This window comes from Mustela erminea, chromosome 17 (assembly GCF_009829155.1).
Source record: "Mustela erminea isolate mMusErm1 chromosome 17, mMusErm1.Pri, whole genome shotgun sequence".
Taxonomy (NCBI): domain Eukaryota; kingdom Metazoa; phylum Chordata; class Mammalia; order Carnivora; family Mustelidae; genus Mustela; species Mustela erminea.
In genome coordinates, this window is record NC_045630.1 from 28,844,047 (window position 1) to 28,947,632 (window position 103,586).

Below are 103,586 nucleotides of genomic sequence, written 5' to 3' on the forward strand. Positions count from 1 at the left end.
AACCCACTGAGCTACCCAGGCACCCCGGCAGCCCCTTTCTCCATCTATGGGAGACCATGCCCTAGCATCCCACAGATCTTTGAGGTCAGCGAGTGGGGTGAGCAGGACAGGGGGTCAAACAGGGAAATCCATACAACTGTGGGACATGAGACCCTCTTCCTGCAGTCCCCAAAAGGCAGCAGGGAGGGGCGCCCGCGGAAAGCGTGGGTCTCGGGGACCCACCGCCCTCCCCCCTCCCCCGCCCCCGTGCGGGCTCTGTCCAAGTAGAACAGCATTCATCACGAGGTACTGACGCCTCGCGGGATCCGGGTAGCATCGTCACCGGGAGCTCTTCCACCGCAGCAAAAAGGCAAGGGATAGCAGACGAGCCTGGGGCGCCTCAGATGGGGACGCCCCGCCCACTCGGCCCGGCTACCCTCCTCCCGGCCCGCCCCGGCCTCTCTGCCCCGCCCACTCGGCCGCCAGGTGGGTGTCCGCCTACCTGGCCCCGCCCACCCCGCACGCCTCAGGGGGCAGCCCCACCCCCCCAGCGGGGTCCGGCTGCGTCTCCTCAGCTCCTCAGGGGTGGTGGCTGCGCTACAAGTTTGGAAATTTTGGCGGCGGAGGAGCGCGCCAGCATTTCGAAGCCGAAGGCTGTGGCAGCAGCCGACCTTCGAGGGCCCTTCATCCGCGCCCCGGCGCTCCCGCAGCCCAGAGTCGGGCGGCCACGAGACTCGGCAGCGTCCTCCCGCGTTCGCCCGCCGGACGGCTGCAGCCCTGTCACGGGGCCCGGAGGAGGTGAACCCGCTCGCGGAGAGCACCTGCCGGGTAAGCGAGCCCGGGACCTCGGGATTTGAGGGCGGGAGGCCCGGGGACCGGGGGCGGGGCGCGGCTGGGGGTGCGGGGAGGCCCGGGACCCGTGGACGGGGGTCGGAGTTTGGGGCTGCGGGAAGCGGGGAGGCCGCGCCGCGGCTCGCGGTCGTCGCCGGGGGAGGGTCGGGGCGAGGAGCGGACTTAACGCGGAACACCCTCCCCCGTTCCCCTCCCCGCGCTGGAGCTGCCTTGCTAGCCGTACGTTTCACAGCCCAGCGTGTCGGGAGGGCGTCGGAGAAAGGGGGGCGTGGGGTGGGGTCTGTCCCCTCCCTGAGGGCCGCGTCCTCCCGTCGGCTGCCCCTCGAGGTCGGAGACGCGCAGGTGTGGCCGCTGTGCCCGAGCTCTCCCGGCGCGCGAGCAGCGCCCAGTTCCTGCGCGCGGGGTCGGGGGCGAGCGCCGCGCCAGGGGCGCCTCTGGGGGGCTCCGCGGGCTGCCGGCCTTAGCCGCCGCCCTCGGGGACCCTGCCGCGTGCGGCGTTCCGAGCCGCTCCGCCTGGACACACCGACAGCTCCGCAAAGTCCCAGTAAAATGGACCTAACCTGCAGGAAAGCGTTGACGGTCATTCCCTTAACTTGAGTTTCTCGTGAAGGCGGTTTTCCAGATGTAGGATAGTGGCCAGTTTAAGTACTTGTAAATGCGTTCCAGTTGAGATAAGATACGTGCTTAATCACTGGCTATTCACACACTACAAAACAACTTTTGTTTTAATCCGGCGTAGGTTCATTGGACACAAGTTCTCCCAATTTATTTGTAGCAATTTTTAAAGCCAACAGTTTGGTCACTTGTATAGATTTTTTTTTTTTTAACCCTGAAATTGGTTTCTAGAGTGAATTCCTGAAATCAGAGAGGCTTATGGACTGTTGTAGGATAAGAATAAAGAAGAGCATGAAAATATATTCATAATGTATCCTTGGGGTTCGATATAATTGAGTCCCTTCATCTGGATACACAAATAGGTAACGTGAATTACACCCTTTGGATACATACGGTATATGCATTTAACACGGCATTTTTGGTCTCAGTGAGTAACTGTGTTGTCTTGATAGAGCAATTTTTAGAAATCCCAGAAATTGTTGATTGTTAATATTTCAATAATCCTGAAGATAGTGCGGCAGACAGTGTGAGGTGTTGACAGTGTGTTAATAAGACTGTCTTAGATTTGGGGAATTGGAGCTACTCTGATGACTGTCAGTTAAGGAAAAACTATGTAATTGAGGAATGCAGATCATTGCAGATTTCAGGCAGTCTTAGTATCTAGTGGGGCACAAAAACATGTGAACACCTAAGTTGCCTCCAAGAAGACAGGCACATATATCTCTCCAGTCTGGGTTAGTAGATCAGTTTGAGACAAGCAATCAGATGCTCTGAAGTAGCTCTTTGCTTTTTCTCCCACTTCTTTTACTTTTCTCCCACTTGTTTTACTTTAACCAATGACTCAGTGGAGGGGCTGTACTCAAGTGAATTATAGTGCCACCAGTGCCAACCCTAAAGAACTGGGACAAGAGGCAAAAGTGCAGATTTCAAGTTTGGGTTATACATATTTATAGACATTAGGCAGTGCAAATCATTTTCATACTTTGCAAAGTTAAAGTGAACATCGGAGACTAGTTACTGACTACTTTCCGTTTCCAGGTGTCTTAAAACATTAAAAGCTCATGAGTGTTTGTCAATTGTGACTTTAATCACCATTTTTTCTTTAATGTTTTTGGATTGTGTTTTTTATGTTGAATGGTGGTAAAAGAATTTATAGCTCCAGACAGAAAGTTTATATATAGTCTATGAAGGGCACAGTGCTGGCTCATGCATTGGCTATGATGGAAATGCATAGTGAAATCTTACATTCACGGGTCTGATTGAAAGCCTGAACAACTTCACCACCTCTTCGTTGAGTTCTTCCCTATCCCACCCCCTGACAACTAAAGCTGAAAACAATTTAAGCTTAATGTGGTAAAATTCCTGCAGTGTGATGACTCTAGTTATTTTATTTAATTTGTTTACTCATTTTATTTTGAGAGAGGGAGGGAGGAGGGTAGAGGGGGTGAGGGAGAGAGAAAATCTTAAGCAGGCTCCATGCCTAGCATGGAGCCTGGATGAGGGGCTCAATCTCATGACCCTGAGATCATGACCTAAGCATAAATCAAGAGTTAGATGCTTAACTGACTGAATCTAGTTTTTTTTTTTTTAAGAGATTTCCTTTATGTTACCTAATAACCTACAGTGTTTTACTCATAGAAACATAACCTAACCAGGTTTGTTGACAATAGAACCTGGAAATGAGATTTAATGACCTGTTAGTATGGATTTTAGATTTTTTTTTTGAATACTCAAATTTATTCAACTTTGAAATAAAAGAATAAATTCTCTGGAAAAAGTGAGGAATTATAAACTAGTGTAATTCTCTGTAATGTAGTATCAAATATCCTTCAGTATTTATTTACACGTTTGCTGAGTTCTCTAGAATGTGTCCTTAGACAATTGATTACTGGAGATCCATACTGAATCCCAGGAGGATGTGTGTTTTATGGCTTCACAAAAAAATAGTATGATAATAACCCCCAAAATGTCAAGTAATGTTACTGTTGCTAATTAGAGTTCAGCCAAAGATCGATCCCGGTCTCTACATCTCTACATAGTATGCCCATAATTTGCCCTTAGTGCTTGCTTGTGATTTCACATGGTTTTCTGATGAGTACATGTTTTAGTGGTACAAGGAAGAAGTAAAGTTAAAAAGAGAGAGAGAGAGAAACATATCCTTAATTAACTTCCTAGAAGTTAGAATTGCCAAAGTCTTAGGAAGTTGAGGAGGTATGGGTATGATGTCATCCATCCTGTACCTACATTACCCTTGCTAAATAAGCAGCAGTAAAGGGGGAGAAAGTCACTTAAAAAGGGGGGAAGGGGTAGGTAAGTCTTTGTTTAAATGTCACCTGCTCAAACAACTCTTTAAAATAAAATTGCCATCCATCTTCCATTCCCACTGACTTTACCTTTCCCACGTAGTGCTTAGTATCTTATGATACTCTGTATAACAGACTCGTTTATCTCTCATCCTCTCCAACTACAATGTGAGCTCCCTAAGGAGAGGAGCTTGGCTTGGTTATATTCTGAATGGTTACTGGCAGGTAGTAAGTATGTGAGTTTGTTGATTATATGAACATGTATTTATTTAGTGAATACCTGTGCTAGGCTCCCCCACCTCCCTTGACACTTTCCATAGAGCATTTGTTTCATTCTAAGTATACACCAACCCTCAAGGTGGATGTGGATTTTGTTTACTGGGAAGAAACTGACACCCAAAAGTCTAGGAGGGAACAGTGTCCACATGTCATTTACCCTGCCAGCCTCCATTCATCTCCTTTTTGTACAGTAGTTTAGTTTCTAGTGGTCAACAAATGCATAAATCAAAGGCCTTTTCATAGTTTGGTGATCTAAAATATCACCAGAATTTTCTGCCATTTTGTTCATCATCTTTGTTTTGAACAAAAATTTGTTTAATTAAAAAATGAGTTACTTTTATTCTTTTATCAAGTCAGACAAGTATCTCAGCATGTGTACTAGGTTTTGTTTATTTATTTATTTATTTATTTTTAATTTTCTGGACTTGGGTTTAATTGGGGATATGGAAATAAATGTCCCTGCCTAGATGGCTTCCAGTGCAGACTGTGGTATAAAGGTCTAGCTTGCAAAGGTTCCAATTGCCTTGTGTGTTTATTGCTGTAGCTATATACAGTGTTTGATATCTTCATCTGTTCCCATAATACTACTTTCTTCAGGTATGCTGAAGACAAAATGGGATTTGCAGAAGCCCAGACAACTTGCTCTTGGTTCCATGATGACTGTAAAAAAGGACAGTAAGAATCAGGTGCCACGTAGCAACAGAAAGAGTTGCCAAGTATCAATTATTGTACTGAACAGCCCAGTATTATAGCTTTTTGTCTGGTAGAATGAAAATACAAAGACAAATAATGGTTGTCTTTTTGTCATAACATTTTTTCCTGATTAGAAAGAGGTTTTAGAACTATGATACCATTATTGGTATGTAGACAGAGTGGTGTCCTTTATGATGAAGCTTGGGAAGCTGGGACCACTTGGCCAGGTGACACCAGCTTGCTTTTGAGTTTACATTGGTGGCATTATTCCAGTATTGGGCATTAATTCTTGCCTAGCACTTGTGTTGTAATGAGCCAAAGGCAGACCTGCAGGGGAAACCTAATGTGCATGGAATTTCAACAAATTGGACTTTTGTTTTTATCAGCATTCCACACAGTTATTTATTCTGCAGTTCAAAAGTAAAAATTATTATAAAAACTACACAAATATTAATTGAAATTACTTGTTGACATTTGCAAATATATTTCTTAAACTTTTTATTGGACTATAATAAACATATTGAAAGGTGTGCTTTGATGTATGTAGCTCACAAAATCATCAACAAACTGAACATGTGTGTATAACTAGCACACAGAGCAAGATGCAGGCCATGACCAGCCTCTCTGAAGTCCCTTTTGTGCCCCCTTCCAGTCACTGTGTTACCTCCAAGATAACTACTCTCCTTAACTTCTAAGCACTGATTAGTTGGGCCCTATTTCATGTGCCATCTTTCACCCAGTGTGTTGTAAGACATGCCCCTGTCAGAGTAGTTGTAACTCCTTTTTACTACTGTGCAGTATTGCACTGTGCAAGTACATCATGATTTATCTGTTCTCTTGATTGTTTTCAGACTACTCCACGTTACTGTGAATAGTGCAGCTGTGAACACTCTAGTCCATGTCTGGTGGGTATAGACCCTCATTTCTCTTGAGTATATACACAGGAGTGGAGTTGCTGGGTTATAAGGTATTTGAGTATTTAGCTTTGGCAGAAACTGCCAAGCAGTTTTCCAAAGTGGTTGTACCAGAGTTCAGTAACTCATCCTTGGCAACAGTTGATTTTTTTTTCCTTTTAATTTTGGCCACCCTTGTGGGTGTATGCAAATAAAATTTTAAAATTCAAAACAAAACTGTTTTCTCCAGGTTTGCAGGTTGGATGTCTGCAACCGCAGCAGGGAGCCCAACTCCTGTCAGAAAGTAGAATCTCGAACTAGGGAACATGGGTCTGAGAGAGGCCATACAACTGTGGTACTCAGTAGAATAAAACATAAATTTAAGTTTAATAGACTAAAAAACTGTCATAGTTGAACACATCAAAAGATTTTATTGCACAAGGGGTTTTGAGGGCATAGATGAGCCAGGTTTTAACAAACTATAATGCTGGGGGAGAGGGTGCAGAGTTATGGTTAATTGAATTTTCTTGTTCATTTGAGTATTAAAGTAGCTTTCCCTTTCTTTTTGCATGACTTTTCTTGAAAATGTACCTGCTTTATGTTATAGGCACAATAGACTAGTTTTTTTATTTTTTTAATTTAATTTTATTTTTTCAGTGTTCCAGGATTCACTGCTTATGCACCACAGCCAGTGCTCCATGCAATATGTGCCCTCCTTAATACCCACCACCAGGCTCACCTATCCCCCCACGCCCCCACTTCAGCACCCTCGGCTTGTTTCTCAGAGTCCACAGCCTCTCATGTTTCATCTTCCTCTCCGATTTCCTCCAATTCACTTTTTCTTTCCTTCTAATGTCTTCCATGTTATTCCTTATGCTCCACAAGTAAATGAAACCATATGATAATTGACTCTCTCTGCTTGACTTATTTCACTTAGCATTATCTCCTCCAGTCCTGTCTATGTTCATATAAAAATCGTGTATTCATCCTTTCTGATTGAGGCCTAATATTCCATTGTATATATGGACCATATCTTCTTTATCCCTTTGAATAGACTAGTTTTTAAAAAAGAATTTCAGTGAGTAACAGTTAAATCAAAAGGTTTCAAGACTTCTACTTTGTGAAGGAAATGACAGTTTTAATTTGGGTCTTTTGCCCCACTTAGATTGTACATGCTTGAGAACAAATCCCCCAAATCCTACTTCTTAGCATTTACCACTTTCATATTTTATTCTTTGTGTGTGTTGATTTTAATCTCAGAGGATTTTTAAAACTGTTTTTTCCTGATACAAGAGAATTTTCCAAAATTTCTGTCACTATTCACAGTGAAAGTTAAAAGTCATCTGGATCTCACAACCCAGAGAGTACACTATTAACTCTTACTGTCACACTTTTCGATAGTTTTTGTCCATCTCTGTGTCTTCAGTATCCGGTGCATCATTGGCTTGCTGACTCCACAGCACTGTGTTCTTTGTCAACAATTTATTGATCCAGTCCCCTTAAAACACCGCAGTAAACATCATTATAGGTAAAGCTTTGCACAAATCTGGGATGTTTTCCTTAAACTCAGTGCCCAGAACGGAGTTGTGGGTCAAAGAGTAGGTACAATTTAAAGCATGTTTGCTACATGTTGAAAAATGCCCTCCGGAAAACATGCCGTAAATTATGCTTAATCTGATTTTGTGGGAATGCATCTTTCCCGAACCCTAACTAATGAAGTAGGTCTTTTAAAGCGACTTCTTTTTGTATAAACTATACAGGTTTTCTTTTTCTTTTCTTTTTTTTTTTTTTTTTTTAAGTAAAACATGTATAGCTATAATGTATAGTAGCTTATGGACATTGACTGGGACAATACCTGAGATTTCATGTCTTCTGCTATTGGGTGTAACTTCCCCCATAAACTTTGTACTTAGAGATGTGTACAGAATAATTACAGCCCTGTAATTATTACAGGCTCTTTAGACCTGTGTACTTTTATTTATACTTTCCTCAGCCTTGATTTTGAATGCCTATTTCTGTTTTCCAGACCTTAAGTCTGTTTTTTTGGTTGATGGTTATTTTAGAGACTGTGTTCTGGTTTTAACAGCTGCCTCAAGTCCTTATGGATACTGGTGAGACTGGTGTAAATGAGATAAAAAGTTGCTGGTTCCTCTTTTTTTCAAAAATAAATGAAAAATATTACCAGAAGTTATTCCTAATCCAAGGAGCAAAACAAATGAGCACCCCTCAGAGATCTGACTGATGGCTCACAGCCTTCAGGAGCTACATGTGCTTTAAGGAGAGCAGCCTGGGGGTAAAGATGGCCTCAGGTTTGTTGGTTAAGCTTTTTATTTGGTGCTTTGAGGTTGAAAAGTCCCTAAACAATAGCAATTTCTTTACTAAAAGTATGGAAGTATAGCAATGGTTAAACTATAGGGAAGGGGAGGGAGACTTTTATTTAATCACTTTACTCTATCTTCTATAGTGTTTACAGTTTCTTTGTGTGGATTACTTTTATAACTTTAAGGTTTAAAAAAGCAGAAATTGATACACCACTTTGGTGGGTAAAAAGTTTTGAAAACTAAGCTAAAATGTACCATTTTTTAACCTCTGTTTTGCAAACTAATCTTTCAAAGATAAGTCTAATTTAAAATCTTGCTGTTTTTCTCTTAATTACTACTTATGGGAATGCATTTTTAACATTTACTAAGAGACTATGAATACAGCGGAAAAGAATGCAACAAAACTGAGAACCCTCCAAATTCCAGTTTTTACACCTATCGCTTAAGAGTCTTGTTACTGATGTTGCAAGAAGCCGATCCCTCTAGGTACAGCTGTATTCTTGAAAGGTATAAAAGTAGTAATAACAAGGACAAGAAAAGGTATAGAAGTGGTCATTATAACCTGTCAGAAATAAAACTAAAAGTTCAGATGATGAGAACACATTGTGTAGAATAATAAGTAATGAAGTTTGGAGTTGGGAGTCAGAGCAGATCTTAGGTGAACTGTCTACCAGCCTAAGTGCTTCTCTTCAGCCTTCAGACTGAAGCAGCCCCTTCCTGAGTAAGCAGGAGGAAAGCCTCTGCCTGTATGGGGAGGGGAAAGCTGTGCAGAAGAAAACCCTGGCCACCTTCATATTCTTACCAGGTATAGGTTTACTGCCTCTGAGACCCAGGCTAACAGACCAATCTTATCTGGCCACAGAAGCTCAGGTGGTAAAAGAAAATCAGGAAAATGATAATGATAATTCCTTTAACTTAAGTGCTGTAATTATATATGTATATATTTATATATTACGTCTGTGTGTACATATATATATATGCATGCACGTGCACACACACACACACACACACACATTATTTTAAATTAAGTCATATGCCCAACGTGGGCTTGAACTCACAACTCTGAAATCAGGAGTCGCATACTTTACCGACTGAGCCAGCCAGGTGCCCCTATGTGTGTTTTTTTTTTTTTTAAATAAAACTCTGAATGTATTGACCAAATGGTTTATTTTATCATGGGCTTCACCTTACACTCGGAGCAGCTTGAGGTGCAGGACGTCAACTATGTCTGACACTAGTGTATATTTCTAAGTGTGTAAACACACTTTAAACATGCAAAACATTGTCCTTATAGGACACTTAGTCCAATTGTTGCGCTCTTTGAGAAGATCGCTTATTCAGCTAACCAGTCCATTCTTTCTTATCCTGGATTTTTGTATGTACTTAATGTCATATTCCTCCATTTGACGTTGTGCTTCAGTTTTCTCATCTATAAAATAAGGACAATAGTAGTACCTACCGCTTGTTATTGTGAAGATTGAACGTTGTAATACATGAAAGCTCTTAGAAGAGTGTGTTAGCAGTAGTAGCATGTGTTTACTGGAGTGTAGCCACTATGAAAGCATTGATTTTCATCTATTTTGTTTACTGCGTATCCCGGGTATCTAATAGAGTGACTGACATAGAGGCAGAGCTGAGTAAATATTTGATAAAAGAATAGCATTGAAATCATTGGCACAAATTTTTCTGTCAATGAGCTGTACACTTCTTGAGGGTTTTTTTTCCCTTCTTAATCCCTCACTGTGCTGGAGCACAGGAGAAGTCAGAACAATTTCTTGAATAAATACTGAAGATCTATGCTTATCACACAGTTGTAGCTAAAATCCTCAACTTGGTGGCCAGGGGGACTGAGCTAGCACTGGTAATAATGGCTGTGATGTTTTGAGCATCTGTTATGGATGTGTCAAGCTTACTATCCACATTCATTCTCCCAACTATTTTTTTATGCACCGCAGTTGCACCAAGCACTGTGGTCACCACTAGGAACCACACTGGAGAAAAAAAACAAAACAGTCTGTGCTTTTCTAGAGTTTATAGCTTATGACAGGACAACAATGCCAAGGTTTTAGTCTGTCCAACCTTTCTGCTTTCCCTTGGCTAGCCTGTATCAATTGTGTTTCCTTGCTCCTCTCCCCACCCTCTTCCTCAGAGGGGTCCTGCCTTTACCAGTTCAGTTCTTTGGGCTTTGTTTTGTCTTACTATTGGAAGAAAGAAAAAAATAAATGTATGTGCAAGTTAAGTTCAAGAGGTTTTTTTTTTTTTTTTAAAGATTTATTTATTTATTTATTTGACAGAGAGAGAGAGAGAGAGAGAGAGATCACAAGTAGGCAGAGAGAGAGAGAGGAAGGGAAGCAGGCTCCCCGCTGAGCAGAGAGCCTGATGTGGGACTCGATCCCAGGACCCAGAGATCATGACCTGAGCCGAAGGCAGCGGCTTAACCCACTGAGCCACCCAGGCGCCCCAGTTCAAGAGGTTTTAAGGCAAGTTGTAAGAAGTCTTTGAAAAATTGAGTAAGAGAGAATCACATGAGAAAAGCAAAAAAAAAAATTAGAAGTTTTGATTCCCCTTACTGGTATCTGAGAACTAACTATATGTAATGAGCTTGAAGTATTTTTAAATTAGGTTTCTGAACAATATTTCTCAGTTGCAGGGGCTACAGTTTGGTTTGGTTTTTTTAAGATTTATTTAGAGAGAGTGTGAGTGGGGGGAGGGCAAAGGGAAGGAATCCTAAGTAGGCTCCACACTGAGCATTGGACCCTGGCGCAGGGCTCGATCCCACAACCTTGAGATCATGACCTGAGCCAAATCAAGAGTTGGATGCTGAATGCTTAACTGACTGAGCCACCCAGGTGACCCAGGGTTGCAGTTTTAATGGAAAACAAAATGACTCATCTCACAGGGTCTGGGTGAGGGAAGTTCAACTAGAATTATTTGAGATATGATATAAGAATAGTATTTGGAAACAACTAGTGAATTACAAAAATAATGTCACTTGTATATGAAGTCAGTAGTTTACCTTGATCTAGTACAATTCCTGTTCCCTCTTAAGTACTGTAAGCGCTTTCTAAACAAATACAGCCCAGCACGTGAGACATTCTCTCCTGTAATTCATTGCTTGCTTTTTATTCCACGACACACCTTTTAAAAATAGTAAGTAGGCAGGTAGGAACACTCAACCAAATAGTCCAGTGTCCTCTATAGCTTTCTAAGTATTTATCTGTTGACAGCTGATTGAGACCCAGTAACTTAATTGCTGTTCCCTTAATAGATAACCATTTATCTGTGATAAAGTTACATATTTCTTTTTTTTTTAGAAGATTTTATTTATTTGTTTGACAGAGAGACAGCGAGAGAGGGAACACAAGTAGGGGGAGTGGGAGAGGGAGAAGCAGGCTTCCCACCAAGCAGGGAGTCCGATGGGGGGCTCAATCCCAGGACCCCAGCCAGGATCCTGACCTGAGCTGAAGGCAGACACTTAACAACTGAGCCACCCAGGTGCCCCAAAGTTATATATTTCTAAGTGATATTCAAGTGATATATATATATATTTTTTTAATTTTTAATTTTTTAATAAACATAATGTATTATTAGCCCCAGGGGTACAGGTCTGTGAATCGCCAGGTTTACACACTTCACAGCACTCACCATAGCACATACCCTCCCCAATGTCTATAACCCCATGACCCTGTCCCTACCCCCCTACCCCCAGCCACCCTCAGTTTGTTTTGTGACATTAAGAGTCTCTTATGGTTTGTCTCCCTCCTGATCCCATGATATTCAAGTAATATTAAAGATGTTTGCATTTCTTATTTTCACCATGTCAGTCTGGATTGCCTTGGTACTTTTTTTTATACCTGTCTCCCTATTAGACCATGCATTTTCAAGGGCTAGAATGGTTTTCTTATTCATCTTTGTGTTCTGTATGTCCAGCATAAGACTGGGTTCACTGTTCACTGTAGGTATGTAATAAAGTTAAACACACACACATATGTATAGTTGTTTGAAAGGCCCAAACATGAGAAGGACTTTACAGAGTTAGTGGAATGAAACTTAAGTACACATTATCTTGTATTTGCCACAATACCCTTCCTGCACCCCCCCCCCCATAGGATAATACCAGAAGAGGCCCATTTTCAGATTCCTATTGAGAGTTATGTGGTAGTCCTCTTGGTACTGTAGCTGTAGGGAGGATTGTGTTTCTATTCTTCTAAGTAGGAACATGCATCTCTGGGAACCAAGCAAAAATGGATACAGATTTCATCATAGTTGGAATTTCAGGAAGTGTGGTTTTTACTTCATTCTCCTAAGTACTACTCCCTCTGAAGTGCAAGGTCCAAAAGTTGCTTCAAATCTGGGGCAGGATCCCCAAATCCCTTGTCCAATTGAGGCCAGTGTGGGCCAGACATTGTTACAGTGTCTGATAGCTTGCTAATTGCCAAGGCTAAGAATGCCTGCTTTTAGCCCCAAAAGCTTTCTTGGCACTGCCAAGAAATACGTATCTCTATGGAGTTATATATACATATATAGATCACCTGTTGGACCTTGGACCCAGTGTAATTGTCTGCACTTAAACTAGAAGGAAAGTGGTTTCAAATAATTCTACAGACAAATGTAAAACTTTTGTCTAGTATTTAAAATAGAAATAAACTATGTAGTGTTGAGCAGGATTTAGGTCATTACTTTTTCTTCAAGTTACTTTAACAAGGATGGTCATGGACTCAGATTGCCTGTAACATGGTTCTCCCTTCATAATTAAAACAAAACAAAACAATTGAGTATCTAGATTCTTACACTATTTACTGGGTGGAATAGTGCTGGGACTTAATTTTCTTGACAGGGTTCATAATTTCATGCAAAGCCTTGAAAATTATAAGAGCACACTTCTTACTTTATCCTGCCAGTGTGGGATCTTTTTGTTTTGCTTAACTTTGCTTTTGCTTCAGAACAATTCCTGCTGCCTAAGTGAGTAGAGACTAGAGAAGTGGAGTTTGTCAAGGAAATCTGAAACAAAAGGTCATGAAGATGTTATTGCTTCTAGTAGTGTATCTTAAGAGGTAGGAATACATAGTTTTCTGGATGATCATACTGATTCTCATCTCGGTTGGTTCTTTTTTTTTTTTAAGATTTTACTTATTTATTTGACAGAGAGAGAGATCACAAGCAGGCAGAGAGACAGGCAGAGAGAGAGAGGGAAGCAGTCTCCCTGCTGAGCAGAGAGCCCGATACGGGGCTTGATCCCAGGACCCTGAGATCATGACCTGAGCCGAAGGCAGAGGCCTAACCCACTGAGCCACCCAGGTGCCCCTCTCGGTTGGTTCTTAAGGAGCTCATGATCTAGTAGGTGCTTTTAGAACATTCAGAGAATATTCTTTCAGGAGAAGCTAAGCCCAAAGCTAGCCCTGTGTGTTGCTGGTCACTGGCCCAGTGCTCAGGATGTCCCAAGGAATGGAGCCATGTAACTCTGAGGGTGTAATGGCTTCATTTCTGGCATGCCCTTTGCATTCTGAAGGACCATTTTGCAGAAATAATTACTTATAAACCAAAGCTTGGATAAGGAGGAAGAGAAGAAAGAAAAGGAAGAATGCAGGCAAGACAACTTTTAAGTCAGAGAGAAACTTTGATGGTGAATTTTCTCTGTGAGCTAAAGATTTCCTATGAAACTATCCTTATAAAAGGACACAGAAACGACTTTTTTTTTTTTCCTGGAGAGACATTTGCCAAACTTTTTCCCCAGTCATAGCTGGAAAGGCAACTGCTAACCCAGCAGTAGATTGTTCTCAAAATAGCTGGGTTATTTACTTCTACTAATGGATCTAATTGATTATCACTCTAGGAGGGGAAGTTGCTGCTAACAGCCACATGGGAAAATGCATGCAGACCAGTAGCACTTTTCTGGATGGTGCTGGGCCAGTGTTCACAAAGCACAGTACATGACCTGCATCTCAGTACACCTGGCTCTCCGTGGGCAGGCTAGTTGGGAACAGCCAAGGAATGAACAAAGACACATAACTTTGCGGCATTCAATAGCATTAAGGGTTTAAAGCCTGAGCCCTTAGCAGCCTGGAACGTTAAGAGTCAAGGGCTTTTGTTATAGCTGTTTTTTTCCTTTTAAAAAAAAACAACAACTAAAACTTAATTGAGGTATAATTCAGTAAAAAAATTCACTACTTTTAAGTGTACAATTCCGTGATTTGTTTCAGTAAATTTACAGAATTGTGTAACCATCACCACAATCCAGTTTTATAACATTTTCATCATGCCAAAAAGTCCTTTGTGATCGTTGCCATCATTCCTCATTCTCATTCTAAGCCCCAGGCAACCTCTAATATATTTCTGTCTTACTAGGTATTTCATATAAATTGAATCATATGTGGTCTTTTGTGACTCTTTCACTTAGCATGGTGTTCATCTGTGTTGTGTGTATTGATACTTTATTCCTTTTTATGGCTGAATAATCACTTATGGATGTACCATGTTCATCTGTTCACCAGTTGGTGGACATTTGAGGTATTTCTAACAAGGTGCTCTTTTTTTTTTTTTAAGATTTTATTTTTTTATTTTGGGGGGTGGGGAGGAGCAGAGGGAGAGGGATGAGCAGAGTTTGCACTGAGCACCAAACCTGACGTGAGGGCTGATCCCAGGATCCTGAGATTATGACCTGAGCCAAAACCAAGAGCCAGTTGCTTAGCTGACTAAACCACCCAAGTGCCCCTAACAAGGTACTTTTTTTTTTTTTAAGACTTTTTATTTATTGGAGAGAGAGAGAGACAGAGATAATGAGAGAGGACAGGAGCAGGGAGGAGAGGGAGAAACAGGCTACCCGCTGAGCAGGGAGCCTGATGTGGGACTCGATCCCAGGACTCTGGGATCATGACCTGAGCCAAAGGCAGAGGCTTAACCTACCGAGCCACTCAGGTATATTGTGCCCAATAAGGTACTTTTTTAAGGGCCACATTACTGTTTGGTACTTAAAAAGTAATTTAAAAATCAACTTGGAGAAACATAGGATTAGGAAGGCAAAATTCCTTCCTATTCCTGTTCCTATTCCCTAAAAGGAAAACACTGACATTTTCAGATTTTGGAAGTTAATTATGACTTGTAGTTATAGGGCAGAGCCTTACAGCTCTGTTGGAGCTCTGTTTTGACCCTCTGTTGGAGCTGTTACTTTGAGGTAATGAAGTTGCAAGCGGTGGATCACCTCACGCCTGATTTTCGTAGCTAACTGGCCTCCTGGGTCACTGTGTCTGTTGAGTAGGTTCCAGTGAGCTGGGGGCACATCATGCAGCCGATTCGTCCATGAGCACATATGTGTCTTAAAGAACAACAGTACTCGAAAACTGCTGCTGCTGCTGAGTACATTAAATGATCAAGGCACATCCTTGATGGTACAGGTTGTCCTTGGCCTTTTATATGCAGTTCCTACAAAGGCAGCAGTAAACTGATGTGTTGTATCCTGTGAGGTAGCGAACAGCCTTTTGAAGTAAGAGAAGCACAGAGCTGGAGAGAAGGGAAGGCTGGAGGTGCTACCGGACATTAGGAGGCAAGCAGAACAAAGTGTCTCAGAGGTTTGGTGCTGAGACTCGTGGGTGGGTATCCAGGAAGAGAGTCTTCAGGCAGAAGGAGAACAAGTACAAAATCCCCGTGGTGAGAATGGGTTTGACCTGTTCTGAGAACAGCCCAGAGGCCATTGTGCCTTGGAGCACAATGATTGGAGGCAGGGGACAGAGTGGCCAGAGTCTAAACCTGGTTCATTATGGGAAATAGCCAGGCTTTTGGTGCCCTATCCTACTGTTAAGGATAATAATCTCTGATAACCTTAATCTATGACAGATAGTTGAGCCTAAAACCATTGTAATATACGGTAAACTACCTTTCATCATTTCTCCTCTCCTACTTAGATATTTCCAGTCATGTGTACTTTTTTAATGCTGACAGGGGAGACAGTGAAGGTTTATTTTACAACAGGTACTGTTTTCCACTTATGACGAGTATTGGTTCGAGTGTGGTAGCATAGTATTTTCATACAGTGGTTGTAGTAGGAGCACATGTTGCAGCCGCTTTCTCCAAAGTATTTGGCGGTGTCTTTTTTTTTTTTTTTAAGGTTTTGTTTATTTGAGAGGGAGTGAGCAAGTGAGGGAGAGTGAGAGTCAAGTGTGCAGGGGAAGGGGGGCAGAGGGAGAGGGAGAAGCAGACTTCCCACTGAGCAGGGAGTCCCATGCAGGGCTCGATCCTGGGACCCAAGGATCATGACCTGAGCTGAAGGCAGATGCTTAACCTACTGAGCCACTCAGGTACACCTGTCTGGTGGTATCTAACAAAATTGAAAAATCTGTCACAAACCCTGTGCTTCAGCAATTCTTTGTTTAGGTAATTTCTTCATACCTGTGTACAAGGAGACATGTACAGTCCTTGCTCCATACTTCATATTAGCCAGAACTTGTAAACCATCTAAATGCCACTCAGAGGAAGTGAAGAAATTGGCTTACTTGATTCTGAAGGCTGGGAAGTCTGAAATCTGTAGGCAGGTTGGCAGGCTAGAAGCTTATACTGCGGTCCACAGGCAGAATGTCATCTTCCTTAGGAAAACCTTAGTTTTATTCTAAAGGCTTTTTGGCTGATTAAATGAAGCCTACCCAGATTATTGAGGATAATGCTTAAAGTAAACTGGTTGTAGATGTTAACCACATCTGTAGCATTCCTTCACAGCAACACCTACGTTAGTATCTAATTGACTAACTGAGTACCATACCCCTGTCGTGCAGACTCCTAACACTAGCCGTCACAATGGGATACCATACAGAGGTTAAAGAGGAACAGACTAGTCTATATATAACAAGGTGGACAGGTCTCAGGAACGTAACACTGAATTTAAAAAAATGTGGCTGAAATGTATTATGATACCATTTATTAAAATGTACAAAGGAAAATTATGTATCATTCATGACTAAATACATGTACATATAAGAGTATAAAATAGGAGTTAGAAAATGAACAGCTTCTTAATTGATGGCTCCCTAGGGAGAATCGACTGGGGTGGTTAGAGCATCCTGTGGTTTGGTAATGTCTTTCTGAAGTGTTGTAATTCCTTGATGCTGAAGGAAATCAGTATGGTAGTACTGACCCTTATTCCTATGAGGCCACAGGTAGTTGAGGAATCCTCTTTACTTTTTTTTTTTTTTTTTAAGGGAAATAGAAGAAGAATGCCAAATATTCGTTTGCTTGGGTAGAATTGGTCAATATTGTGCTGCCATTAGAAGATGTTATTCATAAAAAGTCAGGAGTACTATTACAAGAAATCGTCTAAAAAGAAAATATTGTAGAGACTCCCATAATTTCTCACACTAGAATAGTGCTCTGTCATACAAGCATTTTCAGTTCACTTGATCCAACAATCTAGTTCGAGGAATTGTATTGAGTCCTGAGGGGTGAGTGCAAAGGTTAGCAGGGAGGCTGCCTGGGCATGACCTGTGGGACCTGATTCAGCAAGATTTTTAAAGTTAGCATCTCAAAGCTTTGGTGTCTCATCCATAAGATGAAGATAATAATAATCATGTTGTTAGGATCTAATGAGACAGCCCATGTAAAACGCTAGGCATAGAGCCTGAAAAATAGTGGTACACCATAAACGTCAAATGTATCCCATAGGGAGAAAAGGAATAAAATGTTCTGAGTAAAAGAAATAACACTTTATATTTCCTTTGTATCCCACACTTTTCTAGAGGTTTTTGTATTCATGGTTTCTCTCATCCTGATGTGATACTTCAAGGTAGAATAGCCAGTATCATTTACTTTCATGATACAGACAGGAAGTAAGGTATCTGGAGACATCTATGGAAATGGAAATGTTCATCTGTTTGAAGAGTTGACTAATATTTTAGACTTTTGTCTTGGAATATCAATTATTACAGTTGATTCAGTGTGTACTGTCAAGTGCTTGGAAGAGCACATCAGTGTTCATAAATACTTATTATCTCATTGAATCTTTATACTCCTCATGAGATCCAATGATCATTATTTACATTTTATAGAGAAGATTGAAGCTTAGCGAGGTGTTTATGTGATTTTCCCAGGGTTCTCCCCCACCTAGTTTTTTTCATCCCATTACTACTGGGATGGTGGGTTAAAAATGATAGATAATACCAGTTGATAAATACTGCAAGTACTGCAAGTTGGTAGCTAGTAGTGTAGATAGGTAATACAGATTGAAGGAGAACCAAAACACTATTCACATTTGACTGATAAGCATTTTTGTGTTTTATAAATTTGATGCTTGAATATTTCTTCTGTAACGTAATACTTCAAACAAAACGTTTCTGTTGTCTTGTTTTCCTTTACTTGGCTTGTGCTCGCCATTTGAGATGGGTATGAAAAATATAAAACTCTACTAGAGATTCTTAAATAACTTTTAAAAGCTTATTCCAGTGTAAATATTACCCGCATTTTTCAAATGAGGAGTATCAAATAATTTGTCCTTGGTCTTATACAAAATTGAAAAAAGGAATTGTAAAGAAACCAATTCTTAGAAGTTTAAATTCAGTTCAGTTTAACTATCTGGCTAGTCATAATTGTATTAATTTATGCTTCATAGTCTATAGTTCCATACTGGTAAAGGTAATAATTTTTCAAAAATGAAAGAAAAAATATAAATGGGGAGGAAATTAAAGCCATCCTGAGATTGTATAATTATGTTTAAAATTATAATGTGTTGGTCTGCAGGAGGCAGAGGAAAAAGCATGAGATAAATGGACCAGCTAGAAATCTAGTAGAAAGTGCCTTCTAGATTCTGAATGGTCTGTTCCTCAACATTTTATTTAGATTAATTTTCTAATCTCGCTGATTGAGTTTCTCCCCTCCACCCGCACTGAGCTTTTATCCCAGAACCAACTCTTCTTCATATGAGACTCAGCACAAGTAGTACAGTGATATCACCAGGTATTTTAGTTTAGACTACCCATATTGCTCTCTGAATGGAAATGAAACTCATTCTGGTTGAAACTGATTTGGCAAATTATCCTCCTTGCCAGGCATTAACAGGTAAAATACATACTAAGCTTTTGTTACTGATTATAACAAAATAGTGTTTCTTGGACCATTAATACCTTTTATAATTTATTTTGTCTTTGTACTTTGTATCTTGAACCTTTTATTCTTAGTGCCAAACCTACATAAAAATGGATTTGTTCATTATTACTGGTGAGTTTCTCAAAATCCTAGGCTATATAAAAAATTTGGGTCTCAACAAGCCTTAACAAAGCATATGATCTTTGACCCAATAGCTGCCCTCTTCAAAAAAAAAAAAGAGAGAGAGAGAGAGACCTATTCAATTGACAAAGATAGCCACTGCTACTTATAAAACTGCAGATTGTGGAATACAAAGGCAGTACTGCTTTTTTGTTCCTAGGATTAAAAATACATGTACTAGGACACCTGGGTGGCTCAGTTGGTTAAGTGGCTGCCTTTGGCTCAGGTCATAATCCCAGCGTCTTGGGATGGAGTCCCACATCGGGCTCCTTGCTTGGCGGGGAAGCCTACTTCTCCCTCTGCCTCTGCTTGCCATTCCATCTGCCTGTGCTCACTCTTTTGCTCTCTCGCTCTTTCTCACAAATAAATAAATAAAATCTTTAAAAAAAAATACATGTACTTAAGCTAAAATTACTAGATTAATGGCAAGAGCCAGGGTAGAAGTGGATTTTCCACTGTTCAAAGGGGCCAGAGTTCCTGAGGGAAAAATTTCCGTGGCTAAAGCTAAATAATAAGGAATTGAAGTATATGTTGAAGTTTCAAGCTTAAAAACTTGGATTTTGGAGGCGCCTCGGTGGCTCAGTGGGTTAAGCCTCTGCCTTCAGCTGAGGTCGTGATCCCATGGTCCTGAGATCAAGCTCTGGATCGGGTTCTCTGCTTAGCAGGGAGCCTGCTCCCCCTGCCTCCTGCCTGCCTCCCTGCCTGCTTGTGATCTCTCTGTCAAATAAATAAATAAATAAATAAATAAAATTTTTAAAAAAGATTTTATTTATTTGACAGACGGAGATCACAGAGAAGCAGGCAGAGAGAGAGGAGGTTACAGAGAGTTACACAGGTTGGTTAAACTGCTAGTTTCCCTTTCCTACCCCAGTCACCAGTACTACCAGCAGCTCACTCTGCGTGGCAGACTGGAGATTTAATCTTAGGATATATTGAATCAGAGGAGTTCTCCATGTGAAAACACCAGGAAGAAAGAAACCCTGGAGCAGAGAGCAGAGGAATTCAGTAAAAATCAGGTCACTAAACTGTGGAATTCCCAACCCACTCCCCTTTTGTGATGGGGAAAGCTGGCCACCTGGTGATTGCCTCTTCCCCTACCCTTAATAGAAAATGAGAAATTTCTCTGAAGAGACTCTGTGTACCCTGGTTACTGTCACAGGGTCAGTTTCTCTATAGCTGACTTGTCCAGTCACTCCAAATGAAGCCTGCTAGTCAACAACCACACTGTGTATAGACCCACACCCACAAGCTTCAAACCACCATTCTAAGGCTTTATTCTTTTTTTTTTTTTTTAAGATTTTATTTATTTATTTGACAGACAGATCACAAGTAGGCAGAGAGGCAGGGAGAGAGAGAGGAGGAAGCAGGCTCCCTGCTAAGCAGAGAGCCCGATGTGGGGCTCAATCCCAGGACCCTGGGATCATTACCTGAGCCGAAGGCAGAGGCTTTAACCTACTGAGCCACTTAGGCACTCCTCTAGGGCTTTACTCTTAAATACGAACTGGTGATCACGTTTCGTTAGATATTTGATGAAAGTCTCCAACATAAAAGACAGATGGATACCAAACAATGAAAAGAAATAATCAGGAGATAACATGGGGAACTGGAAGAAAATAACAAATATTACTTTCAGTCGATTCAAATTAGAGACAAAATTACATTCACAAAATGAGAATGCGATGCTTTTAAAAAGGAATAACCGGGGGTGCCTGGTTGACTTGGTTAAGTGTCCAACTCTTATTGACTTGGTTAAGCATCCAGCTCTGGGTTTCAGCTCAGGTCATGATCTCATGGGTCATGGGGTTGAGCCCTGTGCTGGGCTCTGCACTCAGTGAGGGAATCTGCTTGAAGTTTCTTTACTTCTGCCCCTCCCCTGCTCTCATGCTCACTCACTTGTGCTCTCTCAGATAAATCCTGAAGAGAGACAGGAAGAGGGATGCAGGAGGATAACTAAAGTCTCTGAAAGAGCCCTAGTGGGGACTCAGCTCAAGATTCTGTCTCTCCTCCCTCTGCCCCTCCCTGCTCTTGGGTGCCCTCCCTCCCTCCCTCTCTCCAAAATAAATAAAGCTTTAAAAATAAAATAACATAATAAAAGAGTTTAGAATGTGAAGTTGTTATCTGTCAGAAATGGGGATACAAAAAGTGGAAAACCAGAGAAAAAAGTTAAAATGATTAGAGAAGAAATCAGGATGTGTAAAATACTCATCAGAATTTCAGAAAGTTGGGAGAGATAGGAAACAAAATAGGAACATTTTTCAGACCTAAAGGATGTAATTTTGTATATGGGAGGGGTGAATCAAGTGCCCAGTAAAATAAAAGAAAAAAGTCCCACACAGAGGTAGACCATTACGTAGTATACAGAGCTTCCAGAAATAAGCATCCTCCTACCAAAGTTCTATACAAAGGAAGAAGAAATGACAGCTGACTTCTCAGTAGCAAAACCGGAAGTTAAAAATAGTGGAACAGTATCTTTAAAATTCTAAGGGAGAATCCACTTGAGCTCTGTAATACTCTACCCAGCAAAATATCAATCAAATGTCAAGGTAAAGATAATTTCAGACACATGGGGACTCAGACTTAACCTCTTAGGCATCATTTCTTAGGTTGCTCTTGGAAAATGATCTCCAGCAAGTAGGATTAAATGAAGAAAGAGGAAGGTGTGGAGTCCAATTAATGAAAGCTCTAACACAGGGGATCAGAAAGGGACATGCAAGGGTAACAGCATGGCAGGGACAGTCAGGCCAGATTGAGCAAGAGGACGGAGAGTCCTTGGAGGAAGTTCTGGGAGAAAATGGAATGGAAGATTAGCTGACAACTTTGTGCATTTGAAAAATACTGATAGACTTCTGTTAGATGTGATAGAGCATGTGGAAAAATTTAAGGTGGATTCATGGAAAACTAAGCTGGGAGGAGGGGGGATGAGATGATTGTTAATCCCAGGAGAAAGAGAGACTGTATCAAGAAAGGAAACATAATCCTTAGTATATTCCTTGCATTTTATGACGGGTATTTACAGAGTCCTAATAAACACTATTGACTTACTAGGAAATTGCCATTTAATTATATAAGAAGGATTGAAGTAGGGAAAGTGGGGTGGTTTGGAGAGCAGAGCCCTCATGTACTGTAGTAGAAAGCCAGTGGTTGTTTTCCAAAATTGAAAAATCAAGAATATTATTCCAAACTATGGAAATAAGTACAAGAATAACAGCTTAGTTGAAAGTGCTCTTGGGCGTAAGTTCAGGTTTGAGGGATTGTTTTTCATGATAAGCCTTTATCACTGTTTGATAAAATAAAGGTTATTCTCTCTGTACTGTTTTATAAAGGAGAGACTTTTTATCCAGCAGAGCATGTATATCAAGTATCTGCCTCTTTGAATGTTGATTATTTTTCATTCTTTTTATTGCTTGGTCCTCTACAAATAAGGTTCACATTTTGAGGGGGAGAGTAAGGAGACTTGAATGGTCTGTCTGGAATGATTAATACTGTGAAGCTCATTATTCGTAGGTGGAATGTATTTGTAGATACATTCAGTCACCATGTGTTCTGAGTCAAGAAGTCAGAACCCCGTAGGAATGATCTATTGTCTCTACTTCGTTTTAGGGTATTTTAAATTTAGGTCAACAGTCTAAATAATTGCCTGTCTCAGTAGTTATCATAGCATTTGTTTCTATGCTTATGACTTTCTATTGCTACAGGAATGACACTTTTAAAAATGAAAACCATAACATTTCCATGCTATGGCATCATGAAATCCATGATAGGGAAGGAGGGGAAGGAAAGGAAGGAAGGAAATCCATGATAGGGAAGGATGCCTTCCCATCTACTATGTGCATAGGACCTACCACTTGATGGTTACTACATGAGTACTTAATGAATAAACAAGATCTCTTAGAAATTTCTGTTCAATTGATAACCAAGACATTGCTCATATAATTAAGTTCCAACCATGTGCACCTGTTTTTAACCTTAGTCTGACAACCATTAACCTACTTAAACCCCAAAGGGAGCATCAGCTTCTGGCCCAATAGCCCCTGTGGGGTGTGCTTTGTAGGTATGCATATCGCCACTTGCTCCACTTACAGTAGGTTCTAGGCAGCCCTTGGGCAATAGAAAACTAGTAGGGTTACACATGCCTTACTGGTGCAAGGACCCTGTTCCATCCGTAAGGAAGTATGTGCTCTCTATTATTTGAAATAAGTGTTCATGGCTTCGTAGACTATACTGGCAAGCATACATAGGTATCCCAGGTTATGTAGTGACCAAATCTAAAGATTACTTGATCTACTGTTTGCTTACTTTATTAGTTTGTTTGTTTTGTTTATTTGTCAGAATGTTATGGAACGGTTCAATACTGGGCTATGAAATTTAATAAACCTAGGAAAAAATTATGAAAAAGCTGTTAATGGTAAGTCTCTTTTCTAAATTTATAAATATAGTGCACTAAATATAGTGCTTAATAGTGAATTTTTTAAAGATCTTTAAGTTGGTTGAAATTATTTAATTCTATGGAAGTTTGCAATGATAGGGTATTAGTGTATTTGAAATGAATAAATGGAATCATAGACTGTTATAAGTGATACATTTAATGATCAGATCATGGTTATTGATGTGACTCAGTATTTTATGTCATTGCTGTCAATATGTTTTCCCACTGGGCAAAACAAATTCTTTGTGAATTAATAACATATGAAATGTGTATTTAAAATATTTGTTAGTTATCTTGTAGCAGAGGAATTGTTCTCTTTATAAAGAAGAATTTCTTGGGATGCCTGGGTGGCTCAGTTGGTTAAGCAGCTGCCTTCGGCTCAGGTCATGATCCCAGCGTCCTGGGATCGAGTCCCACATCGGGCTCCTTGCTCCGCAGGGAGCCTGCTTCTCCCTCTGACTCTGCCTTCCACTCTGTCTGCCTGTGCTCGCTCTCGCTCGCTCTCTCTCTGACAAATAAATAAATAAAATCTTTAAAAAAAAATAAAGAAGAATTTCTTGCCTTTGGGTCTATAACTTTTGATAGTGATATGAGCAAGTTTTTAGTCTCAATGGAAAAACATCTAAATTAAAGGTTGAACTTAGATCTCATTGCAAGATGAGTGTTTTCTGTAAAATGAATTCAAGCATTTGCTTTTGTCTCTCTGTGTGAACCAGACTTGTTCACTAGTTTCAAGACTTTTTTTTTTTTTAAAGCTGTATCTAGACATGCATTTCCCTACTAAAAGGTGAATGATCACCTTAAAAACTTGGGATGCCAAATCATCAAATTCTAACATGGTCAAAATAATTCTTCTTATGTAATAAGTGTCATCCCCAAAATGTTCAGACCCCAGTTTCACCCTATACCACACTAAGACCACCAAGTAAGTAGAAAATTTAGTTTATAACAGTTTTATATTTGAAAACTTCAGATCAGGTTATGTGTCTTTTATGTATAGCTTGTTTCTCCCTTTTACCTTGGCCCACCTTTGGCTGCTCCCACTTGAGATTTTGAGAATAAACCCATGAACTTACACACCCTCAGCATAAGCATGTCCCAGGAAAAGGCGGGTATGGTAGCTAGCCTTTGGATGACAGGTGTCCAGTTGTCATAGTCATGGAAAAGTGAAGTGCTTATTTACTTTCTTCTGTATCTCTGTGCTGTTTGCCAGACATTTGCAGCACTCAGAAATCCTCCCTCATCCCCCAAGCAGTGTCAGTGACTTCTGTAGGTAACCCCTCACCCCTTCAAAGAGCAGGAAGGAGACTTGTTTTAGAATACTTGCACAGCTGACTCTCCCTTGATGACTGCTTAGTCACAAGGCCACAAAGTCATTGCCTTAGATGCCCATGTGAAGGAAATCACTATGACCCCCAGTGGTTGGTTGGTTGGTTGGTTGGTTGGTTTCTGGGACTTGCTACCTGTCTGAGGCAGAGTTTTATAAAGTGACTCAGTGACCTGCCAGCAGCTTAGTCTCTTGCTAACAAGCTTCTCCCTAAAGGGACTATTCTGCACTTTTAAAGTATTTCCAGTTTTTTTTTGCAGGCCATCTGTTCTTTAACTGAAGCCATTAAGAAATCAAGAAGAATTTGTAAAGTCCTTGGTAAGAATTTGTAGCATAGTTTAGGATGCCAGATGTGCATTTGACACTTGGGTCATAAATCAGGACAACATGTGAAGCTAACAAAGAGCATGGAAAGAGCAGCATCACAGGAATTTGAGTAGTGAAGGCTGGTGGGGAATGGAGCAGGCAGGAGGCGTTGTAGGAGCTCTGCTGACAGATGTTAGGTTTCAGGCAGAAAAGACAGCACCCAAGCCAAGATCTGAGACCCACACTGGCATGGGTGGGAAGCTGTTGGGGAATAGTAAAATACAAGGTGGAGTAGGGTCAGGTTATTAATGCATTTGAATTCAGCATCTGTTACCTATTGTTACCTTATCAAGGGTCCCTAAACTTGGTGGCCTAAGACAATAGTTTATTATTTCTCAAGGTCCTGTAAAGACAGTGCAGTTCTCTAGCCCCCAGGGGCTCAATCCTGCAGCTGCAGTCAGCCAGGGCTCTGGGCTCCTTCCTTCCCTCCCTCCTGGGAACATAGCAGGCTGTTGCAAGAGGGCAGACCTCTGTGGGAATTATGCTTGCTGGCATTCCATTGGCCAAGGCAAGTCAGATGACCAAGCCACCCATCGATGTATCGCAACTACAAAGGTTGGGAATTCTGGGAGGTGTGGTTTATTGAAGGCCATTACTGTACAAATCTACCATGAACTCTATGACGTATGGGCTTACACTTTGGGCAGTAGAGGCCATTACAAGTTTTTGAGCAGAATTGTAGCCTAATGAAATCATATCTTAAGGGAAAATTATCTGGTAGAAGTATATAGATTAGATTGGTAAATTAGTTGGTCAACCACTAAAATAGAACAAATGTGCTTTGTTTCCTTAAAACAATAAGTGAAAGAAACTCTCTTAAACTCTCTTATTCACAAAGCGGGGATGGCAAAATTATGAGAATATTGTTTGATTCTTTATTAAGTTCTGGATAAATTATATAGTTTTTAAAGTTAGCTCTACTTTATGTAAAAGCAAGTATATTTTGCCATTCTGAAGTTAGGGTTTTTTTTTTTTTAAGATTTTATTTATTTAGGGGCACCTGGGTGGCTCAGTAGGTTAAAGCCTCTGCTTTCGGCTAGGGTCATGATCCCGGGGTCCTGGGATCGAGCCCCGCATCAGGCTCTCTGCTCAGTGGGATGCCTGCTTCCCCCTCTCTTTCTGCCTGCCTCTCTGCCTGCTTGTCAAATAAATAAATAAAATAAATAAAAAAATAAATAAATAAGATCTTAAAAAAAAAAAAGACCTTATTTATTTATTTGACAGTCAGCCCAATGCGAGGCTCGATCCTAGGACCCAGGGATCATGACCCCAGCCAAAGCCAGAGGGTTTAACCCACTGAGCCACCCAGGCACCCTCTGCCATTCTGAAGTTAGTTTTAAACATAAGTCATCAATTAATGAAAAATTTAAAAATAATGTGTGAATGCAAACCAAAAATTTTGTTTCGATGTTGTGTAAACCTTCATGCCATTCTTCCACTGCTTTTCAGCTTTATCTGTATCTTAAAATATAAAATCTTCATACTAAAATATTGCATGTATTAGCTTGACAGTTTATTGGATACCAACCTTGTTTTTAGGTGGAGTCCTCTCTTTTTCCATTCTAGCTGAGACCAGAGAGTCAGAAAGCACTATAATTTAGAACTGAGAAGGTTATACCTTAGCTGGAGTTTAATGCACTCCCCCTGAGTTGCCACTGACCTTGGGCATGTCCCAGCATATTTCCACTCCACTCTCCTTCATGAAACAGGGTGAAAGACCTCTGACCAACATCTTCATATTCTTGGGTAGATGACCTTAGGTAATGGTGTGGAAAGTCCACATAAATGCTACTTGTCATTCTTTTTTTGCAATTATACTTTAAGGTTATTCTCAAACTTATGAAATAACTGTATAATAGAGCATTACAGATGTTAAACTTGTACACATACAGTAAAAAATACAACTTTTGTAACTTTTTAATTCAACAAGAAATGCTAAAATGGATGAATTTACTGTGAAAATACTACTTTTTTGGCTAGTAATATCTTCAGCTGGACTTGTACATAATTTGTTCTGTAACTCCCCCTTTTAGACTTGAAATGCCTTTTTAATTCACCATTTTAAAACAATACCCATTATAAAATTGGGGCAAAGCCATTGGAATGGCCTCTGGTTTTCTTCACAGTAAAAGGAAAGGAATCTTAGAGATTCCTAAGTGCTCTTTTAGCTCCAAAATTCTGTATTCTTCAAAGTCAGTCTTTGAAGTAAATTCTCTTCAAAATCACTCTAAATAAGCTAGGTCTTTTTGAAAAGCCTGGTTGTTGTAAAGTGAAAGAAGGAATCTGTATTAATAACTTTCATTTGTTTGTTCAGTGCTCATGCTATTAAGACATTTTCTTGATGACTGTCCTTTGTTTCAGAAAGGATAGCTACCTTTATAAGTAAGGTAGAATTCAAACCCAGGTCTCTCTTGCCCCCAATTCCCCTCCCCAAAGAAAAAGAAAGGAAAAGAAAAATCAAAAACAGATTTTTGTACTTTAAAATTTAGTCATCAGGGGGCTCCCGGGTGACTCAGTGGGTTAAAGCCTCTGCCTTCGGCTTGGGTCATGGTCCCAGGGTCCTGGGATCGAGCCCTGCATCGGGCTCTCTGCTCAGTGGGGAGCCTGCTTCCTCCTCTCTCTCTCTGCCTGCCTCTCTGCCTACTTGTGGTCTCTGTCTGTCAAAAAAAAAAAAATTAAAAAAAAAATTTAGTCATCAGAATCAATTTGAAAGGAGAGATACTATTTTAAGATGATTAGAATCTGATTTTTACAGCAATGAAAGTTTCCCTTCTCTCTGACAAAAAGGTGATGGGGGGAGGATAGAACCTACAGTTACTTTTCAGGTTATTCTGTTGTGTTTCTAGAATGATAATGTATTTCAAATATCATAGATCTTCCCCCCCCCCCCGACAACAAATGTATTATTGGTTGTGGCTCAGAATACCTTTTTCTTTCCTTTATTTTTTTTGATATTTTATTTATTTGACACAGAACAAGCAAGAGAGAGGGAGAGAGACACAGAGACAGAGAGCAAGCACAAGTAGGGGGAATGGCAGGCAGGGGAAAAGCAGGCTCCCCAGTGAGCAAGGAGCCTGATACAGGGCTCAATCCCAGGACCCTGGGATCATGATGTGAGCCGAAGGCAGAGGCTTAATGACCAAGCCACCCAGGTAAAAGCCATTGAAAGACCAGGTTCCTGGGGCATCCCATACAAATGTTCTTCTAACTAATAATGTTGCAGACCTGTAGAGCTGTAGAATAACTAGCTGAGGAAAGATTTCTTGCTGGAGTGGATGTGTTTGCAGCCCTAATTTGATGTTGAAAACACATCCACTCTGGCACTGGCATCGTGATGAAGGCAGGATCTTTTCTGGACTTCCAGAGCCTGCTGTTAAGGTTCCCCAGGTCTGGTCTAAGGTGAGGATCCTATAGGGTTTTTCACTGAGTGGGGGCCTCTGGAAGTACAATGGAGGGACCTCTGTCCCTGGCACAGCTATTAAGCACCAGTCCTGCCTTCTGAAAGCCATCCTTGGCACAGCCCAAACCTTCCTGCAGCCTGAATTCAGGAACTGAGAGGTATTTGGAAGCAAACCTCCATGGCACTTCCTCTTTCCTTTGTCTAAGTGATGATTTTTTTGTGTTACCTTCCTTGTCTAGCTATGATTCTTGTGGGAAAAGCCTACTATGATGGAGTGGCCAAGATTGGTGAGATTGCCACCGGGTCCCCTGTGTCGACAGAGCTGGATGAGCTGACCATCCATTATATACAAACACAAGTTAAGCTGGTTCCAGGGCCTTTCCTCCTGTGAGCCCTTGTAAGAACATAGGAAGTGGCCCAAATCCAGAATAGTAAGAAGAGCTAGCCCAGTACTACAGTGTGTTCACTTCTAGGATAATTGAGTTTGCTGTGGTCTGTTGAAAGTGGAGGCTTAGTTAGAGGGCAGGCCAAGGCCAGTGGCTGGCTTCCCTGTTCCCTAGGAATTGGGCATCTGCCTCTAAACTTAGGGCCCTAGCCCTTCCCCTTGGATCCTTAGAGCATGAAGCCCAAGGAGCTTTGACCTACATACTTAAGGAGATGGGCATGGTAGGCCTCCTGACTGTGGCAGAAGTGTTTCCTGTGACTCACCTAGCACAAAGTCAGACTCCTTTACGTTCTGCTCTTGGCTCTCGCTGCTTCCACAGTTGCTCTCAGTTGTGATTTTGCCGGGTTTGCTGGTGTGAATTGATCTCCAGTGCACACTCAGAAGGCTGCCATACGCTTAGCACTTCCAGCCACCAAGGGAACCTTGGTTTCTGTTTACAGAGTCTGTTCACTGTGCCCTCTCCTAAAGGTGGAAAAGTCACTGTTTTTCCTTTTCTAATAGCCCCACACCTAACCATCATTTTTAAACATTTTTAAATCTTAAATAAAGAATGAACATGTTTTATTTTACAAGAGGTAAGATTTCTGGCTTCAAAATGTTTGCCATAATTTGAAATGTTCAGAACCAGAGGAAAATAGTGGAAAAGTGTGTGTATGTAAAGAAAAGTGTTTCTCCAATTAAAAAGCAGAAAGGGAAGCTGGAGGTGGGGGTGGGGGTTGTAGGGAACATATACATTTAGGATTCAGATAACTCACATCATTTCTATATAAAGTGCCTTAAGGGTTTTCAAGATTGCTTGGAGAGCTCTTACCTGGCCCATAGAAGTGGAGGAACAGATTGAAGGTGTGATAACAGGGTTGGGGTTGGGGACTGGGCTGCAGGATGTGAAGTGGAACTGGGGCTCAGGAACATTCTCTGACAACTTCGGTTCTTGAGGAGTTTGTAAAGAGTCTTGAAACCTAAGTCTGAAGTGATGTCATGTGATGAGTACGTCCGCACTTCTCTATTTAATAGACTAGAATAGTTATATGCAGAAATGTTTCAAAGCCCTGACTCGTGTTCTTTTGGTGCCGTCACTTGTGCATGTTCTGGCAAGGTATGGACTCTAGAAACTCTGTCCTCAGAAGAGTCCGTTTAATAAAATACACACTGCTTTGTGTAGACAGAAGCAGGTAGTAAAACTTACTGGGATGATGGAGATGATTAGAGATTTCCAAAAATAGGATTAAATTGAAAAGAAGCATCCTATTTGTGTCAGGTGCCACGGGAAAATGTATGACCCCTATATTAAACCATATGGTATCTCTGATTCACCGTCATTTAGTGTGCCTTTTTAATGTTTTATGGTTCTTGCCACTGTTTAAGATTTCTGTCCCACACCTTTTTTCAGCTTTGAATTAATAATGTTGAATCAGCTATTTCCACAGCAACCATGTTGTTGCAATCACAGGCTGAAAATTTTAGTTTCAACGAGGAAACTATGTTGCAGTGACAAAATTTCTTTCATGTGGATATGCGTTCTGTTTGGAGGGAGTGGAAATAACTTCTGTGTTTTATTTTTGTTTCAAGTTGTCGTTTTGCTTATAGTCACCATGTAGTCTAGTTAGTAATTATCTGCTCACCTGCAGCAATTTTACAATAAAGTGCCGCCCTAGCAAGCTTTGCTTCTGGAGGCCCAGTGTTTAATTTGTTTTCCCGTGCCTGGTTTTTTGTTTTGTTTAAACTGTAGGCTAAAATACTACCATATGTCTGTTTAAATTCCATGTATGAAAGAATAATCAGATTTCATAGATGAAAGGTAGATTCTGTTTCTCTCATTTTTCAAGAAGGTTTTATTGTCTAATTACTGACTTTTGATGATGATATTCATAATATAATGAAACATTGTAAATCCCATCTGATAAGACTGAAGGGGCATTTCATTGTGAAGATCACAAATCAATTCAAAATTTTCATTCCTGAAGAGTATTGTCTCTGAAAAACCTTTGTGGCTGCCCCCCCAACCCCCATCCCCAACAAATCCTAGTTTTAAATTTTTCAGTTAAAAATTTTCCTTAGGAAGGCATTGAAAGGGATGCTGAAGAATTCTTATCCTTTCTAAAACTGAGATTACAGGAGTAGTTTTCATTTTAATATTGAATTCAAATATTTTTTAATGTTGCTGTAGGACAACCTTTCTGATTTTATATACTTTTTTACATGAACTTTAAAAAAAAAGATTTTATTTATTTATTTGACACAGAGAGAGATCACAAGCAGGTAGAGCAGCAGGCAGAGAGAGAGAGGGAGAAACTGGCTCCCCACTGAGCAGAGAGCCTAATGTGGGACTCGATCCCAGGACCCTGAGATCACCTGAGCCAAAGGCAGAGGCTTAACACACTGAGCCACCCAGGCGCCCCTACATGGAATTTCTGTTATATTCTGATACTTTTGTACTTTGGGAGGGGTGTGAGGATTCTACTTGGAAAACCTGACCAAGTGTATTAGGAGTGTGAATTAGGAAGTGAGCATTTTAGTCTCTCTTCTCACTTTGTCAGGGGAAGGTGGGAAAGGAGCTAAAAGCTGGAGGAAAAAGGTAATTCACCTTTTGCTTATTTTATACTTGTCATTTGGATTGGTATCTATTAAGACAGAGCTATAGCCATGCCATTTCTGATTCCTGGCTATGGGTGTTTTTATTTAGATATCCCTCTTAACACAACAGCCCACCAAATGCTTTGTGAATTACTTTAAGATGCTTTTGCCTAAAAGTAACAAGTACTCAATTATTAGAGGCTTAGGCATAAAAGATGTTCATTAACCCACATGAGAAGGCCAGGGGTAACAAATTCCTAGTTAGGTAATGATTACTAAGAGCTTATGTCCCTTCTCTCTTCCTTCTCATCCTCAAGTCTAACTCATGGGGCCAAGATGGCTGCCATTGCTAGTCTTAAGCATCACATCCTGTCTCTTCCCATTGTATCCAAAAGAAGGAAGGGGAATTTCTTCTCAGTTGTGCCCTTTACAAAGGAGGAAACCTTTCTCTCGCAGCTACAGCATATACATCCTCTCATGTCTCATGACCCTGCAGCCAGAGAGCATTCTAAAGCATTGTTAGCAAAGGAATACATCTGAGGGGGAGAGGACATAGCTTTTAGGAGGACAGGTATCAAAGGTCTTGTTTCAGCAATTTTCATTGAAAGGGAAGGACTTAAACAAATGTCCTTACTTTAGCTGTGCCTCAGACTTTATAGTGCTTCCGGCATTCTGTGTCTCTGAGTGGGATTATGTTTTTCTCCCACATGGAGTGTGGTTTCACTAGCATGTATATACTTCAGACATTATGATCGTTGCTTTTCCTGGACACTTGCTTTTTCATCTGAAAACCATAGCCATCTTTTGCAGTCTGTTCCTATTTGGGAAGTGGGACTCCAAGCAGAGGAAGAGTTAGATTTGGGGGGTAGTTTCTGTTTTTCTGCCCTTTTGTTTTTCTTTTCAGCCTTTGGGTGACTTGTAATCATGAACTCTGAGGTGCATTTTCTCCGCCTCTGCTACTTTACTTTCTTTCCTCCTCTCTTCTTCCTCTCTGTTCATGTGTCTGTGTGATCTCACAGCCTTGTTTCATTTTTAAAAACTGGGGGACTGGGGCACCTGGGTGGCTCAGTGGATTAAAGCCTCTGCCTACGACTCAAGTCATGATCTCAGGGTCCTGGGATTGAGCCCAGCGTCAGGCTCTCTGCTCAGCAGGGATCCTGTTTCCTCCTCTCTCTCTCTCTCTCTGCCTGCCTCTCTGCCTACTTGTGATCTCTCTTTCTGTCAAATAAATAAATAAAATCTTGAAAAACAAAACTGTTGGGCTGGCAGGAAGGGCTACTTAAGATGGCTAAAGTTCCCGCCACAAGACCTGAGCTCCGACAGGAGAACAAAGGCCCAAGCAGGAATCTGAGACCCTCCAGCCCCGGGCTCCCATGGACCAATGGGACCCTGACAAGCAGGAATCTGAGACCCCTGCCCTGGGCTCCAGTGGACCAATGGGACCCCGACGAGCAGGCGAAATATCCAAATAAGGGAAACTTGCCAAAAGACCCCTGAGCTCTCCCCTCGAGACCCCTTAAAAGCCCCCTCCTCCCTGCCTTGGGTGCGACTTCCGCCACTCTGCTTTCTAGAGTCGTGGAACCTCCCCCGAGGTTGTCCACCTCCTCCCGGCGCAACTTTCCTGGCTCCCCTTCTCCTGAGCCCTGAAACTTCGCTGGAGAGCATTTTTAATAAATCTTGCCTTGCACCCACTTTGCCTGGTGTTGTGCTTATCTCACTGGAAAAAAACTTTACATTTGGTGCCGAAACCCAGGAAGGAGATTGAGCTCCCACACAGTGGGGAGGCTCTCTCCTTTCCCTGGCTGAACGGGACCTGCCTTTCCAGATGCCACTTCTGAAACTGTGGTGAGTTTCCCCGAATTCTGCGCCTCCTCCGGAAAGCCCTGCCCTAATCGCGGCCATGTCAGGGTGGACCCCGCCGGTCACCAGGTGACCTCCGTGACTCCGAGAGGCTAGGAGACGTCCTAACCTCTACGGCAGTCAACAGAGTTTTTCCGCAACCCAGTGGTGGACGAGGGGAGGCCTTCCTCCAGCCCTCGGGTTGCCCGGCAACGAATCGTGGGGACCTCCCAATCCAAGTTCGACCCTAAAACATCCCAGGGGTGTTTTAGGCCTGCTGGCCAATCTTAAAACCCTGGAACTGGACCAGGACCTGTGAAAACGACATTACTGTATTGTCGCTTGGCCACAATACCGATTAGACAGTCAGTCCCAATGGCACGTTTAACTATCAGATTTTCATGGACCTAAATAACCTCAGCAGACACCAAGGCAAATAGGTCAAGGTCCCTTATGTCCAGGCTTTCTGGACTCTGCGCTCTCGCCCCTCCCTCTGCTCTCACTGCTCCACCTCACAGATCCTCTTGGCCCGCTCCCCTCCCCCTACCCTGCCACCCACTGCTCCCAAAGACTCAGACCTCTCCTCCCTGTCTCCCCTCTCTGAACCCCCGGAGAGCTTCACCCACCCACCGACAAGAGGGCCCCTGGTTCCTCCTCCTCCTCCTCCTTACCATGATCCTTTATCCCAAGGTCCCTTAAGTTCAGGATTTCTGAACCGGCGCCCTCGTCTACCCCTCCCCCTCTCCTTCCCCACTCCTATCAGAACTCCTGACAAATTTATCAGCAGTAAACGGGAAACTCCAATCAAAGTTTACTGAAGGTCAAATAGGCTCTTGTTATTTGTTAAAATCTGCTAGCAAAGAGATGACTAGGACTGATGGTTAATTGTGTGTCTCAGAGTTTTAATGGGTAATTCTTAAGGTAGCTTTCAAAGTCTTTGGTAACCTTTAACAGAATGGGATAAAATACCAGAGCGATGGTCCTGGGAACTAGGTTTATGCTTTTGAAATCTGTTGGTAAACATCTTTTGTGCTTAATTGAATTCTGTTGTAACAGCCGCAGGGCTACTGTTTGAGCTAGATCCTTTCTAAAAGAATGGAAGGGGAGACTGATCACCTCCCATTAGCCAGGGATACCCAAAGGGAAGGGTGTCCAATCTGTTTGAATCTGAAGAGTGCCTGACTGCGTGAATGTGTCTGTATGGCTCCACCCGCATTAGGGCTCAAAAGCCCCGCCCCACCCCGCCCTGAGTTAGTCTGCCCCCTAAGGGAGGTTGCTGGAGTTGAGGAAGTTGTTCGAGTTCATGCGCCCTTCTCTCTACAAGACCTTTCTCAAATTGAGAAACGTTTGGGCTCCTTTTCGGCCAATCCTGATAACTATATCAAAGAATTCCAATATCTGGCCCAAGCCTATGACCTCACCTGGCATGATTTACATGTGGTCCAGACCACCACCCTCACTACAGAGGAGAGGGAACATATCCAGGCTGCTGCCCGGGAGCACGAAGATCAGGTCCAGCTCACTAAAGCTGCCATGCCAGTTGGAGCCCGGGCGGTCCCAGCTGTAGAACCAGGTTGGGATTATCAGGATGGCCAAGATGGCCGCCGGCACCACGACCACATGGTCCAATGTCTCATAGCCGGCATGCAGGCAGCCTCTAATAAGGCCGTTAATTATGACAAGATTAGGGAGATTGTCCAGGCCCCTGATGAAAATCCCGCCATGTTTCTTAACTGTTGACCAAAGCTTTAACCCAGTACACTCGCTTGGACCCTGCCTCTCCTGCGGGGGCCATGGTACTGACTACTCATTCTATCTCTCAATCAGCACCGGATATACAGAGAAAGTTAAAGAAGGCTGAGGAGGGCCCTCAGACCCCCATTTCTGACTTGGTGAAAATGGCATTTAAGGTCTTTAATTCCCGTGAGGAGGCGGCTGAGCTTAAACGACAAGCCAGATTCCAGCAAAAGGTTCATTTGCAGACCCAAGCCTTGGTAGCAGCCCTGCGGCCGGCCGGCTCTGGGAGCCAGCAGAGAAGGGCAACCAATCGCACCCCTCCGGGGGCCTGTTTCGAATGTGGGGCTGAGGGACATTGGGCTTGCCAGTACCCCAATCCAAAGCCGCCAACTTGGCCTTGTCCTCAATGCCATTTGATGGGCCACTGGAAATCCGACTGCCCTAACCTCGGGGTATCTTCGGCGCCTCAACGTGGGGGACCCCCCGAGACAGTAAGTCTGGCCTTTCAACTGCTTGGATTGGAGGACGACTGACGAAGCCCAGACTCGGCCACCCCTCTCACCCAGGCCGAGCCCAGGGTTACGCCCCAGGTAGTGGGTAAGTCCATCTCTTTTTTGCTGGACATGGGGGCTATCTACTCTGTTCTGCCTTCCTACTCGGGACTTACTCGAACCTCACCAATTACTGTTATGGTGATCGATGGGACCTCCTCCAATCCTAGGGTGACCCTTCCCCTTACCTGTAGCCTGGATGGGTTCCCCTTCCTTCCCCCACTCGTTCCTATGATTCCTTCCTGCCTAGTCCCTCTACTGGGTAGGGACATTCTCCAGAAACTGAGGGCAGCTATCTGCCTCTCCCCTTCCTCCCCTCTATCCTCCTAAACCCGTCTCATCCTACACCTCTCCACTCCCTCGACCCTCACTCCAGATGACCTACCTACTGTAGATCCTCAGGTGTGGGACATCTCAGAGCCCATCATTGCTTCCCACCTTACCCCGGTTAAAGTACAGCTTAAGGATAACTCTAAGTTTCCCTCTCGAGCTCAGTTTCCTATTTCCTTAGCCCACCGCCGGGACCTGAAACCTATCATAGAACGGCTTTAACATCAGGGACTCCTGATCCCCATCATTTCCCCCTGTAACACCCCATCCTCCCAGTACGCAAGCCCTCAGGGGCTTTTCAACTGGTACAAGACCTCAGGCTTATCAACGAGGGCATGGTCCCCCTCCACCCAGTCATTCCTAACCCTACTGTCTCGTGTTCCCCCAAACACCTCTCACTTGACAGTACTGGACCTAAAGGATGCCTTTTTCACTGTCCCCTTGCACCCTGATTCCTATTTTCTTTTTGCCTTCACCTGGGAGGATCCCGACAGGCATGCTTCTGGACAACTAACTTGGACTCTCCTACCCTAGGGGTTCAGGGACAGCCCTCACATTTTCGGCCAGGCCTTGACTACAGACTTAACAGCAGTGCGTCCTTAAGGCCAGTACTCTACTACAATATGTGGATGACCTCCTCCTCTGTAGCCCCTCCCTCTCGGTCTCCCAAGACAACACCTCCACCCTACTTAAGTTTCTGGGGGCCAAGGGATATCAAGTCACCCCCTCTAAAGCCCTCAGCATGACCTTAGGGCAGTCCATCACGGTCTACTCTCCTGCCGACTCACAGAGCTCCTTAGCCACCGATCCCTGGCCCATCTGACTCCTCGTCTCCAGCTATTCCATCTGGAAATAGAAAATTCCATTTTCTATTCCTAGAAAACCCGCATCTCTCTCTCTCTACACCCCCTCCCCCCCCCCCCGCTTAAATCCTGCAACTTTACTGCCTATACCCTCACCAGATAAGGGGTGGATCTACATTCAGGACAGGATTGCCCTGCCAGGCAATCTGGCGCACACCTTGATTACTGACATCCACAGATCCCTCCATAGTGCCCCATAGGCTCTCCACCAATTTCTTCAGCCATTGTTCTATCATCTTTCCTTATCTAAGGTAATTGAAGTTGTCCACAGGGCTTGCAAAACCTGTTCCTCCATGAATTCACAAGGAGGAATCTGCAGACCAGGGCCTAACCATCAGCTCTGAGGTCATCAGCTGGGGGAAGACTGGCAACTGGACTTCACTCACAAGCCTTGACATAAAACCTTTCACTACCTATTAACCTTGGTTGATACATTCACAGGCTGGATCGAGGCATACCCCACGGCTCGGGAAACAGCGAACGTCGTGGCTACAATACTGATCGAGCACATCACCCTGAGGTTCGGATTGCCCCGGACCCTCCAGTCAGACAACGGACCTGCCTTCATCTCCAGTGTAACCTAACAGGTAGCTGAGAGCCTCAACATAACCTGGAAACTTCACATCCCATACCACCCATAGTCATCGGGTAAGGTAGAAAAGGCCAACGGGCTGCTCAAAGCCCAACTCATCAAACTTACCCTAGAAACCTGTCTTTCCTGGCCCACACTTCTGCCCCTGGCTCTCACCAGACAGACTCTGGCCTACGCCCCACGGGCCTTCGGGCTTAAGCCCATTTGAATTACTATTCGGCCGGCCCTTTCTTATAAATCATAGCCTTCTGGCCATTTCCCGGCCTCTTTTATCCTATCCACCTTACCTCTCTCTACACTGTAGGGATACCCCTCCCTATTGACTGGCCACTCCCCAACTTAAGGGCCACAAATAATACGGTCCATATTGGCCCCATCGGGGGAAACATACCTATTATTAATGTGTCCTCCCCCCTTACCACCGCAGCTGCCATATCACTAAATCCTCCCTCCTGTACTGTACTCCCTCGGGAATATTTCTCTCGTGCCCTCAGGGAACCTATCGCTGCCTGACCACTAATGACTCCCTGGGATGTATATTCATTCTACTATCTCCTTCTACCACCATCTACTCTGAATCCCAGCTGCTATCCATCCTATTCCCCCAACACCATGGAGGAAGGGCTGCCTTCCTCCCATTCATAACGGGCAGGAGTAGCCACAGGGGTGGCAACTGGAACAGCGGGGATTGAACTTCCATAGACTTTTATTACAAACTCTCCCAAGCCCTGAATGATGACATGGAATGGGTTGCTGACTCCCTCACAGCCCTACAGACACAAGTCACCAGCCTGGCAGCCTTAGCTCTACAGAACCAATGGGCCTTAGACCTTCTGACCCCCGAAAAAAGTGGGGACCTGCCTGTTCTTAAATGAAGAATGTTACTTTGTTAACCAATCGTATAGTTACCTCCAGGATCAAAGAGCTCAGGGATCGGATCCAAGCATGGTGGCGAGACACGTCCTCCTGGGGCCTGGACCCCTACAACTGGGTAACCTGGCTGCTCCCTCTGGCGGGACCTGTATGCATAATCCTCCTCCTAATCTCAGTTTCTCCCTGTCTTTTACGATACTTGCAGGGTCGCTTACAAGAACTTGCCTGAGTGTCCATCAATCAACTCTTCCTTCAGCCCTACTCTCGCCTGCCCACTTCCGACTACCCCTATGATGACGCCCCCTGTCAGCAGGAAGTAGCCAGAACTGAGTCGACGCCCCTGACACCATTATATTAAGCAAAAGGTCGGAATGTTGGGCTGGCAGGAAGGGCTACTTAAGATGGCGAAAGTTCCCGCCACAAGACCTGAGCTCCGACAGGAGAACAAAGGCCCAAGCAGGAATCTGAGACCCTCCAGCCCCGGGCTCCCGTGGACCAATGGGACCCTGACAAGCAGGAATCTGAGACCCCTGCCCTGGGCTCCAGTGGACCAATGGGACCCCGACGAGCAGGCGAAATATCCAAATAAGGGAAACTTGCCAAAAGACCCCTGAGCTCTCCCCTCGAGACCCCTTAAAAGCCCCCTCCTCCCTGCCTTGGGCGCGACTTCTGCCACTCTGCTTTCTAGAGTCGTGGAACCTCCCCCGAGGGTGCCCACCTCCTCCCGGCGCAACTTTCCTGGCTCCCCTTCTCCTGAGCCCTGAAACTTCGCTGGAGAGCATTTTTAATAAATCTTGCCTTGCACCCACTTTGCCTGGTGTTGTGCTTATCTCGCTGGAAAAAAACTTTACAAAAACAAAAAAAACTGGGGGACCAGAGGAAAAAAGCCACCTATAATTTTACCACTTTAACACAAGTACTTTGTCACCACTATATTCTTTTCCGGTCTTTTCTTCCCTTGAGGATGCTCATATACAGCATGTCTCACAGCAGACGTCAGGTGCTCGCTGTGCCAGGCATAGGGTGCAGCACCCAGTGGGTGTCATTTCACCTCATCCGCCCAACGGCCCTGACTTGGGTGTAGGCACTTTCACTATCTCTGACTTCATAGGTGAAACCTGGAAGGGAAGGGTGTGCCTTAGATCACACAGTTGATAATAGGTGGTTCAACCTTAGAATCTGAGTTCTCTCTTTGCACTATACCATACTTCACTGAGGCAAAAGGAAAAAGAGCCAACCAGCCTAGAAGAGGCCATTAAAGAGAAAGAACATGGGAACCCCATGAACCCCATGATCTCCCTTTTCTAGAGGGAGATGAGCAGGAAGCAGAATGTCAGAGTGTCAGTGGCCAAAGAGAGGCTGGCAGCTGTGGTGATGAGAGCTCACTGGTCCCCTGGGAAAGGGTGGTGATTTCACTAGGGTGCTGACCATAAATGCCAGGTGCTATGTTACAGGGTTAGGAAGGATGGAAATCACAGAGAAGTTTTATATGTATGTAAAATGTGTGTTAGATAATATAGCATATATGGCTCTTACAGGGACTGCTTTACTTTTGCACTTGTATTGCTGTGCTTCATATAGAAACTCAAATCTCATTAAGTGCAGGCCTGCTGTGTGTCATGTACTTCATTCATTGCCTCCTCTCATCCTCAGGAGCCTCATGGATGAATTTTTCCCTTCATGATTTGCAGGATGAGCAATAACCCAGGGTTTCCTTGATGCAGCTAATAAGCCCTAAGGGTAACTTGGTGGTCACCTTCTTCCACTTGGTGGACAACCTATTGGGTCCTTGACTATGTGCCCTTAGGCAAGCGAGACAGAATAAGAGTTATAAGAGTTGGTGACCCCTAGAGAGTGTGGTAGGTGGTGTCAGTGTCAGCATGGATCATAGAGCTTCCTCCCTCCCCAACTGAAGCACAGGAAAGATCCTATGACCTAGGACAAGGAGGCCAGGCTAAATTTTATTTTCCCTTGAGACCCTGGCAGATAGCAGGCTGTCCAGCACCTCAGTGTGCTGCTGTCAACTTGTTTGACTTTGGGCAATGTCTGGGCAATGTCTGTGAGCCAGTTGGCATGCTAAAGGGGATGATGACAACACCTTCTGAACTGTTTTGACAATGCAGTGAGATAATGTGTCTTGTGGACTCTAAAGTTTTGAAGACCAGAAAGATGCCTCTCTGTTGCTGCTTATTATGCTCAAATATTTGAGAACTCAAAAAAAAGTACAGTTTTTTCATTGACATTATTCTCCTCTTTAGAGTTAGAGTAGGTGACGTAAGTGTGTAAGCACATACATTTTCCTTGATTATTCCTGATTAGTCATGAACCAGTGTTTCAGTTCTCTCCATTGTATCTTTGTTTTCAATTTCATGAATCTGCACTCTTACCTTTATTTTCTTCTTTCTGCTATCTTTGGGTTTACTCTGTTGTTATTTTCCTGAATTCTGAAATGATACGTTTAATTCATTAATTTTACAAACGGAGCTCATTTTGTTTTTTATTTTTATTTTTTTCTTTTAAGATTTTATTTATTTGAGGCAGATCAGGGAGGGAGAAACTGACTGGCCACTGAGCAGAAAGCCTGATCCTGGGTTCAATCCCGGGACTCTGAGATCATGACTTGAGCTCAAGGCAGACACTTAACTGACTGAGCCACCCAGGCACCCTGCAGACCTCCTTTTAGACCACAGTGCAGGACCATAAAAATGACCATGCAAGTTAAAACCATTGGAGGCCTTCTTAATAATCAATGGGGAAAATTAGGATTTTCCCATAACCTTTATTTTTTCCCATTTTTATTTTTTAAATTATTTTTATTATATTTTTTAAATTTTATTTTTTCCATGTTCCAAGATTCATTGTTTATGCACCACACCTGGTGCTCCATGCAATTTGTGCCCTCCTCAATACCCACCACCAGGCTCACCCATCCCTCCACCCCCTTCCCTTCCCAAACCCTTAGTTTGTTTCTCAGAGTGCACAGTCTCTCATGCTTTCTCTCCCCTTCCGATTTCTCCCAATTCACTTTTCCTTTCCTTCTCTTAATGCTCAGATATGCTCCATGTTGTTCCTTATGCTCCACAAGTAATGGAAACCATACCATAATTGACTCTCTCTGCTTGACTTATTTCACTTAGCATAATCCCCTCCAGTCCCGTCCATGTTGATATAAAAGTTGGGTATTCATCCTTTCTGATGGAGGCATAATATTCCATTGCATATATGGACCATATCTTCTTTATCTGTTCATCTGTTGAAGGGCATCTCAGCTGGAAAGAGAGAATCTTAAGCAGGGGTTTGATCTCAAAACCCTGAGATCATGACCTAAGCTGAAATCAAGTTGGACACTTCACATGTCCACTTGTTTTGGTATTTTTAAGTACTTTTAAAAATTTCAGATGTGGCATTTTTTAGGCTTGCATGAAAATGTCGATAGTTAATTAGTGATCCTATATGGAATAACTAGTTGTCAGCTTCATTCATTATTGATAATACAACTGCTTTCATTTTTGTTAGCATCAAAATGGTTATATTTTAGCATTAATCTACTAATTGATGAAAAAGGAAGATGAATAGAAAACTTTTAATCTTCTGATGCTGATGCTGTTTTTTACATTCACATGTAAAGAAAACAATTGCTTATAATCTGTATATGAACACAAAATTAATTATTTCTTTGTGTTACATAATTGATAAGCTTGAATAAATTAATGTCAATCTTTTAGCTAAAATAAGAGTGGCACATTAAAACCCACCTTGGACACATGAAAAAGTGCTCCACATCACTCGGCGTCAGGGAAATACAAATCAAAACTACAATGAGATACCACCTCACACCTATCGGAATGGCTAAAATTAACAAGTCAGGAAACGACACAGACGCTGGCAAGGATGCGGAGAAAGGGGAACCCTCCTACACTGTTGGTGGGAATGCAGGCTGGTACAGCCACTCTGGAAAACAGCATGGAGGTTCCTCAAAAAGTTGAAAATAGAGCGGCATGCCCTATGACCCAGCAATTGCACTCCTGCATATTTACCCTAAAGATACAAATGTAGTGATCCGAAGGGGCATGTGCACCCAAATATTTATAGCAGCAATGTCCACAGTAGCCAAATTATGAAAAGAACCAAGATGTCCATCAACAGATGAATGGATAAAGAGGATGTGGTGTATATACACAATGGAATACTATGCAGCCATCAAAAGAAATGAAATCTTGCATTTGCAATGATATGGATGGAACTAGAGGGTGTTATGCTGAGCTAAATAAGTCAGTCAGAGAAAGACAACTATCATATGATCTCCCTGATATGAGGATTTTGAGAGGCAAAGTGGCGGTTTAGGGGGTAGGAAAGGAAAAAATGAAACAAGATGGGATTGAGAGGGAGACAAATCATAAGAGACTCTTAATCTCACAAAACAAACTGATGGTTGCAGGGGGGAGAGGGGTATGGAGAGGGTGGTTGGGTTATGGACATCGGGGAGGGTATGTGCTATGGTGAGTGCTGTGAAGTGTGTAAGCCTGATGATTCAGAGACTTGCACCCCTAGGGCAAATAATACATTATATGCTAATTTAAAAATAATTTTAAAAAACCCACCCTGGGAAATATTTTTCCTTCCTTGCAAATCCTGTGCCTTACCTTGGCGGCGCTTGTGTACAGCAGGTGGGCTAAATTAGTTTAACTGCTAATCAAAAATGAAGTGGGTAAACATTTAATTTGCTCCTTGAATCAGTTTATCAATCCTAATGACAGAATTAGCACCTAAGCTCTGAATCTTCCCATACCTTTACATAATATTTGGTTATAATTTTCAGAGAGGACATCTCTGCCAGGTCCTACCTTAGGTGTTGACAGACTGGATTGTGATATTATTGTTCTCTGCCTCACTGAAAAGACTTGAGTTTAAAATATCTAGAATGTTTTCTTTTTGAAAATTTTTTTATTTTAAAGATTTTTATTTACTTGAGAGGGACAAAGAGAGCACGAGATGGGGACGGGGTACAGGAAGAGGGGGAAGCAGACTCACCACTGAGCAGGGAGCCTGATGCAGGCTCAATCCCAGGACCCTGGCATCATGACCTGAGGGGAAGGCAGACACTTAACCAACTGAGCCACCCAGGGACCCCTCTAGAATGTTTTCTAATGATAATTCCATTGAGATTTTAAGTCCTTGTGCAAGGTAACAGTAATATTTTCTTTTTAAAGCATTTTTGTATATAAATTAAGAATTCATATGTCATACAGGGTTTATTAGTTTCCATTTATCTTCAAATCTTATTATTATCCCTTTTCTTTTTTTTTTTAAGATTTTATTTATTTATTTGACAGAGATCACAAGTAGGCAGAGAGGCAGGAGGGGAAGCAGGCTCCCTGCTGAGCAGGGAGCCCCATGTGGGGCTTGATCCCAGGACCTTGGGATCATGACCTGAGCTGAAAGCAGAGGCTTTAACCCACTGAGCCACCTAGGCGCCCCAGTTATCCCCTTTCTTAAAAAAGAAAAAAATTGTTTAGTCTGGCTGTTTCTAACTACCTTCATAGTTCACTTTTCTTTTATTCCAAACTTCCAAAGTAAGTGGTTTGTACCAACTTCTTCTCTTCTGCTTTATCTTTCCTTTCTCACTTTTTACCAGAAATCAGGAAGCTGAAAGGAAGCTGACACTGAGTGTTTAGCTTGTGTCTTGCTCTTGGCACTTTTCCCTGGGTAGGACACTTAATCCTCACAACCTGGGTTGCCAGGTGTCCAGCACTGAACCCACATACTCTGGTATTGTAGTTTCTTGTTTGGCAGAATAAAAATTTTATAAACAAAAATGTCCCTTGTTTTTTTTGGGTTTTTTTTTGGGGGGGGGGTTCCTTAATGGTTCCTTTATGACTCAGGATTCTCTGAGACTAGATCTTGGTGTTACTAAACCTTGGTGATAGAAAACAAAAGCTGCCAGGAATTTGCTCCTGGAGACTCTAAGGATGGAAACCCGTCTGTGTGGGTGCCAGCCCTGCCAGAGAGAGCTTGTTCTTCCAGGGTTTAGCCTGGAGATGAATGCTGGATGCTCACACTCTAGATACAGCCGGGGTCTCTACTGCCACAACAGAAGCCTCTTCATCTAAAACCAGTTATTGAGTGGGGGTGGGGAGAGGCGGAGGGGATGGAGAGGGCAAGTTGGGAACCAGGCATAAAGGTTCAACAAAAATCATTCTTCCTGAGGGAATTTCTGTAACACCTATGTGTACAGCAATAAATTCAAATGCTACAGCTACCACCTCATGATGGGTCAAACTTGCCAGAGTTTTCCTTCCCTGCCCACACTGTACTTCTTTATATTCTCTTTCGCTGCAATTACCTTTTATTCATTTGTTCAGTGTATTTATTTATTGATCAGACTTTTACGACTATTATGTGCCAGGTAGGCACTGGCATCACATAGGTGACTAGGATCAGAAAATGAAGTTCTTGTCCACGAGTAACTTCCAGAAATATTCAGACAGTGCCTGTGTTTTCCTCCGAACAGGGTACTAGTTCCTAATTACTGCTAGTTCCAGATGTTCTATTGTTTTGTGTTACTTTGTTTTTGATAGATTTCTTTTTTTAGAGAGTTTTAAGTTTATAGAAAATTGAGCAGATCTTACCTGGACTTCCTACAGACTCCTCTTTCCCCCACTCAGTGATGAACCAGTATCAATACATTGTTATCAACTAAAGTCCATAGAAGGTTTACTGTTTGTATTTACATGAGTTTTGACAAATGTTTAATGGCATATGTCTACCATTGCCGTATCCACCCCTGTCTGTGTAGTTTTGCCTTTTCCAGAATGTAATTTAGTTGGGATTTAATAGTACAAAGTCTTTTCAGACTGGCTTCTTTCACTAAGCAGTATGCATTTAAGCTTGCTCCATGTCTTTTTGTGGCTTGATAGCTTGTTTCTTTTTTATCACCATATAATACTCAGTTGTACACATGCACTACAGTTTATCCATTCATTTTGGTTGCTTCCAAGTTTCAGCACTGTGAAAAAGCTGCTATTAATATTCGTATACTGTTTTTTTCTGTGGACGAAAGATTTCAATTCATTTGGGTAAATACCTAGAAGCATAATTACTGGATTGAATGGTAAGACTGTATACCTTTGTAAGAAACTGCCACACTGTCTGGCAAAGTGGCTGTGCCATTCTGCTTCCTACCATAATGAATGAAAGTTCCTGTTACTCCACATTCTCAGCATTTGGTGTTGTCAGTTTGCTGGATTTTAGCCATTCTGATAGGTGTGTGGTGGTGTCTCATTTTAATTTGCAGTGGTATATGATGTGAAGCATCTTTTCACATGCTTATTTACCATCTTTTTCTTTTCTGATAAGACCTTTTTTGATAAGGTCTGTTTAGGTCTTTGTTCATATTTTAATTGAGTTTGTTTTCTTTTTGTTTTCATAGTTCTTTATGTATATTTTGAATACAAGTTCTTTATTAGATATGTGTGTCGTAGATGTTTTCTCCCAGTCTGGCTTGGCGAAGTTTCTATTTTAAGAGTTTTTATTTTAAGAGTGTCCTTTACAGACCAGTTTTTAATTTTAGAGAGGTGGGAGGAGGGACAGAGGAAGATAGAATTTTAAGCAGGCTCCACGCCCAGCGCAGAGTCCCACATGGGGCTCAGTCTCACAACCCTGAGATTATGTCCTGAGCTGGAATCAAGAGTTAGATCCTTAACTAACTGAGCCACCCAGGTGCCCCACAGATTGGTTTTTAAATTTTTTTAACTTTTTTTTTTTAAGATTTTATTTATTTATTTATTTGACAGACAGAGATCCCAAGTAGGCAGAGAGGCAAGCAGAGAGAGAGGAGGAAGCAGGCTCTTTGCAAAGCAGAGAGCACCATTCGGGGCTTGATCCCAAGATCTTGGGATTGTGACCTGAGCTGAAGGCAGAGGCTTTAACCCACTGAGCCACCCAGGCACCCTGTGGTTTTTAATTTTTTTTTTAAAGATTTTATTTACTTATTTGACAGAGAGAGAGATCACAAATAGGCAGAGAGGGAGGCAGAGAGAGAGGGGGAAGCAGGCCCCCGCCGAGCAGAGAGCCTGACTCGGGGCTCGATCCCAGGACACTGAGATCATGACCTCAGCCGAAGGCAGAGGTTTAACCCACTGAGCCACCCAGGTGCGCCTGGTTTTTAATTTTAATGAAGTCCAACTTACCATTTTTTTTTCTTTCATGGATCATGCTTTTGATGTTGTCTCTAAAAACTTACTGCTAAACTAAGGTCATATAGATTTTCTCTGATGTTTTCTGGTTTTTCATTTTGCATTTAAGGCTATGATGGATTTTGAGTATAATCTTTGGGAAGGTGGAAGGTCAGTGATAGGATCACATGATTTTTCTTCTCTACTTTAGCCTGTTGATGTGATGAATTGCCTTGATTGACTTTTGAATGTTGAACCAGTGTTACATACAAAGGATAAGTTCCATTGGTCACGGTGTATAATTCTTTTCATACATTATTGGAAATGGTTTGCTAATACCTTGTTGAGGATTTTTGCATCTCTCTTTATGAGAGATATTGGTTCATAGTTTTTCTTTCTTACTTTATCTTTTTAAAAGATTTTATTTATTCATTTGAGAGAGAGGGAGCATGAGCTTGGGGACAGGGAGGGAGAGAGACAAGCAGACTCCCCACTGAGTGTGAAGCCCAGCATGGGGCTCAATCCCAGGACCCCAAGATCGTGACTTGAACTAAAGTTTGATGCTTAATCAACTGAGCTACCCAGGCACCCCTTCCTTGCTATACCCTTATCTGGTTTTGGTATTAGGTTAATGGTGGCCTCATAGAATAAATTAGAAAGTGTTCCCTTTGCTTCTGTTTCCTGGAAGAGATTGTAGAGAACTGGTATCATTTCTCCAAATATGTAAATATTTGGTAGAATGCGCCAGTGAAACCATCTGGGCCTGTTGCTTTCTGTTTTTGGATGATTGTGTTTGTTTGTTTGTTTGTTTGTTTTAATTATTTTTTTAAAAAGATTTTATTTGGGCTCCTGGGTGGCTCAGTGGGTTAAAGCCTCTGCCTTTGGCTCAGGTCATGATCTCAGGGTCCTGGGATCGAGCCCTGCCCTGGGCTCTCTGCTCAGTGGGGAGCCTTCTTCCCTCTCTCTCTGCCTACTTGTCTCTCTTCCCTGCCTCTCTGCATACTTGTGAGCTCTCTCTCTGTCAAATAAATAAATTAAAGCTTTTAAAAAATAATAATAAATAAATAATAATTTTTAAAATATTTTATTTATTTGTTAGAAAGAGCAAGTGAACACAAGTGTCAATATGGGACTTGATCCCAGGACCCTGGGATCATGAGCTGAGCCAAAGGCAGCTGCTTTGAAAGACCCCTCTCCCCTTGCTAAAGGCTTGTTTAAGTAACCTGATGTCCCCACAGCACCCCCTCTCCCCTTGCTGAAGGCTTGATTGTCCCCATAGCCAGATGGCAACACATACCAGGATGTCTATTGTCTGTGATCACCCAGTCTGTCAAAAGAAAAGACAAATGAGGAATAGAGTGTACCTGGGACTTTCCAGAGTGCTGAGCCAAGGCCCACCAGAACAAACCGTTGTGTCCTTGCCTTAAACCCAGTGCCTGACAATGCTTGATTTAAATTTACCAATCAGATTCCTGTAACCAAGCATCTGCTTCTGTAAGACCGCTTCCCGCCACCGCTTCCCGCCACCCCAACCCTTGCCCTATATAATCTGTTCCCCAACCTAGCCCGGCACGCTCAGTCCACAAAGGTTGATGCGTCCGCAGGCGCCTGTGTAACCAATAAACCTCTTGCAACTTGCATCCAGTGGAGGCTTGGTGTCTGCTTCTTGGGTGCGGATCGAGGGTCTTTCATTTGGAGGTTCCACCAAGATCTCTTGGAATCCCACCCAAGACCCCGGCCAATCCCCACCGGGAGGTAAGCTGGCCAGCATCTGTGTCTCTGTCTCTCTGTTTGTCTGTTTTTATGTTCTTCCATATCTAGGTATCTAGGGGCAGTATGAGAAGGAGTTGACGAACTCAGACTTCTCCCCTGCCACCCCGGCGGATGCCTCGGGGGTCTAGGAAGGTCCATAATCTTGGGCCATCAAGTCTAGGAAGGTCCATAATCTTGGGCCATTAAGTCTAGGAAGGTCCATAATCTTGGGCCATCAAGTCTAGGAAGGTCCAGAATCTTGGGCCATTAAATCTAGGGCTGCGCAGCAATATCTGTTTGTATCTCCTATGTCTAAATTGTTCTATTAATGTCTACATGTTATGTCTTTAAATATAGTTATATGTTCCTTATACTGGTTATAAAGGTTACATTTTGTTTAAGGGAGGGTGTCTAACCTGTTTGAATCTGAGGAATGCCTGACTGTATGAATGTTTGTGTGGCTCCACCGCCTTCAGCTACGGAGTCTGACTGGGCTGCACCCTGAGTCTCGCGGAGCGTCATATGGCATAATGGTCATCTACTCCATGGAGTAGCCTGGTCCGGGATTTATATGGATAGACCTTAGCTAAGACGCTCCTAAGTTCCCGTGAGGGATGCAAGCAGAACAGCACCTGAAAGATCCCCCTCCCCTTGTCTGCAACATCTTATATACCAGGAGGGAATATGAAAGATAGGTATTAGGTACTAAAACCAGATTCAATGAGTCAGCTAGTAAATTTCCTCCTGACATATTGGATGATAATTAAATAAATAAGCCTTCTCCTAGTAAACCCAGGTTGCTGGGCCATCCCTAGCAAAGGGGACTCTGGCTTTATTTCTCTCTATTTCTCCTAATAGATGTGGGAGCTTCTCCCTCACTCACTTCCTGTGTTGATGGCTATAACTGTAGCCAACTGGGGTTGGTCTAACTCGAGACAGAGACTATAAGGAACATTCCCAAGCAGCTGCCGAAACTCTCTTTGTTTCGGGGAAGTTTCCCTGTGTTCTCTGGCCTGACTTGGACTGCCTAACCCCTCCCCCCTGGCTAATAAAAAAGCATGGCATCTGCTCCTCTGTTGGGGCTTAGGAGCTCCAAAACTGGGAATCCTTTCTCTGCCTCCTGGCAGTGCTTTGTTTCTTCTGTTTCCCCCTTACGTGTTCCTGTACCAACATGTGTGCAGCCTGCATGACTGGCCTCTAGATCATGCACCACAGCTCTTTCTCTCTTCACTGTCAAGGAGCAAGAAGAGCACCCCCTGGACCTAACACCCCCCCACTCCAGATCTTCCCAACCATGTCTCAGGTAAACATTCAAAGTGGAATGGATCCAGGTAGAACGTAAATCAATGTTGAAACTAAGTTAAGTTTGTTGGTTTAATTAAAATAAGACCTGTCTTTTAAGTTATCAGCAGTAAATGTAAAACTTCAAAGTTTACTGAAGGTCAAATAAGCTCATGTTATTTATTAAAATTTGTTAGCAAAGAAATAACTAAACTGATGATTAATTGTCTGTCTCAAAGTTCTAATGGGTAATTGCTGAAGTAGCTTTCAAAGTCTTTGATAATCTGAAAGCTTTAAAGTTTTGCTTGGATGACAAATGGAATTAAATTGTGGACATCTAGGTCTTAACCAAACAGGATAAAATGCTAGGTCATTAATTACTGGATATAAGTTTGTGCTTTTGACTTCTTACTGCAAAGAAACTAAGAGTATTTAAATCTGTTGGTAAACTTGTTTTCCACTTAACTGATTCATAAATTTGCCACCTGAAGAATTCTGTTGTAACAGTTCACAATTAGTTAATAACTAAAGGTGTTTCTAAGAATACAAAGTTCTGCTTAGTATAACTGAGACTAATGGAAATAAGGAAAACTCTGTATGTAGGAAAATAGGAAATATGTAAGAAAAATTTAATGAATTGGAATACATTTTGTTGAAGGTAATTTGATCCTAAATGAGATGATTGTTTAAAAGGAAATGGCTTGGGACAAAACCTGAATGCAAAGAAAAGTTGTAGATGATCAGGACGGACTAAGATAGACTAAATAAATGGGTTTTAAAGGTACATTACGTTAGTACAAGACTGAAATTCTCTGTTCAAAGGACAAAGTTTTCTTAGATTAATTGATCTCCTGTTACGAAAATGTAAGTGATTTTCTCTTTGCCTGCCCAGAAAAACCAGTTTCTATGTTTTGTTTTATCAGGTGTTTAACATCCCTAATTATATTTAGGCATGTGCTTCAAAACTTTCTAAGATCTTAGCAAATGTTGACAAGATTTAAATTGTAAAATCTCTTTAACTCAGGCTTTTCCTTGATATATGAAGTTGCTCATGAAATACTACTGAACCGATGATAAACCTTGGATTACATTTGGGAAAATACTATAACTATTCTAGAGATTCTACGCACTTCCTAAAGTTTTAATGTTTTGAGAGATCATCGCTTGATACTGTAATTATGGAAATGTTACGTATCACAAAAATAACCTGATTTCCTTGCAGCTAAATTGTAAACTCCCGTGTCTCTTTAGCTTTAACCGTATCCATTCTGAGTTTTTGTCATTTATCATTGTTTTAATTCTCATGTAAAATGAGTTTTATTTTCAAGGAGATTCCTATAAAGGACTTTCAGGACAAATACAGATATTTGATATACTTGAAAATCCTAAAACTGAAATGGGTAAAAATTTCCAAAACTGACTAAAGCCGCATTCACCAGATTTGGTAACACGGGACTAAATGAACTAAAAAATTATAATATTATATCTCTTAATGTTTTGTCTTACTTTAAACATTGCTGGTTCTCTCTAATGTTTGCTCTTCCAGACTAGGGATACTTCCTCCTAGTTATCTGTAACTTATAGAGATGTAAAAGTGCTCATTTATAAAAGAGCTCAAAGCATTCAAGCTTTTCTCTCTATCTGAACACTCTGAAACCAAAAGGTCTCAGTAAGTAAGCATTCTTCCATGGCAAACAGTCATTTGCATAAGTCCAATAAGAATCTGTTCTCCTTGTAACAGGAAAGAATTGGAAACACGGGTTATTTTACCAAGGCTTTGACTGGAATGTCATATTTGAAAAGACTCGGATATGACCAGACAGTTTAAAGGAACTAAGGTTGACTTTATAAAACCTGGAGCCATAAAGCCCCTTGGGACTGTTGGCCTGATACCTTGCTTACAGAGTTTCCAGCAGCCTTACCAGGTGAGTAAAGAATGTCACTCCTTGGTAGGTGCGGTCTCAAAAGAGGAATTCGCCCACTGAGGAATTCGCCCAAATTGACAGGTATTGCAGGCATGCCTGATGGCCAGTACAGGGCTTGGCTTCTTGCCCGGAGAGGCTACTAAAAGTTCAACCTAGAGATTCCTTATTAAAAGTTCCAGCAAAGCAGATGCTAAAAGATCTATTGATCACACTCATTGTTCTTGCTGAGCTTATGTAAATAATAGGCCAAGTTTGTTAAAACTGAACTTGTTTCACAAGTAAATTAGTCCTGATTTGGCTATCTCTGTAAATGAGGGTTGTTTTAGAGAGAAAAATTCTGTTTTAATAACACGCCTTTATGGATGTTAAATTCTAGATTTGATTATCTTTAAATGTTTGTTTACCTAAGCTAAACAATTTGAGGTAAACTTCAGAGAAGTTGTACAATAGCTTCTCTAGTCAATCTTATTATTTTATGGGGATATTAGCAGACCCCACGGCACATGATTAAACAACTGGAATAATGAAATTGCCTAAAAGCCAGCATACCACACTCTTCTCCCACTTGACAACGATCCTCTGTAATCAGGATATTGTTAAGGTTGGACCACTCAAAGGTCTTCTTATTGGTTTCATCCCTTAGTCATATTTATCTAGAGGCCACCTCCGTTGAGGTGCAATTGCAAACAGATGCTTTAGCAAGACCTAAAACAGCCCTCATAAAAGAGCCTCAAAGCTCACTATGGGACAGTCCCTAACTGTAATAATATCACATCAGGTCCAGATTTGTCTTAGTAGCCAAAGGCCACCAATGGATGATGGAGACCGACTTATTAAATACTGGGCTACACTAACAGAGATGCCCTCTATAGAGCAAAAATGTTCAGAGGTTATTAATCTGGCTTATTCTATATGGCCAGGTTTAAGATGCCCCTGTTAAAATTACGAATGACAGTTGGTTTTCTGATAAAAATAGTTTTCATAGAAAGAAGAAGAAAAGTTAGGTGTGCCATAGTGCTCACTAGCACTTTGCAATTGCCAAAGTCTAAGAATTAACCTTTATACTGACTCCAAATATGCCTTCCTGGTACCACATGCCCATGGAGCTATTTAGAAGAAAAGGGGATTTTCCTGGGATCATGGGCGCATTACTAAAACCATTACAACTCCTGCTAATCTCCCCAACTTGAAACAAAGATGAACACGATCTGTTTTTAAATGGTATGATCACTTAGCATCCATTTTTGTTCCATCTGCGGGACTAGGGGATGTCATGTGGCATATAAAAGTCCTTAATAAATACACTACAAAGGCACTCAATGATTCACTAAATAGCATCTCCCAGCTTAATACCGAAGTGTCACAGATACACAAGGCAGTCCTACAAAATAGGATGGCCTTAGATGTCCTGACAGCAGCCCAGGGTAGCACATGTGCAATTATCAAGACAGAATGTTGTGTGTACATCCCAGACTATCACAAAAATGTCACAGGACTAATAAAAGATATGAATACCCAAATTAAGGCCTACAAGAGCCTTCTCTCTCTCTCAGTAAATGGTTAAGTTCCTGGTTTGAAGGAGGCCTATGGCCGAATCTCCTTTTCGGGCTTCTCATTCTTATCGCCTTATTAACCTTAATATGTTGCTTTGTTCCATGTTTCTCTACTTGGTTCCGAGACTCCATTGCTACAATGACTACACCATGACAGATGATCCTTGTCGCACGCAAGGACACCTCTTTACTGTCAGCGCTGGATTCAACTGCCTCCACCTTTCAAAACTCCCTTATACATTCCTACCCTGATCAATATTGACCCCAGTAGGTAGGGACAGCTCTACGCCCCTATTCAGCACGAAGAAGTTATAGAAGATGAGACCTTCCACCTTCAACCACCTTAAAATTTTAAGGGTCAAAATTGTTCAGGGGGGAATGAAGGAGCAGGAGGCTGGCTGAGGACAAAGCAAAAGCTGGCGCCTTACATCCCCCCTTCACCCACTCCCCTCCATATGTGTAGCATTCCTCAGGCACCCCTGACTGCCATAAAATAATAAATAGTTGACTTGCTGAGATCACAATCCTGCAAGACAGGAGCCTCCCTTGGTTTGCAAATGTCCTTGAGATTACAACAAAGAAGTTACCTTATCAATAACTCAATTTTCAATCGGCCCTTGTATCTTAAATAAACTCGTACAGTTTGTAAAAGATCGCTTGTCAGTAATCCAGACAATGGTACTGACACAGCAATATCAACTAATTAAACAGACCGGATCTCAAACTGACTTGCTTCATAAACAAAGCGAATGGATATAGGATTCTATCCATGATAAAGAAAAAGGGGGGAATGAAAGACCCCTCTCCCCTTGCTAAAGGCTTGTTTAAGTAACCTGATGTCCCCACAGCACCCCCTCTCCCCTTGCTGAAGGCTTGATTGTCCCCATAGCCGGATGGCAACACATACCAGGATGTCTATTGTCTGTGATCACCCGGTCTGTCAAAAGAAAAGACAAATGAGGAATAGAGTGTACCTGGGACTTTCCAGAGTGCTGAGCCAAGGCCCACCAGAACAAACCGTTGTGTCCTTGCCTTAAACCCAGTGCCTGACAATGCTTGATTTAAATTTACCAATCAGATTCCTGTAACCAAGCATCTGCTTCTGTAAGACCGCTTCCCGCCACCGCTTCCCGCCACCCCAACCCTTGCCCTATATAATCTGTTCCCCAACCTAGCCCGGCACGCTCAGTCCACAAAGGTTGATGCGTCCGCAGGCGCCTGTGTAACCAATAAACCTCTTGCAACTTGCATCCAGTGGAGGCTTGGTGTCTGCTTCTTGGGTGCGGATCGAGGGTCTTTCAGCTTAACCGACTGAGCCACCCAGGCGTCCCATGGATGATTGTTAATTGTTGATTTGATTCCTTTATTAGACCTAGGTCTATTCAGATTATCTATTTCTTGTGCGTGTTTTGATAGATTGTGTCTTTCAAGAACTTGGTCTGTTTTATCTAAGTTATCAAATTTGTGGCATAGAGTTTATATTCTTTTAATGTCTAGGAGATCAAAAGTGATGGCTACTCTTTCATTTCTGATATTAGTAGGTTTGGTTCTAAATATTGTCGGTTTGGTTCTAGACCACCACAATGAAGCCAGTCAAATAAAAATAAATTTTTTGGTATCCCAGTACATATAAAAGTTATGTTTATACTATACTTTGGTCTGTTAAGTGTACAATAGCATAATGTCTAGAAAAACAAAATACATACCTTAATTTAAAAGTATTGCTTTAAAAAATGCTAACCATCATGTGAATTTTCAGTGAGCTGTAATCTTTTTGCTGGAGGAGGGTTTTGCCTCAATGTTGATGGCTGCTGACTGATCAGGGGGTTGGCTACTGAAGGTTGGGGTGGTTGTGGTGAGTTCATAAAATAAGGCAACAGTGAAGCTTACCACATCAATTAACTCTTTCACAAATGATTTCTCTGTGGCATGTAGTGCTGTTTGATAGCATTTTGCCCACAGTAGAACTTCTTTCAAAATTGAAGTCAGTCCTTTAATCCCTGCTTCTCCTTTGTCAGCTTAGTTTATGTGATACTCTAAATCCTTTGTTGTCATTTCAACAGTCTTCACAGCATCTTCCCCAGGAGTAAATTCCATCTCAAGAAACTACTCTTTGCTCATTCACAAGAAGCAGATCCTCATCCATTCAAATTTTATTACAAGATTGTAGCAATTTAGTCCCACCATCATGTTCCACTCTTGATTCCACTTCTCTTTCTGTCTCCACCTCATCTTCCGTGATGTCTTCCAAGGTCCTGTTAATGATATTTTGACCTTTCCCATGAATCACAAATGTTCTTAATGGTATCTAAGAGGGGAATCCTTTCCAGAAGGCTTTCAATTTACTTTTCCCAGATCCATTAAAGGAATCACTGTTTATGGCAGCAATAACCTTATGAAATATATTTCTTAAATGATAAGACTTGAAAGTTGAAATGACTCCTTGATCCGTGGGCTGCAGAATGGAATTTTGGGCTAGCAGGCAGGAAAACAGCATTAATGTCATGGTACCTCTCTATCAGAGCTCCTGGGAAACAAGATGCCTTGTCAATGAAAAGTAATATTTTGAAAGGAACCTTTTTCTCTGAGCAGTAGATCTCAACAGTAGGCTTAAAATATTGAGTAAACAATAGTGTAAATAGATGTGGTGTCATCCAGGCTTTGTTGTTGCATTTACAGAACACAAGCAGAGTTGACTTAGCATAATTCTTAAGGGCCTTAGGATTTGGGGAATGGTAAATGAGCATTGGCTTCAACGTAGTTACCAGCTGCATTATCCCTTGACAAGAGAATCAGCCTGTCCCTTTGAAGTTTTGAAGCCAGGGATTGACATCTCTTTAGCTATGAAGATCCTGAAAATCCTAAAAGGCATCTTTCTTCTAATATTGGGCTGTTTCATCTACACTGAAAATCTGTTGTTTAGCATAGACACCTTCATGAATGATCTGCCTGATCTTCTGGATAATTTGCTCAGCTTCTGTATCAGCACTTGTATTTCTACATTGCTGTGTACTTTCATGTTATGGAAAGAGTTTCTTTGCTTAAACTTCATGAACCAGCCCATGCTAGCTTCAAACTTTTCTTCTGCGACTTCCTCATCTCTCAGCCTTCATGTGCCTGGGGAGAGTTAGTGTCTTGCTCTGGATTGGGCTTTTGCCTAGGGGAATGTTGTGACTAGTTTGTTCTTCTGTCCAGACCTCTAAAACTGTCTCCATATCAGCAGTCAGATTGTTTTGCTTTCTTATAATTTGTTCACTGGAGTGGTACTTTTATTTATTTATTTATTAAAATTTTATTTTTTCAGTGGCACTTTTAATTTTCTTCAAGAACCTTTCCTTTGCATTCACCACTCAGATAACTGTTTTGGTACAAGAGGGCCTCACTTTCAGCCTGTCATGGCTTTTGACATTCTTTCCTCACTAAACTTAATCACATCTAGTTTTTTTATTTAAAGTGAGAGATTATTTATTTATTTTCTTTTCACTTGAACACTTTAAGGCCATTATAGGGTTATTAATTAGCCTAATTTCAATATCGTGTATCTCAGGGTATAGAGAAGCCTGAACAGAGGAAGTGAGGCAGGGAAGCTGTTGGTTTGTGGACTAGCGAGAGCACAACATTTATTAAGTTTGCAGTCTTACATGGTGAGGTTCATGGTGCCCCAGAACAATTATAATAGTAACCAAGGGTCATTGGTCACAGATTACCATAACAAATATAATACTAATGAGAAAGTTCAAGTAATTTTGAGAGTCACTAAAATGTGAGTCACAAAGTGAGCAGATGTTGGAAAATGGCACTGATAGACTTACTTCACATGAGGTTGTCACAGACCTTCCAATTTATAAAAAATGCAGTATCTGGAAAGTGATAAGGCAGAGCATAATAAAACAAGTTATTCCTATGATTTGTGTCTTCTCTCTTTTTCTCTAGGTTATCCCAGCTGGAGGTTTACCAGGAGTATTTTAAAGAGCTAGCTTTTGATTTCATTGACTTTCTTTATTGTTTTCCTGTTTTCATTTGTTTATGCTTTAACTTTTATTAGTTCTTTTCTTCTGTTTGCTTTAGTTTAAATTGTTTTTTCTCTGGTTTCCTAAATTGGAAGTTCAGATGATTGACTTTACATGTTTCTCTTCTAATATACATATTGAATGCTATTAATTTTCCTCTAAGTACTGCTTTTGCTGCATTGCACAAATTTTGATGTGTTATATTTTCATTCAAATATTTTTACATTTCTCTTAATTTCCTCTTTGACCCCAGTGTTATTTAGAAGTTGTTGTTTCATCTCCAAATATTTTGGGATTTTTTTTCCAACCAGCTTCCTATTACTGATTTCTAGTTTAATCCCATTGTGGTCTGGGGGGCATTCTTTGTATGATTCCCATTCTTTTAAATTTGCTGAGGTATGTTTTATGACCCAGAATATGGTATGTCCTAGCGAATGTTTTATGCGCACTTAAAGAGAATGCATGTGTGATGAGCACTGGGTGTGATACACAACAATGAACTAAAGAACACTACATCAGAAACTAAGGATGTGGGGCACCTAGGTGGCTCAGTGGGTTAAAGCCTCTGCCTTTGGCTCAGGTCATGATCCTAGGGTCCTGGGATGGAGCCGCGCATCAGGCTCTCTGCTCAGCAGGGAGCCTGCTTCCTCCTCCTCTCTCTCTCTGCCTGCCTCTCTGCCTACTTGTGATCTCTATCTATCAAATAAATAAATAAAATCTTAAAAAAAAAACCTAAGGATGTACTATATGTTGGCTGACTGGCCATTTAACAAAAAGAATGTACATTCTGCTGTTAGATGAAATATTCTGTCGTTTAGAATCAGTTGATTGATGGTGCTGTTCAGTTTTGTTATCCTGCTGTTATTCTGCTGGCTGGATCAGTTACTGAGAGAGAGTACTGAAGTCTCTAGCCAGTATGGTTAGTTCATCTGTTTCCTCAGGCATTTCAGCTCTCTCTCAGGAGCACATACACATGAAGTATTGCTATGGCTTCTGGGAGAATTGACTCCTTTATTCCAGTGTTACGCCCCTCTTTATCCTGGATAATTTTTGGTCTTGAAGTCTGCTCTTAATGAAATTACTATAGCTATTTTATCTTTCTTTTGGGATTAGTATTAGCTTGGCATATCTTCTCCATCCCTTTACTATTGATAGTATATGTTTCTTTATATTTAAAAGTGGCTTTTTCGTAAACAGAATATATTTGGGTCTTGTCTCTTTTGATGGTCTTTTAATTGGTACATTTAAGCCATTTATATTTAAAATGATTAGTGATATGATTAGATTAATATCACCATACTTGTAATTGTTTTTTATTCTCTGCGCTTGTTCATTTTCTTTTTAAAAAATCATCTCCATTTTCTGTCCTTTATGGTTTTTTTTTTAAGATTATTTATTTATTTATTTATTTATTTGACAGAGAGAGATCACAAGTAGGTAGAGAGGCAGGCAGAGAGCGAGAGGGAAGCAGGCTCCCCGCTGAGCAGAGAGCCCGATGCGGGACTCGATCCCAGGACCCTGAGATCATGACCTGAGCTGAAGGCAGCGGCTCAACCCACTGAGCCACCCAGGCACCCCTGTCCTTTATGGTTTTAATTGAGCATTTTATGTTCTATTGTCTTTCCTTTCTTAGCGTATTGATTATACTTTAAAAAAAATAGTTATTCTAGTGGTTGCCCTCAGGTTTGGTAGTATATATTTACAACCATTCTAGGTTCACTTTCAGATTCCACCATATACTTCATGGGGGAGAAGGGGCACAGGTTCCTTGTGGCAGAGCATTACTTTTCTTCCCTCCTGCCCTCTGTAGCACTGTTGTCATTCATTGAACTTAATCCACAAGCTTGAACCACTCCATACGTTGTTGTTATTATGACTTTGAATAAAGAGTTATCTGTTATATTAATTAAGAATAAGAAATACAAGATTTAATTATCTTCATTTATTCTTTAATGCTCTTCATTTCTGTCAACCTTAAAAGTAAAATAGCCAGCTAGTGGACCAGCAAAATTAGTTTATTTGGGAATTGCAATTTGGGGTGTACAAACTGTAACAAACTATAGGGAAGTGCAGAAAACAAAGGAGGGGAGCTTGCTTTTATAGAGGAAAGGAGGAAGTTAGGGGCTGTGTGGAATGAAAGCCTACTGGAGGAGGGAGAGAGTTCAAGGTTGTGGGGACTTCTCATGGCTGAGCTCTTGCTGGGCTGGAGGACATTTTTCCCTCCTCCTGGGGTGGTAAGTGTAAGGGCCTATTTAGCCAGAGTGGCCCCACCTCGGTTGAACAGCCGTTTTGTTGTTTATGCAGTAAAACTTAAATTGATCCTGCCTGCCCCGCCCCCCCCAGGGGAACTTATTTAAAAGCAAGTCTGGGAAACCAGTCCAGGGTAACAAAGCCCAAATACAAGGGTGGGTCAGGTCAGGTAGAGATAACAGCCCGAATGCAGGGATGAGTCCAGTCAGGTGGAGACATCCAATCAGTAAAGCGCACATACTGTCTACGTAACTACCAAGGAGTGTGGGCCCTGCCTTTTGGGTGCCAATTCTCACCAAGGTGATAGGCTAGTGCAAATGTCTACTATAGGGTAAATTGTAATTCAATTGGTCACTTATGTATGACCTAGCATGACTGTGCAGCATTCTCTGTGTGTTACAATCTCATTCGCCACCTGTGTGTGGCCAGGCCCAACCACATGGCCTTTGCTCTATAAAACTTAGTCTGTGAGGCAGGGTGGGGTCCCGCTCTCTGTAAGAGGCTTGGCCCTGGCTGGGGTTTGATTCTCGATGCTTGGCGTGAAATAAAGCTTTGCCTGACCTTTGCTTTGTATCAGCCTCGCTCCCTTAATCACAGACCCATTATTGGGGGACCCAACATTGGGGACCCAACAGTAAGCTGCTTCCTGTTTGGAAATGCAGATATACTGCTTTTTTCCTGCTGAGGTCTTTAGGGGTTACAAGTGTTGGTGTGCAGAACTCCCCCTTCAGGGCTTACTGACTCCCTTTGAAATGAGGCTTCTTTTGTTCTTTTTCATTTTTATATGGTGATCCAAGTTTCTGGCCTATATGATTTTCTCTGGAAGAACCTGACTTCAGTTTTCCTCTGATGCCCTTGTTTTTATTTCCCTCTACCACCTTTTGTCTTTAGGTTTCTTTCAGAAATCCTTCCAAATGAAGTCAGATGTAAACCCTGTTGATGGGTGATATAAATAGTAAAGTAATTGAGGAGGGGGATAATTCTATAATTTTATATTTAAATCTCCATTTTTTGTTCTGTGGGGTGTTTGTAGTTTTTAGTGAGTCAAAGTGCCTGGGATATGACCTTCAGAAGAGTTTCTTAGCCTTCATTCCCTCCCCTGCCCCCCTTACTTACTTGAGACAGGAAGACTAGAGGCCTGGATTTAGCTAATTGTCCTTCCTCAGGTCAGATAAGGCTTTAGTAAACCAGTTTCTCTTCAGGGCTAGCCTTCCTTGTACAGGACAAAACAGAGCAACACTGGGCAGATTTCAAAGTGGTTATTTACCCCCTCCCCTGCCAGAAGCCCCAGGGGGATTTTCTCCAGTCTAAATAGTAAGAACTCTTGGGGACTTCTAGCAGTAATAATCATGAAAGTGTGAGACTCCCCTGTAAGACTGAGCACCCTGGAGTTTTTAAAACTCAAGCTGCTCCAGGATGAGCCTCCAGCAACCATCAGTTACCGTTGAAAAGTTTAGCGGTACTGGCCCTGCATTGGTTTCTGTTGCCAGTCAACTATGATTCTCCATATTGCCTAACTCTGGTTTTCGGGGCAGATCTTTACCTGTGAGCTTAATTCTCTAATGAATCTAAGAAGCACTGTTGTTTTTCTATTTGTTTAGCTTGTTTCTTGATGTGACTAAGAGACTGATGATTTCCAAGCTTTTTACATGTTTGGAGCAGAAACCAGAAGTACCCTCAGCAGTTTATTTCTAACCAACTGTGGTCAGTCACATATGTCTGTTCTCTAATGGGTCATTCCTGTTACAGTTTAGCTATAGATTGTCAATACTTAAAACTGAGGTGGAGGAAAGTAGAGTATACTGTGTGTGTTCTTTTTTGATAATAGCAGATGGACAGTTTCTCTTTTGGGGACCCTAGGAATGGGGGAAGAAACATAAGGGGAGCACTGAGCTCAGTTTAGGAGAGGTAGGTGTCCATTTGTCTTTTTTTGTAAGTTTTAATTTGAGTTCATTTAAGTTTAAGATGTTTAAGTCTGAAATATTTTAAGCATATTAAAGTATTTGAAAGAGTATATAGTGGTGTGTATACACACATAGAAACAAATGCGGTAACTAGTTCTAAGTTGATGCCTTGTATGTGGACTTTATTTCCAGAAAACAAGTACTCACCCAAAAAGAAAGCCATATGGGTCTGTTGTTGGGTATCATGCTTTATTGAACAGATTTGCTACTCATGTCTGGATGCACACACCTTACCAGCCAGTATTTCTCTTCAGAGCACAGGAAGGCATTATACTCACCAACCCTGTGAAGTAGATATTCTAGTTATCACCATACAGCTGAGAGTACAGATGCTCCTTGAGGTTACCTGGAGAAAGGAGGTGAAGGAACTTACCAGAGGCTTGTTTGAAACCATTGCATCTTCTGCAGATGCTCTGACCTTTACCCAAATCTTTGTTCCCCTTGAGTTGTCTGTGGGTGATTACAGTCCAGAGCACCCCACTATCTGAAAATGCTTCCAGTCTTTTTGCTTTCACAGCACCCCATTCTTTTCCAGCCTCCTTGACCAGCCTTTCATCTTCATGAGTTCTTCTTCCTAAACATCTTGTGTTCTGTTGCTGAGAGATCAGCAGTAGCTCCTGGCCTTTTATTACAAAAGAACAATGTCCTTTGCGCAAGCTATTCTAGACCAATATATAAAAGTTCATTTGTTCTGTGTCTAAAGGGACTCCACTCCTCTCCAAGAGGGAAGAAATGTTTAGGTTTGTAGCTACAACTTCTGTTTGGCTCAGAGAATTCAACATACTTCTTCATCAACCAGCACGGGATTGACCACCAAAGGAAGGTGAAATCATTTTATTCTTCTTCAAAAATAAATAAATAAATAAACTTAATACCGGCTGAAGAATTGGTAGGAAAAGAATCTGTATCAGAAACCCTAAAAGGGGATGAATGATCAGGAACACAAGATCTTATCTCTGAAATGCCATGTCTTTGTGATTAGAGCTAGGTGGTACATTCTTGGCTAGAATGCTAAGTCATTTTGTGTCCTATAGTATCAAATCTGGCCATAAAGTGTTCATCTGCCTCTCATCTGTGACACTAATTTTGATTGCCCAGTGAAGAGTTTATCTAATTTCTCCACTGTAAAGTTAATATTTTTTTTCTACTACTGCTACTAATAAGCTATCTAGGGGGGAACACTTTCAGACTATGTAAATATCTTATTCCTCATTAATATTTGTTCCTTAGATTTAGTATCTATTAATGAATTTTGCCTGGGGCCAGTGCTTGCTTGTTGCTGAGTGATGATTTTCTAACACTTAACGCTTCCTCCATGTTTACCAGTTGGCACTTGGCATTTTACTTTTAGCAGGAACCCTGCTTTCTTGCCTCTTTATCTATTTATTGTTGTGGACCTATGGATTCCAAGATTTTTTCAATGTTTTATAACTTATTACTGTCTTAATTACTTTGGTGCTCAAACTTTCCTTTATTTGGCCAGTAGGAGCTCCTTCAGGCTCATTCTCATCCCTTTGTTCACTCATTCATTCATTTATTCTTGTATACTGCCTCACTTTTTTGCATAATAGTATGTTCCAGGCTCATCTTGTCTCTTCTCAGTTGTGGAATCAATGGCCATTTTTTTCTGAGAAGTGATACTTCCTTTTATAGTGGGGAATGATATTAGAAGGTAAAATTTTAATACTAGGTATGCTCATTGCTATTGAGGTATCATCTTGGTCTTTCCAGCAAACAGAGCTAGGAACTATACACACATATATAGTGTATATTATAAATATTCACAAAAACAGACCTATGTATATACATATATATGCATATATACACTTGGACATATAAAAATAAGCATATACACTTACATATTTTGGATATGTGTGTGAACATTGGCTCCCAATAACCTTAACATATTTATATATTTTCTCAATCTATGGTAGATCTAAAATAGTTCTGGAATTATTTAAAATTTTTATCAATTTAATGTTACATTGTATATTAATTATACTTAAATTCAAAAAAATAAAAAGAAAGTCTTGGGTGCCTGGGTGGCTCAGTGGTTTAAGCATCTGCCTTCAGCTCAGGTCAGGATCTCAGGGTCCTGGGATGTAGTCCCTCATTGGGCTCCCTGTTCAGTAAGGAGTCTGCTTCTCCCTCTCCCTCTGCCCCTACTCCCTGCTTGTGCTCTTGCTCTCTCTGTCTCTCCCTCTGTGTCAAAAAAGTAAATAAAATCTCTAACAAAATAAAATAAAATTAAAATTAAAAAAAAAATAAAATAAAAAGAAAGTCCTGAAGAGATATCTGCACACCCATGTTTTTATAGAAGCATTACTCACAATAGCCAAGAGGTGGAAAGAACTCAGGTGTCCATGAACATTTTTTCCCAAGTGATGAAAGGATAAATAAAATGTGGAATATCCGTACATGGGATATTACTCAGTTTTAAAAAGAAAGGAAATTCTAACACATTCTGTAAAATGGATGAAACTTGAGGACATGGTATTAAGTGAACCATTTATAAAAGGAAAAAAATTTTTTCAATTTATACTACACAATTTATACTATATTACAAATTATATTAAATAAATTTTTATTAAATTCTTATTTTTATTATTATAATTATAAAATAATATATTTTGGAATAAAAAAACACTAAAAGTTCAGAATTTGTAGGTTTGCCATTCACCCTCTCTCCTGATTTTTTTTTTCCTATGCTGAATATTGTGATAAAATGTGTAGAGACACTTGTTATCTTCCTCTTAAGATTGTGATGTTTTATTCTGGCAGGCAGTTAAATTACTAGTGGATAACTCTGATTTGTAGAGGCTTGATTATAGATTTTTTCTGGTGTTTCTATTTTGGTATTGCCCTTAGTCCTATGATTTAGTCTTATTCCCAATGCATGTCCCTACTGGATGTCAGTGGGAAGCCTGTGGAATTTACCAAGGCTTTCTCACTTGGTGGGACTTGAATTCCCAACTCTATATCTCCAGTACTGTACCTATAATTATATAACCTCATGAGGATATTCTCTGTCCCCACAATGCCGTGGTTATTTTAAGCAGCATTGTTCACAGTAGGCTTTATCCTGAAGAGTGGGGTTTATCTTGGACACTATGGAGGCTGGGGGAATGATCTGGTACAGTTGATTTTCAGGGATCCCTGGCACCTCTGAGGAAGAGGGTTTGGAAGAGTACAAGCTGGGAGTCAAGAGAAATGATAAGAGCTTGAGGGGCAAGACCTAAGAGGTCCAAGTGGTAGGTTGGACTAGGGATACTCTTCCCCCACCCCTCATAGAACAGATGATTGGGCCCACAGAGACATCACAAGTCATTCCCACATACATTCTCTCCCAGGGAGGGAAGGGCTGGCACATTTGTTGCCCAAGGAACCAAGGTGAGTAAAGGGGCGTGATTTCACCCTATAGGCTGGCCTAAGTGATGACACATATGCACAAGGGAACGAGTCTTTGTCATTGAGTGTGACATATGGGTAAAGTGTCAACTCCATGTGACTGGCTGTGAGCTAGCAGCCAAGAGCTGGGATTGGAGACTCTGGGGTGAATTCACTTTTAGACATGTTGAATGTGAGTTAACCTAATGAGACATCCAGTTGGACATGTTTAGGAAGGGGCTGAATTTCTTAGTCTGAAGATGAAGTAGGGGGACTAGAGTGGCCATTTGAGAGTCACATGTCTTTATTATTATTATTATTATTATTTTAGATTTATATTTATTTGACAGAGAGTAAGAGGAGGAACACAGGCAGGGGGAGTGGGAGAGGAAGTAGGCTTCCTGACAAGCAGGGAGACCGATACAGGGCTCGATCCTAGGACCCTGGGATCATGACCTGAACTGAAGGCAGACGCTTAACAACTGAGCCACCCAGGTGCCCTGAGAATCACGTCTTAATACTTTCTAAAACAGGGCACTGTAGTATCATTTGTGTAAAGGTGATAGCTGAAGTCGTAGTGTCGTTGGTATTCTTTCTCTTTCTCTGTATCTACCACAGTCTTAATTTTAGTTCTCCTTCTTCTGCAGCCTTTCAATTTTCCCAAGGAATTCCTACCAACTGTGGGAATATCTACCCAACATATTTTGTTATTGTTTATTATGGTCTGGTGGTTGTTCAAAATGATTCTGTTTTTTTCCAGTTCTTAGATATCAGACCTTTTTGGTTCCTATAGGTAAGTGAACAGGAAGAGGCTCTTGTTCATTTTATCAGAGTTTAGTAGCAGAGATGCATCACACTGCCTCAAACTGCAAGAAGGGTACTTTGCAAATCAAGTGGTTGTCTTGCTACTTTTGGAGTAATGCTCAGTTCTGGAACATTTTCCATGTGGCTGTACTTGTTTCGAAGAATGGATGTAGTCCCTGGAGATGTGAGGCAGAGCACTGTCCTTGCTGCATTTTTCCATGGTATCAATATTTTCCAAAATGATACAAGAACTAATATGAGAAAAAGTAAACTTTATCTTTTATGCCTGACAGATAATCAGATTATTCTGGGGATTAGATAAAAATAAGTCATTTGCTCTTATAGTTAATTGTAATGACCATGATAATCTTGCATAATTTAAAAATTAAATCAGATAAATAAGATTCAGCTTAGGGAATGAGAAAATATAGAAAGCATGATGTGAATTTGAAGACAAATTTGGCATTCTTTGGATGAAGGGTGTTGTAGAGTAACTTTCCTAGGGCCCGTCTCCCTCTGGCACCAACCCTGCCACAGGCACACAGTCTGTGTTTCCGACATGCCACAGGGCCTGATGCTTCCAGGCACCAGAGGGCAGTGGTAGATTGTGCTTCATTCCATTATTTTACTTTATTTAATATCTTTACAAAATCCACACAGTGACTTTTCCCCCCTTAACATCTGGTTTTATTCACAGGCCATGTTCTCATAGAGATTTTAAGTACCCACAAGAAACTCAATGAGAGTCTTGATGAAAATGTATGTGGGGCGCCTGGGTGGCTCAGTGGGTTAAGCTGCTGCCTTTAGCTCAGGTCATGATCTCAGGGTCCTGGGATCAAGTCCCGCATCGGGGTCTCTGCTCGGCAGGGAGCCTGCTTCCCTCTCTCTCTCTCTCTCTGCCTGCCTCTCCATCTACTTGTGATTTCTCTCTGTCAAATAAATAAGTAAAATCTTAAAAAAAAAAAAGAAAATGTATGTAAACTATTCATGTACTTATAAAAATAAAATGTATTTCATTTCTAAAATTCATGTTGCTTAATGTCTCAAATCTGGTATGAGTTTTTAATCCCCTTTGTTAACAGTTTAAAAAATTCCCTAAAGAGATTACACATGAGCTGGAGAAGAAGATGGAACTTGATGGAAAACACATGAATGTGAGTACACGGTTTTCTCTACCTCCATGGTTGGAGGTGGGTATGGGCATAGGGGCCTGGTGTTCTGGGAGGCTGCACTTGCCTGATCTCTGAGCCAGAGGAGAACTTTCTCTCACTGTTTATCCAGCAGCAGAGAACATGGACAGAGCTTAGTGTTGAGTATATACACAGGTGCATGAAACTGAAAAGGTCTCTTGGAGCTGGGTGCCCTGTTTGCTTTAACACCTGAGATGTTTATTTAAAAGCAGAGAGGAAAATATTGCAAGGAATCCTCCTGCTTCTCCAAAGCATTGTTTTCAAAGAACATGTATATGGGAACAACATCTACATTTGTATGAGTGCAGCTGTTGCTTTTACAAACCAGCACTTTAGGATGTGAGACGTGGGTGGGAGAACATCATCTAGGTCTCCCTGGGACCCCCAGGTCCGTTCGTCAGAGACTGCTCCTGTATGGTGTCCCTTGCCTGTCACCTGGTATTGATGACTCCAGCAGTTTTCTCCTTCTGCCTGACCCTCCAGCCCTGTCACATGGCTCTTGCCATCTCCCTTATATGCTATGAAATAGCTGTTTTCCTTGGCATTCAAAGTCCCCTTCTCACCAAGACCCTACATGGTAGTAAGCAGTGTAGTTACCCTGAAATCACCTCACTGCTTCTATGTGCGTGTGCTCTGTGCACTGTGGAGGAAAGCGGCAGGACCATGGACAACAGCTGAGGGGGATGTAATGGCAGGCATTTTGCATACATTATGAGATCTTTATCCCTACAGAAACTCCATAATGTAGCTACTCTTACCCTCACTGTACAGATTAAAGGGAAAACATGAATTTTAGAGAAATTAAGTAGTTGCTGAGATCACACAGGAAGTGAAGGATTTCATCAGAATTCTAACCCAGGACTGTGAAGCTCCCAAAACACTGCTACACAGCACCCAAAATAATCTGAAGTGCTTGTACTTGTTCATTCTTTTTTAAAAAATTATAAGTCATAAAACAGGAGCATGTGAGTTAATATTATTTATTTATTCACCAAAGCACTTAACACTCAATGTCCTAAAAAATTTGAGAAAACAAGGAATAAAAGACAAGACATTGTTGTCTTTTAAGAGCTGCCCTTGGGGTCAGTAGCCCCGTGTATGAACAGGGGAGTTTAGGTCAGACAAAGCTACATGTTGAAGGGAGGGAGCAGTGTAAGGTGAGGGTGTGCAGGGCGGCACCCAGTGGAAATGTTCGCCAGTGTAACTGCCCAACAGCTGGGATGGTGCTGCACTCAAATCAGCACAACTTTTAACTTACAGGCAACTCTCAAAAGATGCCAAACAGAAATCTCAAGCTGAGTTGAAGATGAGAAGGAAAAGTCAGGAGGATGAAATGTACTCAGATACAAACACAGAGAAATTGAGGTGAACTTTTCAGCACTATTTTATTTTGTGGTTGACAATTTGTACAATTTACAGGGCTGCTTACTTAGCTCAGTCAACCTACACTATACTATACTATACACCCACTCACTGCTGTGCTGCTGTTGAGGTTAAAAAGGAGCATTTTTGACTTGGTGTGAGCTGAAGGCTACAGAGTTTTCCAGAGTTAAAAATAATTAGTAGCCTCCTAAAAACACTGGCATTTTCTCCTGATTTGGGGGTGGCAGCGGGTGTTGGTAAGAGATGTTCCATGATTAGCATTACTCTCCCATGTTACAGATGAAGAAAATGGGGCTTAGGCCAAGTCACATAGTTGTTAATTAGAACTAGGGTTTAAATTTGAACTTTCTGGTTTCAAAGCCCTTGATTTTCCAGTAGAACACAATCTTATCCCTGCAGTATGAAGTAATATTTTGTGCAGATTGCCCTGCACAGAATGTAAGGCCCTTTGGCAACATCCTTCTACACATGAGTCAGGGATCTTAATGAGAATGATGATACCTGCTCAGGTCAGTTTACAACTTTGTTAAGTGTAAAGACAGCACAAGATAAATGTTTGGCTGTTCAGCTTTCATTCCTCATGACATACTTGTATAATTATTATTTGTTTTCCTAGTATATAGAAACCATTACATCTCGCCAGAGCGAAATCCAGAAATTTATTGCAGATGATTGCAAAGAAGCTCTACTTGAAGAGAAAAGGCACTTCTGCTTTCTGGTCGACAAACACTGTAGCTTTGCAAATAACTTACATTATTATCATTTACAGGTGGGTTTGTGATAGTGTTTTGTCATTATTAATAATTCAATTTCATATTCAAATGCCCTTGGAATGCCTCACCTCCTACATGTGCCTCAATGTAAAGTGGTGGGCCTAGTTTACGGATGAGAAGAGATGCCAGAGAAACACCTCTTGGTCCACTTGTTTATGTAAACTTTCAGAAATGTGGATGAAATGGTTAAATATTGCTTATAAGATTAATTTAGTAGTATATCCATATTTAAAATCTTTCATTAAATAATGCTTAATGATCAAGAATTAGTACTTTTTTTCTTTTCTCACCTCTGAGTCAGCTTTTCTCAGACTATTTCTGATGCATCTTCAGCTCAGTGCCTTTACCAGAGCCATGGGATGAGTCCCAGTGGGTCCCAGGGCCACCTCACCTGGGTAGTTTGAGTGTTCACCTTGTGAGTCCATGCAGAGAGGTGTCCTGGAGGTTCTGTCCCAGCCACAGACCCATTCACAATATCAGGGCAGTTGTGGTTCCTTTTTCATTCCTCTTCAAGATGTTTCCTCATGATCTCATCACCTATGGAGCTGGCTTTACTGACCTCCTTCCAGCACACATAGTTGTGAGGTTTTACCTCTAGGAATCATTACAAAATATATGTTACTTTCCTTTCCTTTTTTTTAATATAAATTTTATTGGGCCTGTATAAGCATCTAAAACTAGCATTGAATGAAGTCAAATATTCATTGTTATATATAATAATTTAGAGAGTGCTCCATGATAGAAGCTTTTTAAGAGCTTGAAAATAAGGCAACTTCCTCTTTTTCAGGGGGAACAACTTGGCCTTATATGTATGCATAGGTATGTTATATGTTACACATTCCATAGTTTTTGCAACTTGAAGGACCATTCATCTACTAAATCTAAAGCCCTAAGATCTAACATTGTTACAGGAAAGGAAAGAATTGCAGTATTAGATGATCACTTTGTACGTAGTTCAGCAGTGTCTGTTTCCATGGTGTAGGTGTCCTGCTGGGGCAGGGTCATAAGCCAAGTGACCCTGAAGCTCTGCCTGTGGCCTAGCTCTGCCAGTGATGGGGTACTCACTATGTCACAAGGCAATCTGGCCTATCTGCAGAGAGCTCTAGTTGGTGGCAGACTCTTATGCTTAACCTTGGATCCCAGCTATGCTTTTTAGCATGAAGGAAGCCCACTTCTTTTCTCCACTGGAAGTCTCTTCACCTCTCTGAAAACCACTTCTGTGCCTTCCCTTTTTCTGACTCCAGCATCCCAGTCCTTTCAGTGGCTTCTTGGACAAAGTAGGCCCAAGTAGTCGGCATGTCAGGGCTACAGTCTGAGGCCATAGGTTGTTTGGGGTGAGGGTTTTGCCCTCTGTTGGGAGTGGGAGGAAGAAAGCACTGATCAGTATTTCTGGGACCACTTGGGAAAACAGGGCTTAATGAGATCGCTCAACCGTTCCCTTTTCATGTTTGAGCGTGTTCTGCATCAGTCTTCAACTCTGCCTTCGCACTGAGGGAGAGGGCAAACTCATGTAGAACAGGGGCCCACAGCGCTTGCAGCAAATAAACAGCTGAACACAACACAAATAACATAGCTCATAGATGGTTAAGTGCTCATTGAATTTGGCACAGAGCTCTCACACTTCTGGTGGTAAGTCAGTAAAACATTATCACTAATATTTGATGTGACTTTTCTCAGCTCCTTGAACACGTTTTTGTTTTGCTGTGTTTTGTTTCTCTCTGATTCACGGTCTGCAGAATTACTCAATTCCAGGCTTCCCTGGTGGCAGGAAACCTGTGGTGATGCTACCAAAGTGCCCAAGAAGATCATGAATATGATGGAGGAAATAAGGACCCCAAGTTCTGAACGCGTGTCCAGGATGCCCCAGCCCTCCCTGATGATTGAGAGAAGCAGCGTGGTAGGGATGGGTTCTCTGCAAGATTTCAGTTGTGTATTTACTGACAGGACTTGGGCCAAATTTGCATGAAGGATGAAGGCCTTTGGTGGTGGCAGTCACAGGTACTCCCCTCTTCTAGGTCCTCCCTTGTCTCACTCTGACCCTCTTACCTTCAGACTTGACATTAGCTGTGCAGTGCTCAGCACTGTGTAGTGCTGTATTCAGTCCATTATCTTTGCTTTAGAAGTGTTATTGTTACGGTTTTTAATTGTAATGATTCAACTTTGTAAGTTTATTCCCAGTGAAGGAGGCGTAGGTGCCTTAGGGAATAATTAGTAAAGCTTTGGTGGCATTCATTACAACATAAGGTATTTCAGAAAAAAATTAGCTACTGAAGTATTCAAGGTAATGAAATCAGGCATTGCAGTTTGCCATTCCTTGAGCCTCAGCTTTATTACTTTTCACAAACATAGAAATTTGGATTCTGTGGATAGTTTATACACATGGGTCCACCCTAACCTCTGAAATGAAAGCAAAGATGCTAAAGGCCAGTTGATGACCTACAGAATAGATCCAAAACTGCATAGGGAATAAGAGAAGGTGCTGTCAGTGGGCCAGAAACACTGAAGGAGTCTCAAAGAGAGAAAGGCAAGATCTGTGTGTGGAGAATCAAGAGAAGAAAATCTTGGCCTTGAGCACATGCAGGGCAAGACTGCAGTAGACGGCAGAGCAGTGAGCTCAAAGCCAGTGGGTATAAGAGGAGGTGGAGAATGGCATGTGGTGTTCCTGTATGTGGTCAGTTCTAGATGATTTGCATCCTCTAAGCTGGTTGGTTTCTAACCTGTGTCCCACTTGTACTAACCAGTAGGCAACAGGGGCTTTTGTCCACTGGCTGAAAATATGTGTTTCCACAGAAGAGGCCAGGCACCCTCCCTGCTGTGTCTTCCCTGTCCCCACCTCACTGTGGGTAGTCTGTGGCAATGAGGATGGGCAAAATACAGACTAGGATAAATAGGCAGAAGAATAGGGAATGCTGTACAATACAGAGATGGACAGAAAACCAGGAATTCCTGAACAAGTGAGGAAGACCAGTATCATGAAAAGACACACTGAAAGAAAAAACAAGAGTAACCAATATTGGAGGCAACAGAGACATAGGGCAGAGGAGAAATCTTTAGAAAGAAATGAAAAGATACTACATCCCCAGGGGAACTCAATTAAGATTTTAGAAATTAAAAATGGATTATTATTCATAAATGAAATGTCTGGGATTTGCTTCAGCATATTCTAGGCACAGGGGAAGATAGGTGTAGCATATATGAAACAATACTGGCCTTGAATTCTTAATTGTTGAAGCTGGGTGTTGGATACAGGGAGATTTATTGTGCTGTTCTTTCTCCTATATATGCTTGAAATTTTTCTAAAATAGCTTTTTAAATTTTTCCCTCCCCTTCCCCTCTTCCACAAAGAACATAAACAAGAAAAGCCCCATACCAGTGGATGGGCTCATTAATAGAATGGAACTGCTTGGGAAATTAATCCAAAGAGCTCTCCCAAAACACAGAACGAAAATGGAGAGAGGATGTAAACATAATGTTAGGTTGGAGATACCCAATTGCCTTCTCAAAATCATCACCAGATATCTAATAGGGATCTCAAATTCAACTTGTCTAATACCAGATGACTGATTTTCTCACTCTAAATGGTCTTCTCTAGTCTTCCCCATCCAGAAGATGGCAGCTCCATCCTTTCAGTAGCTTGGGCACAAGTGTGAACTTCTCTCCCTCTCTCTCCCCACTCCTTCCCTCCTCCCCGCCCATCCCAGCCAACTCCTGGGCATGCCCTATTGTTTCCACCTTGAAAGCTTATCCAAGTCCAGCCACTTCTCAACCCTCCAGTGCCCTGACTATAGTCTGCAGAGATTACTGTAGTTGGCTCTGCCTAGTCTTTAACACAGCAGCCACAGTGAGCCTGGACAAATGGAAAAAAAAGAAATCCTTGATAGACTGTGGTCAAGCTGGAGAAGGGGATAGAGAGAAAATTCTAAATACCTACAGAGAGAGGGGAAAATAGATAACTTACAAAGAAAAGAGAACTCCACTGGTACCAGACTTCTTATTATTAAAACAAAATGTTAGAAATCGATCGTGCAATGCACGCAAAATGTTTGAAATTTATTTTAAACATAGAATCCTAGGGCACCTGGATGGCTCATTTGGTTAAGTATTGGCCATCAGCTCAGGTCATGATCCCAGGGTCCAGGGTCCTGTTTTGCAGGGAGTCTGCTTCTCCCTCTGCCCCTCCTTCCACTCGTTCTCTCAATCTCTCAAATAAATAAAATCTTCTTTAAAAATAAATAAATATAGAATCCTGTAGCTAAGTAGCACCTAGGAGGGACCCTAAAATCCATAGAGACAGAAAGTAAATCAGTGGTTGCCAGGAGGTGGTAGGAAATGGGGAAGTAAATGCCTTAAAAAAATGACAAAAATAAGAAAAAGAATGTGACATTCATGAAATAATTCAGAATGGGGCATTGCTATCCAACCAAGAGAACTTTGGGAAGAAAGTGGAATTTAAAGCATGGTAAAATAACCCTGGGAATCTGTAATTCCATCACTTGTGCTACACTAATACTAAACTAATGAGGAATTTTTCACAGATTGGGAAAGATTATGACACTCCTAAATATTCACCAAAGGTGCCCCCAGTTCCTTCAGCCAGAGTGTATCCTAGTCCTTTGATTGATAGATATGTTTAATAATCCAGCAACACATGGACAGAATTCAGAAAGGATAAGGAATTCAACAGGTAGGATATTTATTTTGATTTCTTTAAAAATACTGTTTTAGGGGTGCCTGGGTGGCGCAGGCAGGTGGGTATCTGACTCTTGGTTTTAGGTCGTGATCTTTGGCTTGGATAGTGACCTCAGCGTCCTGGGAACAAGACTTCACTCATTCTCTGGGCTCAGCAGGAAGTTGGCTTGAGATTCTCTTTCCCTCTGCCTCTCCCCCTGTTTGCATCCCCCCCACAATAAAGAAAGTCTATAAAATTAGCTTGGTTAAAAAATTGAAAAAGCTTTTTAAATTTTTAAAATATTTTGCATAACTGTTACCCTGAGGTAAAGATAAACAAACATATGTGGTAGCACACATTTAACATTGCCTTGTTGAAAAAACATTTTTTTCCAAGATTTTATTTATTTATTTGGGAGAACATGAACAGGGAGGAGGGGCAGAGGGAGAGGGAGCCTGATGTGGGGCTCAATCCCAGGACCCCAGGATCATGACCTGAGCTGAAGGCAGAAGCTTAACTGACTGAGCCACCCAGACATCCCTGCCTTATTGGAGCTTATACTTCAAAATCAATAAAGGTCTGGGTGTATTATAAAACTGTAAGACATTTTATAAGTGACACATTTCTTTGACAAATTCTAATTCCATGTACCAATTGATGTTTATAAGAAGGAAACATACTATGGAAAGGAGTTCACCTCAGCACCAGAAAATCAGACCTGCCATGCCCCTAGGCCCTAACCCCAGCCTTAGGTTGGACTTTGAGGCTTCTGTCCCCAGAGGCCTGGTAGCTGAGCTCTACACATTGGGGATACTGAAAAATACCAGAGGACTCGCCTGGCATCCAGAAAGAAATCTTGGCATTTGGAACTGTGGAAAGGATTCAGAGCAGGAGAAATCTGCATGCCCACATGAGGCCACCCCCAAGTTTATTGGCCCCGTGCACTTGATCTAGAAGCCAGCCACTCACCCTGACCTCAACTCAGCCCCCAGGAAGTTGTTTGCCTCAACTCTGGCTGATTTGGTCTGCCATGTCCCTAGGCTCTCACCCTAACCCTCAGTTGGATTTGAGGCTTCTGTCCCCAGAGGCCTGGTAGCCAAGTGCTAAACATTGGGGATACCTAAAAAAAATGCCATAGGACTCTGTCACCCAGAAGGAAACCCTGCCATTTGTATCTCCAGAAAGGATTTAGAACAGGACAAATGTGCATTCCCACTTGAATCCGTCCCACATTCAGGGGTCCCTGGACACAACAGGGGAGACTGATACTCCCCTGACCTATGCCCTGATTCAGCCCCCTGGAAGGTTTGCTTCAAGGTGTGCGTATATATCTCTGCTGTGCCTCTAGGCCCTAAACCTAAAAATAGTTTTAGCCTGGAGTCTTCTGTCCCAAGAGGCCTGGCTTTCAAGCCTTAGGGATTGTGGACACCTGAGCAATACAAGAGGACTCCTTCTGCCACCCAGAAGGAACCACCATTTGGAACATCAGAAAGGATTCAGAGCAAGAGAAATCTGCATGCCTACCTCAGGCCATGCCCATATTTAGTGGACCTCTGGACACAAACCCAGAGCCAGCAGTCATCCTGACCCATGCCCTTAACTCATCCCTCAGAACACTCCCAAAAGCACCTTTAGGTCAGCCCCTCCATACCTCTAAGCCCTAATCCTAACCCTTGGTTGGGTTCTGAGTAGTCCATTCCCGGTGGCCATGCCCCAAAGAGCAGGAGTTCAAGACACCTGGGCAATAGCAGAGGACTCAGCTTGCCTCTTTGAAGGAAATTTTGGCTGTTGGAACTCTGGAAAAGATTCAGTGCTGGAAAAATCTGCATGGCCATCTGAGGCCACCACCCCACGTTCAGTGGCCCTCTGGACACAAAGCTGGAGTCTGACACCCTGACATTCTGTGTCAGCTCACCCCCAAAGCAGAGAGAAAAACTGGAAAGTTCATGCCCAACATGCCCCTAGGCCCTAATCTTAACCATAGGCTGGGTTTTCAGGATTCTGTCCCCAGAGTCCTGAGATGTATGCCCCACATGTTGGGGAGACATGAACAATACCAGAGAACTGTGCCTGTCACCTAGAAGGAACCCGTGCCAATTGGAAATCTGATAAGGATTCAGAGTAGGAGAAATCTGCATGTCCACCGGAGGCCATGCCCACATTTAGTTCATGCCTGGACCCAGATCCAGATCCTGACACTCATCCTGACCCACGCCCTCATCTCAGCCCCTAGAAGCTCTCTGATGCACCTTCAGTTTGGTCCTGCCGTGCTCTAGGCCCTAACACTTACACTAGGTTGTGTTCTGAGAGGTCCGTCTCCAAATGTCTGCCTCTAATGCCCCAGGGAGTGCAGACAGCTAAGCAACAGCTAAGGCTCCAACACAGAAGAAAATGCTGCCATTTGGAACACTGGAAAGGTTTCAGGGCAGGAGAAATCTGAAGGCAAAGCTGGGCCCATACCAGAAATCCCTCACTGTCATCAACCCCCTGAACACAAACTCTGAACCTGACCCTCACCTTATCCCTAAACTAACCCCAATCCTAAATCCTAAACAATAACTGTAACTCCTAATCTCTAATGCCTAACCCTCACCCTAACCAGAAGCAGCTGTCTGGAAAATGGTAAAAGACATTTCAGACAGTCAGGCAGGTGGACACAGTTGAAATGGGCCTGTGGTCTTTTTTAGAAGGCGGAACCTGTAATGATTTCCTCCTTTCAGGTTACGTGGTGGTTTCTCGGGACAGTGTTCCTCTGTGGGGTGAAATGCACTGAATTAGTCCATATGAAGTGGCAAACATGGTAAGAAACGACAGCTGGAGAGTCTGAGTGTGGAGAGGAAGTGTGTTTGTGTTGCTGTGATAAGTTAATGCAAATTTGAAATCACCGGAGAGTAAATGACTCTTCCAAACATCCACATTAGCACAATGTCACAGAAGCAGAGAGGACGTCAGACTTTGGGATGGAGGCCAAGCCCGCCCAGATCCAGTTCACCCACCATAGGTGAACTGCTTGCCCTTATAGGAGGCCACATGTTAGCAGGAGACTCATGGGAGGTTTAAATCGGGGCCCCCCATGTCTCTGGTGCAGTAGAAGCAGTGGGATTTGGAATTCCAATTCTCCACAACGCTTCACCACAAGCTGCTTAGAACTATGAAAAAGCAGGAAGGGAAGCCTCACTTGGGACCCCAGATGGGGAGGCTGGAAGGGGGCCCCAGGCACTCAGTGCCCATTGCAGACCCCACATTACAGTCCCCCATGGGAGAGACTAATCCATTCCAGGCCCTGCAGGGGAAGCGGGAGGGTCCATCTCCTACAAGAAATCACCATCCCTACAGCTCAACCTGTGAGAATCCTCCATCACCTTGAACCCCTGCCTTTCTCCAGGGGACTTTCCTTCCAAGCAACCCTCCCAACTTCTTCCTCCTCCTCCACGAAATAATGGTCCCCTCCTTTGTTTCTTGCACTTGCCTGTGATGTGACCGTAGCTTGCTCAGCCCAGATTGCCATTCTCTGCTCTTCCCCAATAAACCCATTTTACTGGTCAAATAACTGGGCGTTTGAGTTTAGGGTGAACAGAACTAATAAACTCAAGAAACTTGTAAGGAACAAAATCAATACACACAAATCAATTGCATTTCTACATGCTGGGAAGGAACCATCAGAGCGAGGCTATGGAGAACAATCTCATTTACAATTGCATCCAAAGGAACAAGACACATGGAGTCCCCTGAACCAAGGAGGGGACCGATCTGTCCACTGACAGCTGTGACACACTGATGACAGACATGGAGGGAGACCCATGGAGACGGGAAGACACTGTGCTCAGGGAATAACCAACACTGGGAAAATACCTACTCTCCCCAAAGCTGTCTACAGAGTCTGTGTTGTTGCTCTCGAACTTCCAGACACCAGAACGACCTTGAAACCGGTGTGGATGTTGGAAGGACACTGCAGGGCCGAGGTTGGGGGAGGATGAGCACTGAGCCAGGCAGCCACTCCCTGATTGCAGACTCAGGAGCCTCAGGAACAAAATTCATGTGCACACACAAGATGTGGGACCCAGAGCATGCATCCAAGCCCAGAAAGAGGAAACCCCACAGCCCCATGCACAGCACCATGGGTGGCCACGTCACCACACACAAAATGATGCAAACTCCAGTGTATACACAGCACGCCATTCCTCCATGGGGTCCTGAGAACACACACCCCCTTGCCAGTTCCCACTCAGGCAACTTCCTCTCACCTCCAGAGGCCGGTCCTAAGGGGGCTGGATGGCTGTCAGTGTGGATGCAGCCCCACGTCCTCCACAACGGGTCCTGTTAGTGTGGATGTGGACTCACCTCCTCCCCAGCTTGACCTGTCAGGGTGGGAGTGGCCCCACATCCTCCAGAAGTCTCCACCGCAGATCCTGAGAAAGCTGGGCTCCTGTCCCAGCTGCAGCTGCACAGGCCCTGCTCAGGGCAGGAGCTGGGGGTGGGGGTGTCCTGTGCTCTCTTCAGGCAGGGGAGGCAAGTGCAGGACAAGGGGAGCTCACCCTTCAGTGGAAGCACCTGCTCTCTCCCAGGTTCCAGCTGAAGCCATTTCATTCTGGAAGTTCAAGCAGCATGGAGCCCAGTATTCCCCAACTTCTCCAAAATTACCTAAGGAACAGTGAATTGGAAACAAAGTGGAATGACAACAGTCCCTGCACCAAACAGTGGCAACAAACATGACCCTGGTCCTGACACAGACTCACACGGACCTCAAGTTGCTTTCAAGCTTGGCCCTGACCTCAATCCAAGAACCTAACCCTAGTGCCCAACCCAAACAGTGTTCACAAGAATCAAACCACTGGTATCCATCAGTGGTGAATGCATAAGCAAAGTGTGGTAAAGGGTTTGAATTTGGGTTCAGGTTTAGGTTTCATCAGAGTTCTGGATTAGGCTTTGGGTTTAGGGTAAGGGTAAGGATTTGCAGTGGAGGGGTAAGGGAACAGAGTTAAGAGCTTTAGGTTTATTATTTAGGGTTTAAGACTCGGGACTTCTGCGATAAAGTTCAAGGTCAAATTTGGGGTTTGGGTTCATGCTGGATTTGGATTCAGGGTTCATGACTCAGAGTTCTGGTTTAGGGTTTGGGTTCAGGGTATGGATCCAGGGCTTATGTTCAGAGTCCAAATTTCAGGTTCAATTTCAGGTTTGGGATTCAGGCTTCCAGTTTGGGCTTTAAGGTCGGTAGTTAGGTTGGAGCATTCAAGTTAGGGATTAAGGTTAGGTTTAGGGATGACACATTTTCTTCCGTTGTCATCATGGACACAAAGTTTCACCTGAACTTTCTAAATCTGAAATGTGTTTCATCTGGGCATCAGGAGCTTGTTTAGGATTTAAGATCTCGGGCGCCTGGGTGGCTCAGTGGGTTAAATCCTCTGCCTTCGGCTCAGATCATGATCTCAGGGTCCTCGGATCAAGTCCCACATTGGGCTCTCCGCTCAGCGGGGAGCCTGCTTCCCTTCCTCTCTCTCTGCCTGCCTCTCTGCCTACTTGTGATCTCTGTCTGTTAAATAAATAAAAATATTTTTTAAAATGTAAGATCTCAGTAATTCCCTATCGATTCTGACCCTAGAGTCTCTCAGATACCCACAATTCACTTTGTCTTGGCTCAAACAAACCCTTGGCATAGAAGGGAAAGCTGCTGTCGAAGTTGGGGTGACTTCACAGTGTTAGAGGTGTGAAACCAAATATTGCGGAACTGTTCATGGAAAATGAAACAGGAGACAAATAACTGGTTGACTCCTGATTCTTCCACAATAACAAAGACCAAATTTCCAATAGAATCTGATAATGTTCCCTGGGAAGGCCTATGGTACTCTTTACCAGTACCAAAAGGGGGCCCCCTCCCCTGGCTTAAATTAAGAATCCCAGCAGGATACTTCTTACTTTGTATCAAAAATAAAATTTTATTATTTGGCTGTTCCAGTGTACAATTTGTAGAAGCATTGACATTTTCTTTTCTCAAATCCTCATCAACACAGGGGTAAAATGCAAACAATGTTGTAATGCACTGCTCATTGGAATACCAAGTACAAGGAGGGCTATTAGAGGTAACAAAAAAACATTTAATATGAAACTCAGAAAAAGCACCCTTTGTGGGCACATAATGAGGATCCCTAACCATAAGATCTAACCTCTCATCCTATGGAATTCATCCATAAAAATTATCAATAGCAATAGCCTGCTGACCACTGGAACCACCTCACCATTGATCTCTAGGCTTGTAATACACACTCCAAGCGCTAGAGACACACTTGTCAGCAGCAGAACACGACTTGCCCACTCCTGGTGGACCAACTTTTACAGTGAAGCCAAAACCCCCACTCCTTGGAAATCCCAGCCACTAGGACACAGTCACAGAAACCACACCCAGTACAATAAAGGACAGACATTTCTTGAAGCGGTTGCTGCAGATCGCCCTCACTCCCACAAAGTAGCTGTACAGCGGCCTCCGCAGCTGTCCTCTTCCCGGGATTGCACAGGGCACCACATTCTCCCAATGTTCCACCCACAGAAGAAAACCGTGACTGTCCTCGTCAGTCCTCTGTGAAGGCTCACCGTGAGCCCTGCAAAAGCCAGACACCTTCTTGAGGGCACTCAGCCTCTCATGCCTATCCTAGCAGATGGAGGGTGCTGCTCTCCCCAACTTCCATATCAACTAGAGAACACTTGAAATGAGTCTCGCCATACTCCATGCAAAAGGCATATTCTTTATCTGCAAAATGATGGACCGTGTAATACCATGGATTCCCCGCACCTTCTTGAAGCTAGGTAAGTTGGAGCTACAGCTGGCCACAGCTATTATCCCCAATTCCCTACACACACACACCCTTCCCTTGTGCACTCAAGACCAGTTTCCATCCGCCTTGCTCATTCTCAGCCATTGTCTTTGCAGAGCAGTACAGTAGTACTGAGGTGGTAGGTGAGGTGCACTTAGCACCTTCAATCCACTTACTATCAGAAATTAATATTTATTTTGTTAACAGATGCATCCCAGATCTTGCCACCACGGAATTAGAAAAGTCATTACTACAGAGGTCCTAACAACCTGTGTCAGTCTCCATGGCTTCACTCCCTAGCTCCAGGGATTGGCTCATCCATGGGCATGTGACCTGGTCCCAGCCAATGTGGCGGCAGGAACCTTGGGTCCCAACCTGCAGAGCCAAGCATGGGGTGGACCACCCTGGCCAGGGGCTTTTCCATCATGACTGTAGGAGTGGGTCGGCCAGGACTATGCCACTGCCACAGAGGGCCCATGAAGCCAGGTGCTCCATAACATTGCTGATGGCTGAATTGGACTCATCCTAAAGCCCACACTTGCTACATCCTCTATTAACTCATGAGAACCCTACATGTGCTTGTGGCCTTGTCCTGAACAAGATACACCCACCAGGCAATGGGGACATACTCAGCCAAACAATACCTACATGGAATTCAACCACAGACAACCTGTTGTGGGAAGCTCAAGGCCTGCAGAGAAAGGCAGGGGAATTCCTGAGGCCTTAGTTATTGGCCAATCTCACTATCATCTTTTTTTTTTCCCCCCTCTCAGGTGGAGGGGCCAGGGTCAGGCTGGATAGATCCCAGTGTGCTCCCAGTCTGCCACTGGAAAAGAAGAGCCCTCTCCCCCATCATCCCTCATGTTGCACATCTAAGGTGTGGGAAACTAGCACGCATGGGCCAAATGGGACTGCCCCTTGTCTTCTGTCAATCACGTGTGGCTGGAACACTAGTTATGGATGGTCTGTGGCTGCTTTCAAGCCACAGTGCAAGAGTGGAGTCCTGGTCAGAGAGACCACATGGACTGCAACACCTAACAGAAAATCTTTACAGAAAAGTGTGCCAATCCCTGGTCTCAAAGATCCTAGGATCTTGTCACTTCCTTGAGTAGAACATAGTGCTTCTGGGTCAAATCTAGTTTCCTCACCCCCAGAGGCAAGGACTTCCAAAGCCAGAACTCCATCTCCATCCTCCTCTACTGACACCTTGAATGGCACGTCCACGTGTCTGCAGCCCAACGGGGATTCACTGTCGTTTACAGGGTAGTGAAGCTCAGAGATGGAGGTGTAAGTATGAACTTGTGAGTGTGAGCGTGTGTTTCCTCTTTGTTAGCCACAGTGTGCAAGGAGAATACAGTACAGTAGTATGCTTTCTGTCCCACAGGAACGTCCACACAGTGCTTCCATAATGATCTCAGAAGGAAGCCCCCTTCATAGAACAAACTTCATCAGGGAGGACTCCCAGACCGCTTGTCCTGGGTACTAGGTTCCAGGGAGGCTAGGAGCACACAGAGGGACAGAGACTCCTCCGCCCATCAGAGTTTTGAAGGATGCTTGCTTGTCCAGGACAAAAGATCCCCAAACCATTCATCCACCTGTCATGCAGCCAGGCGTCTGTGAGAGAGATCTACTCCAAGCAGAAAGGAGGATTGAGAGGCAACAAATGAAAGCCTTGTGTGGCAAGTGCCATGACAGAGGACACTCAGGAGGACTGGGGATATGTAGAGTTGGCCAGACCGGGAGGCAGGGGGACCAGGGGTGCTCCAGGAGGGTGTCACAGTTCTTCCCTTCTGTGGCTACATGTGTAAGGGTGACCAGTGTCAGCTCAGAGAAATGACAGGGCAGGAAAGGGGCAGTATCCCTAAACTCTCTTCCAAAAGGCAGAAGTTCAGTAACGAGATTTCTTTCAGTACAATTTCATTTCACACGTATCTATGAGTCCCTAAAGCTGATGGTTGAGAACACAAAGTACATAGTTTGCCATTGCTTTCAAGCCTGAGGTGCTGGGGGCAGAGCACACTGGATATTTCTTTTTGTTACCTTCAGAGTATGATGACTTTTCCCACCTTTTCCCACAGGGAACAAAGACAACACAGATCTATGCTTTGAAATGTCAACAGAAATCTGCAAACCCAAGTTCTCACAGGAGCTAAAGGTTCAGGACCAGGGTGACAGAAAGGGGAGGCAGATAGCAAGGAACCAAAAGAACACACCAGGTGCATGGGAGCTGGCCCACTTCTCTGTCAGAAGCAAGCCAGGCCTGACGGGAGGGAGTCCCACCTGCACCTGGTCCGTCTGTTTGCTGCCCTTGAGCAGAGCAGAGGATGTGCAGAGCTGGGTGTGGGTGTCCGGGGAGAGATGGGCAGCTGGCCACAGCTGCTACCTGCCAAGTACCTGTAGGACCAGCTCCTGGTCCTCAGCTATGATGAAACAATAATTATGTTTAGTTACCTATTTCCCAGGATTGGTAATGTGCTCAATGCTTTCGTGACTATATCCTCTCCCATTTTATTTTTTAAAAACACTTTAGGCAGGTAAGATAGACATAAAAAAGCTGTTCATAGTTAATGTATGCAACTTGACCCTGACCCCAACCCCAAGATCTAGTTAAGATATACTCGATTTAGAATATTGCTCATAAAGTAGAGGATGGTTTTTAGGAGCTAAGGAATTCAGGGACCAACCTTTTGTCTTATTTTCCCTTGAATCTAAATTTAAACACATTCGGCAATGTGCTGTCTGGAGAGTGGCCACACAGGGGAACAGTGAGTAAGCTGGTGCAAACCCCACTTATAAAGCCCATTTTTCCATCATCCTGTCAAATCTTGTTCATTCACTGTTTGCAAATTATTTTACAGATTATGAAAATTGTGAATTTGATGAAATTTTTATTTTTAAAAAAATTTTATTATTTATTTGGCACACAGAGATCACAAGCAGGCAGAGGCAGGCAGACACAGAGTGGGAAGCAAGCTCCCCGCTGAGCAGAGAGCCCAACGTGGGGCTCTATCCCAGGACCCCAGGATCATGACCTGAGCCAAAGGCAGAGTCTTTAACCCAATGAGCCACCCAGGCGCCCCTTGTTGAACTTCTTAAGAGCCAAAGTCATTCTTTCAACCTGTTAAAATAGATGTTCTCAAAAATCTTGGAGTTGGTGAGCAGAGGAAGGCCCAGGGGGCTGGGAAAAGGCTATTACTATTGACTCTATTCAGGTCTACTTAGGAAACAAGGGTGACTTCTATTCCGCTTCTTTTCAGGAAGAATTTGTGTCAACTAACAACCCTAGATCCAGACAAAATAGTGTAGCTCAGAGGAAACAAAAGGTGAACCAATAGCTCCCAGAAGGAGGGAAGGAGTCGCACCCAGGAACCAAGAAGACAGACCATGGAGGCTCTGCTCAGGCCCATTTGCAGTCTGTAGGTTCTCTGGATCTAGAATGCCCCAGTGCCCCTGGGGGTCATGGGTCAGGCAGAGAGCACACCCTGATGCTGCACTGCTGGAACCCATGACAAACCTCCTGGTCTCTTCCTCCATGAGACACCCCATCCCCTGATGACTCCAACCTGCTTCTCGGAATTCCCATTCCCTTTTCTGACCCCGTCGTTCTCGTTTCCTGTCACTGCCATAGTACAGAGTACGTTTAACTATATGCTATTCTGTCATTTAAATGGTTTTTGGTCATGTTTACTGTGAAACTACCTTGCACCATCTAGTGTGATGTAGAATCACTTGTACCCATGTGGCAACTTTCTGTTAGAGAAGGCCACCCCTGCATCTCCTACAAAATGTTTCTAACAAAGTACAAGTCCATCAGGACTAGTGTGAATTGTGGTACACAGCCTGCATGGTAGGAGTCAGTAATTTTAACAAGGGTTGATCACCACCCCAGTCTCACGAAACCTTCCTCTGTCCCCATGGAAGTCATGGTCTGCCCTCAGAAAATACCCCCAAGAAACTAAACTTTAAACTGAATGCTCCCTTCATGCTCTGGTTCAAATTTTGTCCAGCCACAATAGTATAAAAGTAGAAATCAGTCACAAGAAGAATATGGGACAGTCAAAAATATGTGGAAATTTAACAACATGCTAGTTAAGAACCAATGGTCAAAGAAGAAATCAAAAGAAAATTAAAAAGTACCTGGAGAGAAATGAAAAAGAGAACCTATTAAAAGTTATGCAGTAAAAGTAGCTCTAAGGAGGAAGTTCATCAGTATGTGAAAAAACTGACAAACTTTTAGTTAGACTCACCAAGAAAGAGAGAGGGCTCAAATACAATCAGGAAGGAAGGATAATTGATTCCTGTCTCACATCAGATTCCTAGAGGAAAACACAGGCAAAAACCTCTTCATCCTTGGGCACTGCAACTTCTTGCAAGAAATGTCTCTAAAGTCCAGGGAAACAAAAGCAGAAATGAACTGTTGGGACTCCATCAAAGTAAAAATCTGCGCAGCAAAGGAATCAATTAACAAAACTAAAAGGCAACCTACAGAATGGGAGAAGATATTTGCCAATGACATTACAGATAAAGGTCTGGTATCCAAGATCTACAAAGAGCTTCTCAAACTCAACACCCAGGAAACAAAGAATCCACTCAGGAAATGGGCAGAAGACAGGAAGAGACACTTCTCCAAAGAAAACACACAAATGGCCAACAGACCATAAAAAAATGCTCCACATCACTTGTCACCAGTGAATTCAAAACCATAATTTGATACCACCTTCCAGCTGTTAGAATGGCTAAAATTAACAAGACAGGGGGAGGAGTCAAAATGGCAGAGAGGAATAGCAGGCTGACATGACATCAGGTCGTGGGAGTTCAGTTAGATAGTTACCAAACCATTCTAAACACTTACAAATCCAACAGGATATTGAAGAGAAGGGCAGCAATTCTAGAAACAAAATCAACTGCTTTCCGAAAGATAGTATGTTCGGAGAAGTGAATCCGAAGTGACAGGAAGATAGACCATAGGGGGAGGGCCTGGTTCCTGGCAAGCAGCAGAGCAACGGAGCACAAAATCAGAACTTTTAAAAGTCTGCTCCACTGAGGGACATCACTCCAGAGGCTAAGTGGGGGTGGAGCTTGCACAGGGACAGCATGGTCTCAGGTCCCGCGAGGTCACAGAGGGATCAGGGGTGTCTGAATATAGCAAAGCTCACAGGTATTAGAGCAGTGAAGCCGGCTACAGAGACAGAGCGGAGGAGTGAGCTCTCAACTCGGGGTTACCTTAAATTGTGATCCGTGACATAGACCACTGCTTTTTGAGCAGGGACCCCCCTGGAAGGACAGAGCAGCAGGAATCTGCTGAGTTTGGATACTCCAAATAGGCCTGTGTACCAGAGATAGAAATGCTTGGTCACAGGCTGGGTGAGCTTGGAGCACGGCCAGAGACCAGGGAGATGGGAGTGATTGTTTTTCTCTGAGGGTGCACTGAAGAGTGGGGCCCCAAGCTCTTGGTTCCTCTGGGCCAGAGATTGGAAGGCCACCATTTTCATTCCCGTCCTCCAGAGCTCTATGGAAAGTGTTCAGGGAGCAAAAGCTCCTGAGAGCAAACCCAAGCATTTTACTTAGCCCAGCCCCTGGTAAGGGCAGTGCAGTTCTGCCTCAGGCAAGACACTTGGGAATCACTAAAACAGGCCCCTCCCCCAGAAGATCAGGAAGAACATCCAGCCAAGACCAAGCTCATTGGTCAAGGAGAACAGTGGAATTCCAGAGGAGGGGAAAGAAAAGCATGGAATTCATGGCTTTCTCCCCATGGTTCTTTAATCTTGCTAAATTAATTAAATTTTTTAATTTTATTTTTTTTCTTATTCTAATATTTAAAAGTTTTGCTATTTCCTCTTTTAAGGTATTTTAACTAGTTTATCTTAACAATACCTTTCCTGCCCCCAAAATCTTTAATATAGTCATATTTTATCCTTCATTGTACCTAAATTTATTTTTTGTATACATATAGGGTTTTTTCTTCTAAAAATTTTGGGATACAACTTCTTCTAATAGATCAAAATATACCCTAAGTCTAGCACAGGGCTTTTTTCTAGTCTCCCTCCTGAACAAATTTTCTCCACTTTCTTTTTATTTCTTTTCCCAACCAACTTATCTTATCAACTCCTTTTTTAGAATTTTTAAAAAATTTTCATAATTCAGTCATATTCCATCCCTTCATTGTGTTTACCCTTATTTTTGTATTTTTGTTTACCCTTATTTTGTATTTTAAAATTTTGGAAGGTAGTTTCTTTTAAGAGATCAAAATACACCCCAAATCAAGCTGGTGGCTCTGTTCTATTCACCAGTCTAATATATATATATATTTTTTTTTTTAATTAAAAAATTTTTTTAACTTCTTTTTACCCTCTTTCTTCTCTCCACAATTTGGGGTCTCTTCTGATTAGGTTAACACATGTTTTTCTGGTGTCTTTACCACCCTTTTAGTATTTTATTCTCTCCTTCATATATTCTTATCTGGATAAAATGACAAGGCAGAGAAACTCACCACAAAAAGAACAAGAGGCAGTACCAAAGGCTAGGGACTAATCAATACAGACATGGGTAATATGTCCGATCTGGGGTTCAGAATGACGATGCTCAAGGTGCTAGCTGGGCTTGAAAAAGGCATGGAAAATATTAGAGAAACCCTTTCTGGAGAAATAAATCCCTCTCTGGAGAAATACAAGAACTAAAATCTAACAAAGCTGAAATCAAAAAAGCTATTAATGAGGTGCAATAGAAAATGGAGGCTCTCACGGCTAGGATAAATGAAGCAGAAGAGAAAATTAGTGATATAGAGGACCAAATGACAGAGAATAAAGAAGCTGAGCAAAAGAGAGACAAACAACTACTGGACCATGAGGGGAAAATTCGAGAGATAAGTGATATCATAAGACGAAACAATATTAGAATAATTGGGATTCCAGAAGAAGAAGAGAGAGGGGACAGAAGGTATATTGGAGTGAATTATTGTAGAGAATTTCCCTAATATGGCAAAGGGAACAAGCATCAAAACCCAGGAGATGCAGAGAACCACCCTCAAAATCAATAAGAATAGGTCCACAACCTGTCATCTAATAGTAAAACTTAAAAGTCTTAGTGACAAAGAGAAAATCCTGAAAGCAGCCCAGGACAAAAAGTCTATAACATACAGTGGTAAAAATATTAGATAGGCAGCATACTTATCCACAGAGACCTGGCAGGCCAGAAAGAACAGGCACGATATAGTCAGAGCACTAAATGAGAAAGACATGCAGCCAAGAATGCTATATCCAGCTAGGCTATCCTTGAAAATAGAAGGAGAGATAAAAAGCTTCCAGGACAAACAAAAACTAAAAGAATTTGTAAACACCAAACCAGCTCTACAGGAAATATTGAAAGGGGTCCTCTAAGCAAAGAAAGAGCCTAAAAGTAGTAGACCAGAAAGGAACAGAGACAATATACAGTAACAGTCACCTTACAGGCAATACAATGGCACTAAATTCCTATCTCTCAATAGTTACCCTGAATGTAAATGGGCTAAATGCCCCAATCAAAAGACACAGGGTATTAGAATGGATTTTAAAAAAGCAAAACCCATCAATATGCTGTCTACAAGAAACTCATTTTAGACCCAAAGACACCTCCAGATTTAAAGTGAGGTGGTGGAAAACAATTTACCATGCTAATCGACATCCAAACAATGCTGGCATGGCAATCCTTATATCAGATCAATTAGATTTTAAGCCAAAGCCTATAATGAGAGATGAGGAAGGACACTGTATTATATTCAAATGGTCTTGTTGGGGCTGATTCCATGTTAAAACCTGCTAAACCCCGATGGCCTGCCTGGGCCTGCTTAGCCAGAGTGACTCCATGTTGCCTAGGTAGCCATTTTGTTGTTTAATAAACACCTCAGCAGTTAGTGATATCAGTTCCGGGTAATCATTGCTAAAACACACTTCTAAAATAAGACCAGACAGGTAAAATACATCCAAACAGCCAAAGCCACATGTGTAGAGGTCTGCAGTTATGTCCTATAAAAACTAGCCTGTAAGACCAAGGGGGGTCGCTCTCTTCGGAGGCGGCCCTGGCCGGTCAGTCTAACTTCTAATGCTTGGCCTAGAATAAAGCTTTACATAACTTTCACTTTGTCTCACTCTCGTTCCCCTGGCCAGTCAGTCTAACTTCTAATGTGTGGCATAAAATAAGGCTTTGCATAATTTTCACTTTGTCTTGGTCTTGTTCCTTTGATAACAGACCCAACAGTCTGTGCAACAAAAGATCTAACAATTTTATTTTTATTTTAAGATTTTATTCATTTATTTGGCAAACGGAGATCACAGGTAGGCAGAGAGGCAGGCAGAGAGAGAGGAGAAAGCAGGCTCCCTTGCTTCCTGAGCATAGAGCCCAGTGTGGGACTTGATCCCAGGACCTTGGGATCACGACCAGAGCCGAAGGCAGAGGCTTTAATCCACTGAGCCACCCAGGAACCCCCTAATAATTTTAAGTATCTATGCCCCTAACATGGGAGCAGCCAACTATATAAACCAATTAATATCAAAATCAAAGAAACACATTGACAATAATACAATAATAGTAGGGGACTTTAACAACCCCCCCCCTCACTGAAATGGACAGATCATCCAAGCAAAAGATCAACAAGGAATAAAGGCCTTAAACGACACACTGGACCAGATGGCCATCACAGATATATTCAGAACATTCCATCCCAAAGCAACAGAATACACATTCTTCTCTAGTGCACATGGAACATTCTCCAGAATAGATCACATCCTGGGTCACAAGTCAGGTCTCAATCGGTATCAAAAGATTGGGATCATTCCCTGCATATTTTCAGACCACAATGCTCTGAAGCTAGAACTCAATCACAAGAGTAAAGTTTGGAAAGAACCCAAATACATGGAGGCTAAAGAGCATCCTACTAAATAATGAATGGGTCAACCAAATAATTAAAGGAGAATTGAAAAAAATCATGGAAACAAATGATAAAACACAATGGTTCAAAATCTGTGGGACACAGCAAAGGCAGTCCTGAGAGGAAAATATACAGTGATACAAGTCTTTCTCAAGAAACAAGAAAAGTCTCAAATACACAGCCATAAAGTCTCAAAATACACAGCCCTACACCTAAAGGAGCTGGAGAAAGAATAGCAAAGAAAGCCTAAACCCATCAGGAGAAGAGAAATAATAAAGATCAGAGCAGACATCAATGAAATAGAAACAACAACAACAACAACAAAAACCAATAGAACAAATCAATGAAACTAGGAGCTGGTTCTTTGAAAGAATTGATAAGGTAGATAAACCCTTGGCCAGACTTATCCAAAAGAAAAGAGAAAGGACCCAAATAAATAAAATCATGAATGAAAGAGGAGAGATCACAACCAACACCAAAGAAATACAATTATAAGAACATATTATGAGCAACTCTACACCAGCAAATTTGACAATCTGGAAGAAATGGATGCATTCCTAGAGACATATAAACTACCAAAAGTGAACCAGGAAGAAATAGAAAACCTGAACAGACCCATAACCTGTAAGGAAATTGAAGCAGTCAGCAAAAATCTCCAAACAGGAGCCCAGGGGCAGATGGCTTCCCAGGGGAATTCTACTAAACATTTAAAGAAGAATTAATTCCTATTCTCCTGAAAGTGTTCCAAAAAATAGAAATGGAAGGAAAACTTCCAAACTCATTTTATGAGGCCAGCATGACCTTGGTCCCCAAACCAGACAAAGACCTCATCAAAAGGAGAATTACAGACCAATATCCTTAATGAACAGAGATGCAAAACTTCTCACCAAAATACCAGCCAATAGGATCCAACAGTACATTAAAAGGATTATTCACCACAACCACATGGGATTTATTCCTGGGCTGCAAGTTTGGTTCAACATCTGCAAATCAATAAATGTGATACAATACATTAATGAAAGAAAGAACAAGAACCATATGATACTCCCAGTAGATGATGAAAAAGCATTTGACAAAGTACAGCATCCTTTCTTGACCAAAATTCTTCACAGTGTAGGGATAGAGGGTACATACCTCAATATCATAAAATTCATCTATGAAAAACCCACAGTGAATATCATTCTCAGTGGGGAAATGGATAAAGAAGATGTGGTATGTACATGCCATAGAATATTACTCAGCCATCAGAAGGGATGAATGCCCACCATTTGCGTCAACATGAATGGAACAGTTTGTCTCATGGGAGACAAACTGGAGTAGAGGTACACTGAGGTGTGTGGGATAATTGGGTGATGGGTATTAAGGAGGGGACAAGTGATGATGAGCCCTGGGTTATATGCAATGAATGAATCATTGACCATTACATCAAAAACTATACCTTGGCTAACTGAATTTAAATAAAAATTGTGAAAAACTTAAAAGAAAGAAAGAAACATGAGCTATTACAATGAATACCACAGAAATACAAAAACATTTAGAATGCAAATGTAAACTAAGAAAATGTAAATAAATAAATAATCTCATTGATAGAAAGAAAAAAAAAAGAGAGAGAGAGAAAGAAGAAAGAAAGGCGACTAAGCAACCTGGAATCACCACACTCAAATTTCAAGCTAGATTTCAAAGCCATTTTCATCAAAACAGTATGGTACTGACCTAAGAACAGACACACAGGTCAATAGAACACAATAGAAAGCTCAGAAACTTATAATCATAGCACTTTTGCAAAGTTTATTCATTAGTATATTAAAGGTATATTTAAACTTAGCACTGACAGAATTATTACCTCTAAATGGGAATTAATAATATTTATGTCCTGTTCCAACTATTCTTCCAATAAATGCATTTCTTTAAACATGCTGCGTTATATAAATATAAATAAATATATATTATAGAATAAGGACGACTTAGAATTCACAATTTTAAGAGAAATTCAATTCACTTTAATAAACCTACCACAGGAAAGGAAATATAGATATCCAACACCACAACTGAGAACATCACAAAAGAAGACAATCAGACACAATCTGGTATCTGATGGAAGATATAATACTACTTAAGTAGTTCTGCCCAAATGTTTAACCTGTTGAAAGCTATAGAGCCAGCGACTCATTTATAAAAACACAGATGGCAGAAAAAAGTCCTAACAAAGAATATGAAGATGTCACCAATGAAGTCCACACTGCATATATTTTGCCAGGAAAAATATTTTCCCAACAAATCAAGTGTAAGATCAGAAAAAGAGAGAGAGAGAGAGAAAGACATCTGAGAAACTCAGAAACTAACTGACACATGTATGGTCATAACTTATAATACAGCAGCAGAAAAGATACAATGGAGAAAGGACTGTCTCCTCAGTGAATGGTACTAGGAAAACTGGACACTAAATGCAGAAGAATGTGACTAGATCACTTTCTTACACTGCACATACAAATTATGAATGGATGAATGACTTAAGAGCCGAATCCATAAACCTCCAAGAAGAAAACACACATAGTAAGTTTCTCAATACTGGTTTTGGGGAAGAGTCTTTTACATCAGACACTAAAAGCAAAGACAACAAAAGCAAAAATAAACATGTGGAAGGACATCAAACTGAAATTTCTGCATGACAAAAGAAAGCAACAAACCCTTAAAGGCACCCTACCCAATGAGAAAAAACAACTGCAAATCCTATGTGTGAGAAGAGACTAATAGCCAAAATACACAAAATACTCCTTCAAATCCAAATAAAAACTGGGGAAAATGTGTGACTGTTTTCCAAAGATGGCATCCAGGTGGCCAACAGGCACGGTAAAAGTTGTTCAACATCACTAATTGTCATCACATAAACATTAGTCAAAACCACAATCAGCTATCACCTCACGACTGTTGGAACAGCAATCACCCCAGAGACAGACAGCAGGCGTGGTCAAGGGTGTGTATACAAAAGAACCCTGTGCACTGCTGACGGGAATGGAAATTGGTGCAGCCACTGACAAACGCTATGGAAGTTCCAGAAAAAACGAATACAAGTACCACACGACCCAGTCAGTGCTCTACTGAGTATTTCTTCGGAGAACACTAAAACACTCCCTCCAAAAGAGAGATGCACTCCCATGTTCACTGCAGCATAATTCACAATAAGCAGACATGGAAACATCAACCTTGGGAGCCTTATGCGAAGTCACTCAAAGACAGAAAAACAAACACCAGAGACGCTCATGGACATTCCACGTGGAATCCAAAGAGTACTGAATGCATACATACTGAGAACAGATTGGTGGTTGCCAGATTCAGGAAAGGAGGGAAAGGGGTGAAGGTGGTCCAAGGTGCCATGTTTGCGTGATAAAATCCATAAGTCACAGAATGTTCTGTGCAGCATGGAGACTAAGGCTAACCCTGCAGGATGCAGTACAGCCTCCCCTGCTATTTGAAAGTACAGTGGTCCTAGGAAACCGTTCACAGCAGAAATGGTGTAAACTGAAAAGGGAATGACCATTAATTTCTACAGAAAAATGAGTAAGCATGCTCAGACACCAAACATTCCTTCTTTTTGGCCCTTCTTAGGACTCAGGACACAACATCCTAAGGGATGCCCAAAGTAAATGGAGATGAAGCACAGCAGATGCTCACAGATACAATTCAAAGTACTGGTGGCTGGACATGGAGAGCAGTGCCCAGGAAGGAGCTGGTTGAGGTGCACGCCACCTCTGTTGTGGTTCCCCACAAAACAGATGCTGAATGTGATGCACAGTTTTTTACTTTTTTCACGAGAGGGAAATCCTCTTTAGGTTTTTTCCTGCTACTAGAGTCAGGTAATGTAAATCTTTCCAAAAAGCCAAGTGTCTTACCATTGAACTTTGAGAAAAGTGGGGGAGACTTGTGCTTGAAAGTTGCTGAGGGGATAGAATTTCAACGTTCTCCTGGACACAAACATCAGCAGATCCAGTGAGATAGGCACCTTCCTCAGCAGGTGGAACACGCACTACCTCCTACCCCCAGAAACCTTCTACTTCTCCTTGTTCAGGACAGCCAACCAGAGCTGGAAGTTACTTCAATTTCCTCCTTTCTCCTATTCCCAATATCAAACCCATTGGCAAATCCTGTGAGCTCCATCTTCAGTAGGTACCCAGACTCACCCCTTCTTGCAGCACCACCTGTCTGGTCCACAATGGAGGCCATCTCTTGCTCAAGTTCCTGGAAAAGCTTTATCATTGAACTCCCTTGCCCATCCTCAACCCTGTGTCATCTGTTCTCAACACTGTAGCCAGGATGGCCCAGTGAAACAGGGTCCCATGGGTTACAGCTCTGCAATGGCTTTCTGTCATCCTACTGTCACCCTACTGTCCCCTAAGGTCATCTCCTAAGCTGTCTCCTGTGGCCACTGGGTCTTCTTGCTGCTCCTGGACATACCTGGTATGCTTCTGTCCCAGGGCCTTTGCATATGCTTTCCCTTCCATTTAAAAGACTCTTGATGTGATATCACTCACCTTCTTTAGAACCTGACTCAAAGGGAGGGGCAAGATGGAGCAAAAGTAGGAGACCCTGTTTCAACCAATTCCCTTAAGTGAGCTAAATATCTACCAGAACACTCTGAACACCCATGAAATCAGCCTGAGATGTAAGATTACACACTTCTGGATCTCTCTGGGGACAGAAGACATCAGTGGAGAGGTAAAGCGGAGTGGGAACACTTGGACTGGTATTGGAGGATAAACAGGAGGGTGGGGGGAGCCACCAGAAGTGACCCATTGCAAATTAATACTCCAATATGAAAGTGCCCTGTGATTGGGGACCAGCATTAGCTTAGAGTCTGGTTGAAAGCACTCAAAAAGAGCAAAAGAGGCCGCCTGGGTGGCTCAGTGGGTTAAAGCCTCTGCCTTCGGCTCAGGTCATGATCCCAGGGTCCTGGGATTGAGCCCCACATCAGGCGCTCTGCTCAGCAGGGAGCCTGCTTCCTTTTCTCTCTCTGCCTGCCTCTCTGTCTACTTGTAATCTCTGTCAAATAAATAAATAAAATCTTAAAAAAAAAAAAAAAAGAGCAAAAGATCTTAAGGGGGAACTGGTGGAATTGGGAGGTCATGGGCACAGGCCTAAGCCCATGTTGCCAAGATGGTCACCGCCAGCCACCACCCATCCCAGAGAGTCCAGTGGGGTCTCCAGTCCATGGTTCCTGTGCCTACAGCTTTCCACTACTTGCTCCACCACTGAGGTGTGGCACACTCCCACTCATGCCTGAGAGAACCCGGAGTGATCTCTGGTGGGGGATCCCTCAGTGGCAGCCATCCAAGACCTGCACGACCACAGTGTCTGAGCATACCTGGCGTGGGTCTGGACTCCAGATAGGAGTCCTGGCAATGGCAGCCACCAGAAGCAGGCTCCCTGGACAAATATAGCTCGCGGTTTTAGTGGCACAGGGGTGCAGAAAGAAGCAGGGGCCTCAGGTGACTACTGGGATGGTGGCTGGGGGTTTGCACCATCTGTGGGAGGTTGCACTGTTCAGCGGGGTTTGCAGAGGGGAAGTCTGTGTGTTCTGGACCACCTCGAGGGAAACAGTCTGAGGCTTCTCTCTGAGGTGGAGATCTGGGTGAGACAGATTTTCTTTGCTCTGACCCTCTGGAAAGCCACAAAAAACCACCAAAGAACAAAAGCCTCCAAAGAAAAAAAGCCTGAAAAACCAGTTTCCACAGAGCCCAGCCTCTTAATAGTGGGCAGGGTGACTCAACCCAAGTAAGACTGATGGGAAAACAATACATCAGGCCCCTCTCCCAGAAAACAAGCCAAAAGAACAAGAGGACAACCACCACAGGGTTCCCATAAAATTATAAAACCCCCAACATCAGGGAAAAACAATTTATTAAGCTCCCGGGTACACCTTGCCTGGGTCGTGGTTCATATATTCAGTTATACATCCCGTCAACCACCTCTCACCAAAATGACTAGGAGAAGGAACACCCAACAGAGGAAAAATTCAGAGACTGAGCCCCTTGCCACAGAACTATTGTATATGGACATAAATAGTATGTTGGAAAGGGAATTCAGGGTAACAATTATCCAGGCATTGGCTAGGTTGGAGAAAACCATTAGTGACAACATAGAATCTCTAAGGGTGGAAGTGACAGCCAATCTGGCAGAAGTTTAAAATTCTATTAATGAGGTCCAATCTAATCTAAATACTCTAATAGCTAGGTTAATTGAGGCAGAAGATAGAATTAGTGATCTAGAAGACAAACTGCTAGAAAGGAAGCATCAGGAGGAGGCCTGAAGCAAACAGCTTAGAAGCCATGAAAACAGAATTAGGGAAATAAATGATACCATGAAATGTTCCAAAGTCAGAATTATTGGGATTCCTGAGGGAGTGGAAAAAGAAAAGACTAGAAGATATAGTTGAACAAATTCTGGATGAAAATTTCCCCCAAACTGGGGAATGGAACAAATGTTCATGTCCTAGAGGCAGAAGGTCACCCCCCAAGATCAACAATTCTAGAAAAACCTCCACTGAATTGTGAAATTTACAAATCATAGTTTTAGACAAGAGGTCCTAAGGGCAACTAGGGGGAAGAGAGAAGAGATCCCTTACCTACAGAGGAAGGTCCATCAGAATAATGTCAGACCTGTCCACAGAAACCTGGAAAGCCAGAAAGGGCTGGCAAGATGTATTTAGGGCACTAAATGAGAAGAACATGCAGCCAAGAATACTTTATCCAGCAAGGCTGACATTCAAAATGAATGGAGAGATAAAAAGCTTCCAAGACCGTCAAGGTTTAAAAGAGTATGTGACTACCAGGCCAGCATTACGAAAAATATTAAGGGGTGTTCTATAAAAGAAGAAAGAACCCAAGAGTAACATAGAACAGAAATTTACAGAGACAATCTATAGAAACAAGAACTTCACAGGCAACATGATGTCAATAAAAACTTACCTTTCAATAATCACTCTTAAGGTGAATGGCCTAAATGCTCCCATAAAATGGCACAGGGTTGCAGATTGGATAAAACAACAGGACTCCATCCATGGTGTCTACAAGAGACACATTTGGAATCTAAAGATACATCCAGACTGAAAGTGAAGGGATAGAGAGCCAGCTTTCATGTCAATGGGTCTCAAAAGAAATCTGGGGTAGAGATTCTCATATCAGATAAATTGATTTTAAGCTAAAGACTGTAGTCAGAGATACAGAAGGACACTACATCATTCTTTTTTTGTTTAAGATTTTATTTATTTATTTGAGAGAGAGCATGAGAGGAGAGAGGTCCGTGGGAGAAGTAGACTTCCTGTAGAGCCCAATTCGGGGACTCAATCCCAGGACTCCAGGATCATGACCTGAGCTGAAGGCAGTTGCTTAACCAACTGAGCCACCCAGGCACCCAACTTCTTAAAGGGTCTATCCAGAAGGAAGATCTAACAATTGTAAATATTTATGCCCCCAACATGGGCGTAGCCAACTACATAAGCCAACTGTTAATTAAAATAGAGAGTCATATTGATATGAATACATTAACTGTAGGGGATCTTAACATGACACTCTCAGCAACAGACAGATCATCCAAGCAGAAAATCAATAAGGAAACAGGAACTTTGAATGACACATTGGACCAGATGGACCTCATAGGTATATAAAGAACATTCCACCCTAAAACCACAGAATACTCATTCTTCTCAGGTACACATGGAACTTTCTCCAGAAGAGACCACATACAGGGTCACAAATCAGGGCTCAACCAATGCCAAAAGATTGAGGTTATTCCCTGCATATTCTCAGACCACAATGCTTTGAAACTGGAACTCAACACAAGAAAAAGTTTGGAAGGAATTCAAACATTTGGAAACTAAAGACCATCCACTCAAGAATGTTTGGATCAACCAGGAAATCAAAGGAGAACTTATGTAATTCATGGAAACCAATGAAAAGGAAGACATATCGGTCCCAAACCTATGGGATATGGCAAAGGCATTCCTAAGGGGGAAATACATAGCCATCCAAGGCTCACTCAAAAAAAAAAAAAAAAAAAGAACTGAAAGGGGACACCTGGGTGGCTCAGAGGGTTAAAGCCTCTGCCTTCAGCTCGGGTCATGATCTCAGGGTCCTGAGATCGAGCCCTGCATCAGGCTCTCCGCTCGGGGGGGACCCTGCTTCCTCCTCCCTCTCTGCCTGCCTCTCTGCCTGCTCATGATCTCTGTCTGTCAAATAAATAAATAAAAATCTTAAAAAAAAAAAAAACCTTGAAAAATCCTGAATACACCAGCTATCTTTACACCTTAAAGAACTGGAAAACCAACAACAAATTAAGCCAACCCCACACACAAGAAGGGAAATAATCAAGATTAGAGCAGAGATTAATGAGTTAGAAACTAGAAATACAGTAGAACACATCAATGAAACTAGAAGCTGGTTCTTTGAAAGAATATGATCAACAAACCAGTGGCCAAACTAATCCAAAAAGAGAGAGAGAGAAAGAGAGAGAACCCAAATTAATAAAATTATGAACGAAAGGGGAGAGATCACAATTAACACCAAGGAAATAGAAACAATCATCAGAAATTATTATTAACAGTTAGTTATATGCCAATAATTTAAGCAACCTAGATGAAATGGATGCATTCCTGGAAACCTAAAACTTCCAAAACTGAAACAGGAAGAAATTGACAACATGAATAGACCAATAATTGCAACAAGATTAAAGCAGTGATCATAAACCTCCCAAAAAACAAGAGCCCAGGACCTGATGGATTCCCTGGGGAATTACACCAAACATTCAAAGAAGAAATAATACCTGTTCTCCTGAAGCTGTTTCAAAAAATAGAAACAGAAGGAAAACTTCCAGACTCTTTCTATGAAGCCAGCATTACCCTGATCCCCAAACCAGGAAAAGACCCCATCAAAAAGGAGAATTTCAGACCAATTTCTCTGATGAATAGGCATGCCAAGATTCTCAACAAGATCCTAGCTAATCGGATCCAAGAGTACATTAAAAAGCTTATCCACCATGACCAGGTGGGATTTATCCCTGGGATGCAAGGGTAGTTCAACATTCCCAAATCAATCAATCTGATAGAACAAATCAATAAAAGAGAGAAGAACCACATGGTCCTCTCAATGCAGAAAAGGAATGACAAAATACAGCATCTGTTTCTGATCAAAACTTTTCAAAGTATAGGGATAGAGAGAACATTCTTCAACTTCATAAAATCTATCTATGAAAAACCTGCAGCAAATATCATTCTCAATGGGGACAAGCTGACGGCCTTCACTTTGAGATCAGGAACATGACAAGGATGCTCACTCTCGCCACTGTTGTTCAACATAGTACTAGAAGTCCTAGCAACAGCAAACAGAAAACAAAAAGAAATAAAAGGTACTCAAATTGGCAAAGAAGAAGTCAAACTCTCTCTCTTTGCAGATGACATGATACTTCATATGGAAAACCCAGAAGACTCCACCCCCAAACTACTAGAACTTATACAGCAATTCGGTAATGTGGAAGGATAGAAAATCAAGACACAGAAATCAGTTGTTTTCTTATACACTATCAATGAAAATTTAGAAAGGGAAATTAGAGAATCGATTCCATTTACTATAGCACCAAGAACCATAAGATACCTGGGAATAAACCTAACCAAAGAGGTAAAGGAGATGTACTTGAGGAACTAAGAACACTCATGAAAGAAATTGAAGAAGACACAAAAAGATGGAAAAACATTCCATGCTCGTGGATCTGAAGAATAAACGTTAAAATGTCTCTCTTGCTCAGGTCAATCTATACTTTCAATGCCATCCCAATCAAAATTCGATCAGCATTTTTCAAAGTGCTGCAACAAAAAATCCTAAAATTTGTATGGAACCAGAAAAGACCCCAAATTGCTAAGGAAATGCTGAAAAAGAAAAACAAAACTGGGGGCATCACGTTGCCTGATTTCAAGCTTTACAACAAAGCTGTGATCACTAAGATGGCATGGTACTAGCACAGAAACAGACACATAGACCAGTGGAACAGAATGGAGAGTCCAGATATGAACCCGCAACTCTATGGTCAAATAATCTTCGACAAATCAGGAAAATATAACCAGTGGAAAAAAGACAGTCTCTTCAATAAATGTTGCTGGGAAAATTGGACAGCTATGTATAGAAGAATGAAACTTGGACCATTCTCTTATACCAACACAAAGATAAACTCGAAATGGATAGAAGACCTCAATGTGAGGCAGGACTCTATCAAAATCCTGGAGGAAACATAAGCAGTCACCTCCTCGGTATCGAAGCAACTTCTTTCAAAACGTGTTTCCAAAGGCAAAGGAAACAAAAGCGAAAATGAACTTTTGAGACTTCATCAAGATCAAAAGCTTCTGTGCAGCAAAGGAAACAGTCAACAAAACAAAAGGCAACCCACAGAATGAGGGAAGGTATTTGCAAATGACACTACAGACAAAGGGCTGATATCCAAGATCTATAAAGAACTCATCAAACTCAACACTCAAAAAACAGATAATCACATCAAAAAATTGGCAGAAGACATGAACAGATACATCTCCAAAGAAGACATACAAATGGCTAACAGAGAAATGAAAAAATATTCATCATCGTTAGCCATCAGAGAGATTCAAATCAAAACCACATTGAGATACCATCTTATACCTGTTAGAATGGCCAAAATTAACAGGACAGGAAGCATCAGGTATTGGAAAGGATATGGAGAAAGGGGAAACCCTCTTACACTGTTGGTGGGAATGCAAGTTGGTGTAGCCATTGTGGAGAATAGTGTGGAGATTCCTTAAGAAATTAAAGATAGAAATACCCTATGATGCTGCAATTGTACTCCTGGGTATTTACCCCAAAGATACAGATGCAGTGAAAAGATGTACCCCATCTGTACCCCAATGTTCATAGCAGCAATGGTCACAATTACCACACTGTGGAAAGAGCCAAGATGCCCTTCAACAGATGAATGGATAAAGAAGATATGGTCCATTTATACAATGGAATATTACACTTCCATCAGAAACGATGAATACCCAACTTTTGCATCAGCATGGATGGGACTGGAGGAGATTATGCTGAGTGAAATAAGTCAAGCAGAGAGAATTATCACATGGTTTCACTTACTTGTGGAACATAAGGAATAGCAGGACATTATGAGGACATCAAGGAGGACATTAGGAGAAGGAAGGGAAAAATGGAGAGGGGGAAATTGGAGGGGGAGATGAACCATTAGAGACTGTGGACTCTTGAGAAAGAAACTGAGGATTATGGAGGGGAGGTGGCGGGGGGATAGGGACAGAGCCTGTTGGTGGTTATTGAGGAGGGCATGTATTGCATGGAGCACTGGGTGTGGTGCATAAATGAATATTGGAATGTCAAAAAATAAAATTTAATTTAAAAAAAGAGAACTTGACTCAAGCATCACCTTCCTAGTGAAGACCCACCTGGCCCCTATGTGAATAGCAAGCAACACCGCCACCTCCCCTTCAGCATCCAGCCCTGTCTCCTGCTTTATATTCCCGGAGCAGTTTTCACAGTCACCAGGCCATCTCGTTAAGGGAGAAATGGAGGCCTACTCGGATGGTTTCACCACTGACTCCCTCTGACTTCCAGACCAGAGCCCTGGTGGAAAAAGGTGACCAGAGCTCTTGCACAGCCATGATTCCTGCCCGGGACAATGGGTCCCCCTACAGCATCCTGAAGACCATCAGGAAAGTGAGCCATAAGAGGAATCCACTTGCACATGAAACCTGAAACCAGACACCTTCCTCAATTCCAGGTGAGCACACATACTTCCTCCCCTTGCCTGATGTGCTCATCTGAGAAAGCTGAGTAGAGAAGCAGCCCAGGGTCCAAATATCCCTCTGGCCAAGGTCCTGGGAAACAGACATCTCTCCTCCTTGCACCAGCCATCTGTGGTTGATGTCTGGCATCCTCCTGTGCTGGGACAGAATGGTGCACCTGTCCTTCTTTCCTGGGATGTCATCACAAACCAGGCCGTGCTGCAGAGTTTTCAGGAAGGAACCTGCAGCAGCATGCTGCCCAGGTTGGGCCTCAGTCACGCACATCAGGCCCCATGTGGAACTAGAGCTTCAAGGAGACTGGTGTGCTGTTGGTCTTGGAACCCAATGCAGAAGCTGAGATTTCTGCCGCACTTACCTTCCTATCTGGGCAAACTGTAAGTAACATATCAATGGAACATGAACGTGCTCTGAGATCTGAATCTTTCATTGCAGCTTTCCGAGGACTCCTTATGCAGTAAGAATCTGACCACAGTGTGTTTGAAAACTATCATCTACAGAATAGGAGAGTGAAAATCACTCCATTTTTACCTCACTCTTCATGAAGCAGAACATGGTCTTCTACTTTGCTTCAGCGGTAGGACTTAGTGACTCCCCACCTGCATACAACAGCCCGAGCTCATCACAAGTACCCTCCCTAATAGCCGTCACCCTTCTACCCTTTCCCCGCACGCACCTGCCTTCAGCAACCCTCGGTTTGTGCTCTGAGGTTGAGTCTGCTTCCTCGTTTGCCTAGCTTCCTCCCCCCACTATGTTCATCTGTGTTCTCTCTGAAATTCCACAGGAGTGAAGTAGTGGGTATTCGTCTTTCCTTACAGATTTTGCTTAGCTTAATCATGGTGCTTGTATCCACTCAATGTGCACTTTTGTGTTGTTTGGGTAATACCTAGGAGTGCAATTGCTGGATCCTAGGTTTGTTCAATTCTTAGCTTTTGGAGGAACCACGATACTCTGTTCCAGAGTGGCTGCAGCAGCCCGCATGCCCAGCGACAGTGCAGGAGGGTTCTGCTTTAAGCATAACATTACCTGCTAGCAATTTCCTAAGGAGGAAATGGAAAACCTGGGGGATAACCTGACTCACCAATGCGTCAGGCAAACAGTTCCAGATATTCACCCCAGGGATCCTAATGCCAAGCCCCTTGAAGCCACCAGCATGCCTCTATCCAGGAGAATTCCTGAAGACTCTCCTTCTGACTTCGTCACAAATGAAACTACAGAGAAAATACGACATGTCCGAATATCTAGATGATCCATTGAGTGAAACCAGAAAGTCAAGCTTCACTTTTAAATCGTCAAAGGCTCCTTGGAATCATTTTGAATTTTCCCTCTACCCTCATTGTAACTCTTTGTATGAAAAAACTAATTAATTAAGAGATATCACCTTTGACAAATGACAAGACATTATCCAAGTCTCTATCTGACCACAGCCACCTAACTCTAGATGCTGGCCACTCCGCCACAGCCTAGGCCCAATGGAATAAACACTGTTAGATGAAGGAACAAATTCTATGTTAAAAACACACACAGAGTAAATCTCGTCTTTCCTTTCTAATCAAAGTGATTGCCTAGGAAACAGACGTTCCAAATACCTCCGAAAGCCAGAAATGAGCAGAGAAAAGGGATTCCCTGCCATATTCTACCTGCAGGGAAAGTAAGGAACCCTTGCCCCCACTCTGGATTGCTGACAGCTGCTTCAGTTTGACTTTGTGGCACCGCTAGAGACAAGAGAAAAGCCCAGGAGGTTTGGGGTTAAAGAAACTTTACCTCTAGTCCTAACATGTAGGTGATATTGCGCCCAATGTACCTGCTGCTTTCTCTGAATGCTGACGTCCTGTGACAAGCTGCATGGCTGACTCAGATGCTGATTTCAAAACTTTGGGTCTCATGGAGCCAGAGTGGAAAAGTGTTGTCAGGTAGGGATAAGAAGGCACCTCCCGGGGTGCCTGGGTGGCTCCGTTGGTTAAAGCCTCTGCTTTTGGCTCAGGTCATGATCCCAGAGTCCTGGGATCGAGCCCCGCATCGGGCTCTCTGCTTGGTGGGGAGTCTGCTTCCACCTCTCTCTCTGACTGCCTCTCTGCCTACTTGTGATCTCTGTCTGATAAATAAATAAAATCTTAAAAAAAAAAAAGGCACCTCCACCCCCCAAAAAAGGCTGGCACACCTGCTCCAGCTCCTGGGAGAAGGGAGACACATGCTTTTTTTTAAAGTAGTAATTAGCTTCATTCTAAAGTTGACCAATGCCTTGCCCTTTTTGGAGGAGTGAAGTTACTCTTCCTTCCTTTATTTATTTATTTAACAGAGACACAGAAAGCTAGAGAGGGAACACAGGCAGGCTGAGTGGGAGAGGGAGAAACAGGTTTCCTGCCAAGCAGGGAGCCTGGTGCAGGTCTCCATCCCAGGACCTTGGGATCATGACCCAAGTGGAGGGCAGACACTTAACTGACTA

At 42.4% G+C, this 103,586-nt stretch overlaps 1 protein-coding gene and 1 long non-coding RNA gene across 2 annotated transcripts; one reads left to right on the forward strand and one right to left on the reverse strand.

The window, feature by feature from the left end:
- The first annotated feature begins 383 nt into the window (after positions 1 to 383).
- On the forward strand, positions 384 to 76,787 carry LOC116575903 (basic proline-rich protein-like). The gene is made up of 6 exons (XM_032317539.1): positions 384 to 807; positions 66,297 to 66,358; positions 66,682 to 66,753; positions 68,789 to 68,941; positions 70,682 to 70,842; positions 76,335 to 76,787. The coding sequence occupies exons 1-5, from the start codon at positions 384 to 386 to the stop codon at positions 70,754 to 70,756; spliced, it is 786 nt and encodes a 261-aa protein (XP_032173430.1). The 3' UTR covers positions 70,757 to 70,842; positions 76,335 to 76,787.
- On the reverse strand, positions 26,832 to 51,779 carry LOC116576272. The gene is made up of 3 exons (XR_004280098.1): positions 51,689 to 51,779; positions 35,947 to 35,952; positions 26,832 to 26,842 (listed from the first exon to the last, which is right to left on the reverse strand). It is a non-coding gene; the product is annotated as an uncharacterized LOC116576272 (long non-coding RNA).
- Positions 76,788 to 103,586: the final 26,799 nt, after the last annotated feature.

Coding starts and splice junctions, on each gene's coding strand:
- LOC116575903 (XM_032317539.1), top strand. CDS start 384: ATGGGGACGCCCCGCCCACTCGGCCCGGCTACCCTCCTCCCGGCCCGC. Junction 66,754..68,788: donor TTGATGGAAAACACATGAAT/GTGAGTACACGG, acceptor TTGTTTTCCTAG/TATATAGAAACCATTACATC. Junction 68,942..70,681: donor TACATTATTATCATTTACAG/GTGGGTTTGTGA, acceptor CACGGTCTGCAG/AATTACTCAATTCCAGGCTT.